This window comes from Zalophus californianus, chromosome 1, assembly GCF_009762305.2.
Source record: "Zalophus californianus isolate mZalCal1 chromosome 1, mZalCal1.pri.v2, whole genome shotgun sequence".
Classification (NCBI taxonomy): Eukaryota; Metazoa; Chordata; class Mammalia; order Carnivora; family Otariidae; genus Zalophus; species Zalophus californianus.
In genome coordinates, this window is record NC_045595.1 from 104008371 (window position 1) to 104152549 (window position 144179).

The 144179-nt window shown below is 39.0% G+C and overlaps 4 protein-coding genes across 15 annotated transcripts in view; 1 reads left to right on the forward strand and 3 right to left on the reverse strand.

The window, feature by feature from the left end:
• Positions 1-796: 796 nt before the first annotated feature.
• HPS3 (HPS3 biogenesis of lysosomal organelles complex 2 subunit 1) lies at positions 797-38956 on the forward strand. 7 transcript variants are annotated; one of them, XR_003518589.2, is made up of 17 exons: positions 799-1472; positions 8720-9211; positions 9758-9929; positions 10031-10116; positions 12266-12458; positions 17572-17653; positions 20713-20867; positions 22880-22988; positions 24854-25035; positions 26125-26305; positions 27217-27450; positions 28756-28941; positions 29281-29469; positions 30700-30807; positions 34434-34640; positions 35307-35401; positions 38629-38876. XR_003518589.2 is itself a non-coding variant. In XM_027586998.2 (17 exons), the coding sequence occupies exons 1-17, from the start codon at positions 1256-1258 to the stop codon at positions 38667-38669; spliced, it is 2925 nt and encodes a 974-aa protein (XP_027442799.1). In that variant the 5' UTR covers positions 799-1255; the 3' UTR covers positions 38670-38876. The 7 variants fall into 7 exon arrangements, 4 of the variants coding, with proteins under 4 accessions (XP_027442801.1, XP_027442799.1, XP_027442800.1 ...); XR_003518588.2 differs by having other exon boundaries at positions 38734-38866; XM_027586998.2 differs by having other exon boundaries at positions 35311-35401.
• Positions 29019-87120, reverse strand: LOC113918504 (ceruloplasmin). 5 transcript variants are annotated; one of them, XM_027586992.2, is made up of 20 exons: positions 86794-86936; positions 79143-79390; positions 77133-77345; positions 76202-76375; positions 74097-74351; positions 72870-73041; positions 69421-69560; positions 67680-67832; positions 65964-66178; positions 57132-57282; positions 55683-55895; positions 54358-54565; positions 52420-52559; positions 51152-51280; positions 48333-48439; positions 46652-46868; positions 46112-46251; positions 44832-44994; positions 33336-33440; positions 29019-29466 (listed from the first exon to the last, which is right to left on the reverse strand). In XM_027586992.2, exons 1-19 carry the CDS (start codon positions 86934-86936, stop codon positions 33337-33339), a joined length of 3285 nt encoding a protein of 1094 aa, XP_027442793.1. In that variant the 3' UTR covers positions 29019-29466; position 33336. The 5 variants fall into 5 exon arrangements, with proteins under 5 accessions (XP_027442793.1, XP_027442797.1, XP_027442794.1 ...); XM_027586996.2 differs by lacking the exon at positions 79143-79390 and having other exon boundaries at positions 29330-29466; positions 86794-87117; XM_027586993.2 differs by lacking the exons at positions 29019-29466; positions 33336-33440 and adding an exon at positions 39095-40415.
• Positions 87121-94225: 7105 nt separating this feature from the next.
• Positions 94226-124231, reverse strand: LOC113915983 (ceruloplasmin-like). The gene is made up of 21 exons (XM_027581862.1): positions 124077-124231; positions 123008-123258; positions 121519-121731; positions 120884-121054; positions 119823-120065; positions 119664-119676; positions 117295-117456; positions 115034-115164; positions 114532-114657; positions 114373-114399; positions 114028-114239; positions 112281-112431; positions 111440-111652; positions 109055-109262; positions 108134-108273; positions 105863-105991; positions 104195-104301; positions 103050-103251; positions 99611-99750; positions 95341-95503; positions 94226-94359 (listed from the first exon to the last, which is right to left on the reverse strand). Exons 1-20 carry the CDS (start codon positions 124229-124231, stop codon positions 95345-95347), a joined length of 3153 nt encoding a protein of 1050 aa, XP_027437663.1. The 3' UTR covers positions 94226-94359; positions 95341-95344.
• Positions 124232-144096: 19865 nt separating this feature from the next.
• The window catches only part of TM4SF18 (transmembrane 4 L six family member 18), a 16967-nt gene continuing 16884 nt past the window's right edge, over positions 144097-144179 (reverse strand). For both annotated transcript variants that reach the window (XM_027585603.2, XM_027585602.2), the window contains one exon: positions 144097-144179. This exon is cut by the window's right edge and continues 872 nt beyond it. The gene's annotated coding sequence lies outside the window, so the exon portion shown is untranslated.

The following is a 144179-nucleotide window of genomic DNA, read 5'->3' on the forward strand; positions in this document are numbered from 1 at the left end:
TTCATGAGGGTGAGAACTAGAAACCGACCAAAGGAAAATTTGCTCTTTCCGGGCACCTGAGTGGTTCTGACCATTAAGCGTCTGCCTTTGGCTGAGGTCATGATCCCAGAGTCCTGGGATCAAGCTCCACGTAGGGCTCCCTGCTCACCAGGAAGCCTGCTTCTCCCTCTTCCTCTGCTGCTGCTCCCTTTGCTTGTGCTCTGTCAAATAAATAAACAAAATCTTTAAAAAAAAATGCTCTTTTTAGTTTCGTCCCCACACAAGTAAGGGGACACCGAAAGTAAGAGAAATCCCACAAGTCATACTTACATATGTTATTTTCTGGATAAATTGTAAAGAGTAGTTCTAATGCTCATGTGGATTTGTTTTGTTTTGTTTTGTTTTTAAATTGGGATTGTAACCATGAGCTCCACCTGTATCCACCAGGATACAGATTAGTTTTAGGAACACTGGACTGAGAACTAGTGGATTTCACCCCTAGTGATTACATCCTCTGGGACTCAAACTAATTTTTTTGTCAAATACCTGGAGTTCACTAGGTTATGTCCACGGTTCTTCAGCATTATTTATATATATAAAATTTCCTTCCTTCCTCCTTTCCATCCTTCCTTCCTTCCCTCCTTCCTTTTTCCTAAGCATATTCTAGGTGTTATTTCCAATGAAATCATTCTAGAATTTCCAATATTTTGTAACAACTCTTCAGTGTGTTCGGCCCGGTATTGAGCCGCGTGCGCTGCACTTCAGCTTTCGCAGCCCTATCCTCCCGAAGCTCAGAGGCTATCGGGAAGACATAAGGGATGCCCCTGAAGTAAGTACAAAATGGTACAAGATAGCAGATAATCAAATGTTGAGACGTATTCAAGGGCCTAAACATCTCGTCTAGCCCAAAGCAGTAACGTGAAATGACGAAAAAAAAAAAAAAAAGGACACAGCGGTCTTTGCGCCGGTCAACCACAGAGCGCGGAGGTGTGGCCAGCGCCGGTCGGCCGGGTCCAAGGCCCCCAAACAAGAGGCCCGCGGGGCGCAGGCGCACCGGGCGGAGGTGACAGCTCCTAGGACCCCAGCCTCGACCCGTAACAGCCTCTTTAAGAAGGCGAGCCGCAGGCGGCCCGGGTGACGCTCACGTGACTCGGCTCTGTGCAACTGCTGGCGGAAGTGGTCCAGCCTCTGCGACCGGAGCGGGGTCTCTGGGCGCCCCGCGGGGCGTGCAGGCCTGAGCGGGCACCGCCGGGCTGCCCCGGAGCCGGTGGTCAGGATGGTGCAGCTATACAACCTGCACCCGTTCGGGTCGCAGCAGGTGGTGCCCTGCAAGTTGGAGCCCGAGCGGTTCTGCGGCGGAGGACGCGACGCTCTCTTCGTGGCGGCAGGCTGCAAGGTGGAGGCATTCGCCGTGACTGGACAGGAGCTGTGCCAGCCGAGGTGCGCCTTCTCCACGCTAGGCAGGGTGCTGTGCCTGGCCTACAGCGAGGCGGGTGAGTAGCAGCGCGGCCAGGGGGAGCCTGGATCCCGGCTTGGGGCCTCCTTCCTAGAGGACTGAACGTCCCCGGCGGCACTCTGGGTGGGGAAGAGACTTCCCGGAATTTGCTGGGGTCTCGCGGGGTCTGGCAGCTGATTACTGAAGGAGAGCAGAGCTGTGCGGTTGTCGTGGCAACCGCAGGTGAGCGCTTGCTTCACGGGGGCGGGGGACGCTGTCTGCTCTTTCTTGTCTCGTTCGCTCACCGGAAAGGCCTGTGGTTGGGTGGCTGGGTTCCACTCAGCCCAGACACTTAAAACCAAAAAATACAACTACAAAAAACCCAAACTCTCTCAAACACATACAAAAGCAGGGAGAATAGTATCCTGAACCCCAGGTACTCCCAGCTTCAACAATCATGCCAACTCATGGCCAGTCCTTTTACATTGTACCTTTATCCACTTGTCGGTTTTTGGAAGCTCACGTTATATGCTGGTTTTTAAATCTATGCAAGTGGAACTCAAGTCATAAACTCGTCCCTCCCACCCAAAACAGCACAGCAGCATCCACTACCCTTTTTCCAACAAAATGTGAAGCAGTACCAGGGAGGTACTATGTGGGTATATCTCTATTTTAGAAAAACCCAACATTTAAAAATAGGTGGTACTTAAGATTACAGAAGGATTTGCCATCGGCTTCTTTTAACTGCTTACTAATGCACTTAAAGTTTGATTCCTGCTTCTCAAGAGGGGTGTAAAGGTATAAATTGCAGTATTTATGGTAGAAAAGCCCATGGCTCAGGGGCTTACTAATGAAGTAGAGAGCCTGAACTTGGAGGATTGGGGATCTCTTTCTGCTACTGGTTGGGTGTGAGTTTATAGAAACTTTTGGATCTCAGGCTCTCTCTCTCTTTTTTTTTTTTTTTAAGTTGAAATTACTAGATCAGTGATTTCCAGGCATTGGGATTTTGTGGGTCCATGATGGGGCTATCATCATACTTAGTATCTGACTATTCATTTTGTCCAGTAAAAATACATATTTTTAAAAATGAAAAGCCCTACTATTTACTGTAACCAGAAGAGAAAAGAGCACTTAGCCCTAAACATTGGATATCTTTGCTTTATGAGCAACTTACTATGCTGTTATTTTTTCTTTTTGACTAGTGAAGACATCAACAGAAGCTTGCATTGGTTCACAGATAATGTTTGAAAACCACTCATTGGATCTATATGTTCTCTTTCAGCAGAAGATTCTGATTTTGGAATTTAGTAGAAATATTTCTCAATCATTTTTCAATATTGGTGGTTTTCCCCATCCCACCCCCCTTTTAAACATGGAAATTCTTACTTTCAAGAGCTCTACTGAGTGGCAAACCCACCAGTCTCAAGTGTGTGTGTGTGTGTGTGTGTGTGTGTGTGTGTGTGAGAGAGAGAGAGAGAGAGAGAGAGAGAGAGAGAGAGAGAAAGAGAGGCAGAAACAGACATATTTACGTGATCTGCCCCCATTCTTCCAAATGGACATTTATTCTAGAATTGAAAGTGGCAGGCATCATGTAAACCTCTAGTTTTCTTCCCTGTCAGTAGTGGTGGTTCTTGGGATCTTTGATGTCACTACTTGTGCTTCAGAATCACCTGGGGGAGCTTGAAAATATGCTGATGCCTGCACCACAACCTCAGAGAAACTGTCAGTTTCCTGGGCTATGCCCCAGCATTGGGGTGAGTCTGATATTTACCCAAGATTCAGAATCACTGTCCTAGTGCCATACTGGCTGCTGTAGGCATTGAGTAGCATGGTAACCTTATTAATGAGGCCTTGAAAAACAAAGACTTTTTATAATCCAGTTTTATAATCCAGCGTTCCTAAAGAAAGTTCAGGAGTCATGTGCTATGGCATTAGCCTGGGTCAGATAGCTCAAGGGTAACTTTCAGTCCTCAGCTTGAAGACTGGGTACAGTCCCTGGGTACAGCTTCTATTAACCCACACACAGCTGACTCCTAGCTAATGCTGATATCCAGATAACTTCTCTTCCATTTCACTGCTTTTTCCTTTTGGTCTCTTTCCTCCCATTCACAGTAATTTAGACATGGGGATTCCTGCTCTAAGTGCCTACTGTCTTTCTCTGTAGCAAATCTCCTCCTGTCAGAAACAAAATGAATCTTGTATCAGCCATTTCTATTTATTATAAGTGCTTTGCAGGTCTCTTGCCCAAGTAGAAAACATTTCCTTTTCTTCTTTTTTTTTTTAAAGATTTTATTTATTTATTTGAGAGAGAGAGATTGAGGGAACAGGCCCTCCCCCTGGGAGGAGGGCCAGAGGGAGAAGCAGACTCCCTGCACAGCAGGGACCCCGATGCAGGACTCAATCCCAGGACCCTAGGATCATGACTTGAGCTGAAGGCAGACGCTTAACCAACTGAGCTACCCAGATGCCCAACATTTTCATTTTTTTAATCTCTAGTTAGCAGGATGCTATTCTCCCTTTATAAAATTTGGGGGTGTTAGGGAGAAAGTAGGTAGAAATTTTGAAGGACAGAGGGCCCTAACATCATCATAGGTAATGGAAATTTAATTTAGGCTGTGTATGGAGTGAGGAAAAGGAGACATGAGAATTTATTGCTCTCAATGGAGAAAGACCTGGTGGCCAGGGTTGAGTGCTGTGTGGGGAGCTCTGGTGCAGGACATTTGTTTATGGGGTGTCTGAAGGTAGTGGGGCAGGGAGGACAAGATCACATGGCTCTCATTGCCTGTTCTTTAGCACAGGTGTATTAAATGAGTCTGTCTATTACATACCCCCCAAACCTTACCGTCTCTTCAATTTCCAGAGCCATAAAACATATTTTGATGCATCGTATATTATTTCTGCCTTCTGATGTCAGTTTTGTCATAGGAGCAGCCTTTTCCTTAATCGTGTATTAGTATTAACCAGGTTTATGATCTTCCTATATAAAAGGAAGTTTATTATTTTAAAAAACCAATAATCTGAGTTTAAGAATAAAGATGAGAATGATTTTTTAATTTACTTAAGACAGAAGCTGTTGTAAAGTAAGTAGAGTAAAGCTCTGACCATATGCATAATGCCTAATAAAGTTTATAAGTCAGTCAGAGGAAGACAAATACCATATGATTTTTTATATGTAAAATCTAAGAAAAAAACAAAAAACCCAAAACTAATTGGTTCTGGGGTGGGGGCAGTGGGAAAAATAGGTGAACTGTTTTTTGTTGTTGTTTGTTTAAATAAATTAAAATTTTTAAAAAGTTTAGTTACTTTCTTTCATAAAGAGCTATTAACCTCCACAGAATCCTCCAGACTTATATCTCCTTTTTAACATTCTGAGAAATAGCATAATTGGGGAATGAGCATCGACTTTTGAGCTAAACAGATCCAGGTTTAAGTCCCAGCTCTAGCTTGTTGGCTGTGTTGCCTTAGGCAAGTTACCTAGCTTATCTCAGCCTCAGTTTCCTGATCTATAAAATGGAGAATGAGATAATATCCTAAAGGTTTGTTGTGAGGATTAACTGAGAGAACTCTAAATCTCTGATCATAATGCTTGTCAGATAAACACTTACTTAGCAAGTTCTAGTTCATCATTATAAAACTAATCTGAAAACATACAAGATAGTATGGGCACTATCTACAGTTTGCAGATTATGTATAAATGATAAATAGACTTTTATCAGTGAAATAGGTATATGGTTTTTTAAATTTTTTATTGTTATGTTAATCACCATACATTACATCATTAGTTTTTGATGTAGTGTTTCATGATTCCTTGTTTTTGCATAACACCCAGTGCTCCATGCAGAACATGCCCTCCTTAATACCCATCACCAGGCTAACCCATCCTCCCACCCCCCTCCCCTCTAGAACCCTCAGTTTGTTTTTCACAGTCTATCGTCTCTCATGGTTCGTGTCCCCCTCCGATTTCTCCCCTTCATTCTTCGCCTCCTGCTATCTTCTTCTTTTTTTTTTTCTTAACATATATTGCATTATTTGTTTCAGAGGTACAGATCTTTGATTCAACTGTCTAATCTCAGGAAACAAACTGAGGGTTGCTGGAGTGGGGGTGGGTGGGAGGGATGGGGTGGCTGGGTGATAGACATTGGGGAGGGTATGTGCTATGGTGAGCGCTGTGAAATAGGTATATGTTTATAAATGTCTGAATAAAACAATTTTATTTAACCAAACAAATATTCTTAGTTTTAAAATTCATTTACTAATTTGAATATGGCACCAAAGCACGGGCAACAAAAGAGTAAAGTAAATTGGATGTCATCAAAATTAAAAACCTTCATGCATCTATAAAAGACACTAACAACAGATTGAAAAGGCAATCCTCAGAATGGGAGAAAATACTTGCAAAGCATATATCCAATAAGGGATTAATATCCAGAATATATAGAGAACTCCTATAACTTAACAACAACAAAAGCCACTTCAAAAATGGGCGAATAGGCATTTCTTCAAATGGCCAACAAGCACATGAAAAGATGCTTAACATCATTAATGACCAGGGAAATGCAAACCAAACCTGAGATCCCATTTCATACTCATTAGGATGGCTATTATTTAAAGAAGAAAGAAAATAGCAAATGTTGGTGAGAATGTGGAGAAATTGAAACCCCTGCACACTGCAGGAATGGAAAATGGTAGAGCTGCTGTGGAAAACAGTATGGTGTTCCTCAAAAAATTAATTACCATATGATCCAGCAGTTTCACTCTTGGAAGTATATAAACAAAGTAGTTGAAAGCAGACACTTGTGCAGATATTTGTACATCAATGTTCATAGCATTTTTAAATGAGAGCCAAGAAGTGGAAGCACCCCAAATGTCCATCAACTGAAGAAAAGATAAACTAAATGTGGCATATGCATATCTGTACCTGCATGTTCATTGCAGAATTATTTATAATAGCCAAGACATGGAAACAACCTAAGTGTCCTTAAACAGATGAATAAATAAAATGTGGTATTTACATAAAATTGAATATTATTCAGTCTTAAAAAGAAAGAGAATTCTGACACACATTACAACACAAATGAACCTTGAAGACATTGTGCTAAGTGAAATAAAGCAGACACAAAAGGACAAATATTGTATGATTCAGTTTACATGGGGTATCTAGAGTGGGCAAATTCATAGAGACAGAACGAAAGTAGAATGGTCATTGCCAGAGTCTGGGGGTGGGGGAGATGAGGAGTTATTGTTTAAGGGTTTTGAGGAAGATGAAAAAGTTATAGAGAGGGATGATGGTGATTGGGGCACAACAATGTGAATATACTTCATACCATTGAACTGTGTACTCAAAAATGGTGAAAGTGGTAAATTTTACATTATGTATATCTTACCATAATAAAAACTTGAAAAAAATAATTTACTGAGGAAATTCTAGGAAGATGGAGGCTACAAGGCATCTTTTGATGCAACTCCATCCAAACTGCTTCTCTGGAACAGAGTGAGCACATTTATGGAGCCTGTAGGGTATGGTTAGGCATTCTGTGAAGATATCCAGGGAATGAACAGGTACAAGCTCCGTTTCTGTGGTATCAAAGGGACCAGCATCAAGAGAAGGCTTGCGTTTCTGGAAGGTTGGCTCATTTCGGACACAGAGGGAACCCGGCCAGCCCAGCGAGTGTTTGCTGAAAGGGGCTGCTTGCTTGCTGCTTTTGTATATGGGAAGTCATTATGCTAACAGCGGCGTTTCAATTTCAGTTCATTGGAAAAGGGCTTATTTAGCAAATAATGTTAGTCAATAGTCAGTTCTACATTTGGAAAAACTTTGACTTATCTTCCCCTCAAAGTTCTAAAGATTAAAAATTTAAATTAAAAAAGCCACTAAAATAGAATATGTAACAGTATAGTTATGTAATTTGGAGGGCATAGGAGACTGTCTAAGCAAATTAGGAAATTAGGCCAAGAAGGAAATGATATATATCTGACTACATACATATCTGACGACTTTTACTGTGGTAAAAGATGCCATAAGTGAAATCAAACATCAAAGAATAGACTACCAGAAACAATTTGCTATTCATGACCAACCAAAGATTAATATCACTTTTATCCAGAGAGCGGCTATTTCTTAGAAAAACAAACCAAACATCCTAATAAAGTAGATAACTTGAGAAATCATACATGGCTGATAAACATAGCAGAAGATGACCAGCTTTAGAAATGGTCTGGAAAATATACATTATAATAAGCATAAGAGTCCTGGTTTCCCTGTCACACTGAGTCAGTGCTAGTGAGGATATGGGGAAACGGGCATGTTCAAACAGTACTGCTGGCAACACGAGTTCCTATTACGTAATTGTGATAGAATCTGGCAATATCTTAAGATTTAAAACGTACCTGCCCTTTGGCCCAACATTCTCACTTTTGGGAATCTATGCCATTGAAACAAACCCCTAGGAAATAAATATATAGGTATAGGCCTATTTGTTACAGTATGAAGTATAGTGGCAGAAAAACTTGAATATATATCAATAGGGGAATTGTTGAATGAATTATGGCACATGTATACATAGGATATGCAGGTAATTTTCAATAAAACGATGTTAGATACCCATGTATTGACATGGCGAGTTAAGATTTACTGGTAATTTTTAGAAGTTGTAGATTGTTAAGTATATTCAGTGAGATTCCATTTTGGTGAAGAAAAAAAAAGACAGAACACTAGTCTACGGTCTATGTTTATATGAGAGAAAAGTATAGAAGGACACGTACCAAGCTATGTGTGTTACCACCGGCTCAGACTGCAGGGAAGAGATTATGCTTTCCATTTGCCATCTCTTTACTGCTTTGATTTCTCACAACAGAGAGTAACTATAAAATTACTTTGTAATTTAAACAATATAATAAAATCAACAAGTGAGGGAAAATTAACTTGGATTTAGGTTTTGTTTAATATGTATAGCTTTATCCTACTTCTCAGAGTTGACATGAAGGTGTGACTTGTGGGAAGGGGGATTTCAGAGCTATAGGAAACACTCAGAGCTAATATAAGGAATAAAATGTACAATTTCTGTGTAAGCTGCATGAATAATTAATGGATTATCTTAAGACATAATGGCGAGAGATTTATTTCAGAACCTAAATGCGTAATGTCAGTTAAAAATACACCTAAGATCCTATTAATTAGGGTTTTGTTCTCGTCAATCTTTAATTCAACCATTCACATTAGGATTCCCTAATAGTTCCTTTTCATGGCACAAAGTAAGTGGTTGTTTCTAATTACAAATTCTAAGTATAATCTTATTTCCTTCTCAGGAGACTATTTGGCAGCAATTGAAGAGAAAAACAAAGCTACGTTTCTACGTGCATATGTGAACTGGAGAAGTAAAAGGACTGAAAACTGTCGCGTGTGTATCCGAATGGTTGGACATAATGTGGAGGCACCCTTCAGCGACACCTACAAAGACCAGATGTCTATTATTGAAATGCCGCTTTCTGAGGCCCCCTTGTGCATCTCCTGTTGCCCAGTAAAAGGAGACCTTCTTGTTGGTTGCACCAATAAGTTAGTCTTGTTTAATTTGAAGTATCAGGTCATTAATGAAGAATTCTCAGTATTGGACTTTGAACGTTCTTTAATTATACACATAGATAATATCATTCCTGTTGAAATTTCTTTTTGTGTTGGTTATGTTGCTCTCATGTCAGACTTAGAAGTCTTAATCCTAAAACTGGAGTCAGACCCTAAAAGTGGAGAGAGTGTCAACCACCAGCCACGTAAGACCGACAATCCAATGAAACAGACAGAAGGTAAATAATGAATTGAGCTTGCTTTCTTATCTTAGGTGTAGAGAAAACCCTTACTTCTGGCAGTCTCTGAAGGGTGCTAATATATAGCAATCACCAAGCCACATTGTTTATAGATTCAGTTATACCTGATACATGGGATTTGGGTTTATGATCTGGCTGCCCATATCTTACTCTGTAACATGTCAGTGTGTTTCAGCATATACTTGTCAATAGAAATACGGAAGAGCTAGGAGGAGTTTCTAGTCCCAGATCTCATAAGTTGAATGGCCTTGGGTTAGGAATACCATCTCTGAATTTCAATTTCCTCGTGTGTAAAGTTGGGATGATAATATCCTGTTGTACTTTATCAGTGGTGAGGAATAAATGAGGAAGTGCTAAGGCTTTTCAAAACCATAGTGCTTTGCAAATATGTGAGATGTCTGTGTGTATGAATAAATAAAATTATTATATGTCTGTTTAATTGGTCTGGGGATGTTGTGAAATTTAATTTTCATTCAAGTAGTACTTGGAGTTATTAAATTCTTTTCTCAAATTTTATTTTTTAAGATGTCAGTCATGAAACTTTGCAGCTTGAGTCAGATGACTTTGTTATCTGTCAAAAGCCCATGGAACTTCTCGGTGAAAAAAGTAGCCAATCTGGAGTATCCGTTACACTGGAGTCAACAGGATTAGCTGATGAAAAAACAAAATATTACCACGTTCAGCACCTGCTCTATAAGTATTACAAAGCTTTTCATTCACCAGCATTTAATATATATTTACCCGCTTAGAAGTACATGGAAATTAGATCTCTTCCTCTTTCTCTTTTTAAACTCTCAGACGTTTTGCTCCTGATATTTCGTTCTGTGTCTTTTCTGATGACGTCAAGTTACATTCACTTCAGCTGCTACCTATTTACCAAACAGGTAAGTAAGTATGGCATTGCTACAGTGCAGAGGTGAAAGGGCTCTGGGCTGGGAGGGGAGACCGATGTGGGTAATACGTTAGGTTCTTCTACTGAGTCTCCCATTGACCCTGGACAAGTTCCTTAGCAAATAATGCTAAATGGTGCTCCTGTGAGCACTCGAAAGAGAAATTGTGTCTGCTAGGAGAAGCCATGGAGAGGACATGACAGACAAAACACATTTCCCTTTTCGAAATGGTTACTTGGCCCGAAAAGGGAAATTAGAGCCTTGTCCTAGCTGGGTTTTTTTTACCTGGGTATGTGGCAAAGCTTCATATGATGGCCTTGTGAGCAAGGTGGAAAATATTGACTGAATGGGAAATTCATTCAGAGCGGTGGTTTTCAACCTTGTTGCACATTGGGCTTACTCGGATGCTTAAAAATGCTGATGCCCAGGCTCTACATACTATGGTGCCTGGGCATCAGTAGTTTTTTAAAAGCTCCCCTGGAACCTAATGGGCAGCCAAGATTGAGAATTTGCCATCGGGTTTTGTACTTAGTCCTGGCCTGCCTACCATCTTTAGATGTTGCCTAGAGACAATATAAATATTATTCCGATTAAACATGTTTAATAAACCTCCCTTATTTTTTTCTTTCTTAGTGAACATTTATTGACTACCTACTATGTTGGGTATTGTGCTGAATACTAGGGAACCAATAATGAGCAAAAGTAGGCAAAGTACTTGCACTCGTGGAACTTATTGTCTTGGGGGGGAGGAAGCAGACATTAATCGAATAATCATTCAATTATTTTCAAGGAGTATACAATTACACACCGAAATGAGCACTCTGTGGGAAAAGAACCCTACCTTGAGAGCCTGTAACAAAGATATTAACCTCATTTAGGGGTCAAGAAAGGCTTCTTAGGAAAGAGGATCTGAAGAGTGAATCAGGACTGATTTGGAAATATGGTTGGTGCAGAGGAAGCAGCAAAGGCATTGTGGTAGAGGGAGAATCTTATATTTGAGGAACTGAGAGAAGCAAGACTGAGAGAGCAAGGCAGAGAGGGTTGTGAGACAACGCTGGAGACCAGAGAGGGCCCAGAGCCATGTTAGGGGGACAACTATCTAATGGTGTCTCCCTTTCTCTCTCTCTCTTTTTTTTTTTGCATTAGCAAGAAGCTGGACTAATACTGTAGAATTTCCCGTAATTGGAATTTTGCTAATTGAGTCCCCACGGTGTCATTTAACGTGTTCCTGTATCCCCTGTATTTCCCTGTGATTTAGTGGTTTGATCTAAAGCTGTACTGCTCACTGTGGTAGCCATTAACCACCTGCTACTGCTCAGCACTTGAAATGTGACTAATCTAAATTGAAATACACTGTTAAATGTAAAAGTCACACCATATCTTGAAGAGTTAGTACAGAAATATATATATATGTATATATGATATCTCAATTTTTTTGTTGACTGCTTGTTGAAATGGTAATAGGGATATATTGGGTTAATACAATATACTATGAAAATTTTGCCTGTTTCTGTTTACTTTTTAAAATGTTATTACTAGAAAACTTTAAATTACATATGTGGCTCGTGTTATATCTCTATCGACAATGCTGGTCTAGACTAAGTCTTGATTAGATGATGGTGGTGGTGATGATTATGAAGATGATGATTTAGTAGCACAAGTAATGCTGACTTCTGTTGGAAGGTACATGGAATCTGGTTGACTCTGTGATGGTTATTACGTAGATCTGTTAATTTATTAGGGCTTGCAAAATGGTGATATTTTAATTACATCACTCCCTTTTCATATCTTCCTGGCACTCCTCTATAAATAACAGCTTTTCCATGGGGCGCCTGGGTGGCTCAGTTGGTTAAGCGTCTACCTTCGGCTCAGGTCATGATCCCGGGGTCCTGGGATCGAGTCCATCGGGCTCCCTGCTCAGTGGGGAGCCTGCTTCTCCCTCTCCCTCTGCCTGCTGCTCTGCCTGCTTGTGCTCTTTATGTCAAATAAATAAATAAATAATCTTAAAAAAAATAAAGAACAGTTTTTTCTAAAGAACACTTTGGTTATCCACACTGAGAGACTTTTTTGCTTAGAAAAGTTAAGATGTCAGTTTCCTTTACTGGTTTCATGGGTTTCCCCCCCCCTCCTTTTTTTCATGCAGGTTCCTTTACTTCTGGTAGAAAAAAATTGTCTCAGGAAAAAGAGTTGCTGAGCCTCTTCTGTTTTTTCTCATTGCCTCATGTGGGCTATCTGTACATGGTTGTCAAATCTGTTGAATTAATGTCAGTTTACCAGTATCCTGAGAAGTCTCAGCAGGCGGTGCTCACACCACAATTTTTACATGTCATCGCAAGGTATGTTACAGTGTTACTTGCTGGACTTTGAGTCACTTATTCTTCTGCAAATCCTTGGGGTGCTTCTTAAATCTTTAAATGAGTATTGTGTGGGGGCGGCCTGGGTGGCTCAGTTGGTTAAGTGTCTGCCTTCAGCTCAGGTCATGATCCCAGGGTCCTGGGATCCAGTCCGGCATTGGGCTCCCTGCTCAGCGGGGAGTCTGCTTCTCCCTCTGCCTGTCGCTCCCCCTCTAATAAACAAACAAACAAATAAATAAATAAAATCTTAAAAAAAAATCAGTGAGAATTGTGTGAACCAGTATATAATATTGTAAATTAATGGTGTATATTTGTCTTTTGATGGTCCATACTTACCTTTTCAATGTCAAAGACTTAGATTCTGGTTTTGCCTTTGTTTTATTTTCTTAGATTGGATAGGGGTCTTTGTGAGGAAAAATTTTCGTAGGGAATTTTAATGAAAAGTCAGTGGGGCCAGTCAGGACATCTCTGGATTTCTTTTTAGATTTCCTAATTTTTTTCTGTGCTGTCCTATCCATTATATGAGTTGTGTTATTTCATAATGGTTTAGAACTGTGAAGGAGCTAGAAAGACTACCCTCTGATTAGTACAAATGGGGAAATAATCCAGAGGTTGGCATTGGCAAGGTCATGCGCCTAATTGGTGGCAGATGCCTTTTGAATTGCCCTACCCTAATATGCTGGCATGTAACCTGGGTTCCTGAATAGGCTTTTAATCTCATTTCCTTTTATCTCAGCAGTAACTGATGCTTCTGGTTCCATTTCCTGTTTTTTTGAGCTTAGATTATGTGCAAGCCACTGCATTGGGCCCTCTGGCCAAGCAACCGTGAATAAGGTACACCATCTGCTTTCTAAAGCAACAGCGTGAAAGAAGGCCAGAGACACATACATGGGGCACAAACACTAGGGGATTTGTGAAAAATATCTTTAGACTTTGTGAAAGTGGTGTAGGCACTTCAAGGAGGAAAATTACTTCTGGCTGAGTCATACAGGAAAGTTTTTTGTGCTTGAAGTGAGAAAAGCTGGTTAGAGTCTACAGATGTAGATTAGAAGAGAAGGGCATTATAGATACGGGGAAGACAATAAACAAAGGCTATGTCTAGTTTTGTAGGAGCATCTAATAATTAATTGCATAGGACAGTGATTTTTAATTTTTTTCAAATGAGTGATAGTATCAGAAGCTACAGTAGGTGCTGGAATATATTCAGACAGCATAAAACTCACCTGAAGGTTCTGCTACTCACTCATAGTGTGGTTGCTGCCCTCTCCCCCCATTGTCTTGATGTAAGGAGAAATGCTGTTGTGTGTTTCCTAAGTGAACACTGTGGAAGTAGCTAGTCTCAATTTCCAACATGTTGCGCATAGTGATGTTCTTTAGGAAGAAGCTGAAATGCAGAGAAGTGGTGCAAATAATGCTCAAGAGAGAGCTCAGGGCTTTGAAAATTAAGGACTTCTTTAACGTTTTGATCAATAAAGTGATGTGATAAGAGCACTGCTTTAAGAAAATTAGTGGTGGCTGTTATGCAGGATGGATTGAACACAGGTAAATAAGCTACTGAAATGGTTCGGGGAAGGATAACCAGGGGCTGTAGCAGAGAGAGGACAAGGAAGAATAGATGGGAGAGGCTTCGGCAAGAAAATGACAAGACTTGGTGTCTGCTGGGATGGTGGGAATGCAGGAGGCATGAAAAACCTTGCCAGAGTGTTGAGGCTGCTCTTATGAAAGAGTGGAGGAGGGTGAAGTGTGGGGCAAAAAGGAAGTTTGGTTTAGGCATTTAAGTTTGAAGCGCTTAGAGAGTATCAAGGGGAAATGTTAAGTAGGCTTTTGGACACAGAACTGAAGATTAGAAAAGAAAGGAAAACGTAGATGTTTTATTACCATAAAAAAAGAGCTGTCGAAGTAGGGAGCATGGCCCCCAGAGTGTGCAGCAGAGAAAAGTAGTTGGAAAACTAAACTCTGGTGAAAGGTCATGTTTAGGAAGGGAGAGAAAGAACAGAAGGATTTTCAAGAATCGAAAGAACCTAGGGAACTACAGCATCTTAGAAACCAAGGAAAAGGGGCGCCTGGGTGGCTCAGTCGTTAAGCGTCTGCCTGTGGTTCAGGTCCCGCATCGGGCCCCGCATTGGGCCCCGCATCGGGCTCCCAGCTCAGTGGGAGTGCTCCTCCCTCTCCCACTCCCCCTGCTTGTGTTCCTGCTCTTACTGTCTCTCTCTGTCAAATAAATAAATAAAGTCTTAAAAAAAAAAGAAAAAGAAAGGGAAAACTAGAGGGAGAAAGAATAAAATATTTCTTTTTTTTTTTTTAAGATTTTATTTATTTATTTGACAGAGAGACACAGCGAGAGAGGGAATGCAAGCAGGGGGAGTGGCAGGCAGAGGGAGAGGGAGAAGCAGGCTTACCGCGGAGCAGGGAGCCTGATGTGGGGCTTGATCCCAGGGCCCTGGGACCATGACCTGAGCTGAAGGCAGACGCTTAATGACTGAGCCACCCAGGCACCCCTAAAACATTAATTTCTGTCCCAAAATATTGATGCAAAAGACTATTAATCTTTATCTGGCTGCATAAAGGGCACTGAGAATTTAGTGTCTGTCTTAAATATAAGTCATGAATTAGTTTGGAATGTAGAGTCCTGAAAACACAGTTATGGGAATTTGAAGGGACTTAAAATGTGTGGGTTTTGCCTGTCTCCAGATAAGAAATTATTGAAGTTTTTCTTAATATCAGCACCAAATTACATTCTGACATCATTAACTTGACTGTGGAAGCACTAGACGTTAGAATAGCAGTTGTTATATGTAAGTTCAGATTCTTAATAAGGATCCCCACCCCTATTTTTAAAATCCTATATTGGTTGAACTTTTTACATATTATTTTACCCAGTAAATACATGTTTTAGAAATATCTTGACCCATAAGTTTGTTTTGAAAAGTTTCTTGAAGCCTGGTACGTTTTTTAAAAAAAGCAATAGAAAAAATTTTTTAAAGAATCTAAGAACAGTATAAAATCATGTAAAATGTCATCCTTATAGAAATACATAAATGGGAAAGCCCCCCCATAATCCTACTCCTCAGAGTCAACCATGGCAACAGTTGGTGTGTATTCGGGGCGCCTGGGTGGCTCAGTCAGTTAAGGGTCTGCCTTCGGCTCAGGTCATGATCCCAGGGTCCCGGGACCCCAGCCCATCCTCGGGCTCCGGGCCTATCGGAGAGTCTGCGTCTCTCTCTCCCTCTGTCTGCCTCTCCCCCCTGCTCATGCTCTCTCTCTCTCTCTCTCTCAAATAAATAAATAAAATCTTAAAAAAAATTGGTGCATATTCATCCAACTTAAAAAAAAAAGTACATTTACTGCTATGATTTGTTTTTCATAGAAATGGATCATATGATGTCCACTGTTCAGCAACTTGCTGCTTCACTTGGCAGCATATCCTGGACATCTTTCCATGCCAACACGTTTCAGTTCATTTTATTCTTTTCTTATACTACTGCTTAGTATCCCAGCGATAGCCAACAGCTGGATTACTATAGGTGGAAGGGATCCAGAGGACCACCTTTTTATCTCTGAAGCCTGACCGTCATTTATCTTTATGGTCACAGCTACTCTCACCTTTCCTTCTGACCCCATCACAGGTGCTTTTTTGCCTCTCACTGTCTCCGAGTCCCTTCTACTCATTTTACTTCCTGGTGCTAACTCTATTCTAGATTTCTAAGTGGTGGTGCTGCTGTTCCAGCGATTATCACGACTCCAGAGGTCATTTGTGGAAATGGACTTGCGGAAATTGACAGAGATGGCAATGGGCTGAGGCTGCAATGGAAGCCTCCCAAAACAGAGGGAGAATGCCCTGAGTGATACCTCTTACCCTACATTGTGCAAAATCTCCCAACTGTGAAAATGTCAGAATGCCTTCCTTATAAAGAAGCATTTCTCCTATTTTTAAAAAATATTTATTTATTTGAGAGAGAGAGAGAGCACGAGTGTGCATGCTCAAGTGGGGGGAGGGGTGGAGGGAGAGGGAGAAGCAGACTCCCTGCTGAGCAGGGAGCCTGACGAGGGGGCTTGATCCCAGTGCCCTGAGATCATGACCCTGAGCTGAAGGCAGGTTCTTAACTGATTGAGCCACCTAGGTGCCCCAAGAACTATTTCTTCTATTATAAGATCAATGCTAGGTTTGCTTTATTTCAACATGGTTCATTTTTAATTCTCCTACTTTTTAATTTGCTTTTAAAAATTATTCCTGTGGGGAAAAAATAAAAATTATTTAGTCCTGTGAATCTACTACGAGATGGGTTTTGTAGCAATTTCTAAGTTAACTGCTTTTAATGTTGGTATTGGAGTGTTGACTTATCCACTAGTCACCAGGCATCCATTGTGCACTGACTGTGGGGTCTCTGGGTCATTTTCCAGTGCAGAAGCAGCCTGGGGTTGTGTAAAGAGCTAGAGGAGTGTGAGGAGTAAGAAGACCTAGGATCTAATTTGGCTCCATCCTCCAGAGATGTCTTAGACCAGTCATAAGACTTCCATGCCCTCATCTTTAAAACAAGCTTCTGGAGTAGATAATTCTCAAGATTCCTTCAGATAGTCTGTAATTTTCTGTTCTACCATTGGATATGTGTTTGCATAATCTAAGTCTGTTGTCCAGCATAATCTAGGCTCAATTACATCCTGAGATGAGTGGGATAGAGATAATAGGAAACTTAGGTTCTAATCTTGGCTTTGATAATCACCTCTTTTTACCTTGAACAGATCCTAGGAACATCATTTTGTCTGTGAGATATTGACCCAGATCCATGGTTCTTAACTAGAAGTGTACAGCAGAGCCACACATGGAGCTTTGTAGAAATATACATGTCTAGATTCAGCTCTTAGAGATTATGATTCAGTATGGGTGAGGTGGGGACCAGGTGTATATTTTTACAAACACGCCACGGGGATTCTGAGGTGCTCTCTTTGTTAAGAAGCAGACTAATCATCAGCATTTGACAAATACTTGAGTCTTCCCTCCCCACCATTGCTGTTTGTTTCTGTGAAATCCTCCCAACTATGGGCATGTTGGTTATTGGCCTCTGCTTTGCTCAGTGGTGTCTCTCCTCTTCCTTAGCAACAACCTACAGTGTTTCACAGTGCGGTGCAGTGCGGCGGCAGCTCGTGAGGAGGACCCATATGTGGACACCACCCTGAAGGTTAGAACTGGTTTATGATGACAACAAAATCTTAAGATCAAAAAGGGATACATGAATGCTTGCAGATTTGCTCTTGGGTCTAAATTGGTGAACATTAAAGGTCTTAAGATCTTGTTTATCAAAATAGAACTTTTGGATGTAAAATAGTGAACATTTTGTGATTCATGGTTTAGATGACAATTTTTAAGATTACTTTGAAAACATTTCACTCAGAATTTAGGTGTAGTGCATAATTTTTAAAATTTGGTAAAGAATATGTGTAGTGTAGGGGCGCCTGGGTGGCTCAGTCAGTTAAGCGTCTGTCTTCAGCTCAGGTCATGATCCTGGGGTCCTGGGATCGAGCCCTGCATCGGGCTTCCTGCTCAGTGGGGAGTCTGCTTCTCCCTCTCCCTCTAGCCCTCCCTCCTACTGGTGCTCTTGCTCTCTCTGATGAATAAATAAAAAATCTTAAAAAAAAGAATATGTGTAGTGGAACTTCAGAGAGAGTACTTTACAATTATAGTGTACTACAATTTTATTCTTTTTTAATGGAAACAGTGGTGACACTTGTATATAACTATTAACAAAGCCCTATAGAAATCGGTGTGTTCAAGAACACAAGTGCATGAAAATGATTTATTTATATTTTTTTGTTTTGTTTTATCAGATATGTCTATAATGTATTTCTGTAGTCTTAATCTAAGAGTTAATGGATGAGCTAGGTTATTAACCTCATTTTGAGTGAGAAGTAATATGCTTATTCTCTGAAAATCTCTTGACCACAAAATAACCATAGGCAGTTTTATGATGAAATTCTGTATTTTCTGATCTTGAATTTCTGTTCTCAGAAATATACCGATTCTTTGTGTGATATTCATCATATGCTATTCCACTTCTCAGGTATAAACTACTTGAATGGATGTTTGATATAAAGTTACATGCTGCAGGAAACTCCCAAATTATAATGGCCTATATTTTTTTTTTTTTGGTAAAGATTTTGTTTATTTATTTGAGAGACAGTGAGTGAGTGAGAGAGAGAGAGCACATGATCGGGGCAGAGGCAGAGAGAGGGAGAAGTGGGGCTCGATCCCAGGGCCCTGGGTTCATGACCTGAGCCAAAGGCAGACACTTAACTGACGGAGCCACCCAGGCGCCCCATGATGGCCTATATTTTATAAGTTAGTTTATGTCTGTCTGGCACCTGGAACACCTTTTCCTGGAAAAGTAAGTGTTCACTCCTGATGGTTATGTTAATAAGCCAGCACTTTGTAGTGCTTAATGTGTCTGAAGTCCTCTTCCACTATCACCATCACCCAAGTTGTGACATGTGATAGTGTTTTCCGTGATCTGAGTTCTCAGTAACTCATGCAATGGCCTGCCTGTAGCTTTCTGTTGCCGACCAGGCATACTGCCTACCTTCAGCCTCTTAAGAAACCCAACTTACAGCTTCCCCATGCCTTTCTATCTGTGTTTAAGATACACACATAGCCTTTTTTTTTTTTTTAAGATTTTATTTATTTGAAAGAGAGAGACACAGCGAGAAAGGGAACACAAGCAGGGGGAGTGGGAGAGGGAGAAGCAGGCTTCCCTTGGAGCAGGGAGCCTGATGCGGGGCTCGATCCCAGGACCCTGGGATCATGACCTGAGCCGAAGGCAGACGCTTAATGACTGAGCCACCTAGGCACCCCCACACATAGACTTTTCAAGAGCGTATTTTAGAAATAAAGGTTATTTCCCTAGTAAAAATGGAAAGCCAACAGATTCTTTGTCCCTCTCTCCTTCTCCCCACACCTTGCTTTGCTTTTTTGTTTTCTGTTTTTCAAACCTCAGAAAGACATAGGCTTACATAGGTGGTGATGCTGCAGTGAGGGATACATAATAGATTGAGGTAGGTTCAATCTGCATTTGAAATTAAATCATGTTGTAGGTCTTCTCAGAGTCTCCTAAAACCAGAGGGAAGGAACAAGGAAGAGAGGGAGGGAGATAAGAAGAGAGATGGGCAGCTAGCTGGTGGGGGATGCTGCCCTTGAGGCCAGTCCTCTTGAAGGTGGCAAAGGGAAGGACAGTGATGATCACACTTCATGGCTCCCCCTTTCCTGGGACTCTACCATTCTGAAATCCTAGCTACAACCTGAACCAGCACACGTTTAGCCCTCTTGCCGACTCAGACTTTGGGAGCCATGGCGTCTGAGAAAGATTTTACAACCTCAGAATGTGGTCCAAAGTGTACATCTTACCTCCCTTTCCTCTGAGATTCTGTCTCCTCAGCACTAGCTAAGGCCATCTTATCTATTCTTAGGAATGAAAAAATAGATGGAGATGTTGCCCCAATCGCTTTGTACAAAAGGACAGTGAAGATGACCTCAGAACCCAAATAGTGTTAATGGAAGAGAGGCCTGACAGTATCATTTTGTGAGCTCTCAGGAACAGCTCTTCTCTTACCTTATCCATTATACTTGATTAGTGCTCCCTTACAGGGACAGGAGCCTGGCTCCTCGGCCAGGATTTCCTCCCCTTTACCTGACATACCCAGCCAGTCATCCATTCCAGGCAATGTTTCCACCTAAGGAGCTAACAGTCGGGCCATCTGAACATGCAAGCATTTCTCTTCCCTGTACACCCATCCACTAAGAAACTATTTATGTTCTCTCTGTGCCATAGAATGACCTTTTATAGTGTCTGATTTTTCCTAGAAACCACATTGGGCCATATCCCTGAGCCAGCCCACTGTTAGTGGGGATTTCTCTAGGTGCAGGTTACCAGCCCACAGGTGTGCTCCGAGAGCCACTCTCTAAGCCACACAGGAGTTCCCACAGCTGCAAGGGGCTCAAGTGCACCTGCTATCTGCATTCACTCAGTCAGCAAATACTGAGTAGCTCTTCGGCAGGCACATATGTAACAGGTAGTTGGTTACATAACTTTAGACAGGAAAACCTCCTGCTCTAATAAGGTTAGGAATTCAGATTTTTTTTTGGAGGGGGGTGGACAAGGGAGCAGGACAAATAAACAGACTGGTTTTTGAAGGTTAAAGTTCATGTACATTTATTCCTTGGTTAAATTTGTGATTTTTCCTTTACTAGGCTTGCCCACCTGTCAGTATGGATGTCTGTGCTTTAAGAATACAGCTTTTCATAGGCTTGAAAGCCATTTGTCACTTTAAAAACCACCTGATACTTTTGACCAAGGCAGACCCTGAGGCCATTCCAGAGAGAAGAGAATCACCCAAGAGGCTTCTGTAAGCATCCCCACACTTCCACACATTCCTGCCAACGTTTCTGGAAAGAACTGTTACTGGTATATTTTGTGTGTGTCCTAGTTTATCTTTTTAAAAATCAAAACAAAACTTTGAATGATTAGATGGTTTGTCTATGTTGTTTTTTTTTTTTTTCCCAGAGAAGGAAAAGAAGGTTCTAGTGGTCTCCATACTATCCTTTATATTAACCTTGGAATTTTAGAAGAAAATGGATTATAAAGTAGTTCCAATAAAAATCTGTGTAATTTTAGAGAAGTTAAAGTGTAATTAATAGGAAAGACAGAGCCTCTAATGTTAATCCAAACTACAAGGCTCTTTACCACTTTTTTCTTTTTTTCTTTGACCTTTCAGTGGTTATGTTTTTATCCAAGTATTATTTTCTGGTATTTCAATTCAAAAGACATTAATAATGCATTTCTTACCTTGAAGTACATTCATGATATATAGATATGTGCTGATCGATCTTAAAATAAAATTGCATTTTGATAACACTGATCTCTGGGTGACTCTCTTGGATTTTCTGCTTTTACATTGTTTGGGATAGAACACTTAGTTCCAGACTAGTTATGCTTTTGTTCAACATTTTCTGTTCTGTGAACTTATGAGTAGGAATTAAATGATAATGATGATGATGATTTGTATGTTCTCCTATGAATAATTTAATCAGGAAAGAAATCCGTCTGTGGAAGAGAAGCAGTTAGTGTACAGATGGTCCCATACTTATGTTAGTTTGACTTACAAGTTTTTGATTTTACAACGGTGTTGGAGGCAGTACCCATTCACTAGAAACTGTACTTCGGATTTTGAATTTGTCATACCACATGTGGTATGGTATTTTTTGGTGATGCTACGCAGTGGCAGCCATGTGATCGTGAGGGTGAACAACCAATACATTTACATCCATACTGTACCCATACAATCATTCTGTTTTTCACTCTGTACAGTAGTCAATAGATTACATCAGATATTCAACACTTTATTATAAAATAGGCTTTGTGTTAGATGATTGCTACTGTAAGTGTTCTGAGCAAGTTTAAGGTAGGCTCGGCTAAGCTCTGATGTTTGAGAGGTTAGGTGTATCTGATTTATGGTATTTTCAATTTTTCGTGGGTTTATTGGGAGGTAGCCTCACCGTAGGTCAAGGAAGAGCTGTATTTCTAGTCAAACTGGTTTTTATTTTTAACATAAGTTTTTGCTTTTTTAAATTTTTTGTGCCTGTGCTTTGTCCCACCAACAGGAATAATCAGAGGTTGATTTGGGTAACTGGTCACTCAGAGCATGCACGGGATGGCCTGAGACTGACTGATTCTAAAAGCTTTCTGGCAAGAGGAAGAACAATTTGCAATCTTGCAAATTATTGACATTTTATTGTAATTGGACATTTTAAAAAATTCTATTTTTAAGTGATTTAAAAAAAATCCTAACCTATTTGAAAGTTTCTTTGGTCAGAGGTCTACATTTTAAAAAGATTGTATACTAAAGAAAATGCATCACATATTGAAAGCAAGAGATAAGAGAGTGCTTGAACCCATGGTTATATGTGTCTTGCGTGTTTTCCCAGCAACCCTGAGTGTTTTGCCTCGTGTTCTGTTGCAGCTTCTGCTTAGATTGGTGACATAGGCGTGCTGGACTCCTGCAGGCCATGTGCACGAGAGATACTGGGCACAGACACTCTCACAGCCAAGTCTTTCTTCCTTTTGAGGGGTCTTGCCTGTTCTTTGAGCATTTTGCCCATTTAAGAATTCTTGTGGAATAAATTGGAAGCAATTGGTTTGTCAGTACATGAGAGCTGTTGAATTTTAAATGCTGTAAGCCTATGTAGCATTGTGAACTAATGTTGTATAAAAATCCACTGTACAGATAATCACTGAAGAAAATACTAAATGAAAATGATTGCATAAATCTTTATAGGTGTCCAATATTTACCATTTAAGATTGCTATTTATTAATTCTGTGTCTTATCCTGTAATTCTTATCTTTTGTTTTGCTTTTAGTTCTAGAAAAGGAACCAGTGGTAAGCTTAAAACACCTCCTGTAGCTGAGGCTGGGTGGAATTTGTATATTGTGGATACGATCTCACCAGTGCAACTGTACAAAGAAATGGTACTCCTTTCAGACTTCCAATTCTTATTTGTAGAAATTTAGAGTCAAAGCAATGCCCCCATATTGATTCTAATGATCGCACATTCAGAGTGCCACAGCCAACCAACTTTCAAGCTCCGTCTGGCAGTAGAGTGTGGATCTTTAGTCACCTTCTCGTTTTCAGAGCTCCTGACATTTGAGGAGCCAGTAGAAATTCCGTTCACTAAAATAAGACTTCCTTATTCATACCCACCCTCCAAAGAGGACAGATTAACCAGTCTAAGCATAAATAGCCTTTGACCTTTACTTTGAACCCTAGCAAAGAGAACCAGGAAATGGAGCTGAAAGAAATCTTAGATCATTTATCCCCATCTCACTCTATGAAATATTAGCAGATTGTCTTAGGGCCTGCGCACCTGCAGCATTGTCTGTTGGGTAGTGGCCCAGAGGGGGGCACCCTTCTTCCTTTTTTAAGAGTGACAGCTGCCAATTCATTACTTGCAATTTTTTTAACTCTTTATTTTGAAATAATTTAAAACTTACAGAGAAGTTGCAAGGATAAGAATAGTAGAAATAAAACCCTGTTATATTCTCCACACAGATTCACCCATAGTCAACATTTTACCCCTTTTGCTTCTCTCTTTCTCTCTCTTTTTTTGTGCTTTTGCACTTTCTAAACACACACACACACACACACACACCCTCCCCCCCCCCGCCCCAGCCCACATGCCACGATCCATTGGAAGGTAATTTGCATGCTTCAGAGCCTAATGCCCCTAAATACCTCACTGTATGTTTCCTAAGAATCCGGGTACTTGTTTACATCACTGAAGTACCGACAAATGCTTAATAAATTTAACAGGACACATATTCCAATGTTGCAGTTGACTCAGTTATGACCTACTAGTATCTCCCTTCTCCAGTACAGGGGCCAGTCTAACATCAGGTAGGGCATTTAATTATGATGTCTCTTTGGCCTCCTTTAATCCAGAATAACTTCATAGCCTTTATTTTTTATGGCATAGACATTTTTGAAAATAAATTTTTGCCCCTCCACCTTTTAAAATTTTTTATTATTTATTTTCTTCTTGTTTAGATTCAGGTTATGTATGCTCATTCTCAGCCAGAACATTACATAGGTGACGTTGTGTCTTTTTCAGGGTGTTACATCAGGAGGCACATGATATCTGTGCCCCTCATTGGTGATGTTAATTTTGATCATCAGGTCAAGGTTTTGCCTGATTTGTCCCTGGCATTTTAATGCTGATAATTATATTGGCTTTGCCCTGTCCTTTTAATCTTGCTTAATTGAAAGTCTTAAAACTTAATGTAGATGATTCGCTTGCTGGAATCTGAAAATGCTGATGGACTCAGATTAGCTAGTGATAATTTTAATAAGCCCACTGTGGGTTATAGAAATAGGCCAAGTAGAACCTAGATTTACTGACTGGAAGCATAATAAAGGAAGCATAGTCAGTCTGAATTTAAGATTTAAATCACAGAACTGAAAAAGTTAACTGTTTCACATATGTTTGTTAGCCTTATTGAACTATGAACAAATTATTGCTAAGTTAACAGTGTTATTAGTATTACAGTGTTATTTGTACCTTCTCTAGTGCTTAGCACTGTTTAACAAGGGAATGTTTACAGTCATGTATGTATTAAGCTGGCTCATGGATTGTGGGGGAAAAGAACCTATCAGAATGATAGGTCCTATCAGAATGATAGGACCTATCAGAATGATAAATAACCACTTTTTAGTTTTTTAGGATTTAATGTGTATAAATATGAACTCTACTAACAAAATATATAGATATTCTTAAGAACCAGGAAACTTTTGGGTGTGTTTCTGCAGCAATATTAGCTGCTGGCCTTTTTTGTTTCAGGTAGACTACAGTAATACCTACAAGACTGCAAAAACCCAGAGCTGCATCCACCTTCTTAGCGAGGCTCATCTGTTAGTGAGGGCTGCCTTGATGGATGCCAGTCAGTTGGAACCTGGAGAAAAAACAGAGCTTTTGGAAGCATTTAAAGAAAGCTGTGGGCATCTTGGAGACTGCTACAGCAGGTTGGTGATGCTTCTTAGAAACTTGTTAGAGAAGCCATCTTGAGCTTTGGGTGTAGGTACTAGCTTTTCCATCTCTGGTAGCTACCTGATGAATGGGGGAATGAATGAGGGGAGGAGATTCATTTATTCATTTATTCCGTCAGCATTTGTTGAGCACATACTGTGTGCCAGGTACTGTGCTAAGCTTAGAGTCACAAAGATGAACATGACGGTTTCCTACCTTCAAAAGGAGTTACAATTTATTAGATGAACAATGACTCTCCAGTTCATGAGTCTCCCTCCACTTAATTTAGGAATTAAATTTCTTTCAGGCCTTCTAGGCCTGCTCATGACCATGAAAATCCCAGAGACAGCCGTTATTACTAGTTTATTGCCTATTTGCCTTCAGAGGGAGATACCGTTTGGTCGGTCTGTGACTTTAATCTTTTTTTTTTATTTCTTTTATTTTTTTTTAAGATTTTTATTTATTTATTTGAGAGAGAGAATGAGATAGAGAGAGAGAGTATGAGAGGGGGGAGGGTCAGAGGGAGAAGCAGACTCCCTGCCGAGCAGGGAACAGGATGCGGGACTCCATCCAGGGACTCCAGGATCATGACCTGAGCCGAAGGCAGTCGCCTAACCAACTGAGCCACCCAGGCGCCCCTGTGACTTTAATCTTAGTAGTCAGTGCTTTTATGATTTCAGAAAAGGACTGGGATGAATAGTGGTTTTACTTTTTGAGATGGCCTTTATAGATTTTTTTGTGTATGATTATTTCAAAGGCTTACTCGACCCACGGGAATGATTATAAATTAATAAAACAGACTTTTCGTGCCTATTAACACCATTATTTTAGAGCCACATTAAAAATCCTAAAATTCACTTAATGAATTATTTTTCTATTTTTGTTATGAGCAGACAAAAAGAAACTGTATTAATTAGAATGACTTTACAGAATAAAACTTAGAACTTGTTCCAACTACTAATGGAAGTAGGAGTATTTTGAGATTTATGTCATCCGGAAAGCATTATCTGTTTTATTATCAAATGCATTAGGCATCCAGGCTTAAAAATGACAAATTTGAGGTTTTTTTACTTCCTTCCCTTTAGGCTTGACACCCAGCATTCCCACCTCGCCTTGCCATACTATAAGATGTCTGGTTTGTCTATGGCCGAAGTTCTAACCCGAGCGGACTGGGTACTAGAGGATGGATTGCAGAAATACGAGAGGGGATTAATCTTTTACATTAATCATTCACTTTATGAAAACCTGGATGAAGAATTAAGTGAAGTTAATATAGTTTTCTATTTACTTATATCAACCTTCGTAACTTTTCATGTTAGCGATTTATTTCATGTGATACTGTTTTAGAAGTCAGGTTCCAAATATTTTTCTTTGGAATTATTTTCTTCTTTTCCTAAGAAGGTAATGAATGTGTCCTTTTCTTCATTAATAATCCTAGAATTATAGCTTGGAAAATAACTTATAATCACCTTCTCCTACTTTCTCATTATATAGATAGAAGAATGTGGTCCATTGTGGTTGAGTGACCTGCCCAGTGTGACAGGAGCATATCTTTAGAAGAATGACACACATACCACCCCAGGGCCTTCCCTTCCTTCTCATCCGCAGCCCTTTGCACAACCCTAGTTCTCCCAAATTCCAAGTGTCCAAAGCTTCACTTACGAAGTCCTGACCCAGCGACCTTGAGACATTGCTAAGCCTTATTTTTAGCCCCTCATGTATTTTTAAAAAGAATTGAGTGCAAATATGCAAAGCTGGACATTGGGAGAGCAAATGTTTTAAGATTTTGAGAGAAAAGAAATTTTTTTATATAGATTACCTCATTAAGTATATTTTGTCCTAAGCTGTTATTTTTAAATGGACTTTTAAGTGTAATTTAATCAAATCTTTAATGTCTTCTTTTGAACTCTTGTTAAAATGAGAAATGCTAGCCACAACTCAGTACATATTTTCACTGTTTTTTCTTCATTATACCTCAGCAAAGAGATCACTTCAGGTCATCTCAGGTCTCCCACATTATCACCGTGAACTCTGTCTTTTTTAACCTAAACGTCATACTTATACTTTTGTCTCATTTGGAAGTTTATATCTTTTATATCTCTTTTTTTCATTTTTGCTGATTTTGTTGCATTCTGTTGGTTAACTGACCTTTTATTTCTTATTCATGTTCACTAAAGGAATTAGCAGCAAAAGTGGTCCAGATGTTCCACGTGGCTGAGCCAAAGCAACTGCCCCATATTCTCTGTAGTCCTTCTATGAAGAATATTAATCCTTTAACTGCCATGAGCTATCTAAGCAAGCTGGATACTTCTGGGTTTTCATCAATCTTAGTGACATTGACCAAAGCAGCAATGGCTCTGAAAATGGGGGATCTTGACATGCATAGAAATGAAATGAAAAGCCATCCAGAGGTACAGTGCCCTGCCTGGTATTAGCAGCAGGCTGAAACAGGACCTGGTAGTCCTACGTTGTTTAGCTTTCTTCTGGCTTCTGTCTAGTTCATTTCTTCTTAGTCGTAAAGGAAAATAGACTTAATGTTAGAAAAGAAGTGACCCAAAGTGGGAGTGTTTGGGCTTTGGATCTGGTAAATGAAAAAAAAATAAGAATGACAGTGGTAGCAATGGGTATCCAAAGACCTCTCAACTTTGCGTCAGGTACTTTTAGAGCACAGTACTTGGTACTAAAGAATATACAGGCTCTATCCTGAGCTGACAGGCTGATCTAGCATGAGGGATATGGTATGTCCACTGAAACAGAACAGAGTGATGTGTGTTCAAGTACAGCAAGTGGGATGTTAACCATGAGCCTTAGGAGTCTAGTAGTGGAGGAAATGGCCTGCACTTGGGAAAATCACAAATTACGTTATGGAAGATTAGCGTTTGAATGATATCAAAGAAAAGATAGCTTTTCTTTCGAAGAGAGCCCATTTAGAGTCATGAGCCAAAGATGTTAATCATTAGGGGAGGAAATTAAAAGATAATGTTAATTGAGCACGTATTACGTCCCAGGTCTATTCTAAGCCCCTTGTATATGCTATCTTATTTAATTCTTGCAACAGTGCTATAAGTTAGATGCTTTTATTATACCTGTTATAAAGATGAGGGAACTAAGACAGAGGATAAATGAGTTGTCCAAGATCACTTAGCTGGTGAGTGTTTGAGCCAGGGTTTCGAGCAGGCAATATGGCTTCTCATCCTGTGCTCCTATTCTGTTGTTTTGTTGCCTGTGGACAAATGCCCACAGTATGATGTTAGTTTCTAAAACAAGAGAGCAGAAGTGTTTTATCATTGTACAAATGACATGTTTTGTTAGATGAAGAGAGCGAGTCAACATTGAGGTCTCCTTTGCTTTGAAGTGTACAGTTTTAGAAAGATGAATTTTCTTAAGATATATTCTTTTTATATTCTTAAGGTATGTTATTTTTATTTTTTTTTAATTTTTTATTATGTTAATCACCATAGGTATGTTATTTTTAAACAAGTAGACTTAAATATAAAGCTCTCTACAAAAATGGGGTATCCTGATGCTTAATTAAATATTAATAACTTCTTCAAAGACAGTTAACAATGATGTCCCGCTTAGAGTGAGAACTTGTAGTTAAAGAAAAATTGAGATTGAGTATTAATAGTTTACCCATGAACCTTGAATGCACTGGCATGTATTTTCAAGATGAATACAATGTATATTTTGATCCTAAATTTCTTGTTTATCTGAAGATGAAGTTGGTATGTGGCTTCATTCTGGAACCTCGACTATTGATTCAACAGAGAAAGGGACAGATTGTTCCAACTGAGCTTGCAGCACACTTGAAGGACACTCAGCCTGGACTGCTTGTGGCTTCAGTTCTGGGCTTACAGAAGAACAACAAAATTGGAATTGAAGAAGCAGATTCCTTCTTTAAGGTTTGTCACTTTCAAAATGCAATGGTTCTGGGTAGGCTGATAAAATTGGTGGGGGGACAGGAAGCAGAATAAGAGACTGAGTTTTCATTTGTTTATTGAAAAAAAAGACACGTAACAAATATATAAAAGTACACATTAAAAGGATGTATCTAGAAAAATTCCATTCATGCAACCTAGAATCTGTTTTCTGTTAAAATATTTCAATCTATTTTGCCATGGCACGAATGCTAATGATAAATTATTAAATGCATGGCCTACATGATGGAGTGCTACTCAGACTAGCTATAACTTGATCAATAATATATTTATCTGGGATATGGCGGCTTCACTGTTTTCAAGGTGCTTTGTGGTAAGGACGAAGATATCATCCCGCAGCTCTTGGTAGACCTTTGGGAAGCTCAGCTCGTAGCAGGTCTTCCAGATGTGGTTCTCCAGGAACTCTTTTTTAAGCTCACATCTCAGTACATCTGGAGATTATCCAAGAGGCAGCCCCCTGACACCATACCATTGCGAACATCAGAGGATCTGGTGAGAGAATAGAATAATATATTAAATTAAACTTGTACACTACACATTATAGTAGTGTACCTTGTGATTTTTAATGGCTTAGAATCAAACCTAATTTATATTAACAGATATCTTATAAGCAGGAATGAAAAATACACTTAAATCTTGTCCATGAGTAAAGTTTCTTGCATTTTAAATAATTTTGTTTTGTAATGACTGCCCCCTACTGCTCCTATATTACTTACTTGCAGTGGTACCTCAGTAGACAAAGCATAGAGGAGGGGCTTTCCCTCCAAACATGTCTGCACTCCCTCAGGGGATAGTTCCAAAGTAGAACACAAGAAAAAACACATTTGCAGACTCCCTGGTGGGAGAGGAACTGCAGAAGTCTTGTGGGAGGGAGACTTCCTAACTGGACTCATTTCCTGTCAGCTGCACACACAAGAGCTATTCTGTAGCCTTTGCAGGAGCCTTAACAACTCTGCTTTACCACTTCCTGTCCCCTTCTCCCTCTAGCCCTTAATGCCTGTCGTGGATGCCACACCTAATGTGGGTTCACTGGAAAAGTTGCCGACTTCATGAATAAGGGGGCTTTATGGGAATTGTCTTGAGAACTTATGGAAGAGATTTTGCCTAACAAGGAAAGTAGTAGAAATAAAAATTCCAATATTACTGTTAACTTTTTTTGAGTAAAATTAGCTTAAAAGCAGTTTTGCTTTTTTTGCTAGAAAGTGTTTCTTAGGAATATTTTAAAATTTAAAATGTAAGGAACTATTGGGGCACTTGGGTGGCTCAGTCGGTTAAACATCTGACTTCGGCTCAGGTCATGATCTCAGGGTCCTGGGATTGAGCCCTCTGTTGGGCTCTGTGCTCAGCGGGGAGTCTGGAGTCAGTTGGCTTGCTCTCTCCCTCTGGGCTCCCCCCTTCACTCCTGCATGTGCTCTCTCTCTGTCTCTCAAATAAATAAATAAAACCTTAAAAAAATAAATAAAAAATTTAAAATATATATAAAGAAATATTTAGTGCATTTTCCCCCCATTTTTGGTGCAGTTTTATTCAGTAAGAAGCAGCAAGGCTGAGACTTTCCCAGGGGCATATATTTTAAAAGACTTCTGTTCCCATTCCCAGGAAAGTGTGTACCTAACTCTGTGACAAGGCAGAAGATTAGCAATTGCTTGTTCTTTTTGGAATGGATGAAGAGAATCTTGTTTTGTTGTATTTTGTTTATGATAAATTTCTTTTACATTTTAGATTAATGCCTGTAGTCATTATGGTTTAATCTATCCATGGGTTAATGTCTTAATATCATCCGATTCCTTAGCGGATAAAAGTTATACAGAAGACCTTTCAAAATTACAGGTAAATAAAAATGCCTCCTTTTTTTATGAATATGCATATTACAATATAGTATCAGACTTAAATTTGGTAAAACCTCAGGTGTCCTGTTAATCTAGAGTGTATACTTTTTGGGGGGTGGGTAAAATCCACAGTTAGGCATACTCTGGAGGACATTCCTGCCTCTGCCTGAAACTACAGAGAGGCGGGCGGCTCCCGTTCCGGCTCCCCAAGGCTGGTTTTGTTGCCTGCAGAGAGTGAGTTCACCAGGTCACGTGACTGACTTGCTTCATTTTCAGAATGTGCTTGGAAACACTTTGTGAAATGGAAGTATGGCAAATGCTTAGCGGTGTTTTTATTGATGGCATTTATTTTTTGTTTAGTGTTCACTCATGTTAGGCCTCTAGCCCAAGGCCACCACTATCTGTCTTATAGAAAGTAGGTTAAAATAGCCAGTTTATCTGGCTCCTCAGAAGGAGTTTTAAAAAAAAAGTAAGTATGATCAGAAAATGTAGATCATCCTGCAAGAATTCTGACCATGACAGTGTTTTTGCTACAAATGAGAAATAAAGTCTACCTTTGACTTGGGGGACCAATCTGGGCTAGATGTGGATATGATTTTATTTCAGGTAGTCCTGTGGCCCAAGGACTGAATATAAACCCCACATCTGCTTTGTTTGGTCTGCTCAATATAGTGCCAACATATACAAATTGAAATTTCAAATGAAGAATTCTGAGTTTCAATTTTTTTCTTGAAAAATTCAGCAGAACTGGTAACCCTGGGCTTTCACTGCCTCTGAGACCTTAGAGTTGGAGTGAACTAGTGATTTCCCTCCTTGGTCAGTGCTCATGTTGTCCTGTCTGCCACAGTTCGAATCTCTGGGTCTGCCTGGTCCAGATATGGTGTCTGGTGTCCATTTTCCTTATGCCCAGCTGCCTTCATTCATTTCCATAATCTGTTTTGGCCTGTTTAGGCTTTTGAGTTTGCAACCCCTGATTTACCCTGGGAACTGGTATAAGTGTGGTTACTGCTTATAGAAACCAAAATCTCAAGTTGGGGATGGGGTCAAGGAGGGAAGCTCAAAAGCCCATATTGCTTAGACTCAGGCTTTAGACAGGCCTGAGTTGTAAATCCAGAGATGGAGTTACTTACATTCATGAAAAATTGCTGGAGAAAATTCTTGTTGGTTCATATCTCTAGTACCCTTATGATACAGAGGCTCCTTAGGGCTTAGCCTCAGATACATTAATTCAACAAATATTCCTCAAGCAGGTGCTGTAAATTTGGTCTGTGGCATTGGATAAGCCAGGCAGGGCCTTGCCCTCCCAGGATATATTACATATTTAAAATCACAATTGTAACTAGTGCTGTTAATCTTACCGGATAGAGCTTTACAGAATTTTTATAATCACTGCTTGAAAAAGTATAATTGAGTGACCTTTTAAAATTCATTTTAAAGTATTTAAAAAGAATACTTTCTTCTGGGAATCTTTGCTGTTTAAGGATAGAAATATAGTCAACCTATACTTTTAAAAATTGTTTTCCTAACAATGAATCATGGAACACTACATCAAAAACTAATGATGTAATGTATGGAGATTAACATAACATAATAAAAAAATAAAAATTCAAAAAAATTATTTTCCTAATTGTATCTTTTTCTAGATTATCTGTGGGTTGTCATTAAATAAAAAATAACCATCAAGAAACAAAAATCTCATTTGTTTTCACCCAGAGGAATAGGAGTTTCAGAATCACCTGGACAACTTTTCCAAAATTGTATGATTCCCCTCTGCCCCGCATCCCACCATCACCACACAGATTTGATATGAGTGTCTGTCTCTTATCCTCAATCACCGTTATAGTATATTTGTGCAAAACTTAAAATAAAAACAATCTATAAATCTAATGTCAAAAAGCTGCTATTTGGAAAAACACAGTAACTAGTAAATGCCCTGCCTTTTGCCATAATCATCATGGTCCCCTCCCCCACTTCCTTGCCAACCACCACTCCTTAGATTGTGTAGGTGGAGAAGATAGAGTCTGTGGGTTCCAGCCATGCAGAGTTGGCTGAGAATGAGGGATCACAGAAGGAAATAAATGTCTATGTGTTGGGTGTGGAAAGGAGCCCATTTCCAATACTGAAAACAAAGGGAGCACTCTGCTAAGGAGCACTCTGCTAAGTAACATTAAGAGTAATTTAAAGAGTAACCTTTGGGCCATTTTAAATTCAGTGACATATGTGTTGTCTGGCGTTTCTTATTTTTAAACTTGTTGATGATATGGATAAAACTAAATGAAAGTTCATGGGTAATCAATTTGTACCAAACTTTGAGTAGTTTCATTTAACCATGGTTTGGGTTACCCATGCCTTGATCCTTCCTACCCTGCCCATTTTCCAAATTAATCAAAAGTGGAATATAGAAATAATCTGTGTTTTCTTTCATGTGAGAGATCCTACAAGTGGTAGATTTTCATGTTTGCTCTCTTGTTGTCAGAAATTATTTCGATGAAGGTGACTATTAAACTTGCAGGAAGGAAAGGGACCAACCTTACACTCCAAGCCATTCCTTGGTAGATATTTGGAATAAAATAATCAAGCTGACTGTAAATGAATAGGTCACATTCCATATCCTCTTGTGCGTCTGAGAAGATGCTGTAGTAAAAAGGATACAGGAAGAAGAAAAATCAGGAAATGACCATCTCATCTTTATCCAGAAGAAAGGGAAAGCAGAGATTTTTTTTTTTTTTGTGGAATGTATTTATAGTTTAAATGTTTAAAAGTAAAACACTCGTAAAGTTCTGAATACTCAAATACTACCTACTCTATGTCTTTCAGTTTGTGGCAAATAGTATTGATACAAATTATTAGTTTATTAACAATTGCTTTAGTTTTCTTAAATGTTAAATTTTTGGTTATATATGTAGTGCATGTTTATTATAGAACATTTGGAAGATACAGGAAAGTGTGAAAAAATAAAAAGTGGGCTTTGTCCTTCCATCCAATGAGCTGATCTCTGTTTCAAATTTCAAAGGCATTTCATATATGTACATGTATGTACCTGTGTAGATTGTACAAAATTGATCCCGCTCTGAATATAATTTTGTATTGACATTTTTTACTCATCATTCTGTTATGAGCATTTGCTCATTAACTAGCCTCTGAAAGTAATTTTGATGGCTGTGTAATATTCCACCATATGAATGTACCATAATTTACTTATCCCTTATTTAACATAGATCCTAGTTGTTCAATATCACAATTACTCCTGAAATGAAATGGACATAAATCTTTGACCACAATGTTGATTATTTCCTTAGGATAGAGTCCTAAAACATTCCCATTAGTTTTAATTTGCCATCTATCCAAAGCAACTAAAATATGTTAGTTTAGAAATGATTGCTTTCTATTAAACGGATTTTTTTTCTTTAAACTAGAGGTGGTTTCAAGATTATTTAATACTTCAGTCTACTTAGACTTATAAATATTGTATGCATGTGCTCTAAAACCTCATTCATCTTTTTGTTTCCTTTTTTTTTTTTTTTTGGCAAGTGCTGTTTGGTCTTTTTAAAAAAAATTGTATTCTATATATTGTGCTTTAGTTTTTTGGGTGCCTCATTCCATAACATTTCACTTTTCTGTTCATAGTCTCTTATATGTGGTCCTTCATTTGACATAGCTTCCATTATTCCATTCCTGGAGCCACTCTCAGAAGACACTATCGCTGGCCTCAGTGTCCATGTTCTGTGTCAAACACGTTTGAAAGAGTATGAACAATGTATAGACACACTGTTAGAAAGATGCCCAGAGGCGATCATTCCATATGCTAATCACGAGCTGAAAGAAGAGAATCGGGTACGCTTTTTCAGCTTATGTCTTTTAAGCTTGATTAGTGATAATCAGATTTGATAATCTTGTTGCCTTATCTGCAAAACAGGGACAAATTCTATCAGTCCAACCTCACAGGTCTGGATGGGGCAAAGGAGCAAATATGTTTTAATATGTTACGTGCTTTGTGTACTGTTAGAGGCTATTAAAATATGTGGTGATTGTATGTTATCTTCAATTAAAAACCTCATTTGGAAATAAAGCAGGATATTACCTGAAGATTTGGGAAACAACGGATGATGGGAAAATATTTTCTGGGCTATATGGTCTTTAGCTTAGAAATTAGAAGAGTTTTAAACTTTAGTACTCCTCCCTCCCTCCCACCTTCCCTCCCTTCCTCCCTTCCTTCTTGTTACCTAAGATGATAACAGGACATGTCTGTGTTTCTTCTTGAGAATAACAAAGTACATATGCACAGCATACATATCATTAGATTTTCAAGTTACAAACCTGATTTATGGTATAGTTTAAACAGAAGACTGGCTGCTGATATAACTTCTGTTGTAACACAAAGTGTGGCACCTTAACCAACATGATGTATTTTTGCCCTGTGCTTTCCTGCACAATCTTACTCTCGTTGGAAATTTGAATGTAAAATGCATCAAACTTAAAATGTATTCATTTTTTCCTAAGATAGACTTTGTGGTGGAAAAAACTGCTGCCTGAACTTTGTCACAGAATAAAATGTGGTGGAGAGAAAGGTCAGCTTTACCTGTCATCATTAAAAGGTAAAATGATCATTTTTGCTTGATTATAAATTTGAGTCCTAATTTTCGTTTCCATAATTTGCTAAAGGCTTGCTTTCTCTGTTTTTTTCATGAGGTTCTCAAATGAGGTGAAGAGGGTCTTAGGAGAATCATCTTAAGGGTTTATTTCCGCATTGATATGCTCCCCCATCATGTTGGATATTCATTTATCTCTTCTAGCCCATGGAGCTGATTCTTTTAAGTCAATCTTTTCAAACACTTAGCAAATGATCATAGTCATAGAAACTCACAACCTCAGTATTTTAAAAACTTGAATAGCCAATTGCATTTTTTATTGATGATCTGAGTGCTTAATTTATTTCATATAGAAAATTAAGATTATTATTATTATTAATTATAATTGTAAGCCAGTATTGAGGAATAACAAGGTTCTCAAGGATTTAAAAGTTGACTATCAGGGCACCTGGGTGGCTCAGATGGTTAAGCGTCTGCCTTTGGCTCAGGTCATGATCCCAGGGTCCTGGGATGGAGTCCCGCATCGGGCTCCCTGTTAGGCGGGGAGCCTGCTTCTCCCTCTGCCTCTGCCTCTCTCTCTCTCTCTCTCTCTCTCTCTGACTCTCATGAATAAATAAATAAAACATTTAAAAAAATAAATAAAAGTTGACTATAAATTATGCAGTGTTTTGCAGCATAGGTATTGTTTGAATTTGCATAATTTGTAGTCACTTATAATTTGGTTATCAATTTCTCTAGTCTTATGTGTTAATATCACTAGATAATTGTTGGCCTGATGACCAAGGGTGTGGTTATATTGATCTCATTGTGCATAAAAGATTAGAAATTGACAGTGCTGGAATTGTGTTTTCCAGCTGACGTGATTGGTTTTTAAAGTGTTAGGCGGAGCCAGTGGCCATAGGAGGGTGTTTTTCTGAAGATGCCCATTTAAGTAAAGTTGCATGCTTGTGACTGGGAAGATGTTGTGATTTGATACTAACTTTTTGTCCTACTCATCTCCCTGAGTGAATTTTTGCTTTTCAGAAGGTGGAAATGTCAGATATTTTATGGCCTTGTCCCCCTTGCGTCACGTTTGTCACATAACTTGGAGCCGATTATTTGTGTGGGTGGATCGCTTTGCAGAACAGCTATCCCACATCTTCATACCTCAGTAGCACCATTATCTCAGTCAAAGGACTTCATCCTTTCCTCATCCATATCCATGTCCTCTCTACCCGTAACCTACCCATAATCATTCCTCCAAATGTTCCATTTTTCTGTATCATCAAACTATGTCAGTGCATGTGCATAGACATGTGCATGTATGTATGTATGTGTGTGATGTGTGTGGCTCATTAGACTAAGTGCTGGGTGAGATTTATGTTTACTAGACTCCAAAACCTCAAGAGCTGGTATAGCATTTTACTCATTTTTCCTGTTGTGCCCACCTTACCAGCAATATGCCTGTCCATAGGAAGCATTCTCTATTTATTGATTTGAAGGGAAGACACCTGAATAATTTCAGGTCCATTTTCAAGGGAGTTGTAGTGCACTGAGAGGAGACGAGGACTAGAGTCTGGAGACCTGGTTACTGAGTGACCAGAAGCAGGTCAATGTTTTAGTATCCTGAGACTAATGAGAAGTTCAGAATTGACTCTAGAATAAACGTTAGGCAAAATCGTAAGATGGCAAGATTGGAGATGGAGGTTGGGAATCTATGTAATATGCTTAGGAACTTGGGTTTCTTATCTCTCTAATACAGCATTTCTCAGCCTTGGCACTATTTACATTTTGGACTGATAATTCTTTTGTGTATATGCATTTTAGGATGTTTAGCAGCATTCCTTGCCGCTAAATACCAGCAGCACTCCCCCAGTTATGATGAACAAAAATGTCTCCAGACATTTCCAGATGTCCCTGGGGAGCAAAATCATGCTGGTTGAGAACCATTGCACGAATGCAGAGCCATTGAAACTGGGGCTAGTGATTGGCTTGTTTCCAGGAAATATTTGTTACTGTTTTTGTGGTAATGGACTGTGTTTATTATTAAAAATGTTACTACTGTAGTAAATTACAAAAATGAAGTTTGGAAAGTCATTTAAAATCCCATCAGCCAGACATAACTATTTTTATCATCTGATGAATATTTTCTAGACACACTGGAGGATTTAAAGTCCTCTACAGATTTAAGATATTGACCTTATTCTTGGAGTTATAACCTATATTAGCCCCTCACTGGTTGGCAGAAGAGGAGGATTGGGCAGTGGCAAGATTTTTGTTGCCTCTATAACCTCAATACTGGCCCCCAACTCAGTTTTTTCAAACTTATGATACTATTTATAGACTCCACATTTAGGCTAAGAATAAACTGGTTTGATAGGGAAGTATTGATAATTCATGTTTTTCATACGAGTTTTGCAAACTATTTAGTAGTCATTGTTTCATTGTATTTTATTTAATTCTCAAAGGACTCTAGAAGCTAGCAGTTGGTACCCCCTCATTATAGTTGAAGAAACTGGGACTCTTAAGTGACTTTCTTAAAGTCACAGAATCTGTCTGATTCCAGAGTTCGGGATCTTTCTCATACATCACGGCTGACCCATTCATTAACTTTTTAGCAACATGGGCATGTTTTGTGTAAGGGATGCTTTAGGTTGCTGAATATTAGAGAGATGACTTTGGATGGATGCACACACATCTGAGCAAGAGATTTTATATTTTGGTCACTCTGCAGATAGAGTAAGTGGTGGGCAGGTGAGGATCACACAGGGAATGGTGCTCGTGTTTATTGCCAACACTGTTCTTAAGTGTCACCCCCTCTCTTCCCAGCAGAGGGCAGCATGTATGTATCAAGAAGCAGTGGAATCATTAAAATTATAAAAATGTTTCCTAAATCCCTTAGTAATTGAGGATGTACACGAGAGTACCTTATTTTACAGTTTGAAAAAAATGGCCATGAAATCTCATAGTAGAGAGGAACTGATTTAGGAAAATGTCATCCATCAATTAGTAGTGTCTCCTGTCCCAGCAATCTTTATAAATTAGCTGCAGTGTAGCCCTAACATTAAAGACAGTGTCCAAATTATTTTAGTTTTCTTTAGAGGCTAATAAAAGCATATTGAAAAATAATGCAATGAAGCAGTAAATCAAAATTGCATGGATCTAATATAAAATAAAATTCAGAGCATTTTAGAAAGAATGAAGAAGTAGTCTGTGGATTTAAAAGACCAATCTTTTTTTTCTTCCTGTTGTAGTTATAACATTTTGTTGCCTGACCTCGCTTCCAATTGGTTGAATGATAAGAAAATTGAATGAAAGACAGGCTTGCAGTTCTAACTCAGATACTGTCCTACCAACAGAAACGTTGTCAGTTGTTGCGGTGGAGCTAGAACTGAGGGATTTCCTGAATGTCCTCCCAGAAGATGGCACTGCAGCATTTTTCTTGCCATATCTTCTTTATTGCAGTCGAAAGAAAAAATCATTGACTTGAAGTTATCATTTGAAAAATACCACAATGCCATGGAAGACTGAAACAACTGAATGTCTAGTAAAAATGTAAATAAAGGATTTTCATATCAAATATGTACATTGGTTGCAGATGCTTTCAGGCTGCTTATGTTACCATGAAGTGGTATTATTAGTTTGGTACTTTATGACCTGCATCCAGAATGTAAAAAAAAAAAAGCTACAAAACTTAAGAATTTTCTCAAAGAAGGCATATGTTTTTAGAAGTAGACACTGACTTTTATTCCAAGGAACATCAAATCAGTGTTGTTAGAGAAGTGACAATCTTTTTCACCCCAGAAACACAAAGAAACATTTGGTGGGTATGTTTGAAAGAATGTCACTCCAAGTGGTCCCAAATTTAGTCTTCTTGATTTTTCCAGATTTCTCAATTAGGTCTCTTCTCCTCCTTCTCCTCCTTCTTCTTGAATAGTTTTCTTTGAGAAAGAGGTTAATGTTTTCCCACAGTAAGATTTCAAATTTTACTTTTTTGTTACTTTTAAAACTCATGCTGTGGTTTCTCCCTGAATCAATGAAGTAGAAATTTACAAAGTTAGTTGTCTTCTTGTCTGGCCATTAACATAATTTGTTGGATGCATGTTTTTCAGCCAAAGCCTTGTTTCTGTTTTTTTTATTGGTGTACTTTTTCTCTTTTAGCTAGAGTATATGTGAAAATAAAGAAATATATCATTGTATTCACAATTGTGTCTTCTTTCTCAGCCTCTTATTAAACAATTTTGAGTCCAAGTTCAGCTCATTGATAGTGTGCTTTGACTTTACTTAAGACTGGCCAAAAGCTACTCACCCAGCATCTGCCACAACTGTATTTTCAAACTTTTCTCCTGATGTTAGTGTTCATCTTTACCAGGATTTAATCTGTACAATTGTTTGTCAATTTTGCCTTTCTTCAGTTCCAGATTATTCTCCTTTTGACCATCTCTTCAAGGGTTCACAAAATCCAGATAGATTGGCATTATTTTAATTTTTTATTTTACCTTGTTTTATTTCATTTTAAAAATTTATTTTATTTAAAAAATTTAATTTTTAATTTATTATTTTAAAATAATTTTTTACTTTCTCTACACCTATGCCCTCATGTCCGCTGATTCATTAAGAATGATATCAGCACCATGTTAAAGGGATTGATGGGAAGCCAATGGTTGAAAACATTTCAATGAATCTTAATAGCAATCTTTGAAGAACCATCAAGGACAACATCTGGTCACAGATTTTGGGGGTGGGGGTGGAGAATACAGTTTTATAAAGTCCTGGTGGTGATATGAAGGACTTATGTAAATCAATAATAATTGTGTTAGAGTCAGTCATGTGTCTGTTGATCTTTTCATATGAAACAAAGTAACAGTTTCCGCCACAAATACATGAAAGTGTATGTTTTCAGTCTTTTTTTTTTATGCTTATAGCCATTCCAAAGTAAACTTTTTCTTCAGCACTTTCACGTACATTGTTATGAATCATTGTTTTTTTCTTTTTTTTTTCCACTTATCACCAATTTATTTCTTTCAGCCAGACTTGGTCTCTATAGAAAAAGAAATTTTAAGACCATTATAAACAATACAGTGGTCCCCCCTTATCCACGGCTTCAGTTACCCATGGTCAATGTAGTCCAGGGGCAGGTGTTCCTCAGATCAATAGTAGCTTAATGCTGTGTCACAATGCCTACGTCATTCACTTCATTTCATCTTATCATGTCGGCGTCTTATCATCTCACACCATAACAAGAACAAGAAGGATCACTATATCCTGAAGGATCAGGATGAGATGTTTTGAGAGAGAGAGAGACCACATTCATGTAACTTTTATTACAGTATATTATTAAAATTATTCTGTTTTGTTATTGTTGTTAATCTTTTACTGTGCCTAATTTATAAATGAGACTTTATCATAGGTATGTATGTACAGGAAAAAAATAGTATATATAGGTTCAGCACTATCCACGGTTTCAAGCATCCACTGGGGATCTTGGAACATATCCCCTATGGATAAGTGGGGTGACTACTCTATATGTCATACGGTTTAAATGTATTCTCATTTTTAAATATTAGTTGTTTTAATTATTCTTAATTCATTTCTGTTTTTCCATTTTTTAGTTTTCTTTTTTATTTAAAATCAATTCATTAACATATAGCGTTTTATTAGTTTCAGAGGTAGAGTTTAGTGATTCATCAGTTGCATATAACACCCAGTGCTCATTACATCAAGTGTCCTCCTTAATGCCCATCACCCAGTTACCACTTACCCCACCCTCCTCTCCTTCAGCCACCCTCAGTTTGTTTCCTATAGTTAAGAGTCTTATGGTTTGTCTCCTCTGATTTCATCCCATTTTATTTTTCCTTCCCTTCCCCTATGTTCATCTGTTTTGTTTCTTAAATTCCACATGAGTGAAATCATAGGATATCTGTCTTTCTCTGACTAACTTATCTCGCTTAGCATAATACCCCCTAGTTCCATCCACATCACTGCTACTGGCAAGATTTCATTCTTTTTTGATGGCTCAGCAATATTCCATTATATATATATATATATATATATATATATATATATATATATATATCACATCTTCTTTATCCATTTATCTGTCGATGGACACCTGGCAGCAATGTCCATTTTTTTATATATTTAAAAACATGTCTCATTTTAGTACTGCTTTATTTAAAGAAAATTTACTTTGCTCCCTGCAAGATCTTCATTAATTATAAAGGGGAAAATAGTAACTTTATAGTAAAGAAACCTGGCAGAAATCTCCTTAATCAAACTCTCAAAGTTAACATAATCAGTAAGGGAAAAAAAACATCTTGTGCCTCTTGACATGTGTACAGAGAAAAACGATATCACTTCTGTAAGAATCTTGCCAAAAAATGTATAACCTGAATCTAATTATGAGGAAACATTGGAGAAACCCAAATTGAAGGACATTATACAAGGTGGCTGCCCTGTATTCTTTAAAAATGTCAAAGTTGGGGCACCTGGGTGGCTCAGTCCATTGAGCGACCAGCTCTTGATTTTGGCTCAGGTCATGATCTCAGGGTCATGAGATCAAGCCCCGTGTCGGTCTCCATGCTCAGTGGGGAGCCTGCTTGAGAGTCTCTCTCTCCTTCTCCCTCTGACTCTCCTCCCGGCCCCAGCTCTCTCTTTCTCAAATAGATAAGTAAATCTTGAAAAAACAGTCAAAGTTATAGAAGACAAAGAAACTGTTCCAGACTAAGAAGACAAGCCAACTGAACACAAGGTATGAGTGGGATTTTCTTTTTCTGTGAAGAATGTGATTAGAATAATTTGTGAAATTTGAAAATGGTCTGTAGTATTGAATCATCTTTAATTTCCTAATTTTGATAGGTGTATTATGTTTCTATATAACAATACCCTTATTTTTAGGAAATATATATTTACTATATATGTTTATTTAACTTTATATATAACTTTATATATGTATATTTACTATTGTATGTGTGTTAGAGAGGGAAGAGGGTCGGGGGCAGATAGGAGAGAGAACAGGAAGCAAATATGGCTATGTAAAATGTTAACAGTTGGAGAATTTGGGTGAAGGGTATATGGGAATTTTTTGTACTATTCTCACAACTTTTCTGTAAGTCTGAAATTATGTCCAAAAAAGTTCAAAAATTCCTTTTCATTGAATTAACAGGTGGTTAGATATTTACCAAGCAGAGTATTGGATTGGATTGGGGTAGTTACTAGAAATACAGAATATACAGTCCCTGCCTGAAAGTACCTGAAAGCTAGGCAAGCTTTTTTTCCTCCCGACCCCCCTAAAATGTTATCTGACTGGAGTAGAAATGTCACAGTCTAAAAAAAAGTACCTTTTATATTTATCAGAGAAGGTCTTTATTACGCTTCCTCTGGTAGGGGAAATGAAGCGTTACATTTAGTATATCAGGATATCTACAGTTATTTTCTAGTGATTTTTTTCATTGTGGTGGAAATTGCCTGTCTCCTGGTGCATAATATTGAACAATTTTACTCTAACCTTCTGTGCTCCCTTTTCTGTGTCAGAGTAGACAGAAAATTTTCTAAGATTCAGAATTAATGTAGACTTACCCAAAGCATTATCAAACTTTCATTTAAAGATAATTCAGACTGGTAAACATGGCTCCCCATCTTTCTGTTTATAGTTCAAGCTATCTTTTTTGTTCATTACCCCTTCTTGCGGTCTATACAATACCTTTTCCTTTTGTAGAAGTCGATTTCTCTTTAATCTTTTCCCCAATGTGTGTTTTCCCTTCCCGCTTGCGATTTATTCTACAGTTTTCTCTAAGGCTTTAAGAACAATCTCCCTTCTCTTAACCAAGCAATCCTCTCCCTCTCCTTCCAGGCTAATTCCCCAGGAGGAATCTTGACAGTGTCCGGGTGTGCATGATTAGCCTGCAGCCGCATCCTCTGCACATGAGGCATTTGCACACATGTATTTCCAGAATGCCTCCCTCAGTGCTCCCTCAGAGCAGGATCCATCGTTTTGTGTGGTGGCTTACGTGTGTGCTGATGTTCTTTAAACACTGCAGTTTTCTTTCTCATGTTTGACTCTTCACCTTGTTCCGTAGTGACTGGCATTGAACCCAGCGATTTATTTACCTCTGCCAGTCGTTGGCGTTCCGGTACTCCCAGTCCCCCTCTTTGTAATAAAGGCTTTAAGAGAGCCGTTTTTTCACGTTACGAGGTGTCTGTGTAAAACCCGGGAGCAGAAATGAAAACTTGTCGTTTGCACTCACGGTTGATCTTTGAGTGACTTTTAATTTTTGAGAGATTTATTTCTATATTTTCTTCCACTTATATGTCCTCTTTAATGCCCGTTTTAAAGAGGAAATACATTTAAAACAAAGGCATTGTTTTCTCTACATCATTTCCCCCTGTTGGATTGGCCATCGCCAATTCCAACAATTCTGAACTCAGAAGACCCAAGAAACACCAAAGCCTGCAACCACACAGCAGGATTTCACTCTGTAGAACACATTTTGTGACTATTTACCCAGGAAAGGGCTGTTCCTTCTCCTGTGTTTCCTGTGCTTCAGGAGGGAGTATTATTGCTGGGCTGGGGGAAACATGGACTTTAGATTCAATTTTTTTTTCCTGGATCTTTGCTATAGTCTGAACGTTGGTGTCCCCCCAAATTCCTATGTTGAAAACCTATTGCCCATGGTTGACAGCAACTTGGTAGGGCCTTTGGGAGGTGATTGGGTCATGAGGGTGGAGCCCTTGTGAATGGGATTAGTGCCCTTGTCAAAGAGGCCCAAAGAGCTAGCTTGTCCCTTCCACCATGCAAGGATAAAATGAGAAGTCTGTAACCAAGAAAAGGGCTGTCACCCAACCATGCTGGCAACCCGATCTCAGGTTAACAGCCTCCAGAAATGTGAAAATAAGTATATGCTGTTTATAAACTACCTAGTCCGATATTTTGTTAGAGCAGCCTGAATGGACGAAGACAATCTCTGACAAACAATAATCAATAATACTTCCCCTCACCCCTAGAAGTAGAGAAAGATATTGTTTCTGCTGATTGACTATTTAAAATTATATTGATTTGGGGGGGGAGGAGTTTCTTGTGTACCAGACCTAGAAAAAAGTTAAATGTTTTCTATTAAGAAAGAAATTAAACCCTAAATGTGTCTTTTGTTAGTCTTTTGGTAAATGACACGACCACTCCCTTATATCAGTTTTAGGAATAATTGCACTGCCTTAAATTAGTGTCATTTGTATTAGCTGAGAGACTTCTGGTGCTGTTATCAGTACCAGCTTTTGGAGGATAAGCAGTATCCCACACCATTTAGCAGTAAAAAAAAATTCCTATTTGGAGGTAGGAAAGGAAGAAATGAGGGCAGTGAATTCACGAATGCTTCATACTGGGGGAAGTATTTAGGCAAAGTAGTGCATCTTAATTATAGTCATGCTGTGTGACTTCTAGAATTACTAACTCGATATTCACCTTCATTTGGTAGAACCGTGTAAGTAGTCTCCATTCCAGCATGAATGTGGTCAGTCACATGGCAGTGGAGTAACCAGATTCCAGGTGTCCTTGGAAACATTTCTAGAGTTTGGTATGTCCCAGGGAAAATGTCAAAGACATCAGAGCTATAAATGCCCCTGTGCTTAATTAGAAAAATGACAAATATTATATAATGTTTATTATATGTGAGAGTTCATTCAAATAATCTTTCATTGGCCAGCTCAGGGATATTGGGAAAAGTGGATGCATCTGTTAAAGAAAAAAGAGAGAGAGAGACCCCGCACATTTGTGTGTCCGAAACAAACAGGTATGTGGTCTTGGTACTGCTAAATGCCTGGCAGGAGGGGCCACGAAGTGGGTGTGAAGGGGAGATGTGATGAGAGTCCATTCATCCATTAGGACCACCTGGCCCCTCTAACACTTCAAATCCAGTTTGTCTTTTATCAGAGTGCTTGAGTTACACAAGGGAATTTAGCTGTGGCCTCGTTTTGGTCCTATCTCACTTTTGCTGAAGCTCTTCTAGATTAGCTGGTCTGTGAAACTTTGTGGCAGGGAGGGGAACGCAGGGCAGGAAAGGAGGCCCATGGAGAAGCCAGAACCAGAGGCAGTTCAGGTCGAGTCTAGACTAGACACAGAGTAGTTGGGGGGTATTTCTGCAAGGACAGAATTGAAAGTCCGCTAAGAATATAACATCTACGTAAAGCAAATACAGATAACAAAATGGCCTTTTCTGCAATGGGCTTTGTGGTAGTTTCTGAATTTTCTACATTAACTCAAAGGTAAGAAAAAGAGCTTTTGACTCCTGCTGAAATCGACACTGGGTGAGAAGCAGAAGTAGCGTCGAGATCTAGAGACTGATCAGTTGCCCGACACCAAAATGATAAACTTGTTCACTTTAGGCTGTTTAAGATTCAGAAGTTAGAACTGGTAAAGCTTATAATGAAGTCTTGACTCTACTCTCTGATCCATCATTATGTGAACATACCTAACCTCTCTGCTAACAATTCTATTCAAATGCCTTGGCCAGCAATATGTGAGCAGAATTCCACGAAAACCCACTAAAACTATAAATCCAATGTAGAGCCCAATTTGTAACAAAGGTTGGTAACAGCAACTGAAATTGCTGTGTGGCACACTCTTTGAAAATAATTTAGTTGTCTCTTGAAACTTTTTTTTCATGAGTCTCAGGAAATATTTTCTTCATTTGTATTAAAACATTTTCCAATAGAGCAAGAATAATGACCGTGGATCACTCTTACCTGGTACCTGAAGCTGTGGCCATGAAAATGTACCGAGTGCAAGTCGATTTCGTTGCCCATTCCCATCAGATACCAGTTGACTTCATCTCCCACGTGCATCGTGAGGCCTTGCAGGTTCCCAAACATTCTTCCATTAATAGCTGGGGAAATCACATGATTTTTTTTAAAATTACTTTTAAGGATATTTTAAATCAATGGCTGTTTCACTGAGCATATGATTACTAGGTTAATATATGAATCTTTTTGAGGTATTGGAAGTTATTTCACTATAGACAGGGAAATGAATACTTTAGGGTCAATAAGATCACACTGCTTTTCTAGTCCTTTAGCACCAAAAGCCGTAATCCTAATTGTGAATTTAAAAGAGAATGAGACTTTGGAATGGGGAGAGAAGTTAATAGGTGGTTTTTCTTTGAACAGAAGTCTACCTCACATACAGCATGAGGCAGAACTGGTTTATTATAAAATGAATAGTCTCCAAACTAATTTTATTTGAAAGAAGAAAAGGGGGAACATAGGGCTGAAATAAATGTCTCATACCATGCATTTTATTGCTTTCTATGAATTCCTCATTGTCTTTGTTTACTTTCTCAGGGTGTTCAGAGTATGTTTTGATGTTGTCATCTATGTACCAGGATTCATTTTCATCAAAAACAAAAAACAGAAGGGAAAATTCCAGTTTTGTGATGGGATTGAATACTTTCGTGTAGTGTCCTCGGCAAACAATCAGTGGGCCAATTAATCCACTATAGAGATCCTGAAAACAAGCAAAACCTTTGGTCATCTTTGCGATAGAAGTCAGCATTTCAGAGAACTGGGACCTCGGGAATTTCAGAGGGATTGATTTAAGTCGTAGACTTTGCCTAATGTGGTGCTGTCAGGTCAGTCACTTTACACTTGTGCATAAGTTGGACTAATGGTGAGTAGTAGGTAGGTCAAATGGGTGATGCTGAAGTAACAGAAGTGTGTGCAGGGGCCAAATATTGGCTCAGCAAATGAGCAGCAATTTAAAAGAACCCCAAACAAATGGTGTTGGTTGGCCTATTCCATAAATCAAGCACTGTGCTAGTCTCTAAAAATCCAGAGATGAATCAAACAAAGCCCGTGCCCTCCAGGAACTCAGTCTAGTAGAGAAAAAGTGGAGGAGGAAGAAATGCATCACTTGTTGCGATGGAGGTACATAAGGTGCTAATGAACGCAGAGGAGGAAGACCACAACTGACAAATCTATGAGACATTTGGTTTGGCGGGGTGTCAGTAATGGCAGATTAGGTCTGGAAGGGTCTTTGAGCTCTATCATGTTCAGGAATTTTAGACTTTATCATATGGGTCATAGGGAGCCATTGAAAACTTGAACATGGCATGGCAACATATTTGCATTTTAGGCCAGTCATCCTAGTGGTGAGTGAAGGAAGGATTGAAGGAGGAGGAGACTGGAGTGTGGGAGGCCATTGCAGTAGTTAGGCAAATCACAAGGACCCGATCTATGGAGACAGAGAGAAGAAATAAACTGAGCTCTCTGTAGGTGGGTGAATCGCCTGTGTGAGCCGGGGGGAAGAACTAGATACCTAATACCCAGGGTTCTAGCTTGAACAAATGAGTAGATTTAGAACTCGTGGTGCCACTTATTGTAATAGGAAATACAAGAGGTGGAGGAAGATCTCAATTCCATGTTAGAGTTGCTGTGTTTCCAGTGCCGGTGGGACATGCTGATGGAGATGTTCAGTAGGCTGGTATATAAACAGGTCTGGAGCTCAGGAGGGAGATTTGGACTCGAGATTTAATTCTACAAAAGAATCTTGGAACAAGTTCTGATTTGCAGTTGTTGAGTGTGTTTTGTTGGCTTTGAAATATTCAATAAAATAGCTTTAGTTGTGCTAGTACTGAGATCAACACTTTTATTATCATTAATAGAGCTCTGAGATCATGTACCTCAGTTCTTTGGGTTTAATGTATTTTTATGTCAAAAAGGAGATAAAACACTGTACTTATTAATATTTGATTCTGTGTTACCCATAATCAGCAGTCATAGGGTTAACACACTTATAACTCTATCCTTAAAAAGAAACAAACCAAAAAATGAAACCAAAGTGAATTGTAGAGAAGCTTCCTTTCCTGGGATTTTAAGATAGAATTGGATCACAGGAAAACTCTAATCTCATCTTCCTTCAAATACGTGTCTAATTTGGGGATTTTCACAAAACAAATGATTTAAAGTTTACCTTAACTTGATCCACAGTTGAATAGTAGGCCCATGGAATACAAGCAGAATCCTCTATTCCAGGTCCAGATCTATCTGGGATCTTCCATATGTAAGTGTGAATTTCACCTAAATAAATCAAGTGTTAATGTATCTGGTTATATTTGGTATATATTTGAGATACACACACAGACAACACACTAAGTCTTAATAACCAGTGACCTAGAAACTGGAAATGTCAAGGTAATTAGTGTTAAAAAGTAGTAGCACTCAAAATTGTTTTCAGGGATTTAGTGTTAAGACAAACTGTAAGACATACTTTTAGATCTTCTTTGTCAGTTATGAATTAACTAACCACGACACACACAGGCAATACCACCAAGCCAGGATGTGGCAATACCAATATCACAATTTGAAGGAACTTTGTAACAGATCTTTTTTTAGCTTGAAGTCTGTTTCTGTAAAACACTGTTTTCAACCGTCAAGTGATTTCCCCCAATGTGAGCACCTTCCCCAAGCCTTCTCTGTGTTTGTACCTGCATGCCCTGTGTCATTCCCTTGGCCTCAACTTGGCCTTCCTTTTCTCCTTTTTTACCATTATCCCTAGTGATTCCAGAATTCCTGGTGAGGAGCCATTAGCTCTTGGGATCTCCTGGGTCACTGACTTGTCACAATGACCTCTTCTTGGGTCTGTCCCATTCTGTCATACCATACGCTGTTCTGTCCCAGCTCTGTCACATACAGGACACTGTCACACCCTGGAACTTGACACTTTGAAGGTAGCCAGTTGCTCTACCCTCCTAACTTGCCAAGGCCTTGACCCTCTTCCATGTGCTCTGGGCTCTTGCCCGGGCTGATCTCTGCTTCCAGTCACCTCAGGGTTTCCTGTCCAGCAGCTCACCAGACCTTGACTTTTAGCTGTGGCCACTCACCATCCACTCCATTTATGTAGACCTCACTGTTACATATGCTGTCAGACTTTCATTAGCCAGACTCTGACAAACCTTTTCTAGGGAATCAAGCAGGACAGGAGGGATGGTCTCAAGGGATGTGGTAGACTTTTTCCTTTTTCCTCAAGTCCTCCATCTTACCCACCCCTACACTGTCACCCTTTTTCTAAGCAGAATCTTTCACTGAGAGTATAAAGCGTAGATTCACCACCTGAACATATCATCTCTTCATCTACACTCTTCATCTCATAAGCCAAAAAATAATGTTTCCTTCTCTTCTCCATTCCCCCACCTGCTCTGCCACCCATGGTGGATGTCCAAAACCCTGGCACTGTCCTTGACTCCTCCTTCCCTAACGTTCCCTAATGCCTGATCTTTCAGCAGGGATTGTTAGCACCACCTTTAAAATACAACCAGGATATGACAATTTACCACCAAAAGACCAGCTCCTTCTACCCTGGTCCACGTCTCATTTTTTTAACCCAGATTATTGCAATAGTCCTCTAACTGTTCCTTGATTCTAACCTGTTTCTGCAGTCACTTACCCACACGTCAACCAGAAGAGGACTTTATAAAGTGTTCCTCAGATCATAAACCTCCAGCTTGGTTAAGAGTATAAAATGTAAGGTTCTAACCATGGCCTCGAGGGTTCCCTTTCCTCCTACTGCATCCAGCCCCCTGCCCTCCCTGGATCTCATCTCACATTCTGTCCCCTGTTTGCTCTGCTCTGGCCTCTGGCCTCTTTGCTGTTCCCATTTCCAGGCCTGCAGTGCTCTTCCCCCGTAACTCCCTGTGGCTCATGACTTACTATTTAGGTGTCTTCACAAGTGGCACCTCCTCAAAGAAGCCCTCTTGATCACCCTACCTAAAATAGCACTCTTGTTACTTCCTCTCTCTCATCTGCTTTAATCTTTTTCATAGGACTGTTTATAAATTAATACTATGTAATTTGTTTATCTCTTTTGGAAGAATGTGAGTCACAAGGGCAGGGCTTTTTATTTCTAATGCCCTGAATTGACACGAGCAACTTTATGGCGTAATTTATTTTTTCTCACCCATTTTTTCTCAATTGCCATATTGGGGAACTGCTAAATTACTAATAAATGGTGCTTTCCTAGAAGCCAACTTTCCAACTAATAGAAGAAAAATATAGTTTTAATTAAAGGAAATACACACGTCTATTTAACCTCTTCCAGCTTTTGCACTGTGTTAATTGAAGTTACTGAGTTTCTAGTACATGCCAGATACTGGGCTAGAATTGGGGGATTTAAAATTCCACGTGGCAGTCTCTGCCCTTAGGACCCTGCCTTCAGCTACAGTCATGGAAACATTCAACCACACACAATGTGCGGTCAATGTTGTTTGGGCATGGAGAGATCATCTCTGCTCACTCCATCTTGAGTATTTGTATATGTCCAGTACTCGCAGATGTTTTCCTTACAGTTCTCCTGTGGGTCTCTCTCTCTTTCTCGCCCTCTCTCTCTTTCTCCCTTCCCTTCCCTTTCCTTATTTGTGCATAGAGAAGTATACACAGATATACCTCCTTGCATGCCTCTTTTATTTTTTTAAGATTTTATTTATTTATTTGAGACAGAGAGAGAGAGTGCAAGCTGGGGGTGAGTGGCAGAGGGGGAGGGAGAAGCAGACTCCCCCCTGAGCAGGGAGCCCGACATAAGGGCCAGTCCCAGGACCCTGAGATCATGACCAGAACTGAAGGCAGACTCAACCAACTGAGCCACCCAGGCACCTTAACCATCTTAACCACTTCCTTCTTCACTTCCTTAAGACACTCATTTGGAAGGAATATGTCTCTGATAACAGTCATTTGTGGAAAGCCTGTAAAGTCTATTAAAATACCAACCCCCTCTCCATCCTGCCCCACCATAAGTACCTGGTAAAGTTGGAGTAACTGTAGAACTCTCTGTTTTCACCCCATGGGCATGTATTGAGTAGGGCCTTGTGGCCATGTTTTTAAAGATAATTTTAACTATGTCTCCAACATCTGCATGAAGTTGTGGACCTGGAAGAGCAAAAAAGAAGAGTGGTTTATATACCTATTGGATGAGAAGTTCTAACTCAGTAATAGAAGCAAAGATCAGGTAACTTTCTTAGCATGAAGGCAGGAGTGTGTGTGTGCTTCATACTATACTACTCTTGGATTTATACCCGGTCTCGGAGGATTCAGAATAAAAGTATGAGGAATGGTTGTCTCTATAAATGGAAACCAGGGGTGTATCTCTCATCAAGAGTCCTATGGGAGGTTTTGGCCTGAAAGTGCCCTGCAGGGCAATGACCTAATCCTGGTGAGTCAGCGGTGACCCTACCCTGGCCAAGAGTCATTGGGTAGCACTTGCTCTCATTTCTCTGCATTTGGACTTCCAGGCCTTCCTGAGTGTGAATTTGTGGCATTTGGAAGGGTGGGTGGGGCCACCCCTCCCATTTCTACCTTCTTCTCTAGCCAATTTTAGCTTGTCTGCTGCTAAGAATTTCTACAACCCAGCAACAATGCCATTCCCCCTTGGGTGTCTTATTTCAGGGGCTGAGGATAACACACACCAAGGTATTCTGTTAGTATGGAAATACAGGGAGGTTGGGAGGGAAGTCCCCTGCACTTGATGATTTTCAAGAAAATTCCCAAGACCACTGTTGGTCAGGTTCTTAGACATTCTCTCTTAAAAGGATTCCTGAAAAATCGAAAGCAACTTTTCCCATGCCTTGTGTATGGTAACACTTTTTTCTTTCTTTATTTCCTTGTCTATGTGTACCTTTTTTTCTCTTGGAGTTAATCACTAGATGGCAATTTTAAAAGCAAATAGCTATGATTCGGGAGCCGGGAGAAAGGTGGAATAACAGGGAGAATTTGGTGAAGATTTTCATCAGAACTAATTTCTAGGAATTTCACCGAAACGACAGCCATCAATTTGATGAACACCAAATACATACAATTTCATTAGTATGTGTGATAATACATTGTTTCTGAGAAAAATAAGCAATATTTTGGTCATATTCTTCAGTAAACACAGGCTTCTCATTTTTATTGCATAACTTTTATTTTTGTTTGAATACCTTTGACTATGAACTCGGGAATTAAACCCTTGGACATGTACTCTCACTGCACATAGCCCCACATCACTACCCCACACCCGATGATTAGCGTACCTAGAATGCCCAGATGTTCTTCTTCAGCCTTTCTCTCCACGGGAACTCTGAACGTGCTGTCGGTGTATTGCCGATATGCAACCTTCTTGTACTTGGAGCCTATGTAAAACTCTTCCTTATCTAAAAATGCATTCGAAACACTTCAACAAAACACACACACAACTAAGGTTAGTACTTATCTTAATGAAAGTGGAAATTGAGTTTTAAATTTTGAATAAAAATATAGTTTTCACTCAAGTAATTATGCTGATTTTTAATAGCATTCTATTGATTTCCAGCAAGAAAGAATAAGACTTTAGAAATAGATAGACCTGGTAGAAAGTGCTCCTTTCTGGGAGTGAAGCCATCCGAGACCTGTGCTGACTGGCGCTAGCTAAAATGACCTCCAGCTAGTCATTGCCTGGTGGATCCTCAGTTTCCTCACCCCCAAAATGAAGTATGAGATGAGATGATCTCTAAAGTTTCTCTATAGCCCTAAAATTCTGAGCCCAGATTTCATCGATGAAGTGTTCTCTGATTCCTGCAGTGTTTCTGGTTCATAAGAGCCGAAATGGCCCAGTGTTTTCAGCCACTCCCTTTATCTTAAGTTTGCAATGACTCCTCATGGCCCCTGTACATTTTTCTTTTCCTCTTAAAGATTTTTATTTATTTATTTTAGAGAGAGAGAAAGAGATTGCAAGCAGGGAAAGGGACAGAGGGAGAGGGAGAGAGAGAATCCCAGAGACTCCCCACAGAGCATGGAGCTCGAAGTGGGTCTCGATCCCAGGACCCTGAGATCATGACCTGAGCCAAAATCAAGAGTTGGCTGCTCAACCAACCAAGCCACCCAGGTGTCCCAGCTCTTGTAATCTGTTGACTATTTTACCCCCCATCCCCTCTTAAAATAACCTTTTACTCCTTTATACTGCAAATCATACTTCCCATTGAAGTCAAACTAACCAGCTAAGCTTTGCTTAGCTGTAGGTTACCAGAGATGTTGTGCACCCCAGATCTGAACACATGTCCATCCTGATCTCTCAGATCCTATCCATGAAAGGTTAGTGTGGGACATGTGAAATGATAGAGGGCAAAGTGGTTGGAAAAGTCTTCAAGAAGTCTCTGGTGATACTGCTTTACATGCAGTATCTGAAGCTTCAACAATGATGCTTTACTTATACTTATTCACAATGAACTTATTTTTTACATTTCCATAATGTCCATGTTATTGGTGGTTTTGAAGTGTATTTTCCTATAAGTTCTTAGAGAACAGAGACCATGTCTACTATACTGCCCTCAAGAATTTTCTTTTTAAAGATTTTATTTATTTATTTGTCAGAGAGAGAGTAAAGCAGGGGGAGCGGCAGGCAGAGACAGAAGCAGGCTCCCTGCTGAGTAGGGAACCCAATGCGGGACTCGTTCCCAGGATCCTGGGATCATGACCTGAGCTGAAGGCAGACGCTTAACCAACTGAGCCACGCAGGCATTCCTACTCTCAAGAATTTAAAATATTCTTCACACATAATAGATTTAAGAATATGAAAGAACAGATTACTGAACTGATAAGGAACTCTGGAGGAAAAATAAGAGAAGCAGCAAATGGCTGATAAGGAAAATAATATTTTAGCTTTGAATTTAGGCATTAATTTTTGTTCAAGTTTGAAAATCAATAGCAAGATAGGGCACGTGAATATAAGAAGACAATCCAACAGAAAAGAAAGGAAGATGAGTGACTACAAAGAATCAAATGAGACAGATGGAAATTTTCCTGTGAGAAAATTGCGAGAACAGAAATTAATGAGGAGAGGTTCCTGGGAAGCATTTTGTTATTGTTCCATTGTTACTGTTTAATGCAACTGTTTGTTTTTCTAAAATTTAGCATAATTCTTAATTCTCTGAAAGAGAAAACTAAAAAAAAAAACCAAACAAACAAAAACTGGGAATCAGAGTCTGGAGAATTACTTTTGTTCTTGTAGGAGATGCAGCTCCCGTTCCCATTCCCTGCTTGGGGAATAATCCCATTCCATCTCCACTGCTGCGATGTAGTAGGTCCTCTCTGCCAGGTAGAAGCTTGGATCATCAGACTCTTGCTTGCATTTGTTCACCGTGTACTTTTGCTTCATGCCTCCTGTGTAGTGATCGGTTGTCAGGCATTCAACTTCAAAAGTCCCTGGGATGGTAAATAAGAAAGCACATCACTCCTTTGCTCAGCACCTTCTATGGCTCCTCAACTCACTCAGAATCAACACCCAAGTCCTTAACGTGGCTCACCTGGATGATCACATCAGCTACCACTCACTCTGCTCCAGTCACAGAGGCTTCTTTGCTGTTCTTACAACAGGTCAAGTGTGTGCCTGCCTCAGGGCCTTTGCCCTTGCTGTTTCCTCTGCCTGGAACACTCCTCCCCAGAATAGCTACATAGCTCATGTCCTCACTTTATTCAAGCTTCTTGTTAATTGTCACCATCTCAGAGAATTGTTACCCACCTTCCCCCATCAGTTTCCAGCCCCTTTTCCTGCCCTGTTTTCCTTTATAGTACTTATAACCACCATATATATATATGTATATGTATATATATATATATATATACTTGCTTGTCTGTCTCCCTGCGTTAGAATTTCTACTTCACAAGAACAGATGCTTTATGTCTTTTGGTGACTGTTGTATTTATACTTGTCTAATGAATAAAGGAAGAGGTGACAGTGGACTTGTCTTACATTGTAGTGGCATATGATGAACCAGATAAAGCCGGAAGCAAGTTAGTGTGTTTCACGTTTTGGTTAAAGTTCTTGCTTTTTTGTTTCAGTTTGTTTTACTCCCTCAGAACCAGGCCTGCAGAAATCTCTGAGGTTGCATGGCTATCCTTCTAGCATAGGACACTCAACTGCGAACAGCCAACAAGCCAACACTACATGAAGGTTACAGAGAGATGACAGAGCTGTTACAGAAGTCATTCCCTTTCTAGTCTGATTTGCCAGCTATGTTTAAAAGGACCATAACTTAAAAAGAGAGCATCCTGAGGATTCTACTATGTGGAAATGGGAGGAACCACAGTCTACTCTTCACCTGTCACACACCCCCCCCCCCCCCCCCCGCAAATAGGCAGGAAACAGACCTATCTGCCACACACTTAGCTAATAGTGGCCCGGACATGCTCTTCAAGCGAAGGAAGGGCACACACTTGGGGGCTTGGGGAAGGGATGAGTTTATTACCCAACACAGGATTTTAAACCAAAATGACATGAATCCATTCAATGGAGACTTGTCTTGACTTTAAAGAAATGCACCTTCAGCATCAGGCTGCATGAGGAGTGTAACACTTGCTTGAGGGAAGAGGTTTGCTGTGTCTCTTCTTTCTCCTCTTGACAGATATGTGTTTCCGGTAAAGTAAATCCCATGTACATCAGCCTCATTTCCAGCACTGAATAAGTACCACATGACTGAATCTCCTTTGCACATGTTGAGACCAGGCTGATTCCCGTACATGAATCCATTCATGGCTGTAAAAGTTGGGAAATGGTATTTTGAAAGTGGTTTATCATCTGTCCTCCTACATGACAACCTCCCAGATTTTCCAGAACCAACTTTGTTGATCTAATTTTTGAAAGACCCGTTCATGCCTTCCCCTCCCCTTTGTCAGGAGTGTCTCTGCTGTACCCAGCACCCCCAGAGCAGTCCCTGGCTGGAAGCGGACTAGCCACTTCTTAGTTCTCTCAAGAGTCAGATTTATGAGCACCCAAATGAATGAATAATAACAGTTATTCCTGGGCACTGTAGACTGGACACATGTTTGTTGCTCTGGATGGAAAACTCTCCAATTCATCATGAATCATGGGGAGGAGTGAATGCAGGAAGTTTTCTCTCACTGCTGTTACTAATAGGTAATAGTCTTGACTTCTCCAAAATGTAAAAAATGCAAACTCAAAAGGAATGTTACCATGATTGTTACTAGTATTGATTCAATTAAAAAACAACATCAGTTTGTAACACAACTTTACATTTGTTTCCTCTTACTACAGTGATTTTCACATGCAGTCCATTAGCAGTGTGGGTATTTTGAACAATTAGCTCACTGTCTCTAAACCTCTGGAATTACACTGGAAACAAAAGAGAAAATCTGATGCTCGGGTTCAATTAAATAAAAATTTCTGGAGGTTGCCCTGAGCATTTAAAAAATAGTTTTAGCAGTTTTAACAAGACACCCAGGGGATTCTAATTTGTAGTCAAGGGTGAGAATCATTGAAGTTCATTGACGACAGAGAACATATCTTTCTTCATTTTGAATAATAAAATGAGGCTGTCGCTATTAAACCACAGAGAATAGCATCTAATCCAGTAGTTCTCAAACTTACGCATATATCACCTGACGTAGAGGGTTTGTTAAATAGAGATTGCTGGCCCCACCCATAAAGTTTCTGGTTCAGTAGGTAGGAGTTGGGGCCCAAGAATTTGCATTTCTAACAAGTCCCTGCGTCATGCTAAAGCTGCTGATCCAGGGACAACATTTTAAGGACCATGCATCTAATTGATATATTTTATATGTTTTATTATTCTAGATTAAGCAAAATGAAGAATAATTGACTGATACCTTAAATATCAATATTACCCTCAGAGTTGTATTTAATCGTTTGTTGAAAATTAATCAATGGGCAAAGCTATTAGCATTTTGGTTTCATTAAAAGCATTACATGAGCAGTACTGGAGTAACTTAATATTGGCAGATGGTGTATACTTACAGTGCATCTTATTAGATTCCTGAAAGTCTTCATCTTCCTTATTCACCAGATGAGGTGCAGTTGTAAACATTCTAATATTCTCATCCAGGAGTAAACTTTCATTCTCATCAAACACTGTGGGAAACAGGTAGAACTCCTTGTCTACATCTTTCTGTAAATCAAAACAAGAACAATGAGGTGAAGATAGGATAAGTGAAGTAGAAAGACTTCCATGCACACAATACTATTTGGGCACAAACTCACCAAAGGAAGGATAAGAACTTTCCATTCCTCTTTGTAGATGGGTCTCATGAAATAGCCCAGTTGGTTACCAGAGTTTTCATTACTATCTGTGTAGTAGGTTTTTGGTTCAACATGATCTAAGTTTCTCTCTGCACCTACAAGTTCTGACTCCTCTCCCCACCTTCCTGCCAGTCATCTGGACAAACATTCTTACTTCCTCTCCCCTGTCCCTGGTGAAACATAAGCAAGCAGAGATGCTGTCCGGTCTACTGAAATGTTTCAGTAGTTCAGAAGAAGGCAATCAGTCTAAGAAATCAAAGCATATGAGCCCCTGAAAACTAGATCCTCCCTCAAAGAAAAGTTTAGAGATTATTGCATGTCTTTTTTCTGAGATAGATTTTTCTTTCAGAAGAAAAATATTATCAAATTTTTAAAATCCAACAAAAGCAGAGACCTGAAGGTTAGATCCTATTGAAAACTGAATCAGTGATGGAGATAATTTTTTGAAAAATTTATTTATTAGAGACAGCAGAGGGAGGGACAGAGGGAAAGAGAGTCTCAAGCAGACTCTGCGCTGAGCATGGAGTCTGATGCAGGACTCGATCCCATGACCCTGAGATCATGACCTGAGCTGAAACCAAGAATCTGACAATTACCTGACTATACCACCCAGGGGCCGCTGTGATGGAGATAATTTTAAGAAAGCTCCCATAAATCAGAAGAAAAGATTCAAAGATGAAAAATATGTACACAGTAATGATTTCAGAAAAAGAGAAATTATAAAAGGGGGAAACATAATGATAATAAATAATAATGGAAATGTTTACCACCATGAAGAGAAAATTTAGATTCAAAAGCTTCACTGAAAACAAGGTAAAAGTAGTCATAGAGATCTATGCTTAAAAATATTCTGGCAAAATTTTTCAGATTCAGACATAGACAAATCTCTACAATAAGTCATTCTAAAAGTGTTATCACAAACATTGGACTTCTGTAGCACAATAAATATCAGAAGAAGATGGAGTAGCATTTATGTTTTTGAGGGGAAAAGATTACGATAAAAAATTCTATACCTAGCAAAGAACAACAAAAATACATTCTCACATGTGTAGGGATTATAATAGAGGACTGCTCCAGTCACTTGTATTCTGATCTATAGAGAAAACTTCAGTGAAAAGTTTACAGGTCATATTTTCTGATCATAATGCAACAAAACTAAAAAGTACTAATAAAGGAAGATCATATTTGATCCTAATAACTCTTAGAGAGGAAGCAAACATGAATTACTAAGTATTTAGTAAGCAACGTCCATGACAACAAGGCATAATGTATGGAATACACTAAACATATAAACTGAGAGTCTGAAATACTTTTATTTTTTAATTTTTTTACAGAGAGAGAGCTCAACACACACGTGTGCACAGGGGTGGGGGGAGGGGAGAAGCAGAAGGAGAGAGAATCTTAAGCAGGTTGCACTCCCAGTGTAGAGCCTGACTTGAGGCTTGGTCTCATGACCCTGATATCATGACCTGAGTTGAAATCAAGAGTTGGCTGTTTAGCCAACTGAGTCACCCAGGTGCCCCAGAAATACTTTTTATTTTAAGTAAAACCAAATAAAAATAAATGTTTGTAAATATCTGAAAATTTTAGAAAAGTAAAATAAAAAAAGGAGAAAGAAATTAATAAAGGCAAAAGAGGAACTTTTTAATAAATTAGAGCACAAATTAAAATGGTTAAACCTAAAAATGTATTATTTGAAAAGACCAATGAGGGGCGCCTGGGTGGCTCAGTTGGTTAAGTGACTGCCTTCGGCTCAGATCATGATCCTGGAGTCCCCAGATCGAGTCCCGCATCAGGATCCCTGCTCAGTGGGGAGCCTGCTTCTCCGTCTAACCCTCCCCCCTCTCATCTCTCATGTACTCTCTCTCTCATTCTCGCTCTTTCAAATAAATAAATAAATCTTAAAAAAAAAGAAAAGACCAATGAAATACACAAATCTCTGGCAAGTCTAATAAAAGAAAAATGAGAGATAACCCAAATATACCACAATAGAACTGAGAAAGGAATATAACCACATATATGGGGAAGGAAAAAAAGATCATTATGTACAATAATAATAATTCTTCTAAGTTGACTTATAAGAAGGTACCTAAATAGACCAATATCCATAGGTGAAATAAAATGTGATTAAAACATATTTTAATAGACAAAAAAGAAAAAAGAAAAAGTAAAACCCCTAACTACTTCTTTTTAAAAGTCACACTGTTGAAATAATTTTACAGGCAATTTCTTTCAAATCTCTAAGGAGCAGATAATTCCTACTTATTTAAACAGTTCCAGAGTATTCAAAACATGGAACTCTTCCCAATTTATTTAATGAAGATAGTGTAACTATGATATAAGACCTAAGAAAGCACACAGAATCTAAAATAATATAACTTACAGCCTATGTGAGAAATTCTAAATAAAACACTATCAAATTCAATACACAAATATAAGTGAAAAAATATTTTAAAAAACCACAGTGCTCATACCACCAGCATTTTTCACAGAGCTAGAACAAATAATCCTAAAATTTGTATGGAACCCCTGAAGACCCCAAATAGCTAAAGCAATCCTGATCTAGAAAAGCAAAGCTGGAGGCAACACAATTCCAGACTTAAAGCTGTTATTACAAAGCTGTAGTCATCAAGACAGTACTAAACTGGCATAAAAACAGACACACAGGTCAATAGAACAAAATAGAAAACCCAGAATTGGACCCACAGCTATACGGTCAACTAATCTTCGACAAAGCAGGAAAGAATATCCATTGGAGAAAAGACAGTCTCTTCAACAAATGGTCTTGGGAAGGGAAAACTGAACAGCAACATGCAGAAGAATGAATGTTTCTTACATCATATACAAAAATAAATTCAAAATGATGAAAGACCTAAGTGTGAGACAGGAAACCATCAAAATCCTAGAAGAGATCACAGGCAGCAACCTCTTTGACATTGGCTGCAGCAACTTCTTACTAGACACGTTGTTGGAGGCAAGGGAAACAAAAGTAAACATGAACTATTGGGACTTCATCAAGATAAAAAGTTTCTGCACAGTGAAGGAAACAATCAACAAAACTAAAAGGCAAACTACAGAATGGGAGAAGATATTTGGAAATGACATATCTGATAAATCTATAAAGAAGTTATCAAACTCAACACCCAAAAAACAAATAATCCAGTTAAGAAATGGGCGGAAGACATGAATAGTCATTTCTCCAAAGAAGACATACAAATGGCCAACGGACACATGAAAAATGCTTAACATCACGCATCATCAGGGAAATACAAATCAAAACCACCATGAGATATCACCTCACACCTGTCAGAATGGGTAAAATCAACAACACAAGACACAACTGGTGTTGGCAAGGACGCAGAGAAAGGGGAACCCTCCTACACTGTTGGTGGGAATGCAAACTAGAGCAGCCACTCTGGAGAACAGAATGGAGATTTCTCAAAAAGTTAAAAGAAGAATTGCCCTATGATCCAGCAATTGCACTATTAGTTATTTACCCAAAGGATACAAAAATACAGATTCAAAGGGGTACATGCACCCCGAAGTTTATAGCAGCATTATCAATGATAGACAAACTATGGAAAGAGCCCAAATGTCCATCAACTAATGAATGGATAAAGAATAAGTGATAGATGATAGATAGATAGATAGATAGATAGATAGATAGATAGATAGACCTATATCAGAATATTACTCAGCCATTAAAAAGACTGAAATCTTGCCATTTGCAATGACGTGGATAGAGCTAGAGTGTATTATGCTAAGCGAAATAAGTCAGTCAGAGAAAGACAAATACTATATGACTTCCTCATATGTGGAATTTAAGAAACAAACCATATGAACATATTGGGGAGATAGAGATGGAATCGAACCATAAGAGACTCTTAATGATAGAGAACAAACTGAGAGTTGCTGGAGGGAGGTGGGTGGGGGATTGGCTAGATGGGTGATAAGTATTAAGGAGGTCACTTGTGATGAGCACTGAGTGTTGTGGTAAGTGATGAACCACTGAATTCTACTCCTGAAACCAATATTGCCCTGTATGTTCACTAACTAGAATTTAAATAAAAATTTGAAAACAAACAAAAAACCCCACGGCGTTCAAGTAACATTTTTCCCCAGAAGTGCAAGACTGGTTCAACATTAGGAAATACTTAATGTCTTTGGTCATGCCTACAGGTCAAAGGAGAAAAGATATAAAATAATTTTTTAAATAATATTTTTAAATAAATTTTTAAATAAAATTTTAAAATAAAATTATACATTTTGGCACTAGCTATTCCCTCCCCTTTCCCCCAGATCTTTGCAAGGCTTCCTCCTTAAAATTTAGATCTCACCTCAAATATTACATCCACCTTATCTAAACTAGGATTTCTGTTCACTATCCCATTACCCTAAATAGAAATTCCATGTTTGTGGATAGGAAGACTCAATACTGCCAAGTTGTCAGTTCTTCCCAATTCGATCTATAGATTCAATGCAATCCCAATAAAAAACTCAGAAAATTATTTGTGGTTATCAACAAAGTGATTCTAAAGTTTATATGGAGTGGCAAAAGGCCCACAATAGCCAAAATATTATTGAAGAAGAACAAGGTTGGAAGACTATTTCCCAACTTCAAAAATTACTACAACACTACAGCAATCAAGACACTATGGCATTGGCAAAAGAAGACACCAACAGATCAATGGGAAGAATCGAGAGACCAGAAGTAGATTCACATGAATTAAGTCAACTGATCTCTGACAAAGGAGCAAAGGCAATACAGTGGAACAAAGATAGTCTTTTCAACAAATGGTGACATAACAACTGGATGTTTACATGCAAAAAATTAATCTAGACACAGATTTTACACTCTTCACAAAAATTAACTCAAAATGGATCACAAACCTAAATGTAAAATAAATAAAATAAACGTAAAATAAATAAAGCTCCTAAAAGATAACATAAGAAAAATCCAGATGACCTTGGCGATAACTTTTTAGATACACACCAAAGACACAACCTATAAAAGAAATAATTGATAAGCTGGATTTCATTAAAATTACAGTTTATGCTCCATAGAAGATAATGTCCAGAGAAGTGAGAAGACAATCCACAGAATGGGAGAGAATATTTGCAAAAGACATCTGATAAAGAACTGTTATCTAAAATACTAAAGAACTGGGCGCCTGGGTGGCTCAGATGTTTAAGCGTCTTGCCTTCAGCTCAGGTCATGATCCCAGGGTCCTGGGATCGAGTGCCGCATCAGGCTCCCTGCTCCTTGGGAGCCTGCTTCTCCCTCTGCCTCCCTCTCTCTCTGTCTCTCATTAATAAATAAATAGAATCTTAAAAAAAAAATAAAATACTAAAGAACTTTTAAACTCAACATTAAGAAAACAAACAACACAATTAACCTATAGGCAAAGATCTTAGCAGACACCTCACCAAAGAAGATACACAGATGGAAAACAAGCATATGAAAAGATGTTCCACTTCATATATCATTAGGGAAATGCACATTAAAACAACCGTGGGGTACCACTACACACCAATCGGAATGACCAAAATCTGGAACACTGACCACACCAGATGCTGGCAAAGATGTGGAACAACAGGACCTCCTGTTCATTTCTAATGGGAATACAAAATGGTATAGCCATTTTGGAAGACAGTTTGGTGTTCTCTTACAAATGAAATACACTTTTACCATACAGTCTAGCAATTGGTCTCCTTGGTATTTGCCCAAAGGGGCTGAAAACTTATGTCTACACAAAACTCTGCACGTGGATACTTATGGCAGCTTTATGCATAACTGCCAAAACTTGGAAGTAACCAAGATGTTCTCCAGTTAGGTGAATGGATAAGCAATTTGGTACATTCAGACAATGGAACATGATTCAGCACTAAAAAAGAATGAACTATTGAGCTGTGAAAAGACTTGGAGGAAACTTAAATGTGTATTACCAAGTGAAAGAGGCCAGTCTGAAAAGGTTACATACTGTATGATTCTAACTATAAAACATTCTGGAAAAAAGGCAAAACTATAAAACATTAAAAAGACCAGTGGTTACCGGGGGTTAGGGGAGTAGGGGATAAACTGGTGGAACACAGGATTTTTAGGGCAGTGAAAATATTCTATATGATACCATAATGGTGGATACTTTCATTATACATTTGTCTACACCCATAGAATGTAAACACCAAGAGTGAACCCTAGTGTAAACTATGGACTTTGGATGATAACAATCTGTCATTGTAGATTCATCAGTTGTAACACATGCACCCCTCTGTTGGAAATGTTGATATTGGGAGAGGCTGGGTGGAGCGGGGGTGGGGGCTGGAGGGGGGTGGGGGGGTGGGGGGTAGGGGATATATGGGAAATCTCTACTTTCTTCTTAATTTTGCTGTTAACCTTAAAGGGCTCAGAAAAATTAAGTTGACAAAAATAATAATGAAAAAAATTAAAAATAAACTGTAAAGCTAAAAATGAAAGGTGCTGGTAGTAAGGGAATAGGTGACAGGGGAGAAAGGATAGGAGCTAGACTTCTTTGAATATGCCTCTTTTTGTAGATTTGATGTTGGAACCAGGTAAATATTTTACATTATTATAAAATAATATTACAATTTTAAAGGCAATCCCTAAAAGAAATAGAAATAAAATTAATTAAATAAACCTGTGTATCTGGTGGGTGGCAAAACTACACAGAGAGGAACTATTCCCAGTGACTTTAACTTTGTAATTTGACTGAACATCCCTAGTGGGATCTATTCTAAGGACAAAAAGGGCTGCCAACAAATCTTAAATTGTTTTCAGTAATTATATTGCTGGCTGTAGTGTTGTAATTGTGATTCTGAGGCTGTTGTATGTATGTTGTGTGATGAATTGAGTGAATGTTTATGTTGGTATCATTGAGAACTAAGATTTTTCAGTGTAGCTGAAGGGAGATACAGATGTAAGATTAATAAAGTTAAGTAAAAAACAATAAGAATCCTTAGACCTGCCTTTGAATGGAAGGTATCAGTATGAACTCATGATTAATTTTATCTTAAAAAATTTCCTTCTCCAGTTCTGTCCATTGAAAAGGCCTAGAAACAATGATGAAGCCAATAGAAATGAGTGAGTACCCATAGTGCCCAGATTGTTGTTCTAAAAATAATTTCTTCCTGAAAAGAACTAGGGCTTCTTGGGAGAAATGGCTGATTTCAGGTCTGGCTCAAAAAGTGTGTAATATGAACTTAAAATAGCTTTTTATACCAAAAGTCAAGGAAGCTTCAAAGACTATCAAGTTCATGTAAAAATGAAGGAATCAACCTGAACAAATCCTCTTAGTAGCAAAAAATAGGTAAGATATTTGGGGCATCAATAGGGATAATGTCAATGAATTCAAACACACCAAATATTCTTAAATCCATGACGTCACAATAGCACTTAACAAAAAAATAAATTATTAAGAATCTTTGAAGTATGTTAGAGAACTATTACTTTGAAAACTTGTAAATAAAGGGAAAGAATCAAGCATTTGTCATTCCTTTCTTATAGAATATGTACCTCAGGCTAACCAAATAATCCATTAAGGGAAGTTTCTGTTTAAGGAAGTATACTGGCTAATAAATAAAGAAGAATGATGAGATCAGGATGTTACTATTGTGCAATCCCTGATTAGTTTATGAATCTGGGAAATGGTTCTCAGGGGCTGACAACATTCCCAACTATATAGTATATATTCTCTGATAGAAGTACCCAGTACTACACATGAAGTAGTATTGAAAAAAAGAATCTAACCTGAATTTGATCAGACCTATAGATCTAGCTACTGATTTATAGGAAATTGAGAGAAAGAGGAAGAAACTTTCTTGCTGAATGACACCCCAGGAATACGAACAGTAAATCCAGGTGTGGGAAACTTCCATAGGATAGATGACCCTTGAGACAGAAAAACGCAAGGAAATAACCTTGAGAAACACAACAACTGGTTGCAATGAGTGTCATTTTTTGGGTACTGATTCAAACAACAAACTTGAAACAATTAAGAGGCAGCTGGGAAAAGGGAAACATTAATTGGAAATGTGATGATAAAATTTGATTAAAAATTGATGATACTAACATTATTATGATGATGATTCTAAGGTATGATAATTATATTGAAGGCATTTTTTTAAAGAGCCCTTATCTTTTAAAGGCCCACATTACAATACTTAGAGATAAAAACTTGATGGAGTTATTTCTCTTTTCTAGTCAAATGGTCATTTCCTCCTTTCTAAAAATGCTTTAAACAATACTTTCCTTAGTGAATGTTGAGGGACCGATTATTTTTTATTTGTGTGTTGAAGTCTAAATGTATCATAAAAGACCTTGGGTTTCAAGGAAAGTCTGTTCCAACTCATCTTGAAATAATCATGTTAGCCAGAGAACCTCTGCATAGTAGAGCTCTTATGAGCTGGAGAAAAATTTGTAATAAACAGTATGTGTGTTAAATCCTCACTGTCTCAAAACCCAGAATTTTCCTTATAATAATGATAATTCAAAGGGATCAGGAAATCATTTATATTTTCCCTCATTGGACTCACCAGTCTCCCATTTGCATGTAAACTTCCTTTCTTGCATATTTTCATTGGCCCGATAAGCCCAGTGAATATATCTTTGGTGGGATCCACAGCAGAATAATACATCTTAGATAGACAGACAGGATCTTTGTAAGTGGGTCCCACTTCTTCGGGGACAGTCCATTCGTAGGTGAATGTTTGTTTGGGTGCTACGTGTGAAGCTGAAGGAGAAGGCACACCTGTGAGAAATGTCACATTGGAGAGGTTAAGTATGCTTTCTAATGTGGTCAGTTGAGCCACCAAGTGGACTGAGTTTCGTCTGAGACAACCCATTTCTCAGTTCCTTTTTATGAATTAGAATGAAACCCTACTTGAATGACATCCCCTTGTGCTCCTGTGTCAGGTCACGGATGGGTGTGATTTCCTTCAGGAAGCCTCCTCTTAACCAGTCTGTGGTTGGTGCCTGCTATGGTCCAAATGTTTGTGTCCTCCTAGAATTCACATACTGGAATCCTAATGCCCAATGAGATAGTCTTAGAAGGTGGGGCCTTTGGGGGGTGATTAAACCATGAGACTGGGGCTCCCCTAAATGGGATTAGGGCCCTTACAAGAGAGATCCCACAAAGCTCCCTAACCCCTGCTATCATGTGAGAACACAGCAAGAAGTCTGAGACCCAGAAAAGGGTCCTCATCCAACCATGCTGGCCCTCTGATATTGGACTTTCAGTTTCCAAAACTGTGAGAAATAAATTTCTGTTGTTTATAAGACACCCAGTCTGTGGGTTACAGCAGCCCAAACAGACTAAGACAGGGCTGCTCTCACAGTCCCTGATGATGTCCCCAGCACTTTTCATGTTAGATTATGTGTATTTCCCCACAAATAGAACGTAACCTTCCTGAAGCAAGCATTGTCTCTATATTTCCTTTGCTAGAACAACACCTGAAAAGAGGGGGTAATCCATACATTTTCTATTGAACACAACTGAATTGAAAATAACTGCAGAACTAGAAGGAAACTGCACATGATCCCGTTCAAATATCCTGATTTTATACTTGGGGAAACTGAGACCAGAAACAGTGAATAACTTGCCCACAGTCACGCTGCAAGAAGTGGCAAAGGCACTCATCTTCGTCGGTCACCCTGACATATAAAAGTACCCAAATGCATGCATAAAATGGAATATTTGTGTTATTAAAGTTATATTAAAATGCTTATAATGCTAAGGAAGCAAACTCAGTACAAAAACACAATGACCAGTAGTATATACTATGCTCTCAACTACATTCAAAATATATATTACATGTACACAGATGGAAGAGTGGGGGGTTATATAAGAATATAATAGGGGTTATCTATAGAACCGTAGATAATATTTTTGGCTGTACCTTTTTATATTTTTCCAATATTCTAAAATGAGCATCTAATCTTGTAATTGCAAGAACATTTTTCAAATCTAAAAGTCACCCAAATCGTACTCCAGAAATGTATAATTGATATAATCCCAATAAGTTACTACCAGCATTGTCAAAGATCATCCAATTAAGGCAGGACAAAATTCCATACACCAGTTGGAAATGGAAGGAGAAGATGTGTCCTTGCTTCCTGGTGTGATGTCTAAGAATGATATACGAGCGGTTTCCTTGGAAGTTCCCGCCTTCAGTTTTTGCAGGGCAGTTTTCCCTGGCTGACCAGCACAGTGGATTCTTAAATGTTGTGTGGTTACAGAAGGTGGTACTCACTTCCACTCAGGGGGTTGTGAACTGAGGTATAGTATGTGCCCTCGTTGTTCTTACTGACCCTCACCCCAGTTGGCTCAATGCTGAGGGGATATGCTCCTCTGTTATGGAAAGTGACTCTGATCGTATCTCCTACCTCTGCCCAAATGACAGGACCTAGGGACAAAGAGAGCATTGTTAGTCTTCCTTGGTATATGACATACAGAATACATAAGACAGTTGTTTGGCTTGTCCTTTGGCAGAAACTGCTGGAAGCAACATCTTATTTATGGCAAATGGAACATCTTTTTTTTTTTTTGAAGTCTGGTATCAACTTGACGTGGCAAAGCTGGAAAGAGATAAGAAGGGCTTTTTGATTTAACTTCAGGTTAAGGAAATTTGTTAGCATTTTGATCCCAGTCGGTTCACCAGCTTTATACATTGACAAGAAACTATCCAGCGTCTATACTCTCCTTACCCTAGCCTTCTGTTGGCCAGAAGTGTGATATTTGTCCCAGGAGTCAGGGGGCTGCTAGTTAAACCTTGAGCACCCAAAGAGGGTAAGTTAAATGGTCTTGGATGTGAAGAGTAACATTTTTGTGGATTTTCCGTCACAAAAATCAATATTGTTACCAAATATAGAATAGAAACATAGATATATAGTACATATTTTATGGAATATATAAAATGATATTTATTGAGAGCTTCTCATGTGCTTTTCTGAGTGTTTATGTGTATTAACTCCTTTAATCCTTACAGCATCTTTATGAGTTAAGGACTGTTATTGTTATTTTTTTTAAAGATTTATTTATTTATATGAGAGAGAGAAAGAGAGAGAGAGAACGCGTGGCAGGGGAGCAGAGGGAGAAAGAAAGAGAAGCAGACTCCCCGCTGAGCACGGAGCCCAATGCAGGGCTGGATTCCACAGCCCTGAGATCATGACCGGAGCCGAAACCAAGAGTCAGACGCTTAACTGACTGAGCCGCCCAGGTGCCCCAGGACTGTTATTGTTATTATTGTTCCCGTTTTACAGAAAGAGAACAGGCATAGCAAACTAAGTACTCAGAGGTCACACAGCTAATAGGTGAGGAGTGAGGCTAGTCTGAAGCCAGACTCTGTGTGCTCACCCACTATATTCTGTCTGAAGGTCTGAGTGAGAACAGGTCTCTGGGCTGTGCACAAGGCTCTAAGATTGACCCAGCCTTCCTCATTAGTAGCCTGGATTTTATTTCCAGGGGAATGTAATTCAGCTAAGAATAGAGGCTAACACCTCTGCTGTCTATTTAAACCAAGCCATAAACACAATTCTCCTTACCTCTTTTTTTTTTAAAGATTTTATTTATTTATTTGAGAGAGAGAGACAGAAATCGCAACAGAGAGCAAGAGTGAGGAGGAGAGGGAGAAGGAGACTCCCCACTGAGCAGGGAGCCCGATGTGGGGCTCGATCCCAGGACCCTGGGATCATGACCTGAGCCAAAGGCGGATGTTAATCGACTGAGCCACCCAGGCGCCCCTCTCCTTACCTCTTGAAGAAAAAAAAAAAAACATCATTTGAAGTCAGCAGAGTTTTCAGTGATGAAGATTTACTATTGGTAATTTACACTGGAAAAGTAATTAGCTGCTACCTTTAGTTATTGAATGACCTTCCACGTCCCTAGTTTCTATGTCGAAATCATACTGCGGGTCCTGAAGTTTCTGTTCTTTCTGAGACAGAAAGAGTACAGGACAAGGGTACAACAGTCACAAATATTCTGCATGGACTTACCCAGGAGGCCAAGATGTTCCTCTTCAGGGCCTCTCTTCTTTTGATTTGTGAAGGAAGCATCTGTGTATTCACGATAAACCAGCTTTTTATAAGATCCTCCAATTCTTGTAGAACCCTGTTCAAAAAATACCTCTGAAGCACTGCCAAAAGAAAAAGGGTTTATCACTGGAGTTGAAAGCAGAACAGAAAGCAGGCATTCACATAGGACAAATTTAAGAGCAAAATTATGGCCAGTGCTCAAAGGTAATTCTTATTTATGATTTGCCAAATATTCAAATGGAAGCAGATGGTATTAGGCACGTCATAGAAGGATGTTCAATTAATGAGTGGGGTATCATGGTATGGAGGTTTCACCTTTTCAAGTGAAGTGAAAAATTGTAAGATGGCCCATGTCAACTCCTGATAGTTATTAATTGTTCTACAATAGAATCTTTTTAACAAATTATGAAACGTTTAAAAATACAGTAACTACTGTTTATTGCATATCAGCACCAGTCAGGTACTTAGGAGCTTTCATTTGTTATCTGAAACTCACATGATAAGGCAACAAAGTTGGCATTATTCTCCCCATTTTACAAATGAAGAAATTAAATTTCAGAAAGGCATTTGACTTGCCAAAGTCATTCCATTCATCTCTTCTCCCATTGATGAATGTATTGGACACCTGCTTTTTGCCAGGAAACTTGTTACATGTTGATGGCATAACCATAAGCAAGCTGGACCCATCCCTGTCCACAAGGACTTTACACCGATCAGAGAAGACAGACTATGAACCGATCAACATAATAACATGCAATAAGCACAGGGCATTATGGAGCAGTTCTCCTGGGCTTGGAGGAAGTGGTGGGAAGAGGCCCCAAAGGCATTCCAAAGAAAGTGATTTTTCAAAATTATCTAGAGGAGAGTCAAGTTAAAAAAGATGAAGTATATGTGGTGGGGAGAATGGAGAGGGTGTTTACAAAGAGGAAATACCCTATGGAAGGCTTGGAGGAAAGAGTGAATACAGCACGTTTTACAAAATATGACAGGAGCATAGTGTACAGGGAAGGACAAACAAGAGAGAAAGAGGCAGAAGAGAGAGAAGGAGGCTTGGGGAGATGGCGTGCAGCAGGACCTAGTTAAAGTTTCAGTGCTCCATCCCAGAGCAGTAGGAAAGCTTTGAAAGATGTGAGCACTCAGGATCATCCCTCAGGTGGGGAAAAGTAGATAACTGTTGGAGACATTTAGGATACGATGAGGCAGTACCTGATAAGGAGGGAAGGAGGGAGTGGTGAAGTGGGGAGTCAGGGATGTTACTCAGGTTTTGGGCTTGACTGATGATGCATAGTGATACTATCCACCGAGAGGAGGAAGCTCAGCTATCTGGGGGGAGACCATAGGTTCAGATTTGGACATACTGATTTAGAGGGCCTCATCCAAATGGGGTGTCTCTTAAGCAATTTGAAATGCAAATCTACAATTTACAAGAGCCTTCTGGGCTGAGATGCAGCTTTGGAGTCATTGCATCTGGACGTCAGTGTAGACTGGGACTTAAATTTCTGCTTCAGTACTCACAGACCCAGCTGTGATTCCAACAGGTTTCCCACGGGTACCATCCTCTGATGAAGGCTTGTTACAGTCTTGTACCCGGAAAAAGGCCTGGAGACCAGCTGAAAACCACAGGCCCAGCTACTGAGCAGTTGTGTGTCATTGAGTCAGTTACCTGACCTTTCCAAGTAGCTGGGTGGCAAATAGCTCTCTTAGTAGGTGAGGTCTGAGTAGAGATTTGAAGCAGGGCTGTGGCATAATCTCATCAACATTTTCAGAAAGCTTACTTTGGGTGTTTTTTGGAGGATGGACAGTAGGAAAGGAAGACTGAGCAGGGAAGAATGGCTAGGAGGCTCTGGAAGGCACTGGACATGGACAGGAGTAGTTTCTGTGAATCAAAGGACACTATCAAGAGAGTGAAAAGAAAACCTATAGAATGGGAGAAAATATTTGCAAACCATATATCTGATAAGAGGTTAATATCCAGAATATATAAAGAAGTCATAGACTTTAACAACCACCACCAGCAGAAACAAAAACAAACAACCCAATTCAGCAATGGGATAAGGACTTGAACAGATATTTCGCCAAATCACCAACAAGAACATGAAAAGATGCTCAACATCACTAATTAGGAAAATGCAGGTCAAAACCACAATAAGATACAACTTCACACCCAATAAGATGCCTATTATAGAAAAATGGAAAATAAATATTGGTAAGGATGCGGAGAAATTGGAACCCTTGTACATTACTGGTGGGAATGTAAAATGGTACAGCCACTGTGGAAAAAAGTAAGGCTGTTCCTCAAAAAATTAAAAATACAATTGTCACATGACTGAGCAATTCCATTCCTAGGTATGTACACAAAAGAATTGGAAGCAAGGATGTAAACAATACTTGTCCTTCCATGTTCAGAGTTGCATTAGTCACAATAGCCAAAAAGTGGAAACAACCCAAATTTTCATCAACGGGTGGATAAATAAAACACGGTAATGCATAAAATGGAATATTATTGAGCCTCAAAGAGGAACGAATGCTACGAAGTGGATGAACCGTAAAAACATGATGCTAAGTGAAATAAGCCAGACAAAAAAGGACAAATACTGCACTATGTCCCTTGTATTAAGTGCCCAGAATAGGCAAATTCATGGAGACAGAAAGTAGAAGTTATCAGGGATTGGAAAGCTACTGTTTAATGGATACAGACTTTCTATTCAGAATGATGACAAAGTTCTGGAAATGGATAGTGTGGATGACGGTACAACTTTGTGAATGTACTTAACGCTGCTGGATTGCACAATGCTGTATTTTCTTTTCTTTTCTCTTTAATTAATTAATTAATTTTTATTTTTAATTCAATTAGCCAAGGTATATTGCTGTGTTTTCATGAAAGGAAAGCTAATGCATTGATCAGTCTAGTTGTTTTTTTTTTTTTTTTAAAGATTTTATTTATTTATTTGAGAGAGAGAATGAGAGATAGAGAGCACGAGAGGGAAGAGGGTCAGAGGGAGGAGCAGACTCCCTGCCGAGCAGGGAGCCCGATGTGGGACTCGATCCCGGGACTCCGGGATCATGACCCGAGCCGAAGGCAGTCGCTTAACCACCTGAGCCACCCAGGCACCCGATCAGTCTAGTTGTTTTCAGTATTTTCTGAGGAATTTGTTGAGCCTCTGATAATTTTTAAAACCATTTTCTTTCATGAACTCAAAAGTCATATTTCTCAAACTGGGACTCATACCAAACACCTTAATGAATATTTAGCAGTATTGTTACTCAGTTTCAGGTACCAATTAAAATGTTAATTGCTGAATCCATCTTTTATGGCCTTTCTTTCTTTCTTTCTTTCTTTCTTTCTTTCTTTCTTTCTTTCTTTCTTTAAGGAGTCTTATTTTGAAATAATAGTCCTTTTTCTGAATTACCTTCCAGGTGCTCTTAAGTTTTTTTTGGTGAAGGTGTCTATTCCAGAAGGCGCATAGTTCCAGATGATTTCCTCAGCAGCAATGTAGTAATGTCTAACATGTTTCCCACGGATATCGTCCTCTGATGAAGGCTTGTTACAGTCTTGTACCTGGAAAAAGGCTTGGAGACCAGCTGAAAACCACACGAAAGGAGACATGAGTTAATGCAGCCAATGGTTTTTCCCTCTGATTGCCTCATAAACATTGCTGGTGAAATAACAGATGGAAATTGAAGAAATAGTGAAAAACAATATTACAAATTATAGTAAACAGTTGTAAATAAATTACTGATAGAAAATTCAAGCAGTAAAACTTCTCTATATGGCACAGAGAAGAGATATTAAACACTAGTATTTCTAAAAATGTGGTACCAAGTTCTGTGGAGTTTCACTTGGGAGGTCTTCTGATGAGAAAAAAAAGACACATTAATAGATAATTAATGAAGAGGGCTTTGGCCATATTTTAAGGGGCAGGGTGGAGTAGAGGAGAAGGAATGGAAAGAGCATACATAATTATTGTTCTCAGACAAAATCAAAATGGTTATTCACCCAGCGTGTTGGGTCTTCTGAGGCCAAGGTCATATTTAATAGGTGAGGTTATGTTTGAAGGTCAGAGTTAACATACCAAAAGACCCAGATTAAAGTTAATTTCTTCAGGAGATCAATATTATAAACTAATATTTTTTTCAAGAACTAAGAATGTTCTTGTATTGAAGAGATGGAGGAGGGACTTAGCAAGTTAAACCAAGGAGTAACTAGACTCCATGAACAAAGTTAGTTATATCTGATGGAACCAAGTAAAAAAAAAAAAAAAAAAAAAGCTACTTTTCAACACCACATGCAAATCTTCTGGTGTTTACAATATTGTGTATTTTACAAAGCTGAGAAGTTATATACAAAACTATACTTTTAGGACAGGACTACACATTCAGAACCAGTTGTTCTTTTCCCAAAATTAATATGTTTTCAGATTTCATTACTTTATAAAATTCCAGTCTTTCAGTCTTTTTTATTACATTACGATGCATACTGTCATAGGAATGAAATTAAGTTACCAGTTCAAGGCTCAGATTATTCTAAAGATATTTAACTTTTACATCCTGATTACCAATAATCACCCCATTAGTGGTGTAACTGAGACATGATGCTTATTTCAGCTGACAGCTCATTTTAGGTAAAAATGCCTTACCTTTCAGGTGGTTTAGATTCTGACAGCTAAGCATCCATTCTCCAGGATTCTGGGCCACCATAAAAGCTTCGAATAGGGTAGCAGGAAAGAGATTGACTGTATCAATCCGGTAGTTCTTATTAGTCAACACTTGGCCGTGGAAGAAAGCTGCGTGCACATCCACTTCATTACCCATACCAAAAAGATACCATCTGACTTTGTCCTCTGCACACATGGAGAGACCTGGGAGACTTCCAAAAGCGTATCCATTCACAGCTGTAAGCCAAGAGCAGAGATCGTGACTCACAGACATTGGTGCCTGGGAGAGTAATAGTCACCTCTATAGAAACTGAATGATTTTGGGATGGAAAATACCTGGCATACATCCTGCTGCTATTCTTCCCTTCTGTACCCACATCAGACATTGCTAATCAATCACAGCACTCTTATTTTAGACCTGAATTCAGCCTCAGGAATTTTGTCAACACAGCATTAGCAGATGAACACAACACTAAAGATGAAACCTGTTTTCTCTCTCTGTTATAAGCTATACACATTAGTATGTGTATATGTGTATGTGTATTTGTAAATACATGCATATATATGCATATATACATACATACATACATACAAAATGTACACACATAAATTTTAAAGGCTGAAGGTTATCTAGTAATCAATCATGTATCATGATGATAGTGGCAATATGAATGATTTCAATGCTTTCTTTTTGCTTATCAGAACTCTGCCAATTTTCTACAATGACTATGAATTACCTTTGTAATAAGAACACAAGGAAAGCTTTTGCTTTCTTTTTTTCTTTTTTAAGGGTTGGAAGACAAAATTAGAAGAGATGTGAAGGAGGAAAGAAGAAATGCAGGGGAAGGATAGTAGAGACTGGTACCAGAACCACAAAGCCCTAAAAGTCCAAAAGCAGGATGATCTAAGACCCTTTGAAGAAACTTAGGATCACTATTCACACTCAGTGGTCCTAGAAGTAAGGTGGAAATTGGTTCTGGGAAGCACCATGAATACACCTGATACAACAGAGGTATAACCAGACCTACCCAGACTAGATGTTTGAGGATCTTTTTCTAACATCTATTTTTGATTAGTGCATAACAGAGGCAGGATTAAAGTATAGAAAGAGGACCTTCTAGCCAGAAATAAGTAAAAGTTAGGGGGAAAAAAACTGTATTTCGTTAATTATTTTTCTGCTTTGGTAGTTATTTTTGTATTCTCAATTTCTGAGTAAAGATTATTTTGAAGAAGCTAAACACAAACAAAAATCTATACTTACTGGTCTAGTTGGTGTTAAGAGATGTGATTTCTTATGCAAATTCTGAGTGATAGATAACCTTACTAAGCTCATTATTTTGTGTCTGGGGGCACAATTAAGAATTGAGGAGAAGCCTAGGCAGTAAAGAAAGCATTTCTAGAAGAAATAAAGTGAATTAAAGATAGAAAAAAATGATGCAGAGGAAAAATGTAAGAGAAATACCTTTTAGAACTAGTGGTTTGAACTATTTTCCTAAATACAGTTCAATGCTTTATGATATAAGTATAATTTTAAGCATTTAGTTTAATAATTTTAGGCTGCCTCAAATAATTTTTGGAATGAGTTTGGAGGATAAACAAATGTATAAATAAATATAACATACATACACATTAAACCATAATTGATGGTGTTTTCTCCTTATTAGTTTGGGAACAATTTGGTATATCCAGTTTTACCAGGCACAGAGTTTTGATTTGATCTGTTTAGCTGAATATGAAGTTGCATGTTTAATATACCTTCTTATCAAGGCCAGACTAGAAACACATCACTTAGGGATGCCTGGGTGGCTTAGTTGGTTAAGCGTCTGCCTTCAGATCAGGTCATGATCTCAAGGTCCTGGGATCGAGTCCCACATGGGGTTGCTTGCTCAATGGGGAGCCTGCTTCTCTCTCTGCCTGCCACTCCCCCTGGTTGTGCTCTCTCTGTCTCTCTTTCTGACAAGTAAATAAGTAAAAATCTTAAAAAAAAAATAAAGAAGCACACTACTTTTTTATGTGAAGGATAAACCTAGCAGACTTAATGGATAAAGAAAAATAAGATAAAGTTAACACATCTTCTATAATCTTACAATACATCCTGTTACTCTCCTGGAAGTCTTCATCATCTTTGTCAACTTTCTCTGGTTCAGAGCAATAGGTTTTAATGTTGTCATCTAGGTACCAGCTGAGATTTTCATCCACCACAGAAAACATCACCACAAATTCTTGGTCAATATTTTTTTCTTTTTCATTATCCAGAGAATCTGAAGTGAAAATTACTATTTTAGTAGTAGTTAATCTTTAGCGTGTATTTTTAGCAGGTGATTTATAGCTTTAAAGATTTATTTTTCTTATAAACCACAAATCTGGATTAGTCACTTCTGTTTTACAGACATGGAAATACTAGGAAATTTTATGTTCAGTATCTTGGGCTTAGAGATCCTTATATATCTGGATGTCCACTGACCACATAACTATTCAATACTTTTTGGCAAATGTGAAGGTTGGAATCTAAAGTTGTGTGTATATCTTCTGGTACATACAGCCATAAGCTGAGATAATAAGTCTTTGCAGGTAAATTATTATTCCAGTAAGAATTAGATTTCAAGCTCTTGAGCTATGTTTTCTTTTTCATGATGCTAGAAATAGATACTGTGATCTTATATTTACCAACACAATACAGATAACTATAGACCTATCACCACGGAGTGCTGCTAAGGAAGTCACAATCAGTAAAGTCACACAGCTCTTCAACCACCACTGTTGGAAATTAGATACAGCAAAACTGTCTTCCAGGAAAGCATGTTTCTTGCAGTTTACCAATGTGTGTGAATGCTTGTTCCATTTATCCCTTCTTCTTTTCCTGCTCTGCTCTTTCTTTCCTTTTTTCTAGATTCACCCCCTCTCAACCTTACCTACTCAATTATAACACGGAAGACTTGACTTATATTAAAAAAAAAACAAACTGCCCCATCTCTTGCTTGTTGGTCATACATTGAGATCAACAATGAAAAAATTTACCTTTTTTACAGATTATTAAAGGTCCGATGAGTCCTGAAGCGATATCTTTTGGAGCATCAATGTGGGAATGGTAAATCCTGGTCACACAATTGCTATCTTCCTCACCAGGACTTTGGTCTTCGCTGGCATCCAATATGTATGTGTACTGTTCGCCTGTATACACTTTGTCATCTGCTTTGTAAAAATGTGTGGTGTTATCAGGATAGATGGCCCCTAGGAAGCAATATGTGATAAAGTTACAAAGTGAATGTATTTGAACTTAAATGAGAGAATAGATGGTCTATTAATTTTTTCAACAAACATTTGGTCAATTTCTAGTATGTGCCCCCTTGGGGACGTAGTGATGTACTGTTTGAAAAGACAGGAATGAAGGAGTGAAAGGCTAATGATTAGGGGGTCTGGAAGCCTCACAGAAAATTTAGTTATTATTTTTTATACTTACTGAATCTTAAGGGAGTAGTAATAGAGAATAGTGACTTCTGGTTTGCAATTTAAAGAACAACTTTTGCTCTGGGGTCATGGTATGGAAGCATGAGCAAAATGGCTACTCTCTCTTATAATTTGAAACATCTTATATGATATCAAATTTTTGCCCATGAAGTAACTATGGATTTTTTAAAATTTTGTACTTTTAATTTTGGAAATTTCCAAAAACATGTAAAAGTTGAGAAAATAATATGAACTTCCATGTACCCATCACCTGAGCTTTAACAATGATCAGCTCAAGGCCAATCCTGTTTCATCCTTACCCCCACCACTCTTATCTCCATCACCATTGAATTATTCTAAAGCATCATCTCATTTCATTCATAAATACTTGAATATGTGCCTCTAGAGGATAAGAACTCTTTTTTCTTTTAACAGAAACACAGTATAACTACCATAGCTTAAAAATGAGTAATGCCCTAATATAACATGAAATTGTAAAAAAAGAAATAAGACAGCAGTCAACTTCTATGCTATGAAGGTATTTGTTTGTTTCAGAAGAACAAACAAAAATATATGGTCAAAAAAAAATATATGGTCAAAACAATCACCTTCTCAAGCAATACCTCTTAAAAAAGAAAACTAATAATTAAAAAAATCTGATTTAATCTTCATTTCTAGACTTAATCCTTATAATTTCAATTAGCATGGCCTCCTCATTTTCGCTTATGATAATACCTGACATTCATTGAGCTATTACTATGTACTATTATTGTACTTCTTTTATGTATGAGGACACTGCAGCACAGAGAATATAAGTAACTTGCCTAAGATCATGCAGCCAATAAAAGGCAAGGCTGCACTTGAAACTTGGTCTATTACTTTCAGAGCCCTTGCTCTTATCCACAGCAAAACACCACCTCTTTTCATCATCATTACCGTCATCAAATACTAAAAATGAATCAGAGATGTCAAACCTAATCTGTGTTCTTCCTGTATCATCTTTAAGTTTTCTAAGTCCTACATTCCAATGACCTTTTGGTTAATTGTATCTCAGCTGTGGCTCTGGGGTCATGCAGCCATGTGTACCATTTGGCTGATGTAGGAGACTACCCAGACTGCCTGAGCCGGGACAGGGTATCCTAAGTTAGGATGGGACGGGACAGCGGCTACGGTATATTCACACGTAAGAACTTCAGAGGTGAGACGATCCTTATCTTAAGTCCTGTTTCCTCCCTCTGGACGTTTGCCTTTTCTAGGCCTTAATTCCCATTGCCTAGTTCTCTCGTTCTCTTTGGCTGGCACGGTGGGGGGCGCTGGGAGGGAAGTCCCAGTTCCCCCTGACTCACTCCATCCGTCTACCCCGAAGTCCCATCACGTTCACACTTCACACAAGCAAGCACAACCAAGAGAAACTCAGCATTATTATGATGAACCAGAATACTTAATAAATAAAATCGTTTAGAGCTAAACGACAAAGTTATAGATCTTATCCAGGAAGGGAGGCCATAATCTTAGAAGTTAAAAAAGTACTCCTACTGAGAATTAAGAGGAAATTCCAGCTAGAATATGAGCTGAACTTACCCTCATGTTCCTTATAGTATGTTATTCCATGTGGATGAAAAGTGTAGGGCCTAGAAGCAAAGTTTTTTAAGTGTACATAAACCTTATCTCCAGTTTCAGCTTTGATAACAGGGCCTAAAAACCCCAGCCAGATAGGTTTTTCTATAACTGTCGTAAAGGTTTTGTCTGTGTACTGAAGGTAAAGGGCCTTCTTATAGACCCTTCCAATTCTATTTGGGCCATTTTGAAGATAGATATCGGGATGTTCCCTGCAAAGGAAAAGAAGACAACTCTATCAGAAGCCATCATTTTGGGGGATAACGTTATAATTATAACATCTCATGTAACTAAAGAGAGATTAATAACCACATCACATTAAATGTTTGCCTACTGTTGTACGGATGCTTCCAAAAAATGAAGAGGTGAGCGGGTACTTACCCTGCTATTTTAATTAAGTGAGGTGTCCCACATCAGGTGTGTAGTAGAGAATCATGTGTGAAGGCACCATAAAAATATGGTGTATTGTACCACAGTATTTATCTTTTTTTGTTTTTGTGGGGTTTTTTAGAGACTAATTAATTAATTATTTTCTGTGGTCTGATAATATTTTATTAATATATAATGTATTATTTGTTTCAGGGGTACAGGTCTGTGATTCATCAGTCTTACACAATTCACAGCGCTCACCATAGCACATACTCTCCCCAGTGTCCATCACCCAGCCACCCCATCCCTCCCACCCCCCACCACTCCAGCAACCCTCAGTTTGTTTCCTGAGACTAAGAGTCTCTTATGGTTTGCCTCCCTCTCTGATTTCGTCTTGTTTCATTTTTACCTCTCTTCCCCTATGATCCACCAGAGTATTTTTCTGCAGGATTTTTATGTTAAAACCCAGAGGTATTATGAAATAAAATACAAAATTAAAGTGAAATATTAAAATAAAGCTGTTAAGACATTACTCACTTATGGTATACCTCTTTCAAATACTAGAAAAAAATGAGTTTATAAGCAGCTAATCTGGATATTTGAGACTTCAACATGTGCATATATTTTGTTTTCCTATATAAATAAAATTAATGATGCTAAGTTAATTTTACCATTTGTATTTCTTTTAGCAGCACTAAACCAAGATTGGAATTGATGCGTGCAGTACATGTGGGTTTTAAAATTACCTTTGGATTCAAATTACCCTTATGTTCTTTTAATCCTTTGCAACTGAAAATACTTGAACACTGAATGTTTACATTCTGCTTAGTGGCTGATTCATAGTTGCTCAAAACTTTTCTAAAAATATGAGCAAATTAAATTATAACTGGGTCAGGGGAGCAGGGGGAAGAGGAGAAAGAAAGACAAGAAAGGAAAAGGAAGGAAGTGAGTTTGGTATTCAAACTTTTAAAGTGATTCTTATGTTGTCCTTAACAGAAGGCTCTGAATAGCTCAGGGAGATCGATTTGTGGGTAACACCATCTGCCCATTTGGAGGACCCACTTAAAACCTGGACTTTGGCAAGCTCCACCACAAATGGGATCTCCTCCAGTAGAACAAAAAACTGCTAACGCTCAGGCTGATGATCTGAGGTTTGTATTTCTTCCTGTGAGTGTGTGTGTGTGTGTGTGTGTGTGTGTGTGTGTGTGTTTTGCCAGCTTTTCCCTCAGTGACCTTTGATGCCTTACGGTTTCTACTCAGTCCCCGTGGAGCCGGAAGATCTGACTGGAGAATAAACTTCGTCTTATTTCCTCAGCTGTAAGCTCATTGAAAATAGTGAGAGAAACTTTTCCTTCTTTTCTTCAAGACAAGAGGAGGGCTTTTCTGGGAGCTCTGGACTAATGTTGCTGCAGAATTTAAAGGCCCAGTTCTTCCAAAATCTAGGCTTGCAGCCTAATATTTCTTAAGTTTTAATGTGCATGGGAATCTACTGAGGACCTTGATGAAATACAAGCTCCTGAGCCCCAGCCCCATTGATTCTGATGGTGTGCATCTAGGCTGGGGCTCAGGCATCCGTAGTTACTAACAAACACCCCAGTGTGTTGGTGTGTTCTGTTGGGGGCAGGCAGCGCTGGACCATGGATAACTTGAATATGGGAGACTCCAAAGTGAAGGGGAAGAGAGCTGCCTAATCCCAGAAGGAGTGGGATTTCTTGGGACAGTGAGACAGAAAGGTGGCAGGTTCTGTTTCCAGACCCTAGCCTGGTAGTGGCCAGACCTCTGTTGGTATAGTTGCATGAGGACATCAGATTAAATCTGAGTACTGGAACCAGTGAGCGTAGCTGCTTAGCAGTGGTTCTGGTGGCTGAGCTTGGGCAGCAGCAGCAGGTGCTGCAAATAGCAGAACACCATGCCCTGGATTGACCAGAGGACTTTGACAATGAGTATCTCATCGTTGTCACCATATACCGAAGATGCCATTTTTCCCGGATTGCATGAACTCCAGGATTCTCAGATTGTTCACTGAGAAATGAACCCTTTTGATAGGAAGGGGGCCAAGCTGGAAGTTAGAACACAAAGAAGTGACATCTTTTGCTTCATTTCTCCTGATTGTTTTCATTTTCTAATTGTGTGTTGGAGTTTCCATTTCATTAGAATAAAATAGAAAAATGAATTCAGGAAGGCTCAGAGGGACTTCAAGGACATCAAAATGCATGGGAAAACAGCCGGACAGGGGGGTGAATTCTTCCTCTAACACTGCAGCGTTAACATGAACAGGAGGAGTCCTAATAAGGAGTTTTTTTTTTAAGATTTTTATTTATTTATTTGACAGAGAGAGAGACAGCGAGAGAAGGAACACAAGCAGAGCGAGTGGGAGAGGGAGAAGCAGGCTTCCCACTGAGCAGGGAGCCTGATGCGGGGCTCGATCCCAGGACCCTGGGATCACGACCTGAGCCAAAGGCAGACACTTAATCAACTAAGCCACCCAGGCACCCCAGGAGATGTTTTAACAACAGCAAAATTCTGAGGCACTGAAGGCCACTGAGATTAAAAGCAGATTCATCCAGAAGGTACTGTTGTGTGGAGGTTCACGGGAGTACGATTTCAGTCAGGCACACGGTTAGAGCACAGCTCGCAGTGCGGAGATGGAATTCCTCTCTGGTCACCCCAGCACTCAGTCTTACACAGGCCCATCCAAGTCTGAGCGTAAACTTTCTCCAGTGTCTCCTAGTGGTAGGAGGTTTGTCCTGGAGATATTTAAGTCGAGATTCTAATCTATGTTCTAAAATGCCCTCTTGATACGCATTTTACATTGGCCCTCAAATTTTTAAGGCTTCACTCAAATAATCTGTGTATTTTTATTTTCTGAATGTGACTCTGAAACACTTGAGGCATGTCCCATCCCACTTCAATAAAATGCAGTGAGTTTTGGTGGGATACCTTCATTGCACAGAAGTTCCCCTGTATTAATCACCTCCTGATACAGGAGGAGCATTGCCTCAGCCTCGGGATTCACTCTTTGTACACAGAGATTTGGGGGAGGCAAAAATTTCTTTTGAAATAATTGAACTGAAGTTATAACATATATTCAGAGTTTTTAACATTTGGAATTCCTTTTATATACACAGCAATATGCGAAATATGTTTCCTATCTTTTTTTTTGAAATAAAATTAACCAAATTGGGAAATATTTCATATCATGTGATAGTCTAAAGGAGGTCTATTTAATTATGTTCTGTCTCCAGAGGAATATCAAAGGGTCATTAGAAGATGTCTATTTAATTTCAAGAACACAGCTTGAGGACAAGGGTCGGTTACTGGCAGTTTGCAGGAAGTTTGACAGTCAGATACTCAGTCAAAAGAATCTATTATAGTTGATCTTTGAACCAGATAATTCATATTAATTGTAGTTCTTCCTGTTGACAATTGTAACATGCTCCTTTCAACTCATTACAATAGATACTGTCTCCCTCTCAGTAATCACATCCCTCTTTTTTACCCACCCCCAACAACTTCTAGAATCCTGTGGCCAACTCTTACAATTTCTGGTAGATTCACACTCAGAAATGAGTTTCTAATGGTAGTGGAATTTTTAAAAAAATTTATACTGCCTTAGTAAGACAATAATAATGCTACATCCTTCCATAAATTCAGAATGCACTTGAGTGGTCTTGGTTTATGTTTAGACATGATTACTAACATGTGGGTAATATATGGGAAAAGTTTCTGGATTCTTGGCTTCATCAGTGGAGACACAGAACATTAGTTTTCTATTGCCAAATAACAAATTATCACATAACAGCTTCAAGCAACACCCACTGATTATTTCACAGCTCTGTGGGTCAGAAGTCTGGCCCGGCGTGACTGGCTTCTCTGCTCAGGTTATCACAAGGCTGACATCAAGGTGCGGATGATGCGGCTGAGCACTCATCTGGAAGTGCTGGAGAAATCCACTTCCAAACTTATTCAGGTTTTTGGCAGAATTCAGTTCACTGTGGTTGTAGGATTGAAATCCCCACTTCCTGGCTGGCTGTAAGTGGAGAACCTTACTCAGCTCCTCACAGCCACCCATATTCCTTCTCAATTGGCCTCTTCCAAATGTGAGTCAACAGCAGTTTGTTGAATCACCTCAAATCTCTTTTTCTTCCTCTTCTTCCCCTAGGAATTCTCTGGTTTAGATTAGGCACACCCAGATCATCACCCTATTTTTATTTTATTATTTATTTATTTATTTATTTATTTATTTATTTATTTATTTAAATTCAATGTAGTTAACATACTATATTTTTAGTTTCAGGGGTAGAATTGAGTGATTCATCAGTTGCATACAATACCCAGTGCTCATTACATCAAGTGCCCTTCTTAATGCCTATCATCCAGTTACCCCTTACCACCACCAACCACCCCTCTGGCAACCTTCAGATACAATATGGCAAGGTTTCATTCTTTTTGATGGCTCAGTAGTATTCCATTGTATATAATACCACCTCTTTCTCCATTCATCTGTCAGTAGACATCTGGGCTCTTTCCATAGTTTGGCTATTGTGGACATGGCTGCCAGAAACATTGGGGTGCGTGTGCCCCCTTCAAATCACTATGTTTATATCCTTTGGATAAATACCTAGTAAGGCAATTGATGGGTCATACAGTAGCTCTATTTTTAACTTTCTGAGGAACCTCCATACTGTTTCCAGAGTGGCTGCACCAGCTTGCATTCCCACCAACAGCGTAGGAGGGTTCCCCTTTCTCCGCATCCCCACCAACATCTGTTGTTTCCTGACTTGTTAATTTCAGCCATTCTGACTGGTGTGAGGTGATATCTCATTGTGGTTTTGATTTGTATTTCCCTGATGATCAGTGATGTTGAGCATTTTTTCATGTGTCTGTTGGCCATTTGCATGTCTTCTCTGGAGAAATGTCTGTTTATGTCTTCTGCCTATTTCTTGACTGGATTTTTTGTGTTTTGGGTGTTGAGTTTGATAAGTCCTTTATAGATTTTGGATACTAGCCCTTTATCTGATAAGACATTTGCAAATATCTTCCCCCATTCCATAGGTTACCTTTTAGTTTTGTTGACTGTTTCCTTTGCTGAGTCATCACCCTATTTTAAAGCCAACTGTGCCATTGAATATAATATAGACAATGAGAGTGCTAGCTCTTCATACGTATGGGTTCTGGAGTTTTAAGACCACCTCTAATATGATGGATAAGGAGATGGGGCCTTTGGGATATGCTTAGGTCATGAAAATGGAGCCCTCATAAATGGGATTAGTGCCCTCTGAAAGAGGCTCCAGAGAGATTCATAGCTTCTTCCACCATGTGAGGACACAGTGAAAAGGCTATGAACCAGGAAGAGAGCTCTTACTAGAACATGACCATGATGGTACCTTGACTTTGAACTTCTCAGCCTCTAAAACTGAAAAATAAATTTCTGTTGTTAGTAAGCTACCCAATCTGTAATATTTTGCTCTAGCAGCCTGAACAAACTAAGACTGCTGGACACGCTGGTAATCAGAGACAGAGAAGGGAGAAACAAGTTGCTACCTAAACTCATCTTTACAAAAAATTTAGTATAGTATTGGTGAAATTGCTAAAGCTGTGTTCAATAGCCACAGTTCAGATATATTAAAAAAAAAAGAGATCACCGGCAGAGTGAGCAGTGCCATTTAGAGTTCGCATGACTCTAGGTTGTTGTTGAAACCACAGATTATCAAACCGTACAAACTCCCTAAGCCCAGACAAGACACAAGAGCATTTAAAACCAAAGGAATTCTCTGTCCCCCAATTCCCCTCCCCAACCATTCTTAATAAACACCCTCTCTCTTCTCTCACTTCTGGAATTACAGACTTCTTTATTGAAGAATGTTTGGGGCAATGTCTTGCCCTTAGTTTATGTCCGGTAAAGCTGATTTGATTTTTGATCATGAATAAGAGCAGAAGAATGGTGGATGGGGGCATGGAGTATAGTGTTTTGTTTCCCTATAGAAACCACATATAATTTACATTGTATTTAATCAGGGAAAATACTGCCACCATACAAAATAGCTTGGTGAAGTCATGAAAATAGGTCATATTCCTAAGAAGAGAATGCTACCTCAAAACCAGGCTTTAAAAAAATTATTGCAAGGTGTATTAGTTTTGTTTACAATCAGTTATTTTTAGGTCAGAAACTTTTCTTATTGTATATTACTAAATTAATAACTTAACAATTAGATATTATCAGCAATGCATTTATTTTTTACTGTGAAAAATTTCAAACATACATAAAATGAACGAGAATGGCATATACCCGTCAACATAATCAACGATTATGAAAATTGGCATACTTGCTTAGCTATTTTTAAAGATATAATCTTAGCAGCTGATGGTCATTGGGTTCATTTGTGCTTTATCACCATTAAAACACATTTTTAGAAGTAGTGAACACTGAGTGTGGTGATAAATAATTAATGAGCATTATTAAAAGTGATGACCTCAGTATAAACTTCCATTATAAAAATGTCAAGGAGAACTACGCTCTTGCCTTTCTGTATGGTGATTATTGCTTGAAATAAGGGAGCTTTCACCTAAAACATGAAAACGTTTAAGTTACACAGAGTTTTTTGGGGGGCCATCACAATAGATATCTCACATTTTTTGTACATGTGTGATGGACCAAGCACTGTACTAAGAGCTTTAAACGCACCCACTCTTCCAAGAACCCTATGAGGTATTCTTTATCTCCATTTTACAGATTAGCAAGCTGAGGCTGAGAGCGATTAAACTGAATTAACTGTCTGGAGTCATCCAACAAGTACTGGGTACAGTTATATTTGTTAAAATTGTGTTTGATTTCTATAAATGATGTTTTAAAGGATCAAAAAACATTTTACTCTTACCTACTAGTAATCAATAAATGGTATGATAAACATAACATTTTACACTGTCATTATTTAAATTAAGGATCCTCAGCATAAACAGACAAGAAGACTCAACCCTGATGAGAGACAAAATAATAACCAGAGGAGGTAATAAGGAGCGCCCGCAGATCCCCTGGGACCGAAGGGAAAGGAGTAGGGCAGCCTTTCTCCCTCATCAAAAAATGCCCAGGAATTTAGAGGAGATTTATTAAAGTTTCCTGGATTTCCAGTCCACACTTTGCTCTTTCTATTTACAACAAATTAATAAAATATTTTATCTTATTGCCTTTATTTTTTAATTGATAGTTTATAAATTTGGTCTATAAGCAATAAAAATAGTGACTTACGTGTCAACTGAGATAAGTTTCTTCTCATTGTCAGAGGCATAGTCCCAAGTTGTTTCAATAATTCCGATGTAATAATGCTTCTCTTTCGCCCAGGCTGAGTTACTATGTAAAAATAGAAAAATACTCAGGCACAAAATCTTCATTTTTTTCCCTCTTGGAGCCTGAGAAGCAATGAAGTGAAATCAGAAGCAGGCAATTTTAAGCTTCTTCCTTTATTTGCTTGTTTGACACAACTTAATGTTGCACAAAAGTAAATTGTTTCGTCAAAGCAAATAACGTTTCCCACTTCAGCTCAGTTCTCGTAAACCCAGAAAGAAAAGTTTTCTGTTGCCAGGCTTCTCTGATGACAAATAAAAAGTCGACAGTTACTGTTGGAGCCACTAGAGTGTGCATAACTCTGCTTTCTTCCATTTATTGCGTAAATTCCAGGAGGGTAAAAATCATCTCTAAATGCTCCCTTTGTTCCTTGAACAATAAGCCACAGTACAGTGGCCTGCACGCAGTGAACTCTTAATAAATCAGGAGGAAATTATGCAAAGTGGTTTAAAACATGTCACTCTTTACTTTTGAAACGGCTAACAATACTTAGTTGCAACTTGATACAAAACCTGATATTTAGCTTGCCAGATTTAAGTACCCCACAATAAGAATCTTATTTTGAAGGATTTATCTATTTTGTATGCTCTGCACTTATCTGCATAGAAAGTTTACCGTATTATTCTGCATTACCATACGCAAATAACAGCTTAACAGGGGTTGATAATTCTGTTTTATCATCAAAGAAATCAGACCTAAGTAAATCTGTTTGCAAAGGCAAAGGTTGGTCTTAGTGAACAGAAGTTTATTATCAGAAGTAAATAGAAGTTTATTAACAGAAAATCCTGGTTGTAACATTGCACATTTTGTGTTAATATAACCTTTTCCTCTAGAATCTTTCAATGCATTATTATTTGCCCGAAGTTGTTTATAAAAATAGACTGGTATAAGAGAAAGGACCCTGATGTTTGTACAATTCATTAATTTAGTAAGTGTTACCGAGAGAGCCTGCTATGCGCCAGGTCCTGTTCTAAGTGCTGGGGATGCAGCAGACATGAGTCCCTACCTTCATCAGCTTACATTCTACTTGTGAGAGACTGACAATGTATAAATGAAGAGTGAAATAGCTAGTATTAGCAGCAAGTGCTAGGGAGAAAAACAAACCAGAGAAAGACAATAATGAGTGCCAGGGAAGACAGCAAGATGAAAATCAAAATCCTATGGCACCATGTCACATCAGACAAGATACTTAACCCTGGCCTCAGTTTCCTCACCTGTAAAATCTCAGTCTCAGTGGACTGTTGTCCAGATGGTAATTAAAATGACTCACCACGTTAAGGCACATAGTAGAGATGCTTCTCTCACCAGGTCATAATAATCTTAACTAATTGCCCTGATACAGACAACTGAATCACATTGCCCAGGATGTCCCAAGACCTCCTCCTAGAGCCACATTTAACTACTGTGTCCTCATGCCCACTGAGAGGACTACTGGCCAAAATCTGTGCCTTGCAAGGTGCTGTTCCTTTTAAATACTGGAGCCCTAGAGGGGCTCCTATTTCCAAATGGTCTGCTTGGAGGGGGACATCTTTTAGCAGTTCATTCTCCCAAAGGGAGAATGGCACAAAGCCATTATAGGAGCCAGCAGCTTTCCAGACGTTTCCTTCTTTTCTCATCCTCTACTCCAAGCCCAAACTCAACCTTGAGGGATGTGAAGACAGTGATCTGATCGCAGCAACAATCCTGTCACTTCTTTCAGCTAGTCTACCCCACTCCCACTCCCACTAAAACAAAACAAAACAAAACAAAACAAAAAAACCCAAACAAACAAAAACCACTCAGGTAGTTACTGAGGGCTTCAGAATGTATATCCATAGCATCCCATATATTGGGGGCGAAATGAAATGGTTAAAGAGTAACACCCCTGCCCAGTGGGAGTAAATATTTTATGTTGCAATGCAGGAAGGGTCATGAAGTCCATATTAGTATCCTGTTTTGTAACAGTTACCCTCCCCATTAAAAGGCATATAGCTGCTGAATGGCGGGAAGTAGGGAGTATGATCTGAGTCTCAATAAGAGGCCACTGCGGGTTAATAAGCAACCAGCCATTGACAGGGTCGTTTATGGCAAACCTCCTTACAGTGACTCCAGGGTTGAACCTCAAAAGTGAACTTTGAATAATGTTGCAATTGAGAACCTTCTGTGCTCAAGAAATGTGTCACAGCAGCATAAACTGGGGTGAGACAAGAAGAGCAGGGGGCCCACAGGAGAGGCTCAGCGGACTTAGAGATCGCAAGAAAGAAGAGAGGAGCCTGGATGGGACCAAATAGCTCATCCACCTAACTACGTCTGTCAGAAGATTGCTACCTCAGAACTCTGGGGTACACCTTTATAGTTTGCTATAAATAATTACTGCACAGCCAAGCTAACTGTTTAGTAACCTGAGTAGAGTCACATACCACAAGTTTTAATCACTTTCCACAATTTCTTTTCTTTGTTGTCTTGAAGATTTCTGGAGAGGCTTACCTGCATTTAGCAATTAAGACCCTAGGGCTGGGGGCGCCTGGGTGGCTCATTTGGTTAAGCAACTACCTTTGGCTCAGGTCATGATCTCAGGGTCCTGGATCGAGCCCCACGTTAGGCTCCCTGCTCAGCGGGGAGCCTGCTTCCCTCTCTGCCCCTCTCGTCCCAACTCGTGCTCTCTCTTTCTCTCTCTCTCTCAATTAAATAAATCTTTCAAAAAAAAAGGTTTAAAAAAAAGAGATCCTGGGGCTGATAAGGGCTAAAATCAAGGAAGTTTCAGCTTTATTTCTGTCTGGTAAGATTCAATCTCTCTTTACTTCCACTATTCTTGCTTATACCCTCTAGTTTCTTTTTTGGTTGATCCATGAAAACTGGCTTTTGACATAATATGTCAGAATTACTAAGAAACAAACCGCCGAGGACAGTCTTTCACTTTGTGACAGCAGGAAACAGTATAAAATCACAGATCATTCTCTACATGACCAGTCAGACCACCACGATGCTATCTTTTTCACAGGAAATTGTGCAACTCTGGAATTTTATCAGTGAGTGTGGTTACATACAGAGCTCTGATAATGAGTGCCTTGACTTGAACTAGTATAGCACAAACCTGGCTGATCCTCTTCTCTATTGTTCAGTTCATGACTATTTAGGGGGTAATCACGCAAATTGGTCTTTGGTTGCTCCATCCCCTTTGGCTGCCTGTTAATGGGTCAAGGTTCTGGTCAGCACATTCTGACAGGTAGAGCTGTCGCAGACAGGGGAAGAAAAAAATCCTAGACTCTCATCTAGCAAAAGCCTTGATGGTGTCGAGGTCTACATTACAACGGAAAAGGAGATTTGTTTTTTAATGGCATAAGGATTCCAGTTACTCCATTCTTGTTTTCTTACACTGTGAACAATGTAGAAATCAAAGCATATGATTCGTTAGCAATGAAAGGGAACCCAAACAGTAGAAATATTTTTATAAAAGGTTAAAGAATAGCCTGTTCACAAGGTTTGATTACATACAACTTCAATGTGCGACTTAAAAAAAAAGATTTTATTTATTTATTTGGAAGAAAGAGAGAGAGAGAGCATGAGCAGGGGAGAGTCGGGGCAGAGGGAGAAGCAGACTCCCTGCTGAACAGGAAGCTGGACTGGGGGCCTAATCTCAGGACCCTGGAATCATGACCTGAGCAGAAGGCAGTTGTTTAACCACTTCACCAACTGAGCCACCCAGGCACCCCCAATGTGCAACTTTCTTGAAACATCTTCCTCTCTTGTTGTGGTTAACTTCATTTCTTCTTGCTTTTATTCCAGGCTGGGGCAACACATTTTGTAGAGTTCTTAACACTTTGATTTGTGCCTGGGTCCTAATTTATAAAAGATGGCTCCGTGATGACACAAAGAGGCCAATGCCATTGAAAGAAAAGTTACAATTCCCCTAGACACAAGAGGCACGCGTGTCTTGCGGGGCCAGCATTGTTGAGGAGGCAGAAGCAGATACTGGGGGAAGCATAGGCCACAACCTTCATTGGAATTTGTGTAGGAAAGGCAAGGCAGGGCAGAGTAAATAGCTTATGATTGGCTAGTTTGAATAATCTCAGCGGGCTTTGGGGCATAGGAACGGTCTCTAGTTGTTTGGTGCTTGGCTCCAGATTGATTTTGGGCAGAGGAACTATGGCTTGGTGTGTGAGTTGCATAAAGGAGGTGGTTAGGGGTATGGATTCAGGGATTGGTTGGTTTGCATATGAAAGTCTGGCTCACTGGCAAGCTGTTCACTATCTCTAGGAATTAGCTAGCTCTGGGAGGGGCAGTCTTTTCCCAGCTAGCAAGGTCCCCAAAGATGTCAAAGCATGATAAAATATTGAAAATTAAAAACACGATTAATACATATTTCATATTGGAATTATCTGTTTATGTGACTGTCTCCTCAATTAGACTGGGCTTTCTTGGGGCCAATGACTATGCCTTGTTTTGTCTTGAATCCCAGGCACTTAGCATAGTTCTTGACACACAGCTTAATAAAAATCGAGAGAATGAATAAATGTTAACTATAGGAGCAGTCACTAACATCAATTAGATGATTACTGTATGCCAGAGCAGTGCCAAGAGCTTTATAAATTTTATTTCATTTAATCTTCACAATAACCAATTGGGCAGATATATTAGGGTTTTTTTCTAATTTTTTTTATTGCCGCTTTAACAAATCGCCACTAACTCAGTAGCTTGAAACAACATAAATTTAATATCTTACAGTTCTAGATGTCAGAAATCTGACCCTTACATCACCGGGCTAAAGTCAAGGTGTTGGTGGGGCTGCATTCCTTTTTGGAGGCTCTAGGGGAGAACACACTTCCTAGCCTGCTCCAGTTTTTAGGGGCTGCCCACATTCCTTGGCTCATGTGATCCCCTTCTATAAGCCAACAATGGCAGGTCGAGTCCTGACATTGCATCACTCTGCTCCTCTTCTGCCTCCCTCTTCTACTGCTAAGGACCCACCCTGATAACCCTGAATAATCTCCCTATTTTAACGTTAGTTGATGAGCAGCCTTAATTCCATCTGCAACCTTCATTCACCTTTGCATGGACAATAACATGGCCATAGGTTCTGAGGATTAGGATGAGGGCATCTTTGGAGGAGACCGTTATTTTGTTTACAGAATAGCACAAATGGGTATTATTATTATTATTATCATCTTTATTTTACAGATGAGGAAACTATGGATAAGAGAGATTTTATACCTTGTCAAGGACCCCACCACTAGTAAGTGGAGTAGCCAGAATTCAGGTTTGGCCTCCCTCATCCAGAGATGCACTATAATCCTGAGGGCATTAGAACACAGCTTCAGACCACAGTTGGGCTGGGCTTCCCAGTCTCTCTGTGCTGTGGAAGTATTCAGGCCAGGGTCTGGTTGGCAGTTGGCAGATCCAGAACCTTCATTTGTCAGTTTACAAATAGATGATTAGGTTTAGAGGGCTCCCTTTGGAGAATTTTGCAAACTTGGAGAATCAGTCAATACAGTAATTTATTCATTTAAAAGTAAAGGAGAATAGGTATATATTATTGGTCTTTTATTTATTTTTTATTTTTTTAATAATCTCTGCACTCAACGTGGGTCTGGAACTCTATGACCCTGAGATCAAGAGTTGCATGCTCTATCAGCTGAATCAACCAGGTGCCCTATATATTATTGATCTTTTAAAAAATTTGTATATAGATCTACTTAGAAAATCATATCATGGAACAAAATTTTCTTGGCAAGTGTAGAATTTGACTAAAAGAGTGTTTATTCTTAAAGCATATTCCTTTTTTTAAATTTTTTTGTACTAACAATATTTCTGTTGAAATGATGATCATTACAATGAGAGCACCTTCCAGTAGTTGTGCAGGAGACACATCCCTCTGATGCATTCTTAGTCTTTGACTGTTCCTGTTAAGATGAATGCAGTTGACTACCTTTCCCTACAACTCCATTCACTAAATCACACTAAACGTATCCATTAAATTACGGTTTATTTTACTAGACTGTGACTACTGCCATCTCTGAATCCCAAAGCCTGGGACTGTGTTCTTAAGTGAATGAGTAGATGAAGTAAGCATTACTTTTGGTGACACAGGGGCAGCACCTTTAGCAATTTCTTACAGAAGAGTGTAGTTTTATCAGCAACACCTTTAAATTCTCAGACTGGAATGCTTCTTGTGGGGAAGGGACATGGCTAGTTTCATCCACATTTTGTAGGTTCTTCTTAGTTTCAACAGCAGAGAGTGAAGTAATATTGTTACTTTTGCCCAATGTTATAATAGCATTACTAGCATATTAATTTTTAGAAGTACTCTTCTGGAGACACAAGTTGGAGTATCTTGGGGTAAAATGAAATGATGTCAAGGATTTGCTTGATAAGATTCTGGGTATTTATATATTACTTATGTAGTTAAGAAGTTAAAAAGTAAAAGGAATGAAGAGTCTGGCTTTGGTTTCAATTCTCACGTTGAATCCTTTTATTTAACTAATTTCTGATTTCAAATATTCTTATTGTCTAAGGCATAAGCTGTTTGTTAGCCAACGCACAAGACATGTGTAGTCCTCTCTTCCTGTTATTTCCTCTACAAAGGCTACAAAAACTCTTTCTCAGCCTTCCTTGCAGTTAGGAATAGCATATAAGAGGGGTTTGACCAAAGAGACACAGGAAGAAGTCGGCTGGGTCTCCTCAGAGGACTTTTACTTTCCTGATAAAAGGAGAATATGTGGTTGGTGCTACTCTTTTTTCCTTCTTCTCTGCCTTCAATGTGTATACAACATTTGGAGTTGCAACAACCATCTTGCAACCATGAGGCAACAGTCATGAGGGAAAGGCCAAGGACGTTAAAGACACTGGCCCTTGCACCATCAAGTTGCTGAACCAACCCTGGCAGCCTCCTAACTTACTTAAAAATATGAGACAAACACCACTGATAATCCCCATAGCTGGGTTTTCTGTTACTTGTAGCAGAGCATATCCCAAATGTTAATATTGTTAGATACAAAGTCAGAGCACGAGTCCTTATTCTTGGTTCTGGAAAACTGGCACTTATACATTCTGTAACCTGCAGTCTAATAATAATATATGGATTTGCATTTAAAAGACTGATACAAATTTTCAACCATGCTATGAGAATTTCATTTTTTTGATGCTTGCTGATGGTGCAGGGTTAGTCTTGGATTGTGTTTTTTTTTTTCTAACTGAGCTAGACTTCAGAATGTACCTGCTCTCTTTGTTCCTCTTGCTCAGCCCCCTCCTGTGTGTTGAAAACCTTGTTACGCCACTACAGACTCTACTCCAGTGACACAGTTTACAGAAAGAGAAAGCAGCTCACACACAAAACTGACAAAAAAAAAATTTATTTCAAGCTCGTTTTCCTGGTAGATTGCCATGAATCTTCAGCCAGGCCCTCCTAGATTCCTTTATCTCTGGTGTTTCTTCTTCAGCAGCTTTTGCTCTGCTCATTGACTTGTCAACACTCATATCAGAAAGATATTTATGCTGTGGAAAAGAAAGTTTCATGATGTTCTAAGAAGTAACTGAGTCAAAAAATTACAATCATCGTATCAAGAGACTAAAGGGTAATGACTTAATGGATAGCCTAAGTAACTAAGGAACTGATGAAAGTCTCAAAAAAAGATACTGTTTTCATCCTAAAGTTGCTAGTAAAATGTGTTGGAGAAAGGGAAGATAAGAATGAGAAGAAATAAAGTGTCACTTGAATATGAAAAAAATATGTAATCATTATTTAGTTTCTTTCAAGAGTTGTAGAAACACTTTAAACTTCCACCAGAGTATATGTAATGCCCATCTCACCACACTGTTATTGATATTATCTTCGAAAAAAGAAATCTTTGCCAAATCAATGGCTTACTTATTCAACAACTGTATCTGACTGTTAATTAAATGCCATGTTTAAGTGATTTGATTTATTAGCAAGGTTAGATATCTTTATAGGTTCAGTAATCAATTGTGTTTCATCTTCTATAAATTGTTCAAATCCTTATGCATATGTTGTATGAATCTGGAAATAACACATTTAACTCTAGAGTATCTTCTATCAGATCAGAAACAGTTATCTAAGTTTGAGAAAGAAGATAAAACCAGAGTTCCTTGGTCATCTCAAGACAGCAATCTTTGGGTTTTTTTTTTTTTTTTTTTGAGATTTATTTATTTCTTTTAGGGAGAGAGAGAAAATGAGAGAGAGTGTGGTGGGGGAGGGGCAAAGGGAGAGGGAGAGACAGAATCTCAAGCAGACTCCGTGCTGAGTGTAGAGCCCACTGAGGGGCTCCATCTCACGACCCTGAGGTCATGACCTGAGCGGAAATCAAGAGTCAGATGCCTAACTGACTGAGCCACCCAGGCACCCCACAAAACAGGAATCTTTGAATGAATGATCATGTAAATGTTCAGTGGATCAGATATCCTTATATAAACGTTGAACTTATTTAAATATGATCACTTCAAATTAATTTGGCTTACCTTTTCATCTGATTACAGTATAAGTGCTCTCCATTCCACCCTCAATGTGAACACTAACATGGCAATGAAATAACCAGGTCCCAACATCTCTTGTATACATTTTTACAGTCTGATATACTCCAGGAGGAAGGTCATAAACGTCAGAGCGATACAGTCCCACATCCTCAATAAGGAGACAAAACACCATTAAATAACTTAAAAAAGGTAGTAGTCATGTATACATCCTATCAATTCTAATATGCTTTGTTAGACGACAGTTAGAAAGCATTAGGTGCCATTGCACTTCTCCTCTGAGTACAAGTGAGGGTTTAGAGGAGGAGCAAGTCTGAGAACATTTCAGGGATAGGCCACAGAGAAACATCTCACTCTAAAGGGATCTTGTGTCATTCTTGGTGTTAGATACCTTGTCAGCGTCTCCTGCGGAAGAAAGCTCTAGATTTCAGACAATATCCGGTCTTACAAATCCCAAAAGTTTTAACTAAGTATTTCTTTTTTTAATTTAATTTGATTTCTTAAAATTTATTTATTAACATATAATGAGTTATTTGTTTCAGGGGTACAGGTCTGTGATTCATCAGTCTTATACAATTCACAGCGCTCACCATAGCACATACCCTCCCCAATGTCCACCACCCAGCTACCCCAACCCTCCCACCCCCCACCAATCCAGCAACCCTCAGTTTGTTTCCTGAGATTAAGAGTCTCTTATGGTTTGTCTCCCTCTCTGGTTTCGTCTTGTTTCATTTTTCCCTCTCTTCCCCTATGATCCTCTGTCTTGTTTCTCAAATTCCTCATATCAGTGAGATCATATGATACTTGTCTTTCTCTGATTGACTTATTTCGCTTGGCATAATACCCTCTAGTTCCAACCACGTCGTTGTAAATGGCAAGATTTCATTTTTTGATGGCTGCATAATATTCCATTATATATATATATATATATATATATATATATATATATACATATATATATATACCACATCTTCTTTATCCATTCATCTTTAACTGAAGTTTTTTCTAACTAAGGATGTTGGTGATGTGAAGATGACCATTTTTTGAGATATAGCTAATCAGGAAAACTCATGGTTACAGGAAGGAGAGGAGCTCATCTGCCTTCAGGGGTCGGGACTGAAGACTGAGGGCCTTAAGGGCTATTTGTTCTCCTAAGCAGAGAACCAGATGTTCAGAAGACTAACTCCTTGGCAGGCTACTTTGATTTTGAAAGACGAAGCTCCGGGGCCTGGCCTGACTGGATTAGGATGGATTTGGAAGAGCATGGGAAGGAGATGAATTGCTCTGAATAATGCAATGGGAGGTATTTGGAGGATGGGGGCATGTTAAAGAGTACAGCTCAAGACGGGGTCTGGAATAATTTGAGGTGAGGACAGATGTCAAGCAAGTCCTGCATCGGGCTCCCTGCTCAGCAGGGAGTCTGCTTCTCCCCCTGACCGTACCCCCTCTTGTGCTCTCTCTCTCTCAAGTAAATAAATAAAATAAAATCTTAAAAAAAAAAGAGTCTGGTTTTCTGTTTGTCTCTTTTTTTCTTTGTTCATTTTGTTTCTTAAATTTAATAGGATTGCTCTGAAAAGAGCAGTTTTGTGAAGAGGTTAAGAGTGAGGGACTCTAGAGCTGGGGTTCAAATCCTACTTGTACCCCTTATTGTTTATGGGAAAGTTCTTTGTCTTGTTAATCCTTCATTTCATTCCCTTATAAAACAGTGATAAAATAGTGCCTATCTCATCATGGAACACTACACCAAAACAAATGATGTAATATATGGTGATTAACATAACAATAAAAAATTTTAAAAAAAGAATAAATGCAGGCATCAGCCAAAGCATCTAAATTTTAAACATCTTTCCACTAAAAAAATAGCTAGCTTCCTTACTGCATAAAGCATTCCCACAAATCAGTAAGACTGATAATCCAACAGGAAAAAAGGACAAACAGGTTCACCAAAAAAATGGAAATAAAAATGGCTCTTAAAAATTAAAAAAAAAAAAAAATAGTGCCTATCTCTGGGAAGGCTCAATGAGAAACCCATGCAAGAACTAAGCATAGCATTTGACACATAAGAAGTACTTAATCAAGGTTAGCTTTAATCAACATTATAGAAATGCTACCACAAATTCCACTTAATTTGATGCCTCATAATATAATCATTTATGTAGAGATAGCCCCTGAGAGCTAACTCTTTTGATTTCCTCTCTTCTCCACACAACGCTTGGCATGGTTCTAGGAATGTCAGATGCATTTGCTGAACTGAACTGATCTGAACTGAACATCAAACGTACTGTAAAAACTATAACCAGAGTTTAAATCTCTCTCTTTTGTTCTAATTTTTAAAGTCTAATGTAAACACTTATGAATAACAACCCTCGTATCAAGGCTTTTCCTTCAAAAACATGAGGAATGTAGAGGGAAGTACAGGAAGGTCATGATTGTTGGCCCCTGGGTGGTAGGTAAAGGAGTTCATTATATTATTCCGTCTGTCATGTAAAATTCCCTAGAATAATAAAAATAGTTTTTAAGCCAAAACAAATAAGTTAAAGAAGAATAAATGTGTTCATTAAAGGACAGAAAAGAAGCAGCACACTGATAAAGTTTGGTGCAAATCAAGTCATGCAGACTCATTGAATTTGTCTAAGATAGGCTTTGAGCATTACAGAAGCTATGAACATAATACATCTAGAATCCAGGAAGGCTTTATGTGAAACTTTTACCAATGCCAAAAGGTGGGCTGTATTATGCCAAGTGTCTGGACTAAATGAGGTGTCAAATGCATGAGATATAATTGGTGTTCAATTGTACATTAATGTTTATATAAGGGACTAGGATGAAGAGATAAAGAAAATGCTCCTTAAATAAATAAATGACACTAACTTGGATACTGAAAAGAGGAAGGATAAACCTTAAAATACTTGTAATAAATTAGAGAAGTGGCCAGGCAAAGATGGTCAGTAAAACAACAATGGTAAAGAGTATGAAGGTGCGGTGGGGGAAAAGCAATTCAGACAGAGGATATAAAGAGACTAAGAATACATAAAAGAGAAAAAGAAGATAATTATTTTAAAAAGTTACCACAAAGCCAATTGTCACCTAATTCCACATTTTTATTTTATAACAAATGCTGAAGGAATGATAGAATTAGAAAGCTACCATTTATAACTCCCACTGTAAAAATTGATTCTGGCAATAATCATCAATGGATCCTTTTTATAACTACAGGGTAAAATATAGTTGGAGAATAAAATATGGTTAAAAAATCACTTCACAGCTTGCTTATTAATTACAAGGGGAAGATGATGCTTTTATAAATGGAGAGAAATAGTAGGCATCACCTCAATAAAGTTATCAAACAACCCCAGTAATGTCAGCACCTATTGTCAGGATGTACTTCCTGGTGTGATGCATGGGAAGCACATAATATCACCTATGTACTGTTCATGTCAAGAATGGTTGACATGGATCTGACCATGAGGAAACTATCAGACCAAGGCAGAATATGGGGCATTCGACAAAGCAACTGATCTGGACCCTTCAAAAATGAAATGCCATGAAAGATCGAGAAAAAAAAAAAAACTCTTCTTTTAGGAGAGATATGACAATGACAACCAAATGCTATGTATAGATAATTAGATCCTGAATTAAAAACAAAACAAAACAAAATTGTTAGAAAGAGCATTTTGGGGACAACTGGGGCTATTTGAGTGGATTATATGATAGATTATATTACCGAATTAATGTTAACATTGGGGGTGTAGTAAGGTTATCACAATGGGGCAAAGATTCTCCTTAGTCTTAGGATGCATATGGCTTTGTTTAGTATCTAGAGGGGAAGAACCATGATGTTTGCAATTTACTTTAAATTGGGTTCAGAAAAATAGAGAAAGAAAGAAAATGTGGCAACATGTATGAGTGTTCCAAGTGATTTTCTCTTATGTTACTAAGGGTTTGAAAAAAAAAAAAAGTTGGGACAGAAAGAGTGAAACTCGAGATGATTATAGAAGTCTTATTTACCTATCAAGTAACACCATATTAGAGTGAGAAGTGCACTTCATGCATTCGTAAGCATTTACTGAGTGTCCATGGGCACAAAGAGCTAAATGTATAATTATTTACATGCACCTGATATGTTATAGATTGTAGATATTGAACTTCAGTTCTGGCTGCGTCATTTCCTTTCTAGTCCTGTTATCCTGCCACACTGCCCCAGTAACTGCTTCACAAGACACGACAATAATTAAACAAAGACGCCCAGGGCTTTTACCGTGTATTCAAAGCTGTGGCCGTGAAAGTGAACCGTGTGCAGGTCAAATTCACTCCCCATGCCAATCAGATACCAATTCACTTCATCCCCAACGTGGAACGTCAGACCTTGGTTATTTCCAAACATTCTTCCATTAATTGCTGTGAAGGGACACAATTTATTATATTCAACAAATATTTAAAATAATGTAGGTTCTCATAGAAAGTATCACAGATGTTTTCGGAGGCCATGAGGATGTTAAAGTCAGCCTAAGGAAACTGTTAAACATGACCAAGCCATCCATTCATGTGGGTGAGTCTAATTTTAGAGAGTTTTTCTTGCCTGAGGAAATGAAGCATTGACTGTGTTTTAAATGATTGGGTTGCACTAGAATATTTCACCACTATGGATACTTAAATTGATGGATACTTAAATGTGTCTATATATTTAAAGTATGTGTAAAGCGGTCACAAGAGGCTTAGAAATTGAGTGTGTTCTTCTTTAACTGCTCTAAGTCAGACCTTCAGGATCTGTCACTGGTATGATTAGAATGGCCTTTTAGTTGAGGTCTGGGCCTTTTGTCTTTCCCTCTCTCTCTCTCTAATCCTCTATAGGAGTGGTTTCCAAAGAGTAATAGGAAGAAAATATTAATTTAATTATATAATTATATATGTAATATATAATTTAATCATTAATCATATATAACTATATAACATATGAATATTAATACATAACAATTAATACTCTATAACGAAATTATAGATTAATATATAACTATCAATATATCAACATATCAATATATCAATATATCAATATTTAAATTATATCATATTTAAATTTAAATTTATAAATATATAAATTATATAAATTTATATAAAAACTACATAAATAATATATAAATTATATATATAAAAACTATAAAATATCAATGTCAATGTATAAATATATAATATTTAAATTAAATTTAAATTTAAATTTATAAATTATATAAATTTATATGAAAACTATAAATAATATATAAATTATATATATAAATTATATATAGTTATATATAAACTATATAAATTATATATTATATAAATTATATAATTAATGTTTATATATAATTACATATAAATAATTATTTTAATAAACATTAAATATTATTTGAGATTTTATAATTGAATATTAAAATAAATTTTAATAAAATATTTTATATAATCATTACTAATTTAATTATATAGTTATATATAATTATATATATATTTCCTCCTTTTTACTTTTCTATTTTGTGTTCCTCTTTTGAAATGCCAAAAATGCATTAATACAGTGGTACAAATATGTAATTTATAACCATATATCTAGGGAGGTTGGGTTCTAACTTTTAGCTGATGGAGGGATATAATAGAAAAAACTAGGAGACTCTGCTTTAGATCGTGCTTCTCAGACTTTAATGTGCATGTGCCCTGAGAATCTTGTTCCAGTGCAGATTATGACTTACTAGGTCTGTTTCACCTGAAATTCCGCATTTCTGACAAGCTCCCAAGTGACGCTGATGCTGCTAGGACTACACGTGGAGCGCAAAGACCTAGCTGAGTGCCCGAGCCATTCCTACAGTACACATCTCTTCCTACTGTTCCCTCATTTGGTGCCTTTAGTGCCTTTGGCACAGTGGTTCTTGACTGGATTTTGTCCCGCAGAGGACATTTGGCCATGCCTGGAGACATTCTGAGGTTGCACAACTTGGGGGGAGGGTGTTACTGGCTTCCTGGGGGTCAGAGGGTAAGGATGCTGCTAAACATCTTACGATGCACAGGACAGCCCCCCACAATAGTTACCAGACTGAAATATGAATAGTGGCAAGCTTGAGAAACCCCAATTTAGAGCGAGTCTAAATCCTTAACAGGGTATTCAAGGTCTCGCACAATTCTGTGGGCTTTTCTTTTCTTTCTTTCTTAGGTCACATTCTTCCGGCTACATGGAATGTCATCCCCCTCCCTTTCTACTAGACAGACTCCCATGCATCTTTAAATACTGAACGTGGGGTGCCTGGGGGGCTCAGTCAGTTAAGCGTCTGCCTTCAGCTCAGGTCATGATCCCAACATCCTCGGATCGAGCCCTGCATGGGGCTCCCTGCTCAGCGGAGAGCCTGCTTCTCCCTCACCCTCTGCCTGCCGCTCTGCCTACTTGTGCTCTCTCTCTCTCTAATAAATAAAATCTTTAAAAAAAAAAAAACTCAACGTAAAATTCCCCTCCCCTTCATGAAGACTTTCTTCCAAATAAGAATTTAAAACACAGCACTGTGTTGGTATTTCTGTTACAGCAACCCCCCACCCCCGCCCCTGCCAAGTCAGCAGAAATAGGCTGGCCCTGTTCTGTGAGCAACTTGAGAGAAGATGCCTCATCTAATTGGTCTTCCTATCTCCTCAGCATGAGTATGGTGCTCTGTGCCCTCCATGAGGCTTATTAAAAGATGATGGGTAGCAAGGATGCAGTCCTTGAATTAATTTCAAATTTACTATATGTATCTTGGGGAGAGGGATGAAGAAGTTGAAAAAGATCACATTTGGGTTTGCCTTACTTAAGGATCCCTCATCTAGTCTCGTCCCCAAGCTTCCTCCAGTGAAAGGACTGGGACCAGAAGTCTGACTGAATGTGACTACGATTCAGTGAGATTGTTTATGTGCTTTTTCTTTGAATAATTGTCTCGTTACTATGATTCTAGATGGGAGGGGGGACATAAAAAAACAGGACGTGCCTAGTCACAAGCCACCTACAAAAGAATTTTGGTTGATGAGCATGGGGTTTTTTAAAGTTCCGCCTGGTGGGAAGATTGGATTGGGCCATGTGCTCTCTGGTTTGCCACAAGCCCCACCTCTCCCTGTGTCTGTCCAGGTAAGACACTTAGACAAGTGTGTAGGAAATCCCTCCAGAAATGATAGCTGGTATTCTTGGTTTTATGTCACCTGTATGGTTCCAGAAGCATTGGAATTTGCCTCACTGCTAAGTCTACAGCCCTTAGGCCAGATCCAGCCCTCTTGTTTCCTGTTTTTCTGTGGCCCGTGAGTACAGGATGGTTTTTAAATTTTCAAGTGGTTGGAAAAAACCAAATAACCAAAAAGAATACTTCCCAACATGTGAAAATTATATGAAATACAAACAGTGTCCATAAATGAAGATTTATTGGTTGGCTCGTAGCCACTTCCATTTCTTTATGTCTCGTCTGTGGTTGCCTTTGTGCCCCATGGCAGAGTAAAATATAGCCTCTGGTAGAGACTGTGTGGTTTACAAGTCTACGCTCTTTACTCTCTGGTCCTTTATGGAAAAAGTTTGCCAGCCCCTGGTCCACGGGATCTATGCCACAGCCCCATGCGATTGCTTTCTCTAAACTGCTGAGTCAGCCAAGGGTGAACCTTCATCTGCTCCCTTTGTGTGAGACACCCCTCAGGCTCCAGCTGCTGAGGCAGCTAGTGGACATTACCGTGCATTTGGTTGCTGAGGTCAAACAGTTCATCATTCCTGTCTATGTTGTTCGGATCTGAAGAATAGGTGTTAACATTTTCTTCGAAGTACCAGGATTTGTTCTCATTAAAAATCATAAAGTGGAGCACACGGTGAACTATGCTGGCTTTGGTGTTTTTGCGACATACGATCAAAGGGCCTACCAGTCCACTGTTAAGATCCTGCAGAGGCAAAGCAAGATTGTCAACTGTGCCCAAAACTAAAAATGTCCCCCAACCAGCAAAATGAGTCGAGTCAAGGTTGAGTTCTAGCGAGGTCAGATCCCGAGTTTGTAGTTAGTAGGATTCTGAGAGTAAGGAAGAAAATGTTCGACATGCTAGATCCTTGACTAAGGAAAAATGGTCAGCTCACTCATTCGAGTTGAAGTCTGATGAGAACCACTAACTCCTGAGAGGAATTTTAGTCACATTCCTCAGTGGATTTAGCTCTATTTTTGAAACAAAACAAAACAAAACAAAACAAAACAAAACAAAAGCCCAGAGCTTTGTTTTTAATTAGAATTTCTCGGCACTGGAGTTGGCCAGCAGCGAAGTCTAAAGGTCTCGGATCCTTGGTCATGTGATACCACTGCCCCCAGAGCTGCTTCCAGCTGAGAGCCTTAGTTTGTTTATACTCCTTTTGGTTTGGGGTTGAATGTCCATGTAGATTCTTGTTCTAGGCGGAGAGCAGGCCAAAATAACTAAAAGTCTGGAGATGAGACTTTTGTTGTTGTTGTTGTTAAGTGAAAATAAACTGGACTCGAGCGTTGATGGCTTTAAAAAAAATATAAATCTGTATGTGTTTATTTCTCATTCATCAGAGACTTTTAACTCCATACTTTGTTTTCTGTAATCCAAATCCAACAAAATAAGAGGATATTATTATGTTTTCCAATTCACAGTGACATGTTGGAAAGTATCATGAATCGAAGTAACCATAACGCAATGATTTTGCTCTTGGAAAATGCAAACATCTGTAGAATTAAAAGCTGAGCAGTATTTAGGTTGCTTAAATGAAAGATTACATAGAACTAAGATTTTTTTAACACAAATAAATTCCTTCTTTCTTCCATTATAATTTCTAAGAGGAGATAGGAGGAAAACGATGACTTGATTTAAAGTTTACCTTAATCACATCCACGGTCGAATAGTAAAACCAAGGTATGCACTCAAAGTCCTTTGAGGCAGGGCCAGATCTTTCAGGAATCTGCCAAATGTATGTTTGGATGTCTCCTAAAATAGACAAATACAGTGTATATAAACAGAATCTTCTAAAGCACATGTTTTTATGGAGAACCAGATAATGAGCAAACCCCAAAGCTATACAAATATTAGGCAGCATAGTCCTGGTTTTCACTTCTGGCTCTACTGCTCCTAGCTCTGTGGTCTTGGTCAATGTGTTTACAGTTTCTGAGCTTCTGTTTCCTCCTGAACATAAAATGGGAATGTAGGGATTAGACAAGATGGTCCAAATAAGGCATTACTTGGGTCTCAGGGTGAAGTTGATATAACTATCACAGCTGGCTCTCATGTTCTCAGGGTTACTGAATCAAAACCTTATAGTGATTTTGCCATTGAAAAATGTCAGTCGTTACGTATTTAACTTATTTGTTCAACAAGTATTTATTGTAGTGAAGATAATGTAGCCTTTGAAACGTGACAGCCTTGTTTTGAATTCCACCTCTGAACCTTCCAATTTATAGATCACATGGGGCTCTTCCCTGCTCCCAGACCATTTGCATTAGCCCTACTGAATCTAAGTCCTATACTCTTGCCTATTTCAGAAAATTTCTTTGGGACACCTCCTTCCACTCCTGCCCCTTGCTGTATAATCCTGCATCTCCCACTTCCAGAGGCTTAAATTAATTTTCCCAAGCACCTCCACTAACTGATCCTATCCCCAACTTCCCTGCTTCCAAATCTTCAACTATCAGTCTACTTAGTACCAGCCCTCCCCTTCCACCACACCACGCAGTGCCTGGGTTCAGCAGATACTCAGCAGTGTTTGTGGAATGTACCCAATGGGATCCTTCTCTGACTACTGAGAATAGAGTGCTGGCTTGCAAACTCCTTGGATAGGAGATTCATGTTGGCACTACCGTGGGACTGTCTCGTTTTTAAAATCAAAAGGGAATATTTCACCTGCCATCAAAATCTCTCTTTCATCTCTCTGCCCCACACATCTTCCCTTTTTGAATTTGGCTCTTTCCTTGATACTGCTTGTTTCAGTAGGCAACTGGGTTCTGGATGTCCCTCCCAGGTGCCCCTTTGAGAATGAAGGAATTTTTGCTCCACAGGCTGTCCACCCTCTTCCAAGACAGCCTTGGTGGAAGAGAGCCACCTTACCCAGGCTTACATCCAATGACAGATGCAGGGACAGAAAGGCCCAGCTTTCTCACCCCAACTCAGGACAGCTGAGGATCACCCACTCTTTAGAACTTCTAGGGGTAGCTGTGATTTCTATTGAGGCTGCATCTCTGCATAAGCTCTCCCCCTGCCCAATTCTGTTTCATTGTCTTTGATCCCAAGAGCACTATCTGCCCACAAATTTTCATTTCAGGGTCTGCTCCCTGGGCATTAATTTTAAAAAGCATTTGTTTTGCCCATGGTACCCATCTTGGAAGCAAACTCAAGACTTGCAAAAGGAACTCGCTCCCCAACTCCTTCTTTAGACCCTTCCTACTAGTCCACTGGTCTCTCTCGTCAAGAGCTACACCTATACCTAAGAAAGGACATTAGCACATAGTCCTTCATAAAAGCTTTGAAGCTTTCTTTCCTCTTCCGAAGCAGTTACCTGGCTGTGTTGGAACAACAGTGGAATTTTTTGTTTTCACTCCGTGAGCGTGAATCGAATATGGTCTTGAGGCTTTATTTTTAAAGATAATTCGGATTTTTTGACCAGGAGTGAGAAATATTAAAGGACCTAGGGAATATAAAAAGGAAAATGTGTGGAAATTGTTATTTATTTTAAACTATGAATCATCTGTCCTCTTAAGTATTTATAGGGAGACTTATTTTTATCCTTTTTCCTTAACATGCAAGCCAAATAAAACACACTTTTAACAAGTGGATCATTGATGATTTATGAAACATGGTTTTTGCCTGGAAAACTTGAGTCTTTAGAAAACTTACTTTGATGAGCATCAGTTAATGCCTCCGAAAACACACAATTTAGAAATGAACTCTTTTATTTTCTTTCTTGACCAACCTTATCACTTAAACCTTTTATCCTTTTCCCCTTCACCTTAATGGAGAGTTGGGAGGAGCTGGAGGCCTTTTTACTGACCAACAGTGATTTTTTTTTTTCTCTCAAGACTGAAAACCCCTCTCTGTATTCTCTCTCCCTTCCATCCTAGGCCAAGAACTGGAGGTAAAAAAAAAAAAATTGTTTTAAATCTTCTTTCTATTTAGAAGCAGATTATGTCAGTGACTCTAAAAATTCTGAAACAGGGGTGGTTTTGAGATGAAATAAGCAGTAAGAATACTCTTCAAACTTGTACTATAATTACTGAAATCTGCTGAAGATACGTACTGGACATTAGATTCTAGCTCGGGACATCCTCTCTTTATCCTCATGGCTGTTTCACCTTCCCAAACACTAGAGAATTATTTCCCCTTTTCTATAAAGTGGTTGTTGTTTTTTTCTTTTTTTGTGTAAATAATAATGGAATCTAGAGAGAGGGTCATGTCGTGTTATTTATCTTGATGCATTCAGCCAGAATCCTAGCAAAAACTAACATCCTGCTGTTACTAAAGATAGGCGCCTGCCCAATAGCAAGGGGAACTGGACAGCACAGCCCTCCTTCTGGGGGTCGCAAAGGGACAAGCTCAAGAGGTCAATGAGGAGCCAAGAAGAGTAAGAGTTTCTCCAACAGCATGTAAATCTCAAGGTCTCACATCAGAAAAGAGTCTCTAATAGGGGCCCCTGGGTGGCTCAGTCGGTTAAGTGTCTGACTCTTGGTTCTGGCTCAGGTCATGATCTCGGGGTTGTGAGATCAAGCTCCATGTTAGGCTCCTCGCTCAGTGCAGAGTCTGCTTGAGATTCTCTCCCTCTCCCTCCCCCTCTGTTCCTCCCTCTGCACACCTGTGTGCACGAGTGTGTGCACATATGTGCGTGCACGCGCTCTCTCTCTCAAACAAATAAGCAAACAAATAAATAAATAAAATCTTTTAAAAAAAAAGAAGAAGAATAGTCTCCAATAGACACTTAGATATCAGGACCCAAATAAAATTTGAGCATATGGAAATGCCATGTGACTTCTGGAAATATTATGCAACATACAGACATGTCATTTGACATATGAAAACATCATGTGACCTCTGGAAATGCTGGGGGACTTAGGGAAATGTTGCATGTAGGTGCTTGGGGGTGACTTGTAGTTTTCCTAGCTGACCTGTCAAGGGTAGAAGAAAGGGCTGCAATTTTCCTCGCTCTTGGACAGAAGAAACTAAATATTAACACTTTTTGTGTTTAAATTAAACACTTAGGGGCACCTGGGTGGCTTGGTCATTAAGTGTCTGCCTTCGGCTCAGGTCATGGTCCCAGGGTCCTGGGATCGAGCCCTGCATCGGGCTCCCTGCTCTGCGGGAAGCCTGCTTCTCCCTCTCCCACTCCCCCTGCTTGTGTTCCCTCTCTCACTACATCTCTCTCTGTCAAATAAATAAAAATAAATAAATAAAATTTTTAAATTAAACACTTAAATTTAAACAAAGAGGTCCCCCTTCTCACTATAGTGGGGCTTCTGGGCTTCATTTTAATATCAGTGAAATGATCTCTAGATGCTACTTCTGAAGTCTCTCTAGAGTTCTTGAGTTCTAAGAAGCCAGGTAATCTGAAACTGACCACATTAACTTTCTATGGTCCCTTCAATTTCCATGAAACAACACTCGAATCAGTTTTCTTTTCCCAGTAAAAGTGCCTATCGGCAAACAAATTCGGATTAGCATTATAGGCACTTTCCTCTGCCAAGGTGGAGGTTGACAATATCCTCAATGTGTACAACAGTCTCTGGTGGCTGAGGACAGGAAGAAAAACCTGAAGACCAGTCTGATCGTGTATCAATACCTAGTATGTCCAGATGTTTTTCATCTTCAGTTCTCTGTGTTAGATTCTTGAATGTGATATCATCATACTGACGGTATATGACTTTCTTGTATTTGGACCCAAGATACGTCTCAATTCTATCCAAATATATGCTTGTTTTACTTTAAGGAAATAAGAACAAAACCAAAAAAAAAAACACAAAGTTAGTTAATTTAACTGTTAAATTAGACAAATTCTCATATGTAAGAACTCCTTATTGCAACAACACAATTGATTAATGTCTAGAGGCTACTTCACCTCTTCTTCTTAAAAAAAAAGTATTACTACTGGTAAGATGGCTGGATATTCATTCTGTACTTTAAAACATGTTTTCCAGATGAAATTTTAGTTTTGATAAATGAATAAATAGAAAAAGTGAAAATCAGAGAGAGAAATCAAGTTTTACAAAAAGAAAAACAAAGGTCTTCAATTTGAGGTTCCCAGAAGAAGAGAGATTGACAGAGACAAATGAAAACAAAAGGAAAGTCTGACTGATGCCACATATTAAATGTAGCTGAAGTGATGTTTATTACACCTTGGAGTGGTCAGGCTGGATGGTAACACGTGTCAGGAAGACTGGATGCAAGGAGTGAAAAGAAAGCAAGAAACAAGGCACAGAAGTAAGTGATGCAGATATTTAGAAAGAATTAAAGTCATTTATAATTGAAGGTAAGATACACAGATACATTGTGATTTGTAATGGAATGTATCCTAAGCACACACGTGCCTCACACATACCATGCACACACACCCATCATACACATGCACACCATACACACATACCGTAGCAAACAAATATACAACATGTGCACACACGTGCACGCATGTGTGAGACTGAAAAGAAAGAGTGGAGGACTCCAGAAGGAACCCTTCTCAGTTAGAGATGGAAGTTAACTGCCATACTTCTCTCCTTGTAAATGTTGCAGTTGTTTCTCCCACTTCCTGCTAGGAGAATAATCCCACAGAACTTCCTCAGCAGCGATGTAAATGGTTTTCTCTTCCTCATACAGTGTTTGATCAGGGTTTGGCTTCTCACACTGGCTCACGTGGTATTTATGCTTCATGCCTCCTAGATAGTGCTCTGTTGTCATACAAACCACATCAAAAGTTCCTGGAGGTAAGAAAAGAATGCATAAAGCTTTGCATTCAGATTTCTTTTCTCTGTGAAGTCATCTAGAAGATATAAACCCCCAAACGTAATACAGTAAGATAGTCCATTTGTTTTTTTTTTTTCATTAATTTGACAAATAGTTACTTATTCTTTATGCCAGGCTTATTTCTAGGCACTTGGGAAACATCAGTGAACAAAACAGTTAAAAATCCACGTCCTAAGGGTTTATATGGCAGGGTGGGTGGGTGTTGCCTGGATAAACATAGCAGGTAACATTTATGGATGTTGGAAGCTGATAAGTGCTATGGATTAAAAAAAGGCAGACCGGTGTGGGAAGGATTGAGAATCCTGGGCAGGGTGCAGCAGGGCAGAGGGGAGCTCCAGGGAGAAATGAGCAATATTTTATAAGATGATCAGGGTAGGCCTTGATGGAAGGGTGACACCGGGACAAAGATGAGAGGTGAGTGATGGATCCCCGGCAAGAGCAATCCGGGCAGAGGAAACACTCAGCAAAATCTCTAAGCTGAGGGCCTGTTTGGTGTGTCTGCAGACCATTCCAGAGGTCTGCGTGTCTGGAGTGGAGTGAGCAAGGGTGAGAGGAAACAAGCTTGGTGTGGGTTGGAGGGCTGGGTACCATGGACCCTTGGGAAACAGATGGTAGTGGGTAAGTGTGGAAGGAAGGAGACCTGTTAGGATGCTACGAAGTAATCCATGAGAGATGGTGGGGCTTGGATCGGAGTGGCAGCAGGGGGAGGCGATCAGACTCACACTTTCAGATCCCCAAGCAATGACAACAACAAAAAAACTGCAGCCTGGTTCAGACCAGTATATTCCACCTGAATTCAAGCTGTCTTTCTTTGATTTTGGTAATTTTATGCTGATTGCATGCCAACGCTGCTTCTCAAAATTACCTTTATCATCACCAATACTTTCTTCCATCTCTGTACATGTTTCTGTTGTTGCTGTTACTTTTTGCAGAGGGTAAGATTCAGGAAGACTGACAAGGAACAAAACCTTCAGACTCAAGGATTTGGGAAGAAGTATTTGTTTAGAATGAACTGATGCCCATATAGCACAGCACTTGACACCTAACAGGTGTCTCCACATGTTTACTGCAGCTGATCTCTTTTAGGAAAGAGATGGCGAACGAAGCAATCTTTTTTTTTTTTTTTTAAGTCCAGGAAAGCATCTCCAGGCAAAAGGAGAGGAAGAAGTGGGGCGGGCAGGGGCAGGAAATCACCTGCCACCGAGTAAGTGCACAAGGCGGAGAGGAGAACTAGTGCTGGAAAAGATTTCTTTCTTGTTTCCCTCTGAGTGCTCTTAATCCCAGGCTCTGCTTGTTTGTAAAGTAAAATAAAAAATTTTTACATGTAGAAAATGTAATCAAATGAATCTGTGGTATCACCAAGAGTTCAGATACCAACCCATGGCATTTATGGAGTAGCTAGCTTATCATGTAGCCAGCATTTGATTGGTGCCAGTAGTTTTTGACCAAGATGAATGGATTTGTATTTTATTTATTTATTTTATTTTGGTGAAGGTGGATCTGCAGGATAAACGAAGGAACTAATATTTTATTGAACGTCTAACACACACCAGGCACCTTACTACACTGCATCTATCTCACCTGGTCCTTGTCTATTCCTTTTTGCAGATTGTAAATTATTGCAATCCCTATTTTACAAATGAGGGTATTAGGTTCAGAGCAGAGGGGAGGTTCCTCTGACATCCCTAACAGTATTCTGATTTAAAAAAAAAAATTGCCAGGAGCAATCGACCTCACTGAAGTGAAAACATTTCCTAGAGAACCAAGCCAGCAAGGAGAGGAGTAGAGAGAAGGCAGAAGCAGACTGGCAGGTCTGGGAAACAAACGGATAGAGAATAGAGTGAAAACAGGTTAAAATGCTTCAAAGCATCTTCATCACTTTTGAGGAGTGTGGATTGATTTAGAGTCTGGAGCCCAGGAAGAGAAAACCGAGAGGGGTGGAGGGGATTTTTGTGATCTGGGAAATGATATATTACTGCTCCTATAAATTACATGGAGCAGGGGAAAGGCTTTTTAAACACTATTTATATAAGTTCCCTTTTTTTCTGTACAAACAATATTCAGTGCATGTCAAGACACTTTTTCATAATTCGGGCACATTTCAGTGTGAAAGAGAAGATCTACTACTTACCTATGGAATCGGGTGTCATAAAAAGTGTTCGGGAGTTGTGAGGAAACAGAGGTATGGTGTCGTCCCTTGAACCAAAGGAAGTGAAGGTATTTCCTGAAAAATATATCCCATGTAAGTCTTTTTCTGATCCCACACTGAGAACGTGCCATGAAACGTGGTCTCCTAAGCACATGTCCAGTCCAGGCAGATTTCCATACATGTATCCATTAATGGCTACAAGACATTGGGAACAAAGAAAATTATATTTAATTTATTGATAATTGGCATCTCTTCAAACTCAACAAAGGACAAATCCTAAGGTAGCTCAATCATGTAAGATAATCTCAAGATTATCTGTGTTAACCCCTTCCTTTTAGATTTGAGGAAACTAAGGCCAAAGAGGCAATTACTTGTCCAGTGTCATTAAGCTTATTTTTGGAACAGTTAAGATCAAAGTCCAAGTCTTTAGATTCTAGACCAGTCCTTTCTCCCTACACCTGCATTCTTCAAAAACCAACCAACCAACCAATCAACCACCTAATTAACTCAATAAACACTCTATCCACCAGTGCCACTAAATTTGGCAGTAAAAAAATACGTGACTTTTCTATCTCACATTTACTAATAGCTAAACAATATAGTGCACCAACAAGGCATTGTTAAATATTTAGTAAGTTGAATTTAACATAATCATCCTAGTAGGTAATATTTTTGTTGAGAAATTATCTTTAAAAGAAATATGAAATATATTAGCCAACCCTTGGGGAAAAATGTATGTCTCTCTTAATCTGTAATTCTTTAGACATAATGAAATTAAACAAGTGCTTAATGCATTTATTTTGTAAATTGCATATTCCCTCACAATACATCCAGTTGGACTTTTGGAAGTCTGGATCCTTTTTATCCACGTTTTCAGGCTCTGTGGTAAATGTTCTGATATTTTCATCTAAGAGATGACTTTTATTTTCATCAAATATTGTGGCAAGCAGGTAAAACTCTTTGTCTATTCCTTTCTGTGGATGAGAATAGAGAAAGAAATAGACATGAAATATAGATGCTCTATATACAAAGTCTAGTCAGATAGTTGATCTGCATACAGGATTTCCTATACAAAGTGTTTCGTATACTCCTGGAAAATCCAGGCACAGATAAAGGCATGAATCCCAGTGAATGGATTTATCACAGAACTAAGAAGTTAGGAGAATTATCTATAGCTGTTTTCATATAAAGCTCTTACTCTAGGGACCCCTACAGCTGAACTTCATAAAACTAAACTCTATGATCATAGATGTTTATAGTGGCTTTTCATAGGATGCTTTGTAGAAAGTGAGTTAAATAAAATGTTTTCAATTCCAGAAAGTCTGCATTTTTAGCATTTATGAAGAAATTAAATATGTACACATATTTATATTTTTGGATAAATAGAAAGATTACATGTGCTATAAGAATTATGAGACTTATAATGCTTGAATTATATGGATGCCTATTAATATATCATCTCATTTTTAGATAAAATATACATTGTTATACATATATTTATTTGGGGAGATTTATTAGGCTTTATTACCTTATAAATTATAAGTGCAAAAAAGAAATTAGATATTAGTTCACTCGTGAGTGAGGAACAAGGGAAATTCATCCCTCGAACATTTATTAAGCACCTACTACATGCCAGAGAGGTCAGTCGTTTTTACAAAAAATTAATAAAACAACAACAACAACAAAAACCCCTCATGTATGGTTTCAAGGAACTTATGGTCTAGTGGGACAGAAAGGCCAATAAATATAATTGCATGGATAAGTGCTCCAGTGGAAACATACACAAGGAACTATGGTAACTGACAGAAACCACTTTAGTTAGTGAATATTGTCTGAAGGGCGGGAAGGAACTTTCAGTCGGAGTTTTAAAAAGGTCTCCCCTCTCAGCAGGCAAAGCCGTGAGGAGATGCCATTCCCAATAGAGAGAAGAGGGCAAAATCAAAGAGATGTGAACGAGCTTTTCTTCCTCAGGGACTAACAAGCTAATTCTGCACAGTGTGGCAGGGAAGGAGGCATGAATCTGGAGGGGCCGATGGGGGTCTGTTGTGCTGACTTCGGAGCTAGCCAACTGCAGAGTATGGAGCGTGCTATAGTTGGATTTGAAAAGAAGTGGTGTGGAGCTACCGTGGAGAGCAGGGTGAGAGTGGAACCAGGGGTCAGGAGGTTAGAGGAGTTCAGAAAGAGGGGATGGTACCTCCCAAGAAGGCAGTGGTATTGGGAGTTGGATGACTAATGTTGGAGGTGAGAAAGGAGTTGTTGATGGAAATCCTGGGCTGGGTGGTATCATTAACAAAGAGACAGAGTGAAGGAGAGAGGGGCAGGTGGTGGTTGTCCAGAGGGAGATGAAGAGTTAAAGCAGTCAAGAGGAAATAGAGGTGTCTGGTACACGCTAGGGTGGGTGCTCATTGGGCAGAGGAAGATGCAGTTCTGGAGTTCAGAAAAGGATAGAATTGAGAAAATCAGCCCACAGAAGAAATTGAACCTGCCAATTGCCACATTGCTTTGCCTCTGCAGTTCTGTCTTAGGCAACCTCTCACCAAGACCTATCTGGACATAGATCCATGACTCACCTGTTTGCCATCTTTACCAAGGTTTCCATTTCTGCACACGAGGAGAGGCCCTACAAGGCCACTGTTGATGTCTCTTGTCATGTTTACTGAGGAATAGTATAACCAGGTCAGACAGTTGGGATCTGAGGAGGTAGGACCCACATATCTTGGAACTTTCCATGTATAGACAAATGTCTTGCCAGGATTTACATGTGAGGAGGTTGGAGGAGTACCTAGTAAGAAATAAATATTGGTAAAATAGGACGTAGGACCAGAAGTACCCTAGTCTAGGCTGTTAGATCTCTGAGAGCAAGGACCTTTAATCTTGCTCACCTTGTAGCACCTTGGGTGACAGCTGAAAGGGGCTAAAGGAATCACAGCCATAATTAGGACACAGTGCTGTTATGATGTGAAAAGTGGGCTGCATCATGATTTGAGGAGAAATTTTATTTTCTAGCTGACATTATATTGCAGTGTGGCTTGTTTTGGCCTCCCTCAAGCATTACTTACTTCCTCCAGGCGTTTTGTAGAAGGAGCCCTCGTTACTCTTTTTGTAACGTAGTCCATGAGGCTGAATGCTGAGTGGTATGGAAGCCTTGTTATAAAAAGTGATCTTGATGATCTGTCCCACTTCTGCCTTAATAACAGGGCCTAGAGACCAACAGAATTAGTAATTGTCCTCGGTTTTCACAAACAATTGTCAGGTGTGTTACTTGAGTAAGTTTCTTCTAGGAACAAATTAAAGAGATAATGCCATGAACCAGGAATGCCTCCAACTGCAAGAGCTCTAGATGATTCACAGTCTTAGAAAGTCACTCTGGATCACATGAATATATTAATCTTATTGGATGTATAGGGACAAAAGAATGTAGTTTAAAATTGGGTGAATCAGAATGTACTGTTTTCATAAGGTTGTAAGATGACAGCCTAAAATCTCTAAAACTGTGAGATGTGAATACTATTTTGATTGCACAGAATATGTATAAACAGTGGTTATAACCCTGCAGAGCTATGAAGGGAATTTTACCAAGGATTCCAAGGTGCTCCTCTCTTGCCTTCTGTGTTCGGAAGGAAGCATCTGTATATTCACGGTAAACCAGTTTTTTGTAAGATCCTCCAATTCTGGTTGGGCTTTGTTCAAAATGTACCCGGGATTCACTGTGCAGAGAAAGCAGATACACAAAGAACTTTTAAATGAACAGTGATCACGTGAAAAGAAAGCAAGAATCTGTTTTAAATTACTTGTAATATATTTATAAAAGCAATGCATGCTTTTGAAATTTGAAAAATAAGAAGAAAACTAAATAAGAAGAAAACCCCCCCAAATTAAAATATTCTTAATCCCATTATCTACATATAACCACTGTCAACATTTTCCATGGATTTCTTAGTCTTTTATCTATGCGTGTGTGTATGTAAGTATCTATGCCTGTCTACTTGGCGGTCTCTCCACACACTTTATTCTGGAACACAAGGTTCTTTTTTTTTTTTCCAGTCAGATAGTAACAAACACCACTTCTAAAACAACTATGTGCAGAGATGTTAGAATAGTAAGATGAGAGATGTCATTCTTCTTTTTAGATTTTATTATAGTAGGGGTGCCTGGGTGGCTCAGTCGTTAAAGGTCTGCCTTCGGCTCAGGTCATGGTCCCAAGGTCCTGGGATCAAGCCCCACGTCGGGCTCCCTGCTCCGCAGGAAGCCTGCTTCTCCCTCTCCCGCTCCCCCTGCTTGTGTTCCCTCTCTCGCTGTCTCTCTCTGTCAAATAAATAAATAAAATCTTAAAAAATAAAAAAAAATTTTATTATAATAAAATTAAACGGGGTCCCCTGAGAAAAAGAGCTCCTTAGCAGTGAAGTAGTGACTTGTCATGCTAACACATCATAGAATTTCATAGCCAGGACCATCAAGCAAGCTGAAAAAAAAAAATCTATTAATTCATACTTATTTTAGTCAATATAAAATGAGAGTTGGACCTAACTCTGAATCTAATTTTTGCTCTAAGCCCAGATACCCTTCATATAAAATTTCCATCCCACAGATTAAATAATTTATTGATGAGTTGAAGTAAGAAGTGAAAATATTCACTCGACATACCATTCTTAGTTTTCGCAAATTTTCTCTGAGTAAATTAGAGAAAAATAATTACCGTGAGAAACACTGCTTGGTGGTTTCAGAACTTGATATTTTCTGACATGTAACTTTCATTCAATAGACCAGAAGGATTAAAATTGCTGTAATCTTTGAGTTGGTAAATATAATTATAGCAGTTGGACTATCAAAAAAACTTTTTGTGTACTTTTAAATGTTGTGCCGTGGTAATGTATTTTGGTCATAGTTTTTGGTCATTAAAATAGTAATTGGTAACATATTCTTAGGTGCTGTTGGAATAAAAAATATTTATAAAACAGGATTTAAGGGCGCCTGGGTGGCTCAGTTGGTTAAGCGACTGCCTTCAGCGCAGGTTATGATCCTGGAGTCCCGGGATCGAGTTGGCATCAGGCTCCCTGCTCAGCAGGGAGTCTGCTTCTCCCTCTGACCCTCCCCCCCTCATGCTCTCTCTCTGTCTCACTCTTTTTCAAATAAATAAATAAAATCTTAAAAACAAAAACCAAAAAACAAAAACATGATTTAAGAATGCCATAGGAAAGAAAAAAGTAATAAAAAATGTCATGGGCAATAATTTAATTATGCCTTCAGATCTTAGCAGGAAAGTATAAATTATACATGAAGAATGTTTTGAATTTTTGTAAAATTGTTGTTGATAACATTATCCACTGCCTCATAATTACATATAATAAATCTATTTTAAAAACTGAGTGCTAGGGAAAAAAATGAGCAGTATGTTTTATTTTGCACTGGCTGCCAAGGCATTTAGAGGAAAATTTTGTGTGGTAGTGATCTTTTAATTCAACATCTTCTAATTATTGATATAATTATTTTTCTCCTTTTGTTTTATCGGTATCTTTTTATGATAAGATGCCTAAATCCTTCTTAGGAGTAGCTGGTTATGAAAAAGTTAGATTATCTTTATTTAACCATAAATATTTTATTTTATTTATTTTTTTAAAGATTTTATTTATTTATTTGACAGAGAGAGACACAGCGAGAGAGGGAACACAAGCAGAGAGAGTAGGAGAGGGAGAAGCAGGCTCCCCGCTGAGCAGGGAGCCCGATGCGGGGCTCGATCCCAGGACCCTGGGACCATGACCTGAGCCGAAGGCAGACGCTTAACGACTGAGCCACCCAGGCGCCCCTAACCACGAATATTTTAATCACTGAATTATTACCTTCCAGGTGTTGTTAAATTTTCTTTAGTGAAGAAATCTACACCAGAGGGAGCATAGTTCCAAACAATTTTTTCAGCAGCAATATAGTAATGTATAACACATGTCCCAGGAACATCTGTTGAAGGTTTTTGGCAATCCTTTACGTTAAAAAAGGCCTTCATACTATCTGAAAAACAGTAAACCCAAGCAGAGAATGTTACTGCAACATTTTTCTTATTCCATATATATTTTACATTTTAGCCAACAATATTGCATCTTCTCCTTTTTGGAGAAATTTGAGGCATTTTACTTACGGAATCTGTGTAAAAACCTAAAATGTATGAAACAAATACAAAAAGCAGGATGCAAAGATAAAGGTTAGAGGAACATATATTACCGGGGAATAATCACCACCTTTGGACCAGTCCCTAGATGAAGATGGTGCCTGTCTACTGAGTAGAATTTGAGAGTCTATTTGGCCAAAAACATCTTTCCTCAGGGGTATAAAATTATCACCATTAGTCACTAATGAATTAGCTTATCTATTAGATTAACTAGAAGCCGGCAGAAAGAAAATCAAGGCAGGTAACTTTCCACAAGGGCACCAGTCCTGTGCTTTGATTTTGGAATACTGTTGGTGGGAGTGTAAATTAGGACAGACATTTTGGAAGGCAATCTGGGCAGCATTTGTTAAAACATAAAAAGATACAAATAAAAAGATGTTAACTATAACATTGTTAATGAGCAAAAAACGTGGAAGCAATTTAAATGCCTACCAGTAGGCAATTGGGTAAATAACTTAGGATACATCCCCAGTGTGGAAAACTATACAACAGTGTAAAAGAATAAGTTAGATGTATGTGGAATGTCAGGGAAAAGATTTCAAAACATTGATAAGTGAAGAAAGCAACAGCAGAAAATTATATGCAGCGTGATCTACTTATGTAAAACAAAACACAAAATATGGCCATGTGTTTTTTTGTTTCTACATGTTCATATATATTGTGTGAGAATGCATAGTGAACAGATTTTCAAGTATTCACACCCAGTGTTTACTCTCTGGAGAGGAACAAAGATGGCAATGGGAGGGTTGGACTAATGGTGTGTTCTTAAACCAGCTCTCTAAAGACAAAAAGACAGCATATTTGATTTATTTTGCTAATTTTTGTGGTCTAAACACTCCCACTGTGACCAGTTTGAAGTTACCAAGAGTTTACCAGCTGGCTGACTTAACTCTCTGCCCTCTTGAGCTGGTATGAGCTGGCTCCCTTACATCACATTAGATTTTTGCTTTTTCTGCCTACGGCCCACCCCCCGAATCCACCCCCCACCTCATTCCTTCCTCTTTCCATCCTTCCTTTCTTTCCAGCCAAAGTCTATTCATGTATTCTTGTAATTACTAATAAAATAAAATAAAATATTAAATAAATTTTAAATAAAAACATTTTAAATACAAATTTTAAAAAGACTGGAAGTAAATTTTAAAAACCACACACAACTCTAGGACACGGAAAGAGATTAAATACAGGGGAAAGGTATGGAGTCAATCAAATCAGCCAAGGAACTCTCAGAAGCTTCTCAATTGTGCCAAGGGCTGACCCTATTCTTTCTGCAGAGCTGAGGGCCAGACCTGGCTCGAAGACACCATCTGCAAAGTCAGTAAATAGGAAGAGTGGGATTGAGTGTCCATTTTCACCTGAAAATGATATTCCTTTCTAAGTGAGAAACTTTTCACCATTAAACTCAGTCCTCCAGCTGCAGTAGCTGCGAGTGGTTCTCCTTTTTCCCCAGAGCCCTCGAGGGTCCCAGCACGTAGGAAATCCTGACAAATACTTGCTGTGTAGTTATTTCCGTAACTAGTGGAAGCATGATTCTAACCAAAGTATGAGACTTAGAAGACAGGTTTGATCACAGAAGTAAACCCATTTTTGTATAAAAAAAAGAAAAGTGAATTCTTCAGTTGTAAGAACAACCGTGTTTTTTGATCGAAAGGTAAGACAAAAGAGTGCATGATTATATGTAGAGTTTGGTCATATTTAAGTATAGAAAAGATGAATGACTTCATAACTGGCCATCGTATGATTCAATGGAGGGTGTGATTGAAGAGGGAAATAAATGGAAATACAAAGGTTTCCTGAGTTCTGGATTAGTATCATTTAGTCCCACAATATTCCTGGCAATTCTTCCTACAGGGTTTTGGACACATGTTTTAACCTCTTGAAACTTGTTTCCTCAACTTAAAAACAAACAGTAATGATACCTGCTCTGCCATCCAGGCTTTTTGTAAGGCTCGAGGGCTAATAAATATAAAAGTTTTTTTCGTACACATGAAACAAAGCACCCCTATATACCTAGAAGTGTTCATTACTATGCAGTTAAGTGTTAGAGACCCGGGTTCCAGTTCTGATCCTGTCACTGCCTTTCCAAAAGGCAACCCCATCACCTCCCTAGAAATCGCTTTCAATCATTTGGAAGAGAAGGTATTTGTGAGGGGTTGCAACGTTGAAAATTCTCTGACGCTGTGTTATGTAAAGGTCACAAATCCCTACCGTGTATCTGACATCTCAACTGCCACTCTCCAGGGCCCTTGGCCACCATGAAGGCATCTTCCAGCGAGGCAGGGAAGACAGTAATGGTGTCCTTTCTGTGGTTCCGCGATATCAGAGTTTGTCCGTGCAGATAGATGGAGTGTGTGTCCAACACACCACCCATGCCCACAAAATACCACTTGACTCTGTCCTCAGCACACATGGTGAGATTGGGCAGATTTCCATACATGTATCCGTTTATTGCTGAAAACAAATATATGTTTTATTTGATTTTTTTATTTTTTAAGGAAACTCGACCCCCAACGCAGGGCTTGAATTCATGAGCCTGATAGCAGGAGTTGCATGCTGTCCTGACTGAGCCAAGTAAACAAACGTGTGCTAATGTCTCACACACGGTAGATGAGGACCAAATACTATACATTTATAGCACATTTCCTCATTACACAAACCTCGCGATGTCAGCTTCATTCTCATGCATAATCTAACGTGGGATTTGATTGGTGTTTCAAACATGAAAAGGCCATAAATACTGTATATAATTAGAAGTGTCAGGAGCACGAAGAATTACAGGCAAGAGGAGGAAAAGTGAACGAAGGGCAGAGGTCAGTGAAGAGGGGAAAAGAATAGAAAGAAGCTAAGTCCCGGAAAGAAGAGAACAAGGGTGGGGGACTGAGAGAATGAGAGTGCCTTTCTGAAAAATTCTTATGTAGAAACACATTTTTAAAGAAACACATTTTCATAAAATACCTGGTCAGTTATGTTTTTGTTCTTCCAAAATATTTTATTACCTTAAAATTATATCTTTCCTGTTTTTTACCATCTCCTTTTGATCAAGATCAGACTTTAGAAAACAAATGCATCTACCTAACTTTACATGCAATGAAACTCTGCAAACCAGCAAAATTTACTAGATGCCTTGCATATCAACTAGCGTACCTTGAGGGAAAACTGGAAAATGTAAACTCAACCACACAAACTTGAACAAAAGGAAATCACTAAATAGAATCACCGAAGTTAGAATCATAGGGTATGATGAATAAGAAAGCTTTCTTTAATCTTACAGGGCATGCGATTGCTCTCCTGGAAGTCAGAATCGTTAGCATTAACTTTGCCAGATTCAGTATATGTATTAATATTGTCATCGATATACCAGCTTTTGTTTTCATCAGTTATGGAAAACATCAAAACGTAAGACCTGTCGATATATTTTTCGGTGTCTCCATCCAGTGTGCCTGAAACAGAAAGAACAACAAAACTTGCTCTTTGCAACAATTATTTTTGCCATGAAATAAACTGGTGATTCTAACTGATTCAACTTAATCTTGTACACCTACAGACAGAATTCTAAGGAACAATGCATGCAAGGAACAGGCAAACAGCCTCTCGGCTTCCAACTTTCTTCAACCCTGCTGATTTAACACTTCTCTATAGGAGAAAGATGTCAGTCATTTTGTGAAAAGTTCACTGGATTTGACTACCATCTAGTGACCAATCTGGACTTGAACTGAGGTGTTGGACTCACCATCGCCATCTAGTGCTCGGAGTCTGAGAGGGCAACTTTACTTTCTTGACTGAAGAATCAAGGTTAAGGCAGGAAAGGGGAGCTCATTTGATAGAAAAATTCCACGAGGAGAGCAGGGGGAGAGCCTACTTACTCTGGTTCTATTGCTACAATGAGATTTTAAAAATATATTACCTCTTTTGCAAGTCAGAATTGGTCCAACAAGACCCGAAGCCACGTCTTTTGAAGCGTCTATATGGGAGTGGTAAATCCTTGTCACGCAGTTACTGTCACTGGGGCCAGGCCCCTGATTTTCTCCTACAAACCACTTGTAAGTATATCGTGCCCCTGGTTGCAGACGGTCATCTTCCTTTTGCTGGCTCGTAGTATTATCAGGATAGAGGGCACCTAGGAAACATTATCCACACTGCGGTCAGAGTAACCATTGGGCAACTGTATTTTGAATGTGACTCATGCCTTCTCTAGTAAGCCATAAATGTATGTTAATTTCTATTTTTGGAATCAAGTGTGCATTTCTCCCCTCCTCTTTCCTGCCTCCTGTCTCTTCTTCCTTAGCTGGCTTCCACTTGAATATCCAGCTTGTCTATTTTCTAGACGAAACTGGAATGAGATAGGCAGTATAATTGCAGACTATTATCACCATTATTGATGGATTCCAAAAATATTTACTGAATATCCACTATATGCCTAGACCTCAGACACAGAAACCTAGACTCCTGAGAGGGCTTCCATATTTTCATCAGACTTGGGACCCAGGGCATCAAGAGGCATCCATGTGTCCTCCAAGTAGACCACTGGAGCCCAAAAGTGGCCCTCTGCATAGCTTACATTACCCTGAGCTATTACCCCAGTTCTGAATCTGGGGCCTTTCTCTTCTTTCTTTCTTCTTTTCCTAGAATTCTTGCCTTAGATCTTTATCTCTTGAGGCTAGAGTCCTCATAACTATGAATAAAGTTCTTACATTCAATAGAAGACTTTGAAGCATGGCCAACCTCTCATATTTAACCCATCTCCGAGCACCCCCCTGCTCCATGGTGAACATAAAACCTTATTTGTTGGCTTTCTCTTCCCTTTCTTTTCCTAACACCATTAGGCAGCTGTGAGTGTAGATGTGTAGGAGACAAGATACTGTTTGGAAAATAATGATTTTTCTTGACAGTGATGTTTTCAAGAGGTTAATCCTCATCCATTAGGAAATGAAATGAGGTGGGGTAGAATAGTATTTCTGGAAAATAATGATTTCTCTTGACACTGATGCTTTCAAGAGGCTAATCCTCATCTATTAGAAAATGAAATGAGGTGGGGGTAGAATAGTATTTCTGCCAACCTAACATTTGCTCATGAGCATCTCCTACCAAAAAAAAAAAAAAAATGTGACCCATGCTTTTTCTAGTAAGCCATGAATGTTCATTAGTTTGTATTATTATTATTGTGAGTGAAAAGTGTGTTTTCTTTCCTAAGAATTGCACAAGGGTGGGCACTTACTCAAAATGAAAAATTGAAAAAGGGCTGTCTGGTATAAACATTAAAGACATCAAAAATAAGAGTCTGCATTCACCCCAAACTATTCCCAGTTCATAATTACCCTGCTTTCCCTGAGGTCTTGGGCTCATATTTCCCATAAGCAACAGCTCAGAAATATAAGAAAAAAGGATCCACTTACCTTCATTTTCTTTAGTGTAGGTGATTCCATGAGGATGGAAACTATACATTCTTGAAGCAAAATTTTTTACATGAACATAAACCATGTCTCCAGTCTCTGCCTTAATTATCGGCCCTAAAAATCCCAGCCAGGATGGTTTTTTAATGATTGTTTGAAATGTGTCATTAGTATACTGAAAATACAAAGCCTTCTTATAAACAGATCCTATCCTGTCTTGGCTTCGTGTTAGAAATTTATAGGACTGAAACTCTCTGTAAAAAATAAACAAAGAAACAAAAAGAATCTTAACAAAGTTTGACAGGAAAGAAAAAAATGTTAAGTCAACTGAAACTAGAAGTAAGAAGCCTTACAGCCTAATTTTGATAGACAAAACTCAGACACGGGAGGAAATGTGAAGGGAATCAAAAAAGGTGGTGTAAACAAGGAGAACGTGGAGTCTATGATGAAGGAATCAAATATGAGTGTAGCAAGTAATATGCGTGGCATTTTGGTTTACAAGACTTACCAAACTCTCCATACTGAGCCACAAAAAGGCTTCTAATCCCACTTGAAGGTCACTTTAGATCTCAAGCGTTAGATCGATCCCAGTGACTTAGAATTGTTTACCTATTTATACGGATTTGTGGATTTGCCGGTAGACTTAGGGTCTTTTTGGCCAACAAACATGGTAAATCCAAACCCCCACGCATAACCACTAGATTTCTCCCTCCCAATTACTTGAAAAGAGAAATCAAGAACAGAGCTGCAATTTTAGAATCTCTGCCATACCCTCCATATCAGAAGGAAAAGTGTTGTTTTATATCTTGAGAACCACACAAACAAAATTGATGATAAACACAGAATTAGAGATGATCCTTGAAATATTGTGCCATGTTGGCAAAAGTGGCGACAATTCTAAGAAGGAATAATTTCTGATTTCTATGAAGAAAACAAAGGAAGCAGTTCTAATAGCAAATGTGCCCTTAAAGGGTCAACGATGGGAAATTCTTCATTAGCATTTTATCAGTGAATAACAATTACCAACTTCTGTTTCTGAGAGTAACTTTTTCATTGCAAAGGTATTACTTACTGATCTTCTGAAAAAGGCTTCCCATTGAGCATATTTTTACCAGTAGGAGCATAGTTCCAAGTGGTTTCTTTAATGCCTATGCTGTAGTGCCTATCTTTTGCCCAACCTGGATAACTAATAAAAACCAGAAAGATTAATGGTAAAAGGGCCTTCATTTTCAAACCTTAATCCTGGAGAGTCTAAGTGAGTGATGCCTGCCTTTCTTTTATAATCCAGGCTTTCTTCCTTTATTTGTGTCCATTTACATAAGTTGGAGTTGCATAAGAGCCCATCATGTTTCATCTACACATACGTCATTTCCATTCCAAATGCATTTAGTTTTCATTAGTCAGGCTGAGTGAAATGTTGCACAACCCATTGAGAATACTGGTGCTTGGCCAGTATTAGAGCTTGCTTGAATTACTGGGTAGATGGGCTACCAGATTATCCCCCGACACCATCCCCCAACAATTACTATCTGTTCCTAGGTTATAAGAATCATCTCCAATTTATTCTCCAGCCTCCACGTTCTCCCAAATTCTTCATTACATGTTAGTTTTAATAATTTGTTGCTCTAGTTGTTAATTTAAATTCCTTGTCATTTAATACTTTTATTCTCCGATTTCTTGAAATTTAAGACTGTCCATAATCTGCCCCTAATCTGATATTCCACGTTCATCTCCATAATTCACTTACAGGACCCCTTCCCTCTGGGAAGTTGACTTATTAGGGACACAGCTTCTCCAAGTTGTCCCCATTTTTCAAGCTTCCTGAAACTTTACCTCCTCAGTGAAGACCTCCCTGATTATTTCAGCCTGTAGACACCTCTCTCTTTCTGAATTCACCAGCTGTGTCCAGGCCTGGTAATCAACTACACAGTTTTGTACTGTTGTTTAAATGTACATGTATTTTCTCTACCACCATTAGATTATAAATCCTAGAGATTACTTCTTTTTATTCTGTGTTATCTTCTAGAAATGTCAAGGAAGAAATGTTAAAATTTTTAGGAACAAATAAATAAAGTCCCTTGGCTACAGTTACAGTACGTAAGGAAAGGAACAGGAATCTTTGTCACTGATTTGTATACCATCATTTATTGGGATACCTATTACCATTGGGTCTTGTTTGAGACTTTACAACTGGAAAGCCACAATGCCTTTCAGCAGTTAGAGTGGTATTCTGATTGAGGTTTGGAAACCCACACTTAGAAATTGAAGGCGGGGCAATCATATAACATGTATTATTTTGCAGCTTGCTTTTATTCCTCAACTATGTGTCTTAGAGACCTTTATATATCACTGCCTAGAAGTCTACTTCCTTCATTCCAATTGTAGCATTTTTTTCTATTATGAATGTAATTCATTTATTTTTTAAAACACACAAAATCAAAGCATATTTTTCCTGGGTGCACATACAGATGTCTATACACACTTAAGAAGGTGCCCAAAAGGGTACCTATCAAACTAAATACAGCTCTGAGAAAAGAGAGGATTATTATATTTAAATTATTTTTTTACAAGGAGGATACATTTCTATATTACTTGATTTTAAAAAATCAACAAAGTATTTGCATTTTTTCTTTCTTGGATTAAAAAATAACGGGACTCTGAATCTTCCTTATAAGCAATAGTTGCTGAATTTTACAGAAATCAAAACTTCTAGGCTGTTGTATCACAAAAATTATTCACATTTGTGAATTCATAGGTGAGTTTTAAAAACAAGTTGGGTAAACAGTCCACTGCTTTGGCAGGTTTTAATGTCACCAGCAGATGCTGGCAGGAATTCAGAAAAGCTAAGCCTGGAGGGACCTCGGTGTGTGGAAAAGCTGCCCACAGGAAAATCAAGAAGAGGAAGGGTTTCACAAGTGGTACCCTTGGGGAAACAGTTGAAAGGGTTGGAGAGAAGACTTACATCAGACCTGCTGGGTCTCACATGAGAGAGGGATTAGGGACAGCCTCTCTGGCCTCAAGGAGGAGACCCAGGGGTTGGAATAGTTGGAAGCTCTAGTCTCACATATTTAGCTCTGTATATGGAAGAACCTTACGACCTTCCCTGTCACTGTAGCCTAGACCAGGAGTTATGAAAGACCCACCACCCAGCAGTCAGGGGGAGGGATTCCTTAAATGGGCTTTCCGATGTCCCTGTATCCCGAAATTCTGTGTCTTCTTTCCTCATCCTCCCAGAAACATTAATTTTACTTTGGAACATGGATAATAGAAAACCCATTCAGCTGCCTTTTTTTTTTCTTTTTATTTAGTAAGCACCCCAAGAAGTGCAAAGTCTAGTGTATTCAAATCAAACAGATGTATCCCCAGTTCCCAACTCCACCATATACTAGCTATGTGATTTAGGACGAGTTGCATTATCATTCTGAACCCAAGTCCCCTTATCTGTAACAGAAAGGTAGTAACAACTAAAGCTCCTGGCTGCTGTGAGGACTTACCTTCTAGCCTATCAAAGAAAGTTAAGCATCCTCTCCCCAAGACAATGAAAATGGTGCTGGTAAACACTCACTGTTCTTCTCAAGAAATGACTAGGAAAACTGGCTTTTTGTGCGTGTGTAAGGGTGGCGGTGGATGGGTGAGATTGGAAGGCAGCGCTTTTTCATAGGTGATGTTTTATTTTATGGCTTGGAAAGATGACAATTTCTGTCCCCTTCCTGCATAGACCTCAATAGATCCGTCTTTTGGTACAGCAGTATTTCAAGTTGGTCACCATTATTTGGCTATTTTCTTGGTTTGTAGCCCAAGAGCATAAGGCAACTTACTTAGCTAAGCTTTGTTGAATTTGGCCCAAAGGTGTAAGTTCAAACACCTTGGAGGAAAATTTGGATTCCTTCCTGGTTTTTCCATTCCACAGCTGAAAATTGTTTAAGAAGAAATAGAGCACATGAAAATATGCATAAGGTTCTAATGACACTAGTACCTTATGTTTGCAAAAAAGCTTTACAATATATAAAAATTACCTTTAAAAATTATTCTTCAAAATGTAATCTTCAAAACACTCTCCTTCACCTCAACTCTCACACCTGTTTAATAAATGAAGTATCTAAAACTCAGAAAGTCTAGGAAATCACTGCATGATGCACACTTCCAAGTTATGGTGCCAGGGTTCAAACAGAAATCCCTGGATTCCAAATCAAATGTTTCTTCTGTGTGACCTTATTAATTGGCTTCCATAATTTAAGTGCGTATACTTCTGTATTATCACTAAATGCTAAGTTTTGCTCAGAGCATATAACTCTAATTGTATCTTCCAACAAAGCAGACCAATGGGATATAAATGATGTGGGAACAGGATGGGGAGTTTAAAGACAATGAGGAAGATGTTAGCAACATTTACATCCATTTCCATTCTTTCTGTTTCTTCTGCCAAGTTTCTTCTGTTTCAACTATTTGTTGAAAGTCAGATGGTCCTTAGTCACTTTCTAAACAGTAACTCTAATTGTGTCGGCAAATCCTGAAAGGAAACTTCATTAAGTTCTTTTGATAGTTGAGGAAACTAGAACTTGGGGGTTTTAAAGAACTGACCAAAGCAAGTAGGTGTTATTGTCAAATTTAAACCCAGACCTTAAAGCCTGGTGGATGTTCTTACTACTAAACTCCCCACCTCCTACTCTGGGCAACTCTGGGCAACTATCAACCAGATCAGAAGAGTTTAAATAAGTAGAGCAACAGGCAGGTGGGGCAGATAGGTACACTTAGGCTAGAGCCCTGTGTCCTTCTCAGGTCGGATCTATGTAAACTGCAAGCTTTTACAGTATGGGGTAGACTCCATGAGGGACCAGATGCCCACAGAACAAGGCATAGAAAGAAAGAGTGGGAAATGCTGAGGACCAAGAGGAAAGAGAAAAGCAGGCCCTGATATTTGGAGCTGGCCTGATACTATCAGCTGGGCCTTGTCCTGGGACTCACAGTTAGACCCTGGTGTTCTTCTCCTATTGGACATAAAATTTCCTGAACTCTAACATCAGACTACACCACTGTGACCACAATGAGTCAAGACAAAAATAGGTCCACTCCAAAATAATGTCTGAACACACAGGAGGAACATGAACATTGTCCAAACCTTTAAAATAACCAAGCATTCCCTTATCCTGGCTGTAACTGACTAATGCTTCTTCACCAATTATAGCTTTAGCTTGGCTTTGTTCCTCTTGACTTATAGATAAGATTTAAGACATCCAATCATAGAATCGACCCTCCTGCATCCAATCCAGAGCAAAGCCCTGCTTCCTTAAACATCCCTCAAAACACCTAACACAAGCACCAATCCTGTAAATCCTTTGTAACAACTTCTTTCCGAGATACTTTGTGATTCTCTATGGTATGTGTTGTCTTTCATTGCAACAAGCAATAAACACAACTTAGTCAATTATAGGCGTAGTCCTGTGGTTGGATTAGAGTGTACTGACACTAATTTCCCCTAGGGAAAAAAAATCCATAACATGGCTACTATTAAAATATTACCAACATGACAAAAATTCAGAAACGTATCTCTCCAACCTGGACCTCTCTGCCTAATTCCAGTATATACGGTGGTCTACTCGACATCGTCACTTAGCTGTTTAGTACAGCACTTCACAAACACTTATGTGCATATGAATCCCCAGAAAAATCTGAGGGTCTTTCAAAATGCAAATTCTGACTCTGTAGGTCTGAGGTGGAGCCCAATATTCTGCATTTCTGTGCTGGCTCCCTAGCGATGCCAGCGCTGCAGGTCCATGAACCATACTTTCCATAGCAACAACCTAATAGACACCTCAAACTCAACATGCCCAAATATGAACTTCTAAGACTTTCATTCTTAGCTCCAACATGTTAGGAGCTTGGAAGTCATCACTGCTATCCTTATAACAAGAAGCACTGGACAAACTGGAAATCAACAACGTTTCTTAAACCCATTAGAGAAGTAATGCAAGTAGGGAGATGAAAATTCTAAAAGAAAGAATCAAAAGAAAATGCTAGAAATCAAAGAACACTGTAATAGGAATAAAGGTGCTTCTGAGGCTTCATTAGACTGGACACAGCCAAGGAGAGAATCAATGAGCTTCAAGAGCAGTCAATAGAAACTTCCGAAAGTGAAATGCGAAGAGAAAAAAGAATGAAAACAAAAAACAAACAACACACACACACACACACACACATACACACAATCTTGGAACTATGGGATAATTTCAAAAACTATAACAAAATTGGATTGCCAGAAGGAGAAGAATGAAAGAAATGGAGTAAAATAAATATTTGAAATAATAAGGACCGACCGAGAACTTTCCAAAATTAGTGACAAATACCAAACTACAAATTCAAGCAGCTTAGAGAACAAATGCTAGAATAAATACCAAAAAACAAAAACAAAGCCCTATACTTAAGCATATCATATTCAAACCACAAAAGAACAAATCTAGAGAGAAAATCTTGAAAGAAGCTAGGAAGAGGAAAGTATCTTCCCTACAGAGAAACAAGAATAAGAATTATTAAACTGGAATGATCTTGCTCATCCTCCTAAAGCCATTCATTCCATTCACTCACTGCCTTCTTCATCTCAGTTAATGGCACCTCCAGTCTTCTAATAAGGCCAGGTCAAAAATGTTGGATTCATCCTTAGCTCCTCTCTTTCTCACGTTTCACAACCAGTCTGCCACCCGTTCAAAGTATAACCTAAAATCCAGCCACTTCTCACCTCCTCTACGGATATTTCCCTGGTTCAAGCCACAGTTGTGTCCCTCCAAGGAACTGTAAGAGCCTCCTAAATAGTTTCTCTGTTCTACTCTTGCCTCCCTCCAGTCTGTTCTTAACACAGGAGCCTAAGGGACCCTTTAAAAACATAAATTCCATCAGGTCACTCCTCTTCTCAAAGTCTTGCGATGACTCCCTGTTTCCTGCAGTATAAGATCCCTTCTATGGCTTTCAAAGCTCCTTAATGACTTCACTTCCCATTACCTCTTTTCTCCCATCTCCACTCTTCTCTCCTTCACTCGCTCTGCTCTGACCAGGCTTGCTTCCTTGCTGCTTCTCGGACCTACCAGCCACACCTGCAACAGAAAGCTTTTGCACTGACTCTTTTCTCTGCCTGAACACTTCCCCTCCGGTATCCTCATGGCTCCCTTCTTCATCTCCACCAGGTCTTAATTTAAATGTCACCCTCTCAATGAGGGCTACCCTGACTATATGATTTAATATCAACACCTGCTCCACTTCTCTTCTCCCTAGCACATGGGATTCCCTTCTACTTTTCCTTCTGTCCACAGCACGTATCTTCCAAGTTACTATACAATCTTCTTCTTTATCAGGTTTATAATTTATTGTGTGTCTCTTTATACTAAAATGTAAGCTCCATAAGGGCACAAAATTTTGTTGGTTTTGTTTGTTGATGTATCCCTAGCACCTAGAACTGTGTTCGGCACAAAGTATGTGCCTAATGAATATTTGTTGAATGAATGCATGGTAGGATACCCTGAAACTGGCTATGTGACCTGGAAAAACAGTAGCAGCAACAATAATGACAATTTTGGAGTGCTTTCTATGTGTTAAGCACTTCATGAGTTTAACTCATTTAATCTCTATAACCTTGAAAGTGAGACAACTAAAGCAGGGAGAAGGCAAGACTCCCACCCAGGGGGCGACTGATTGGCTCAGTCGGTTAAGCATCTGCCTTCAGCTCAGGTCATGACCTCAGGGTTCTGGGATCGAGCCCTACATTGGGCTCCCTGCTCAGCAGGAGTCTTCTTCTCCCTCTCCCTGTGCCCCTCCCCCTGCTTGTGCTCTCTTTTTCTCTCATATAAATAAATAAAATCTTAAAAAAAAAAGAAAGAAAAAAACTTCTGCCCAGGGCTGCACAGCTGGTGAAAGACAGAGCCAGAATTTGAACACCCAGGTATTTGGGCTCCAGAGCTCAAGTTCACAAAAAATGTGCTATGTTGAGAAAGTGGATTATCCTCTCTGTACTTCAAGCATTTTCCTTTTCATTACAAACTGTTGTGCCAGATTATTTTAAAGGATCTTTCCATATCCACAAACCTGAATGTCACTCTGCTTCACTATCTTATCTACTTTGCTGATGGTTTTCAGACTAAGTTATAAGATAAGGACTTGATGGAACTAGGACCTGGTGGCTCTGTGGACACCACGTTGCAGATTCTTCAGAATATTCCTACTTCCTATTTTCAGGTGCAAATATCACACAACCGTGCATGAGTAAACTTTTTTTTCCTGCTATGACAATACAATGCTGGCTAGTCCTGCCTGTCCAAGTTCCCTTAGTATCTGTAAGAATGAGCAAACAGTGATTTTGTAAATCAAAGTTCTTCAAAGAAAACAGAACAATTTTAAATAGCCAGATTAACCAAAACTAGCAGAGGCCCCACTCCTGCTTTTAGGAGCAATCAAGGACTTTTGTGGGGGAGGTACTGAGGAAGTCTGGTACAGCTCAGAGATATTCTGAGATATAAAATGGTGGAATTAATAGAAAACTGTATTGGGAAAAAATTTTTTTGCCCCTTTCGTTTACCAACTATGAGCCATTTCTACTTCACGGTACATGTGAATGACACTCATAAATAGGAAGTCATGTCTTCACTTATTTATTCAACATTCAGCAGATGCTTATGGAGAGTTTTTATGTGCCCAGCCTTATGCCAGTCACTAGGGGGGTAATGACATTTATAAAATAGGGCAGTATAATGAATGAGGAGTGTCTGTGGCTGATGGTAGAACCACACATAAAGAAAGCATGGCCAGACAAAAACACAAACCCCATTTCTTGTTTGTATTCTCAAATATATTGCCTGGCTTATTTACTTACCACATTACTAAAATCAACCTATCTTCAGTGTATGAGTAACTGCCATTTTAAAAAAAAAAATTAAAAAATTATTGCCACAGATTGCAAGGATGTTTCAACATCTGCAAATCAATCAGTGTGATACACTACATAAATAAAAGAAAGGATAAGAACCATATGATCCTCTCAATAGATGCAGAAAAAGCATTTGACAAAGTACAGCATCCTTTCTTGATTAAAACTATTCACAGTGTAGGGATAGAGGATACATACTCCAATATCATAAAAGCCATATATGAAAGACCCACAGCAAATATCATTCTCAATGGGGGAAAAACTGAGAGCTTTTCCCCTAAGGTCAGGAACATGACAAGGACGTCCACTCTCACCACTGTTGTTCAACATAGTACTAGAAGTCCTAGCCTCAGCAATCTGACAACAAAAAGAAATAAAAGGCATCTGAATTGGCAAAGAAGAAGTGAAACTCTCGCTCTTCGCAGATGACATGATTTTCTATGTAGAAAGCCCAAAAGACTCCATCAAAAAATTGCTAGAAGTGATACAGGAATTCAGCAGAGTCGCAGGATATAAAATCAATGCACAGAAATCAGTTGCATTTCTATACACTAACAATGAAGCAGAAGAAAGAGAAATCAAGGAATCAATCCCATTTACAATTGCACCAAAAAACCGTAAGATACCTAGGAATAAACCTAACCAAAGAGGCAGAGGATCTGGACTTGGAAAACCATAGAACACTCATGAAAGAAATTGAGGAAGAAATAAAGAGATGGAAAAACATTCCATGCTCATGGATTGGAAGAACACATATTGTTAAAATGTCTACCCTACCTAGAGCAATCTATACATGCAATGCAATCCCTATCAAAATACCATCAACTTTTTTCACAGAACTGGAACAAATAATCCTAAAATTTGTGTGGAACAAGAAAAGGCCCTGAATAGCCAGAGGAATGCTGAAAAAGAAAACCAAAGCTGGTGGCATCACAATTCCAGACTTCAAGCTCTATTACAAAGCTGTAATCATCAAGACTGTATGGTACTGACAAAAAAACAGACACATAGATCAAAGGAACCAGAAATGGACCCTCAACTCTATGGTCAACTAATCTTTGACAAGGCAGGAAAGAATGTCCAATGGAAAAAAGACAGTCTCTTCAACAAATGGTGTTGGGAAAATTGGACAGCCACATGCAGAAGAATGAAACTGGATCATTTCCTTACACCATGCACAAAAATAGACTCAAAATGGATGAAAGGATGTTGAAACATCCTTGCAGTCTGTGGCAATAAACTCAAAATAAATGTGACACAGGAATCCATCAAAATCCTTGAGGAGAACACAGGCAGCAACCTCTTTGACTTTGGCTGCAGCAATTTCTTGCTAGACATATCTCCAAAGGCAAGGGAAACAAAGGCAAAAATGAATTCTTGGGACTTTATCAAGATAAAAATCTTTTGCATAGCCAAGGAAGCAGTCGACAAAACCAAAAGACAACTGACGGAATGGGAGAAGATATGTACAAATGACATATCAGATAAAGGGCTAGTATACAAAGTCCATAAAGTACTCATCAAACTCAACACCCAAAGAACAAATAATCCAATCAAGAAATGGGCAGAAGATGTGAACAGACATTTCTGCAAAGAAGACATCTAAATGGCCAACAGACATGTGAAAAAGTGCTGAACATCACTTGGCATCAGGGAAATACAAATCAAAACCTCAATGAGATACCACCTCACACCAGTCAGAATGGCTAAAATGAACCATTCAGGGAAGCAACAGATGTTGGCGGGGATGTGGAGAAAGGAGAACCCTCTTACACTGTTGGGAATGCAAACTAGTGCAGCCACTCTGGAAAACAGTATGGAGGTTCCTCAAACAGTTGAAAATAGAGCTACCCTACAACCCAGCAATTACACTACTGGGTATTTACCCCAAAGATACAAATGTAGTGATCTGAAGGGGCACCTGCACCCCAATGTTTATAGCAGCAATGTCCACAATAGCCAAACTGTGGAAGGAGCCGAGATGTCGTTTGACAGATGAATGGATAAAGAAGATGTGGTATATATACACAATGGAATACTACTCAACCATCAAAAAACGAAATCTTGTCATTTGCAATGACATGGATGGAACTAGAGGGTATTATGCTAAGCAAAATGAGTAGATCAGAGAAAGACTATTATCATAAGACCTCACTCATGTGTGGAACTTAAGAAACAAAACAGAGGCTCATAGGGGAAGAGAGGAAAAAAGAAAACAAGATGAAAGCAGAGAGGGAGACAAATCATAAGAGACAATCAGGAAACAAACTGAGGTTTGCTGGAGGGGAGGACGGTGAGGGGAAGGGGTAACTGGATGATGGACATTAAGGAGGGCATGTGATATAATGAGCACTGAGTATTATATAAGACTGATGAGTCACTGACCTCTACCTCTGAGACTAACAAGACATTGTATGTTAATTAATTGAATTTAAATAAAAAAAAATTAAAAATAAATAAATTTAACTATAAAAAAAAACTGTTGCCACAGAATTTTAGGGCGACCAGAAGAGAAGACCCAACAACTATTTGGAAACATAACCTTATTGTGAAAATGTCTGTGTAATCTCCCAGGTTGATGACTTTGAGAATATCTGTGTTCACTAGAATATGCACCGTCTTGGTGTGTTTCTTATTAAGACAGTTACACTGTGTCACATTCACAACTCTTCAGCTGCTATCAGCTAAAAAAAAGTGGGTTGATTGCAAAAATTAATTTGTAATTCATCCTTTGGACCTCAGGATGACTTTTCTCCCAATGAAGTAGTCTTCTGAGTGGTGGATGCATTCCACCTCTGCCCTCCAAATGACATTGTAAACCCAAATGTAGATAAAATAACCAAAGATCATTGTTACTGAAACATGGCCACCTAAAGTAAATCCATTTGAAACTGGAAATAAAATACTTGATTAGTATTTTATTGTTAGAAATGAAACCAATTAAGAGAATAAGCTTATTTTACTTTGTATCAGTTGAAATCCTACTTTTTTGATTTATAAAGATGAGTTTCACATGGTTTCATCTAATATTTAACACAATTTAGATTGGTCCTATAAGTCTGCACCAAATCTTAGGGTGAAGCTAAAACAAATCAAGTGTTACTTGGATTTAAATGTTATCATTTTTGTTGACAAAGCTTTAAGAGAGCACAATGTAGACTCCTTCATTTCACTTTTGATATATTTAGCACCTTCACAGGGAGGGTCATTTTGCCTAAATATTGAAGGGAATCCTAAGGGCATCTCTAAATCTATCATACTCAAATTATTCTTTTGACACATTTAACCTCTCACAATTTGACATTTCTTCAAACATTTGCTAACCTAACTCTGCCAGATCCTTATTTGTCAAGGCCTTGTGTGTAATTTGAGTAGTTCTCTGTTACTTTCAATGACTTGAAAGTGCTCCAATATTTACATTTAATTGGCACTGGGAAGTGAAGCAGGAAAGGGAGAGAAGCCAAAAAGTGAGTGAGTTAATGCTGTGGGTAACTGGGGCTCGGTCAGGCTGGGGATTCTTTGAGAAACTTGGTAATAATACCCCCTCAGAACTGTCCTATTGAAGAGCAAGGAGGGTATGGAATTTACCACTGGAGGGTCACTGCTGGGCTGTTGACTCCTAGGCACTTCTGGCCTTCCCATCTGCTGTGCAAGCATGCTCCTACACCCAGAGAATATATTCAGGTAGAGAAATGCAGAAAGTCATCTGCCTGTATTTGGACTATCTGCAGAAGCCCTATAGGGTGAACCAGGGGGAAATGCGAGAGGCACTGACATGTCTGCTCCACTCAGTTGGGTCACTTAGAGAAGGTGATGTCAGATGTCTCCATTCAAAAGGTATCTTTTCCCCCTTTGTAATTTATAAGTAATTTCAAAGGTGACATTTGAGTGAATGTCTTATTCCCCAAACATAGTTTTACTCAATGATTTTACTATCATTCATTCATAACTCTCTCTCTTTTTTTAAGATTTTATTTATTTATTTGAGAGAGCAGGAGTGGTGCAGGGAGGGGCAGAGGGAGAAACAAACTCTTTGCTGAGCAAGGAGCCTGATGGGGGGCTCGATCCTAGGACCCTGGGACCATGACCTGAACCAAAGGCAGACACTTAACTGACTGAGCCACCCAGGTGGCTTATAACTCTTACTAACATAAGGGATCAAACCTTATCTCTAATCACTGAGTTCCAAAAAACCTATAATTAATGAAAGTAACCTTACCTGGGTCCCTGAACTCTTTGAGCCTGTCTTACTCTTTCCCCTTGGCTATCCTTTCAGATCTTCAGATCCAAAGAACTGATCCTTAGGGGTTTATGACATTATAGAAACTGACCCACGATACCAGGAACTGCCTCCAGGATTCTTGCAAATGTTTTTCTTCAATCTTCCTGCCCTTATCCCTAGGGCTGGGTACTACTGCCTCTGCCAAAATAGGTGAAGAGTAGGTCTAGAACTCAGAGGCAGAGCAGTGAGACTTGCCCTGTCATAACAAAGAACACCAAAGGCTCCAAGGAGCCTCATTTTCCAGTTCGGAGGAGCTAACAAAAGACTCCTCCATGATGGGGCTCAGTCGTTAAGCATCTGCCTTCGGCTCAGGTCATAATCCCAGGGTCCTGGGATCCAGCCCCGCATCGGGCTCCCTGCTCGGCGGGAAGGCTGCTTCTCCCTCTCCCACTCCCCCTGCTTGTGTTCCCTCTCTCACTGTCTCTCTCTCTCCCTCTCTCTCTCTCTGTGTCAAATAAATAAATAAATAAAATCTTTAAAAAACAAAAAGATTCCTCCATGAGATTTCCACCATTGTGGACTTGATAGATTCAGGCCCCCAAACAATATGTTATTTACTTTTGAAGAAGAAAAAAATAATAGCAAACATAAACTTGTCTGTGTTAGAAAAGAGGCAACAGTGCAAATGAGTGTGGTTCCCATGGCCTGCCCGCCCTTGGGAGTGGGCTGGGGAACAGTCCCGAAGAGTGAAGTGAGTGTCCTCAGCCCATGCAAATGGTGGACAACAGAAGGGAGATCAGGAACAGCAGCAGCACTGGTGAAGCTAGACCAAGTAGAGATAAAAATCTCACCCAGTCATGCCGTCCTTAAGTTAAAAGGATGGTACATTTGCAGCAGGGCTCTTGCCCTTGACCTATCTGTCTCTCAAGTCCTACTGCTTGGGGACTGGTTGCTCTACACCTGGTGAGCAGGTGTTACTCTGGGACACTCTTTTCCTTCTTTCTGGGAATTCCCCTAAGCTCTCCTCTGTAATCTATCTCCTGTTTCCTGAACCTTATTTCTTCCTCTTTGTGGAGGGAGAATTCTCTCATTTTGGTGGAGTGTGTTCTCCAGGAGCTTCCTGGGAAGGTGATATTTTGAGAACTTACTCATCAGAAAATGTCATGTGTCATGGAAATAATTTCCTTCAAAATGTAAAAGGCATTGCCCCAGTCTTTCTCTAATTTAGCTGTTTAGAAGTTCAAAGCCAGTATGATTCCCTATACTTTCTATGTGAGCTGTTCTTTTTTTATCCAGAAGGTTATGGAATATCCTCTTTCAGTCAGAGGTTTTAAAACTTCATTTTGGTATACCTTTTCTATCTGGATACTCACGCTCTTCAGTTTCATGAAGTTTTTTCTTGCATTAAAATTATTTCTTACAGGGGGCACCTGGGTGGCTTGGTTAAGCATCCGACTCATGGTTTCAGCTCAGGTCATGATCTCAGGGTCGTGAGATCCAGCCCCAAGTCAGGCTCCACGCTCAGTGTGGAGTCTGCATGAAATTCTTTTCCTCTCCCTCTTCCCCTTCCCCACTCATGCATGCTCTTTCTCACTCTCTCTAAAATAAATAAATGAATAAATAAATAAATAAAATCTTAAAATTATTTCTGTCTCCATTTTATCTGTTGTCTCTTTCTAGAAATTCATATTATTTGGTCTTGACTTCTTAGACTGACTGGTTTTCTAATTTTCCTTAGTCTTTGCTCCATTAAAAAAAAATTCTTATTCTTTTTGCTCTAGTCTCTGAGTGATTCCTTGACTTCATTTTCCAAATCTTCTACTGAGTTTTTCGTTTACGCTATCTTATTCTTAATTTCTAAGAGTTTTTTGTTGTTGTTGTTCTTTGAATGCTTCTTTTTAAATAGCATTCCTGTCTTTTCTCATGAACACAGAAATTATCTTTGTGAGGAATTCATGATATATATTTTTTAAGGTTTTCTTCTTTCCAAGTTTGTTTCCTCCAAATCAGTGTTTGTTTATACTTGCTTTAGTCTCTATCTTTCATGTAAGAGGCATTCCTTAGCTTTGTGGGGACCCTTGTCTATCTGCTCATGATTATGAATGAAGGGAAGAGCTGATTGCAAGTTGAGTGTGTGTATAGGGCTTATTGACTCTGAACCTCACTGTTGGGTAAACTGGGTGAGCTATTTGTTGAAGAATTGCAAATGTCACTATATTAGTTTCCTATTGCTGTGGTGACAAATAACTACAAACTTAGTGACAGAAAACAACACAAGTTTATTATCTTACAGTTCTGGAGTGTAGAAGTCCAATATCAGTTTCACTGGACTAAAATCAAGATGTTGGCAAGCCTGAGTTCCTTCTGGAAGCTCTAGATGAGCATCCATTTCGTTGACTTTTCCAGCTTCTACAGGCTGCCTCCATTCCTTGATTGATCCCCTTCCTCCATCTTCAAAGCCAGAAGTGTAGCAGCTTCTCCCCTGTCCAATTTCTGTTCCTATCCTTGTATCTTCTCTCTCTGAATGTGATATTCTTGTCTCCCTCCATAACGACCTTTGTGATTACATTGGATTTGCCTGGATAATCTCCCCCATTTAAAAATACTTAATTATTCACATCTGCAAAATCCATTTCTAGGCAACATATTCACAGGCTCCCGGGATTAGGACATGGACATTTTGGGGGGTTATTATTCCGCCTACCACAATCAGTATCTAAGTTTTCCCTCTTGCACTGGCCAGACTCCCTACAAGAGGCTCCAACTTGGAAGGTAAAATGCTGGCTACCAGTATTCTGATATCTGAGTGGATTAAAGGGGTTTGGGGCAGGTGTCTCTCAGCGTTCCTCATTCAAGATGCACCAGTCACTTAATATCTCTGGTTTTGCTGCAGTGTCCATATCTTTGGTGAGTTTAGTTGCCTCCAATTCAGAGACCTCTATTTTACCTTTTCCAGAGAATGAACTTTAAAATGTCTGCCACTTTCTAGTGTCATAGAGAGGAGAAGGGATACAGGGAGTCACTCAGTCCTTCTTGTTTTAGTGCTCTTCCTTTACTCCCAGTTCCAGATGAATCTGGTGCTATCCATTTGGGAGTCTTTTGAAGATTCTGACATGTAAATTATGCTGGCTCTCTGCTCCTCACCCCGACTCCCAGAGCTTGGGCTTTTCATGCTTCATGGGTTGGTTTTGTCAGTTATGTTTTATCAGTATGCTTTGTAGCTTCCACAATTTTATTGCTGTTGTCTCCTCTCCTGATCTTTGCATATTTGTTGGTTTATGTCTTTTAAAAAATCTTTATTATAAATTTAGTGTGATTTTAGACAGGAGTGAAATTAGATGTGTGTGTGTGTTTTCATATTAAGGCAGAAAAAACATTTGACTTGAATTGGTTATGTTTCCCTGGGTCAGTCTTGGGTTGGCTCTGACCGCAGTGGCCAGGCACCACATCTAATAAAAGGATTTCAGTGGCCAGGTTTTTTTGTGCCCTGCCCTACATGCCCAATTACACACTAAAGCTTGACTTCTTGCCTCAGTTTCCTACCAAGTATCCCCGTTCCTCTGAGACTGGGATCTTGTCCCTAATTCTCAGTTTCATCTCACAAAGCAGGAAGTAGAACTGGCAAGAGTCATTCTGAATATAAATAGTTAGGGTTTTCATAATAGTACCCTTGAGTTGCCCCCTTTCCTTGTGGCTTTTCAGTGGGATGGAAGTATATAGGCCAGAGGCTGAGGTTTTAGGAACCTGATTCTGTATTTTTATTTTTATTTATTTATTTAACAGAGAGAGAGAGAGAGAGAGAGAGAGAGAGAAGGAGACAGAGCACAAGCAGTGGGAGCAGCAGAGGGAGAGAGAGAAGCCCGCTCTCTGCTGAGCAAGGAGACCAAGGCAAGGCTCGATCCCAGGACCCTGGGATTATGACCTGAGCTGAAGGCAGACGCTTAACCCATTGAGCCAGTCAGGAACCTGATTCTGACAGCTATTATGTTTACATTCTCCAAACATGTGACAAAAGGAAGTGCAGGCCTATCTTGCACTTTGTCTAGCCGAGAAATGCCTGCCTCTTACCTCTGCCTACTTTCCCTCCCCAGACTTCTGACCCTATCTTCTCCCTAGAACTGTAGGACATTCCTTTACTCCCTTCCCCTTCTGTTATATTTGTGGTATTTCCAGGTCTCAGCCATCCCAAATCTGCTCCAGCTACACTGAGTTCTGATTTCAGTCACCCGGGTTCTAAGAGCTTTATATGTACCAACTCACAATCTGCATAACACCTCTATTATTTTTTTAATATTATTTTTTTAGAAGGGGAGTGGGGGCAGAGGGAGAAGGAGAGAGAGAATCTTAAGCAGGCTCCATGCTCAGCACAGAGCCAGATGTGTGGGGCTTGACCCATGGGGCTGATCTCAGGACTCTGAGATCATGATCTGAGCTGAAATCAAGAGCCAGCTGCTTAACTGACTGAGCCACCCAGGCTCACACACTCTCTTATTATTCCTCCTTTACAAATTCAGGAACTGAGGCACAGATACTGTAAGTAAACTTGACTAGGATTGTACAACTAATAAGGCAGAGTCCCGGTTTGAATCTGAGCATTCCGACTCCAGAGTACATCTTTAAACCATCTTTAAACCACTTTAAACCATCTTTGAACCATCTTTAAACCACTATGTTACAGACTTATAAATCACATCCATGTGCCAAACACTGTTTTCTGAGATATATATATACACACATATATATATATGATACACATATCTGAGATACATAAATATATAATATGTAAATAAGATTATACAAATTAGTATACATATATACGCCCATATAATCTTCATGGATACTATAGATCAAGCAAACAACCAAAAGGAAAGATACTGAGGCTCTGAACAACAAAATTAACAACTTCACCTAATGGACACCGTAGAATCTTGCACCCAATATTTGGAAAAATATGCACTTTTAAAGTACATAAAATATTTACAAATAGTAACCATAAAACATGTTTTAAAAATGTTCAAAGTATCAGAATCATATAGACCACATTGTATAATCACAATACAATTAAGTTGGAAATCAATTTTTTTACTGTGAATTGTTTTTATTTTATTGTTATGTTAATCACCATACATTACATCATTAGTTTTTGATGGAGTGTTCCATGATTCATTGTTTGCGTATAACACCCAGTGCTCCATTCAATACGTGCCCTCCTTAATACCCATCACTGGGCTAACCCATTCCCCGACCCCCCGCCCCTCTAGAACCCTCAGTTTGCAAATGGTAAGATTTCATTTTTCTGATGGCTGAGTAATATTCCCTTGTGTGTGTGTGTGTGTGTGTGTGTGTGTGTGTGTGTGTGTGTGTATACCAGATGTCGATGGACATCTGGGCTCTTTCCATAGTTTGGTTATTGTGGACATTGCTGCTATAACATTGGGGTGCAGGTGCCCCTTCAGATCACTACATTTGTATCCTGTGGATTAATACCCAGTAGAGCAATTGCTGGGTCATAGGGTAACTCTATTTTCAACTTTTTGACGAACCTCCATACTGTTTTCCAGAGTGGCTGCACCAGCTTGCCTTCCCACCAACAGTGTAGGAGGGTTCCCCTTTCTCCGCATCCTTGCCAACATCTGTCGTTTCCTGATTTGTTAATTTTAGCCATTCTGACTGGTGTGAGGTGGTATCTCATTGAGGTTTTGATTTGAATTTCCCTGATGCCGAGCGATGTTGAGCACTTTTTCATGTGTCTGTTGGCCATTTGGATGTGTTCTTTGGAAAAATGTCTGTTCATGTCTTCTGCCGATTTATTGATTGGATTATTTTTTTAAAAACCCAAACTCATATATTTGAGAATTTTAAAGCACATTTAAAAACACATAGATGGAAAAATAAATCCTAAAGAAAAGTAGAAAAATTTATAACTAAATAATAAGGAAAATATAACATATTGAAACTTGGGAGATGCAACCAAATTGGCACTTAAATAAAATGTGTATAGTCTTAAATGATTATTTTAAGGAAAAAAAGAAAGTTTGAAATTAATAAGCTAGGCATTCAATTTAAGAAGTTAGAAAAATTACAGTGAGAGAGAAGCAAGGGAAATAAGAGAGAAATAGCAAATATAAAAAATAAATGCATAAAATAGAATTCATTCTCAATTAGAATTAGCAATATTCGGTCTCTCTGAGAATGAGAAAATGAAAAGAACAAGAAAAAGGACTATCACACACTTACCTTCATGTTTAGTGCTTTTCTATTTTAAGCTCCTTAAGCAGATTTTATAAAAAGGATGAGAGACTACTTCCTTTTAAAATGGTATTTATTTTTTCTCATTATTCAAGGAACACACTTTCAAATGAAATTTGAAAATATAGAACAATGTAGAGAGAAGAAACATGGGTCACAATCCCACCATTAGGGGATAATTATTAACTACTGACATTTAGGTATTGTTCCAGTCTTTTTTTGTCTGTATCTGAAGGTTTGCACATGTCTACATGTAATCATATGGTTATTAAAAAATTGGGCTCACAGTGCACACATAGATTTGTATCCAGCTTTTTTCCTTAAAACTGCCTTATTAGCAGATGCTCTTTAAATAAAAAATGTGGGGTTGCTGTGTTAATATTTAATTTACTGATACAAATACTCTACTGCATTTGGCTGCAACCCTGTACTCAGGCAATGTTTCCAGTTCTGGGGTGGAGTCGTTCAGCTGACATCTGCTCATGGTCCACTCAAGGCATGGTGCCATATTGAATCTAAACAAGGTTGAGACAGTCTGAGTGTGTCAGACAAACTGGTGGGGTTGACCTGCCAGACGTCTGTTTACCAGAAGGTAAAGGAGTCATTGGGAGAACTAAGAAAGGTGGATGATAAATATGACGTTTATGGGCTGGGTGGAGTAATCAGATACTCTCTGTATGTTGGTGTCTTTTCTCATCCTTTAATTATTTTCCTGACAGCAATGATTGGGTTGCTTTATTCTTGGCTTCCTTGAGTTCAAATTCTCAAGCAAGAATGACCACGAATCTCATTTGGATGGTGTTTCACTCTTGGCTAAGTCAGAGCTAGTAGGGCGACAATAGGCTGCCCATGGCTTGGGTGCCCATCCCTGTTCTTTTGGCTGGGTCCAGGCATGGAGGTCATCTGATATACAACATGGCTTGCTTTCAAGACACTTACATCAGCAAAGGCTGCAGTCAGGGCAGCTTCCTTTAAAGGAGGATGTGGGCAGAGCAGGTGCCAAGGAAAGAAGCATTTTTCCTTCTTCTCCCAGGCTGCTGTCCAGCTTTGGCACAGAGCAGGTATTGACAGAGCATTGTTGACAATGTTCATGGAGGAGAGAAACAGGGAAGTGGCAGAAGTGTTATGGCCCAGTGGGGCCTATGATGAAGACAGGTGTTCAGCAGAGCAGCCATGAAGGGCAGATGGGCCTGGCATAAATATCCAACATTGAGTGTCTACTATACTTCTTTGTGCTATGTCCTAAGGAGAATGGGAAAATATATAACACAGCTGCTGTTCTCAAGTAGGTCATGGTAAGTATAGGGTATAGATAGAAAGATTCTAAATGTTTTACTAAAAACTTCTTTTTCTATAAATACAGGTAGTGGTAACTCCCTATGACATAGGTATCAACTGGTCAATTGTCACTTTCTTTAACCCATTGATCATGTCCTCGACTGCTCATTTATTTCAAGGCTACCTCTTACAACCCATCACACTCATCCTCAGGAGTGAGACAATAAGGTTAAAGGTTCAGCTAGATTATATAAATTTGTGTAACTTTTTTTTGCCTTTTCTTTTCTTTTTTCCAAAGACTTTATTTATTTATTTGACAGAGAGGGAGACAGCGAGAGAGGGAATACAAGCAGGGGGAGTGGGAGAGGGAGAAGCAGGCTTCCCGCCAAGCAGAGAGCCCGATGTGGGGCTCCATGCGGGGCTCCATGCGGGGTTCCATGCGGGGTTCCATGCGGGGCTTGATCCCAGGACCCGGGAATCATGACCTGAGCCGAAGGCAGATGCTTAACGACTGAGCC

Coding starts and splice junctions, on each gene's coding strand:
- HPS3 (XM_027586997.2), top strand. CDS start 1,256: ATGGTGCAGCTATACAACCTGCACCCGTTCGGGTCGCAGCAGGTGGTG. Junction 26,306..27,216: donor TGGATGAAGAATTAAGTGAA/GTTAATATAGTT, acceptor TGTTCACTAAAG/GAATTAGCAGCAAAAGTGGT. Junction 28,942..29,280: donor AAGCAGATTCCTTCTTTAAG/GTTTGTCACTTT, acceptor ACTGTTTTCAAG/GTGCTTTGTGGTAAGGACGA.
- LOC113918504 (XM_027586992.2), bottom strand. CDS start 86,936: ATGAAGATTTTGTGCCTGAGTATTTTTCTATTTTTACATAGTAACTCA. Junction 74,352..76,201: donor GGAGAGTAACAGGATGTATT/GTAAGATTATAG, acceptor CTTGGCTTACAG/CTGTGAATGGATACGCTTTT. Junction 57,283..65,963: donor TACATGCAAATGGGAGACTG/GTGAGTCCAATG, acceptor TTTGATTTACAG/AAAGATGTAGACAAGGAGTT.
- LOC113915983 (XM_027581862.1), bottom strand. CDS start 124,231: ATGAAGGCCCTTTTACCATTAATCTTTCTGGTTTTTATTAGTTATCCA. Junction 114,658..115,033: donor GGAGCACCTTGGAATCCTTG/GTAAAATTCCCT, acceptor GTTGGTCTCTAG/GCCCTGTTATTAAGGCAGAA. Junction 111,653..112,280: donor AAAGTCCAACTGGATGTATT/GTGAGGGAATAT, acceptor AATGTCTTGTAG/CCATTAATGGATACATGTAT.